At 44.4% G+C, this 144,179-nt stretch overlaps 2 protein-coding genes across 3 annotated transcripts; one reads left to right on the forward strand and one right to left on the reverse strand.

Annotated features, from left to right (window-relative positions):
* Positions 1-10,467: 10,467 nt before the first annotated feature.
* Positions 10,468-31,576, forward strand: LOC132589462 (glycine N-acyltransferase-like protein 3). The gene is made up of 6 exons (XM_060262191.1): positions 10,468-10,547; positions 10,831-10,968; positions 16,664-16,771; positions 18,933-19,059; positions 24,477-24,597; positions 31,104-31,576. Exons 2-6 carry the CDS (start codon positions 10,891-10,893, stop codon positions 31,519-31,521), a joined length of 852 nt encoding a protein of 283 aa, XP_060118174.1. The 5' UTR covers positions 10,468-10,547; positions 10,831-10,890; the 3' UTR covers positions 31,522-31,576.
* Positions 31,577-50,924: 19,348 nt separating this feature from the next.
* Positions 50,925-112,469, reverse strand: CLCF1 (cardiotrophin like cytokine factor 1). Of its 2 annotated transcripts, none has more exons than XM_060262897.1 (3): positions 112,294-112,469; positions 58,377-58,543; positions 50,925-51,803 (listed from the first exon to the last, which is right to left on the reverse strand). In XM_060262897.1, the coding sequence occupies exons 1-3, from the start codon at positions 112,307-112,309 to the stop codon at positions 51,321-51,323; spliced, it is 666 nt and encodes a 221-aa protein (XP_060118880.1). In that variant the 5' UTR covers positions 112,310-112,469; the 3' UTR covers positions 50,925-51,320. The 2 variants fall into 2 exon arrangements, with proteins under 2 accessions (XP_060118880.1, XP_060118879.1); XM_060262896.1 differs by lacking the exon at positions 112,294-112,469 and adding an exon at positions 111,337-111,483.
* Between the last annotated feature and the right edge of the window lie 31,710 nt (positions 112,470-144,179).

Genomic DNA, 144,179 nt, shown 5'->3' on the forward strand with positions numbered 1-144,179 from the left:
AAAGGACAGCCCCACTTCCCATACATCACTATAAGGGCGTTTTCGCACTGACCTTAATCGGCAGCGACGTCCCTCTTCACTGCGCAGGATCTGGGTTTTGGCGGTTTCCATTTGCGCCGCAAAAGCCGCGGGACTTTGCGGCTCTTCCGGGTGCTCCGCAGCAATTGGTGCGAAATTCGCGCAGATCCTGCGCGGTGAAGAGGGACGTCGCTGCCGATTAAGGTCAGTGCGAAAACGCCCTAAGTGTTATTTTACTAAAGTGTTATTTTACTAAAGAAACTAGGAAGGATCAGGAAGGGTTGCCTAGGTTACCCCGTATATGGTTTTAATATTGCTAACGCCTTTAATGCAATATCCATCACAGTAAACATGTTTTTTCTTCAGTCTTTGGGTTTCTCCAGGAGTTTCCGGGATGCGTGTACTTGATACTTTGTCCTAGTAAGTGTTTGCAAATGCAAGTTCCCTTTTCTGCTGAAGCGACGTGCTTGCGAGCAAGTATAATATTAACTTCCCCTTTTTCTATCTCTAAATGCATAGCCAGCAGTTAGGCTGGGGGGAACGGGGTGGGGGAGAGTTACTTCCTCTCTTTAGCAGAAAGATTTCACATACTTAATATCAAATTTATTCCAGGCCTGCTATATCAGGAGGAATAACACTGTATTGCTATGTTGCATACATATTCTAAAGTATTTGGGGGTTCTTTTGGCAGATAGATATTTTGTGTCTTCTTCAAGCCTGTGATTGTTTACATTCTTTTAAGTGGATGCTGAACCAGATCTTTTTGAAAATTAATGGCCCCAGCAAGCCTTTTTTTTCTTCTCAAAATGACTACACTCTTAAGACTTGGTCAAGTAGGTGTGTATTGACAATCGTTCACTACCTAGGCATAGGGTTGCCAATCCCCAGTTGGGGGCAGGGGATCCCTCAGTTTGGAGACCCTCCCCCTGCTTCAGGATCATCAGAAAACAGCGGGGGGAAGGGAAATGTCTGCTGGACACTCCATTATTCCCTATGGAGATCGATTCCCATAGGGTATAATGGTGAATAAATCTGTGGGTATCTGGAGCTCTGGAGGGACTGGGTTTTGAGGCAGAGGCACCAAATTTTCAGCATAGCATCCGGTGTCTCTCTTCAAAGCACCATCCAAGTTTCAAAAACATTGGATCCAATTCTATGAGCACATGATATGTATATTTGCAAATCTTAAAGTGACTATTCTAAAAGTGAATTTAAAAAACAGGACACAGCAAGAGACCTCTGAGATATCACTATAACCACTGGCCAACTCCCACCTTTTCCTGGGTTTGGCCCAGTCCATGGGCATTGTTGGGGAGGTGCTCCCTAAATTTATGTGGAGGGAGCTTCTCCATAAATTCATAGGTAGTGATAATGGAGGCCCCTCCCTATGTCACTGGCTCCTCCCTATGATGTCACTGGATCAAATGCCTCTGGCTGGGCCCCAGCCCCCCTCCCCCCCAGGAATTTTTTTTTTTTTTAGTAAATCAAACGTTTATTACAACACCAAAAATAATTTACAAAACAGTATAACTCTAACATTTCGCATACAGATAGATTTGCCTTCCACATAAACAATATTATCCTCTAAGATATAATCTATCCCCGAATTACCCAAATGGGGTAGAACGTGGTGTCAAACCATAATCGAACATCCATCTTAACGACATTTTTTCTTTATAAATGGTAGCACTTACATTTCTTTTTACCTTTAACTGTCTTTTACCTTGCACCTTTTTTTTAACCAACTATAACATTTTTCCCATTTTTTAATTGCTTCAACTTTGGGAATCCCTTTTAACATATTCGATAGAATATCCATCTCCGCAGCTTGCAGTGTTTTATCTACCACCTCCTCTAATTCAGGAGTTTCTTTTTGTTTCCAATGCCTGGCATAAACAATTCTAGCTGCTGTTAACACATATATTGTCAAATATTCATCCTCCTGTGGGACCTCCTTCCTTACTAGGGACAATAACATAATTGCGGGTTTAAACTGCCAGTTTATATTTAGCATCGCTTTCAGCATCTCATAAACTTTAACCCAAAATTTCTTTGCCAATTTGCAAGTCCACCATAGGTGGAAAAATGAACCAACCTTTGTCCCGCATTTCCAACAGTTTGGGGGAATAGACACCTTAATCTTATTTAATTGAACAGGAGTGATGTGCCATCTATGAAATAACTTAAAAAAATTTTCTCTAAAATTATACGGCTTAAAGATTTTATAGTTCAATTTCCAGAAGCGAGACCATGTTTCCAGATCAACATTTTCCGTCAGGTTCTTGGACCACTTCAGCATCACTTCTTTAACAACTTCATCCTCCAATTTCATCTGCATTATATAATTATAAGTTTTCTTGATGACTTTATCCACCTTATTTACTAAAATTTTATCAAAATCAAATTTGGTGTTGGTAAACCCAATCAGTTTATCCTTATTAAATTTGGCCAATACTAGGGTCATGGTCCACCAGTCTAACTTTATGCCTTTCTTCTTTCCCATATATTCTGTCCTTTCCATCCAGTAGGTCCTGGTATCTGACTAACGTTGAATAGTCCCTTAATTGTGGTTGAATTGCGGCCTCACTAGGTGATAACCATCTCGGAACTTTATTATATATTTTCTTTTTAAGTTTCTGCCAAACATTGTAAATCCCCTTACGTACCAAATGATTGACAAAGTATTTCTGTGCTCTGTCTGCATACCATAGGTTATGGTGCCACCCGTTTTGGAGGTCAAAACCTTCCAAGGTTAATATTCTTTTGTTTTCAAGGCCTATCCAATCTCGCAGCCAGACCACACCACATGCTAAGTGATAGTTTTCCCAATCTGGTAGACCTAAACCTCCGTTTTCCTTCGAATCCATTAAAATTTTCCATTTAATTCTTGGTTTCTTATCTAACCAGATAAAGGATCTAATCAGTTTCTCTAACTTAACAATAAAAATGTTTCTGGCTGCGAAGTTGACCATTTGAAATAAAAATAATACCTTAGGTAGGATATACATTTTAGTCAGAGCAATTCTACCCATGAAAGATAATTGCAAGTTACGCCATTTCTTTAGCTTGGCTTCGAGTTCTTTTAAAAGCGGCTCATAATTGAGCTCATAAATGTTACTGCATTTATTACTAAGCACTATCCCCAGGTATCTTACCTTAGTTTCCCTCTGAAAACCTGATCTTATTTCAATAACCTGTGCATCCTGAGTAGAGATGTTTTTAGTTATGACTTTGGATTTTTTTATAATTTACCTTTAGCCCAGCAACTTGCCCATATTCATTTAACTCTTTTACAACTTCCTCAATTGAGTCTATTGGATCTTGTATAATTAGGACTACATCATCGGCATATGCCAACACTTTGTATTTTTGATCTCTAACCTCTAAACCTTTAATTTTGATGTTATTTCTTATGGACTCCAATAAAATTTCTAAAGATAACACAAAAAGTAATGGAGTCAACGGGCAGCCCTGTCTAGTGCCTTTTCCTAACTGTATTTCATCTGATAAGTCTCCGTTCACTATCACTTTGGCTTTTTGGTCTTTATAAATGGCTTTCACGTTCTGAATAAAATTAACTCCAAAATTCATCGCTTGTAACTGACAAAACATAAAATTCCAGTTCAAATTATCGAAAGCCTTCTCCGCGTCCAAAAAAAATAGTGCCAATTGTTTCTTCCCACTAATTTCATAGTGCTCTAAAACATTTAATATCGACAAGTCTTTGCCCCTGGTGCCTAATGCAATTTTAAGAGCTGGCTGGGAAAGTACAAGAAGAGCATGTTAAATATATCACTTTGTGTAGTTGTTTTGGATGGCTCTGGTTTGTATGCTAACATGTATGCAGCATTATACCATAATATTGGTGTGTATCATAGAGTGTTGCAGGCCATAAATGCCATCAACTATCCAAATCTTCACATCCATGAGAAAATTAAAAAAAAAAAAAACCCTTTTACAAAGAAGTTAAAGGATGGGATGACCTCACATCTTTTTGTCTCATGAAGTGAATCTAAATCACTATTAATGTGAAAATACTTTGCTCTTTATGATGCCTGTGTTTTGATTGTCTATTGGTTTTTACTCTACCCTTCTTCCAAAGGCCCCAGGGTTGATTAGCTGTCCCCACATACATACCACTTTGTCTGTACAAAAAACTTGTAAAGTGGATTAGGCTTGAACCAAGTCACTAACTGAGCTTCATGACTAGGAATTTGAGGTCTCCCAGATCCTAATCCAATAGTGTTGCTAGGTCTAACTCAGAAAATATCTGGGGACTTTGGGGGTGGAGCCAGGAGACATTCACATTCCCTAAAATACATAAGTAAAAATTCAGCAGTGCAGTTCCCCTGAATACAGTCTTAATTTCCTCACCCCAAGCAGCTGCACATCCCCTGTACACACTGTCTCTCATACTCTCTCTCTCTCTCTCTCTCTCTCTCTCACACACACACACACACACACACACTCACTCACTCACTCTCTCTCTCTCACACACACACAGAGCACAGCTAAAATAAACAGTTTGCAATCCCATACTTGTGTGGTTTCACTGGGGCAATTTACTCATGAGTTGCTGAAGTTCCAGGTTCTTCAGACTAACACAGGGAAACAAAAGATTCTAGTTTACTCTTTGCTATGCAAATGACCTCTGAAAAGAATGTAACACAAACGGAGGGTCTGGGCTGCTTTCACAGTTGCTGGGAATAGCCATGTTGTTCTGCCGGCTCATCCTGCCCCCATTCAGCCTAGCCTCTACAGATTTAAAGGCGCACACAATGTCTAAAAAGTAAGCCTTTCCAACCATCTTCTTAAGTTTTCTGAAGTGGAAAGGTACATGGTGGCTGTTGGGGCAGGGCTTCCTCCCGCTGGCCAGCTGACTGAAGGCAGGAAGGAGACTGCAAAACCAGGAGATCCACCACTGTGACCTGGGGATTGGAAAGCCTATAATCAGGGCCTTTTTTGTAGAAAAAGCCTAGCAGGAACTCATTTGCATATTAGACCACACATCTCTGACACAAAGCCAGCTGGAACCACATTCCTGTGCGTTCCTGCTAAAATAAAATCCCTGCCTATAATCCAACATTCTATGTTTTTTTTAAAGTTTTATGAATTTTCTCAGAAATTAAGGGTAAAGGGTAAGAGGGAATAGAAAATTACAGTTAATATATCTTAGTCTGCATCTAATATACTTTCTTAGAATACCTATACTGTCACATATTATTATCTCTTAACTTTAAATCAGCAACATTTAGATACATTTATATTGTAAGTCTTCTTGTTGGAGTGCCTATACAAGCTGACATTTTCCAGCAAAGGCAGTCTTATAGTAAAAAAAATACAGGAAAAAGGAAATATAAGTTCACACCAAAGAATCTTAAAAGTCTTAAGTATCTAGCGAAATATATAGTTTCAACCAATATTTTCTTGCTTCTTCTTTAGATTTCCCAGCCAACAGCTGGGATAAGTAGTCCAGCTCAGCCGTTTCCAGAATTTCCCCCACCAAGTCCATTCTTGTGGGAATCTCCTGCAGCTTCCATCTCTGTGCCAGAAGAATCCAGGCCGCTGTGTTATTATGTGCCAACAAATATCTCATCTCTTTGGAATAATCCTCAGGATATATAGTCAATAAAAACAGTTCTGGTTTAAATTGGATCTGTGTCTTCAGAATTTTCTGTAATAGTTCATGAACCATTTTCCAATAGTCTTTCACCACCTCACATGTCCACCACATATGATAGAAAGATCCCACATTTTAGTACATTTCCAACATTTGTTAGATATGTTAGTATACATTGCAAATATCACAACACATTGCAAATAAGACAACACATTGCAAATATCTATGAAAAGTAAACAAATTTTCTCTTTAGAATTAAGCATAGACCATGCATATAAGTAAGAAGAATGTCCAGCATGTTCCCAATACACTGAGATTTTTTGTCTTGGAGAAATTTTCTTTAAGATTACATGGTAAAGTTGGCATGTCAAAATGACTGTTAAGACAAGAAATGAAATGGATTTTCAAACTTCATATTTAGATGCCAGAGAGGTTGAATAGTGATTGGGAATTATCTTGTTTCCTGTAATTTGTTTTCCATAATGGGTTTGCCTCAGGTTTCCTTCTATGAATATAATAATTTGGAAATACTGTGGATCTGGATGCTATTGCTTTAAGGAACTCTGTAATGAAATCCACCTGTGGATATATAGTCATGTGATTAGGAGCCACTTGTAAAATCACTGTTACAACATGTAGAAGCAAATGGAAGCATAAGCGTCTTGTCTGAATTTTTGTAAAGTATCTTTTGGAAGGTGTGTTTCTTTACATGTCTATATTTCCAAGGTTAGTTGATATTTGTATAGGTTTGTCATAAGTGGTTTTTTTATATGCAGCTTGTCGAAGCAGAAGTAATGGATCAGAGTTGTCCACTGAGATGGTGACAAACAGTATGGACTGTCTGCCAAAGTCTCGAGGCGGCAGGAGGAAGGTTGCGGGCCTAGCTTGCCTGGGAAATTATAGATGTTTGTATGCAAATGCTAGAAGTGTTCGAAGTAAAATTGGTGAGTTGGAATGTTTAGTATTGGGCGAAAACATAGACATTGTGGGAATTTCAGAAACTTGGTGGAATGAGGAGAATCAGTGGGACATGGTGATTCCTGGATATGTTATATCGGAATGATAGGGAGGGAAGGGTTGGAGGTGGGGTGGTTCTGTATGTCAGAGAGGGCATACGGTCCAGTAAGACTGAGGTCAGAGAATTAGATTCCCTTCTAGAAATGCTTTGGGTTGAAATAGAGGGTCCAAAAGGAAATTTAACTATGGAAGTTTGTTATCGCCCACCAAATCAAAAGATAGAGGATGATTATAATATGATGGAAGGATTAAAGATAGTGGCTAAACGTAAAAACTGTGTTGTAATAGGTGATTTTAACTACCTGCAGATTGATTGGGTCAGTATGTGTTCTGGTCGAGAGAAAGAGATTGAGTTTCTTGATGCTCTCAATGACTGTGCTATGAAGCAGATGGTCTCAGAACCTACCAGGGCTGGGGTGATCCTGGATTTGGTCCTAAGTAATGCCCAAGACTTGGTGAGAGATGTAAAAGTGATTGCACCACTTGGGAGCAGTGACCATAACGTTATTGATTTCACCATTTGTATAAATAGAGAGTTGCCCCAAAAGACCAGCACAACCTCGTTTAACTTTAAAAGGGGTAAATTCTCTGAGATGAGGAGGCATGTGAAGAGGAAACTGAAAGGAAAGGTAAATACAGTCAAAACCCTTGGGGAAGCTTGGAGGCTATTTAAAACTACAATTCTAGAAGCTCAAATAAAATATATACCACAAGTTAGGAAAGGCACAAACAGGTATAAAAAAAAGGCCTGCATGGTTAACAAACAAAGTAATGGAAGCTGTAAAAGGTAAGAACGACTCCTTTAAGCGGTGGAAAGCTAGTCCAAGTGAGATTAATAAAAGGGAACACAGACGGTGGCAAATCAAATGCAAGACTGTGATCAGGCAGGCAAAAAACATAAAGACCAACAATAAAAATTTCTTCAAATATATTAGAAGCAGGAAACCAGCCAGGGAGGCAGTGGAGCCCTTGGATGACCAAGGGGTAAAAGGATTACTGAAGGAGGATAGGGAAATGGCTGAGAAACTGAATGCATTTTTTGCCTCAGTCTTCACTGTGAAAGACGAGAAGTGTTTGCCCGCTCCAGAACCACTAATTTTGGAAGGGGTGTTGAAAGATCTGAGTCAGATTGAGGTGACAAGAGAGGAGGTCCTACAACTGATAGACAAATTAAAAACTAATAAGTCACCAGGTCCGGATGGCATACATCCAAGAGTTCTGAAAGAACTCAAAGTTGAACTTGTGGATCTTCTGACAAAAATATGTAATCTTTCATCGATATCTGCCTCCGTTCCTGAGGACTGGAAGGTAGCAAATGTCACCCCCATCTTTAAAAAGGGTTCCAGAAAAGATCCGGGAAATTACAGACCAGTCAGTCTGACTTCAATATCGGGAAAGTTGGTAGAAACCATTATCAAGGACAGAATGAATAGACACAATGATGAACATGGGTTATTGAGGAAGGCTCAGCATGGGTTCTGTAAGGGAAGATCTTGCCTCACTAACCTGTTATATTTCTTTGAGGGGGTGAACAAACATGTGGACAAAGGAGACCCAATAGATGTTGTTTACCTTGACTTCCAGAAAGCTTTTGATAAAGTTCCTCATCAAAGGCTCCTTAGAAAGCTCGAGAGTCATGCAGTAAAAGGACGGGTCCTCTTGTGGGTATAAATGGGCAGTCTTTGTAGTGGAGGATGGTAAGCAGTGGGGTGCCGCAGGGCTCAGTACTGGGTCCCATGTTCTTTAACTTGTTCATAAATGATTTGGAGTTGGGAGTGAGCAGTGAAGTGGCCAAGTTTGCAGATGACACTAAATTGTTTAGGGTGGTGAGAACCAGAGAGGATTGTGAGGCACTCCAAAGGGATCTGTTGAGGCTGGGCGAGTGGGCGTCAACATGGCAGATGAAGTTCAATGTGGCCAAGTGCAAAGTAATGCACATTGGGGCCAAGAATCCCAGCCACAAATACAAGTTCTAGAGATCTTGGGGTTGTGGTAGATAACTCACTGAAAATGTCAAGATAGTGTGTGATTGCAATAAAAAAGGCCAACGCCATGCTGGGAATTATTAGGAAGGGAACTGAAAACAAATCAGCCAGTATCATAATGCCCCTGTATAAATCGATAGTGTGGTCTAATTTGGAATACTGTGTGCAATTCTGGTCACCGCACCTCAAAAAGGATATTATAGCATTGGAAAAAAGTCCAGAAAAGGGCAACTAGAATGATTAAAGGGTTGGAACACTTTCCCTATGAAGAAAGGTGAAAACGCTTGGGGCTCTTTAGCTTGGAGAAACGTTGACTGCGAGGTGACATGATAGAGGTTTACAAGATTATGCATGGGATGGAGAAAGTAGAGAAAGAAGTCCTTTTCTCCCTTTCTCACAATACAAGAACTCGTGGGCATTCGATTAAATTGCTGAGCAGTCAGGTTAAAACAGATAAAAGGAAGTACTTCTTCACCCAAAGGGTGATTAACCTGTGGAATTCACTGCCACAGGAGGTGGCGGCGGCTACAAGCATAGACAGCTTCAAGAGGGGTTTAGATAAAAAAAAGGAGCAGAGGTCCATCAGTGGCTATTAGCCACAGTGTGTGTGTGTGTATAAATATATATATTTAATTTTTTTGGCCACTGTGTGACACAGAGTGTTGGACTGGATGGGCCATTGGCCTGATCCAACATGGCTTCTCTTATGTTCTTATGTGCATATTTAATTTTGCCCAACTGCATTTGAAATATCTTTGAACTGGAGCATTGGACTCTTATGAGAACACTCACTTCCTGAAATTGCAGCCTGGCCCTTCTTACTTGAGAAAGTTTTTCATTGACTACATCTTAAAGGATTTTGGGACAGGTGGATTGGACACTCTTCTTATATGTATGGTCTAGGCTTAATTAAATGGAAGCATAAGCGTCTGAATTTTTGTAAAGTATCTGTTGGAAGGTATGTTTCTTTACATGTCTATATTTCCAAGGTTAGTTGATATTTGTATAGGTTTGTCATAAGTGGTTTTTTTTATATGCAGCTTGTCCAGTGGTGGGATTCAAATAAATTAACAACAGGTTCTATGTCCTAATGACCATTTGTCGAAGCAGAAGTACAATCTCGTGCATATTTAATTTTGCCCAACTGCATTAGAAATATCTGTGAACTGGAGCATTGGACTCTTATGAGAACACTCACTTCCTGAAATTGCCCCCTGTCCCTTCTTACTTGAGAAAGTTTTGCATTGACTGCATCTTGAAGGATTTTGGGATAGGTGGATTGGACACTCTTCTTACTTATATGCATGGTCTAGGCTTAATTCTAAAGAGAAAATTTGTTTACTTTTCACACATATTTGCAATTTGTTGTATTTTTTGAGGTTGGCTTTCACGGAGGCTTGTATAGCTTTTATCTCTAGCTCTATTTTCCACAATTCTCTGTTTGGTTGTACAATCTCTAGGTGAGGACTGGAGTTTTTCCGGAATTATAATTGAACTTCAGAGATCAGTAACCTTGGAGAAAGTGGCAGTTTTGGAGTGCAGGCTCTATGGCATCCAGCCTTCCCCAGGCTCCTCCCTCAAATCTCCAGGAATTTCCCAATTTGGAGTAGGCAACTCTATCCAGTCTGGGACCATAAAGATGCCTTGCTCTAAGTTCGGCTGCAGTTTTGTCTAGATAAGTCAAGACAAGTTCATGTTTCAGCCTGTATACCACTGAACTCCAGCAGATGAACCAAGACATGATTCTGTTAATGGTTAATTTTGTTAATATTTCCTCAGGAGCAAGAGTTGTTTTTCAGATAGTTCAGCTGTCCTTAAAGGATTCTCAGTAAAGCTGGCATCAGATATCCATATAGCACTGTGGTAGGAGGTTCTCCCTTCTACTCTGAAATAGATCTTCCCTCCAGGTGAGCAGCTTGGGTTGGGATCCCTAAAAAAATCAGCTTAATTTCCATAAAACATTGCTGTGTGATTGGGCTCAAACTTTACTTTTTCTGGACTACTCCAGTTTTCTCTGAGTTGGGCAAGTGGGTAACTCATAGCTACACATAGTGTCCTTCTATATGGATAAATGTCTTCACATGCCCAGTTTACAGGATTATTACAGGACGTCCAGGAAGCACAGGCCCTGAAACTTCTTACTGAAGAAGACACTGATATGTTTCTATCCATCTCTCCTTCTGCCCTCAGGTACTTGCCATCCTCACCATCTTCACAGCTACCTGCTCAGCCACCCCTGTTTGGCCAGCCATGCTTATCCTGACCAGTCCCCTCAAATTGCAGCTACTAGAGGGTGTGCTGCGAAGGAGCCTGCCTCAAGCACTTCCGGTAACTTTAAACCATTTACTTGAGGTTGCCACCCTTTTGCCACAGAAACCACCTCTGTCTTTAGCTTTTTAATTACTCCTCATGAGAACGCCTGTCCTCCATTTCTTTAAGTTACATACAATCCAAATACCCCTCTACATCTTCAATGCAAATACCCCCAACAAGGTTGAACTTACCAGTTTGCTGCAGCATGAGCTGACTCCAGTCTAGCTCTTTATTAATCCAATATTCTTCATCACATAGCAGGGTATGAGGTTAAAGTAGGTTGCTAAAGGGAATATCCAGGTCCTTTTTCAAGATGGAGTGCATCAGTAGTATAAGGACATGTAGCAAAAGCGCCATAATTCCTTCCCTATTTTAGACAATCTCCAGGTGGCATTGTTGTGTTCCTGAGGTTCATAGTCAGAAACAGAGTTGCTACACCAGTTTGCTGAAGTGGTTAAGAGCAGTGGACTCTAATCTGGAGAACTGGGTTTGATTCCTCATTCCTCCACATGCAGCTGCTGGATGACCTTTGGTCAGCCACAGTTCTTTCAGAGTTGTTCTCTCAAGAGCAGTTCCTGAAGAGCTCTCTCAGCCCCACCTACCTAATAGGGTGTCTGTTGTGGGGACAGGAAGGGAAGGAGATTATAAACTGCTCCAAGTGAAGGGCAGGGTATAAATCCAATCTCTTTTTCTACATAATTCTTCTTCTGCACAATTTTAACAGTTCTGTCCATACAAAATAGAAGACCCATTATGGTGATTTTGTGTAGTGGAGCAAACAATAAACACTCAGGCCGTTTTCCCACTTAGCGTTTGCTCCCCTTATTCCGCGGCGCAATTATGTCTGGATCATTTTTCTCGTTTTCCCACTAGTGACTCTTTGCGGAGTCGCCTTCCCTGAAGCCCCGGCTCAAATCGTTTTCCCACTGGCATCGACTTGAGTTCGATGCCCTGTCAATCATTTTTTTTTTTAAGCGCAAGTCTGGTTGCGTAATGACGTACTAATGTACTAACGTACTAAGGTAACATCGAGCTGTTCCCTCCCCTTCTTTTCGTGGACAAACCGCATCACGTGTGCTGCTGCTGCTTATGGATTGGCTGCAGCTGTAGAATCCTCCACAGCCCTTTATTTATTAACAGAAGCATTCACAGTAGAGAATCCTAGCACTATATTCCCCCCCCAAATTCTGAAGTTGCGAAATATCGCAATAACGAAGAGAGAGAAATCGAGGGGTTTGTGTGTGTGTGTGTGTGTGGCAGCTTCTTCCCTTCGCTCCCTCCCGGGTGGCGAAGCTGGGATTTCCTCCGCTCTCTTTCCCCTCTCCGGCTGGCGCTTGCAACGGAGGACCTGACTGATTCCTGCTGCCAGAGCTCCCCCCCCGCCCCATTCTCTCCTTCCCCTTCTGTGGCGGGTGTGAAGAGCGAGCTCCGTCTATTTTCTAACCGAGCGGAATGTAGCCAGGGAGAAGAATGCAGGACTCCAACTTCCCATTTTATACATGGCGATTTTGTGCAGGTCCAGAAATCCTGGTGGCACAGCTGAGGGAGGCATTCCCTTTTTAAAACACACACACATGAACGCTTTGGCCCGCACCGGCACTAGATTCCCCCCCCCCAACAATGGTCGTTTTCGCATTATCGAGATAACGCAACAGCGAAATTACGCAACTAAAGTCAATAATAATAAAAAAAAATTCTAGCGAAACCAATTGAAGTGGCAATTGAGGCTATTCCAGGAGGGTTTTTTTTTTCCTTTGTTAATTTCGAAATATCGCTATTACGCAAAACTGTGAAGTTTAAAAAAAAAATGGCCGCGCCGGCACTTCGGGGAAGCGCCGCGAAAGGCTGATGATTGGCCAAGGGGGTGGATGGGGTGGGAGGACGGAAAGGGAGAGGGTGCCGCCCACACAGCAGTCGATCCGGCGTGGATGGATTTCCCACTGCAAAGTCCGCGGAGTGGATCCGGCGTGGATCCGGAGGTTTTCAAAAACTCCGGCAGCATGCTGAAAAACATACTCTGGTGTAAAACCCCTGAAGCGCCAGAGCAAAGTGCGGCGCCGGAGCAAGAGGTGCGAAATCCAGGAAAAGATCCGGAGGTAAATGGGGCGCTACGCTGGAGCAAAGGCTAGTGCGAAAACGGCCTCAGTTCCAACTGAATAATAGAATCACAGACTGTGGTCATACTGGAGGCTTCATGCAATCTGGCCGTGTGTGCCTCTATTTGTAGTGGTTTAAATACTTGTGGGAAAGGGTGACCAGACAGCACACCCTGAAGTGGCTCCTCTGCGCACCAGTCCCACACTGAAGCATCCACTTTACTGATGATGGTGAAGCCTGAAAGCAGAATTGTGTTGCAAATTAGCTCAATTAAATATAGCCTTCAGTTTCAAATATATGAGAAAAAGGCACCTGGAAGTGAAGGGGGACCCCTGAACAATTAATGAATACCCCTATAATAATGAATGAAAGCATGCTTTTGCCTTTAAAAAGAGGGTGTTTGATACAATGTTTGTTTGAAGCAACTGTCCGTTAGAGGCCAGATAGTCTCAGTGGGTGTGAATTCAAGGTTGTAAAGTAGATAACAAAAGGGCCTCTGCCTCTCAGAGTAGCTTCTTGCAAGAGCTGATAACACATGGAGACAGAAGGTAGAAGGAGAGCAAGGGGGTGGGGGATGTTGAGTTAGATAAGCTTGGGGGCCTTCCTGCTTGTTTTGGGGTGTGAATAAAAATGGTCTGAATGAGAATAACTTTAACTTAGTCATATTGGGCCTATGGCTGGCTAAGTTCTGCCTTGATATCAAAGTAAAAATTTGTTTCAACACAGTGATGAGTGCTGACTTCGTTATTTCTCTGCTTCAGAAGCAGAAAAGAGGCAACAAATGTGATGACTATTTTTTAAAAGAGGTTAACAAATTTTGTAGAAGTACAATTCATACTGTTTAATTCAGGGATGTCAAACATGCGGCCCAGAGGCTGAATCAGGTACCTGGAGGGCTCCTATCAGGCTAGGGCTGCCAAGTTCCCAGGCCAGGCGGGGCTTCTCTGACCATGGAGGTTCCCAACCTGCCAGCCCACATTGGGTCAGTGGGTGGATCCTCTCCCAATGTTGCTGGCGCAATGACGTCACTCAGACGTGACATCATTGCACCAGTGACGTGCACTGGCCGCTCTAGGCACATCCAGGAAAAATCTATGGTTTTCCCAGATGCTCTAGCAATTTGGGAGGGAGAACTCTATGGTACCATATGGTTTTCATACGGTACCATAGAGTTTTCCTCCCAAATTGCTAGAGTGTCTGGGAAAACTATAGTTTTCCTGGACGCTCGAGGATGTCGCTGGTGTGATGATGTTACTTCTGAGTGATGTCATCGTGCCGTGCATGCAACTTGGCAACCCTATATCAGGCCCCTGAGCAACAGGCTGTCTTTTGCTTTCTTCTCCCAATCTCTCTTACTTCTTTTTGCGTCACAGCTGCTTTGCAAGGCTTGTTCAATCGCACAAGAGCTACAGAGCAAAGCCTTTGTTTTCTCCATTGACTGATGCTCTTCCCTTGGGAAGGAAGTGGGGGGGGGGAGAGGAATAGTTTGCTTTTCCAGGCTCTCTTCATCACACAGCAGAGCTACTGAGCCAAGCCTCTTTTCCTTCTACTGGCTGAGGATCCTCCCCCTCCTGGTTCCTTGGAGAAGGAAGGAAAGAGCCTTAGCTTCCTATGCCCAGTTCCCTGGATTGTATGGGAGAGATACAAAGAAAGCACCATTACAACCAACAAGTGCTGATGTTTTAAGCATGTTTTATTTTAAGTTTAAAAAAAAAATCTTTAATTGTGTTTGTGTCCTTTATAAAGTTTATATCTCTGCTACCTGGCATTACATTTCATGACACACATGGCCTGGCCTGAGAAGGTCTAATTTATGTCAGATCCAGCCTGCATAACAAATGAGTTCAGCCTCCCTGGTTTAATTTGTTCATCATCCCCTCTTAGAAAACTGAAATTCCTTTTTTCAGAATAAATAGTTGCTTACTAGACTTCAGTGAACTGTTTTCATCTCTGTATTAATTGAACTAAAACTACATTACTAATAGGGTTGCCAAGTCCAATTCAGAAATATCTGGGGACTTTGGGGGTGGAGCCAGGAGACTTTGGGGGTGGAGCCAGGAGACATGAGGGGTGGAGCCAAGATCAAGGCTGTGACAAGCATCATTGAGCTCCAAAGGGAGTTCTAGCAATCACATTTAAAGAGACGGCACACCTTTTCAATTCCATCCTTCCACAGGAAATAATGAAGGATTGGGGCACCTTCTTTGGGGGCTCATAGAATTGGACCCCCTGCTCCAATCTTTTTGAAACTTGGGGGGTGTTTTGTAGAGAGACACTAGATGCTATGGAAAATTTGGTGCCTCTACCCCAAAAAACAGCCCCCCCCCAGAGCCCCAAATACCCACAGATCAATTCTCCATGATTTTCTATGGGAATAAATCTCCATAGGGAATAACAGAGTTCCCAGCAGACATTTCCCTCCCCTTCCCCTGCTTTCTGACGACCCTGAAGCGGGGGGGAGGTCCTCCAAACCGGGGGATCCCCTGCCCCCACCTGGGGATTGGCAGCCCTAATTACTAAGGAGAACTAACTGAGATGTGTGATACCTGCCATCAGGTCTTCCTGCATTGTTTTATAAGTTAAAAGCAGTTGTCAGGGGATTGAATCAGTTCATGGCCATAGCACTGGAAGAGGAGATTTTAGTCACCATCCCCTTTGTGTTATTCTTCTGATTTAAATTGCTCTCTTCCCAACTTTTGCAAGCTGTTATTTGCCCCTCATAGAAAACCACAGGCAGCATTTGGGTACCTGTATATATTTCCACATAAGGCAAATAGCTGCTTCATGGGGTGATTTAAACTGTGGAAAATGGCGCAGAAGAATGGCTTGAACCCGGTGTGGCCAAACTGTGGCTCAGAAGCCATATTTGCCTCTTTCACACATATTCTGTGGCTCTTGAAACCCCCACCATCTCATCAGTCAGCCAGGAGAATGCATTTAAATTTAAAGTTGCTTTCTTTTCACCTCTACTCCCTCCCCTCCCCCCATCCATTTACTTTCTTTCCACCCTCCCTCCCTCTCTCCCTCCCTGTCTTGTGGCTCTCAAACATCTGACATTTATACGTGGCTCTTAGGTTAAGCAAGTTTAGCCACCACTGGCTTAAACTCTACCTTACTGTACTTCCAAAGCCCTGATCCAATTAAAAACCCTGTTCCTGCTTTTAACTTTAAATAAAAATCTTATTAATCTTATCTACTTCAAAAGTCCATAGTAGTAATCCCTGTTTGTGGAGCCCTTGGATGTTGTACTTACATTACTCATGGATCTCTGAATGACTGATCATCCACAGTTATTTATCCAAGGTAAAAGATGGCAGTCATACATTCACATAATAGGAGTCAAGTTGCATCTTTAAGACCAACTTAGTTTTATTCAGAACGTAAGCTTTCGTGTGCTTCTAAGCGCACTTCATCAGATGAGGAATCCGGTGCAGTGAGCAGAGCCACACACAGCTGGTAGGCAGTGGCTCAGAATGCAGAATGGTACAAATTTAAGATCCAATGACAGAATAGTAAAATCAGCAAATTGAGCAAACCTTTGATCTGAGTCTGTGGTACAGTAATGCCACAGGAAAATGCTACAGATGATTGTAACACCATTTTTCATTGACAGGTCTATGGTACAGTGATGCACATCAACCGTGGAAACCCAGCTCAATATGAAGCGGTGGTGGACTCCTGGCCAGAATTTAAGGCTGTTCTTACCCGCCCATGTAAGGAGGTAGGAAATATAGAACTCAATTGGCCCAGCCCATGAGGCTGGAATCTGAGGTAGTAAATCCGAACTATAGCTTCTTCCACATGGAATTTTTCTCCATGTTTGCTTCCAAACTGGAGCATTATTTTTTGGAGCATCTATACAGCATCCTTGTGTGTCCGATGCTGAACCTGGACCTTGGAGTGTGGATCCAAAAATAGACAAACTGGGGCTGGGTACAGACTGGGGAGATGTTTGTACAAACCTGGTCAGTCCCTAGGTTTACCCACATACACACACGAGTTTTTAAATTAAAAAAAAACATTAAAAATGTTTATGTATTTGGAGAAAAAAAATCAAGGTCTCACTCTGCTATGTCATGAAATCTCAGCTGCCATTTTGAGGGCTTCTTAGCAATATCATAGACTATCAAAGCCAACAAGAGCCGTTGGAAGATGCTGCTACCAAGTGGCAGAGGTGGGAAGGACTGCCAGGATGGAATGAAGCCAGAGGTTGGCATGAGCACTGGACATGAGCAATGTTTGTGCTGGGAGTGAGGCCATGGCTGTCCAACTCTTGGAAGACCCCCTAATCAATCAGAAGTGTTTTAGGGATAGCACTGGTGGCTGGGGGATGTGGATGCTAAGTTCCAATGGTCTGTCTGAACTGGGATAGAGACTGCAGCAGTCCAAGGGTTCCCTTCCAGCCTAAACTCAACACTCACCTGCTCCAGCTATTGACTTATTTCCTTCCTGGTGGTGAGAAAGGAGAAGAGGAGGTGGGGGGTAAGGAGTAGGGGTGGGCATGAATTGGGAAAATGCAGTTTGATTTGTGAGATGCCCATTTTGCAAACCACAGGCTGTCACAAACTTTTAGGGGCTAAACTGACATTTTTGGGTTGTTTGTGGCATGGTAGAGTGGTGTCCCAGCATACTAGAGACATAATACTCACAGGGGATCTCCAGCTGACTCTCTTATAACTGTCTTCTAAATTTGGTGAGAATTGGATTTATGGAGCCCCAAGTTATGCCCCCCCCCAAAAAAAGGTGCCACCAGAGAAAAACTAAATGAAGGGGGGGAATTTAAAAAATGGAAAGAGGGTGGGGACGTGACCCCCCCCCATGAGTTCTCATGAGTCCATCATTTGTCATTTTCTAATCATTCACTTTATAGGTTTTCTCCATTCTTAGTGTGCTTTTCCAAGTCTGTTATGAACATTTGGAAAAAATACATGCCCAAGTGCATTAGTATTTTAGCATTCACATTAGTGTGCCATCTGGATGGAAAGTTGAACATTTTCAGAGATTCATCCCAAACTGTGTGCCATTTTTCTTCTTTCAGCTTTTGTAACCATTGTTTCTCCTGCTGTATCACCAGTAGACTTTTTTTAAAAAAATTGCTACAGCATTATAACGTTATAGCACTATACCACATAATTTTTTTTTTAAGTAATGAAAAAACTTCTCATGGCATTATGGGGGGATACAGGGGAAATAGTGGCGGATAGAGGAAAGGGTGCAGAAGACTCATGTATTGGTGTGTATCATCTATGTGAATGCTTCTGCATTCACAGTGGCAATAAAAGGAACATGGAGTATTTTTGATGTGTTGAAGCTATGAGTGCTTTCACGTGGAGACTGTTTGCTAGTGGATTTTGCTATTCTTACACAGTGAAAATCCAGTTGCAAAGCACGTTATTTAGTGTGTATGATTGCACCCTATATATTTCTCCATTTTGGATCTGGAATTTGCTCCCTGAGGTGGTCATCTCACTGTGCTTCATGATATGGCCATTTGGAATTACTGTCTACTTCTTTCAAGGCCAGCCTAATGTATGTTCGTTCTCTTTCCCCTTTGTTACAACATGAAGCTTTCTGATTTCCTCCCTCTTTCATGTTTACCCATGCTGGCCTTTCACCTTGATATTTTCTCCCAGCGGAATTGGCTTCATTTACAGTCCATTTACTCGACATAATCAGCTGGGCTCTTTGTCTGCCCTAAGTATCAAATGAGATGTTCATCCAAATTAGAGGTGGTTGAGGCTCAGCCTATGGTTTTGTTGTCCCTCATTCCATTTTCCCTGTCTCTTGTATTATTATCCTCACCCCTCACCAAGCCCATCCACAATGTCTTCCTCTTGTCAATACCTTCATTTCACTGTGCAGTTCTGTGTCTTTTCCTGTAGGTAGTGAAAGACAAGTGGGACTTCTATGCCAATTTACATGCCATGTTCTATAGAGATGTAGATGCTTGTCAAGCAATGCTGGAAAATGCAGACGCCATCAACTGGAGCAAGGCTTTTCAGCTGCATGGTAAGCCCCCATTGGTCCATAAGCCATCATGGTATACCCTGAGTAAATCTCAATCCTTGACTCCCCTTTTTTCTGAAGCCATTCACTAAAATGAAAGATAATACTTTCAAATTATCTACATTGCACCTAACTCTAGACTAGGGAATATAATGCTAATTCAGACCAACCTGACATCTGGATGCGGCACTTTTTTATTGTATTTTACATCTCCCTCTTGTTTAGAAAGCTCAGAATGGTTTGCATTGAGCTTTTGGAGATCTTCTGTTGAGATACTGCCCATATCACACTTTACTTCAGCATTAGGTGCTCCCAGATTATTCTTATACTAGGAGGAGGAGAAGAATCACCAATAAAACCAATAATGCTTTCCTCCACTAACTTTCTTTTGCATTGACTAAAAGCATTACATGCATTGACCTGGATAGCCCAGGCTAGCCCAGTCTTGTCAGATCTCAGAAGCTAAGTGGGGTCAACCTTGGCTAGTATGTGGATGGGAGACCTCTTAGGAATACCAGGGTTGTGATGCGAATGCAGGCAATGGCAAACCACCTTTGAATGTCTGTTGCCTTCAAAAACCTACAGAGTCGCCATAAGTCAGCTGCAACTTGATGGCATTTTCCACCTCCAAAAGCATTGACACAGGCATTATTTAGCCTCTGCCCATAGACTGTTTTAAGATTTACATCAGCTGGATAAAACATGGTAATTGGAGAGCCAGTGCTATATAGTGTTTAGAGTGCAGGATGTGGATCCTGGAGGCTCGAGGTTTGAATCTCCTGTCTGCCACTGAATCCACTCACTCTTCCACTCCCAATCTAGCGCATTGCACATGGTTAATATTAAGGGGTAAATATCTAATTCTTGATATACTTCAGGGCTGGTGGTACAATACCCTGAGTTGAGGCAGCTGCCAGGGCTCAGGGCTTCAGGTGGCGATCACTGCTGCTGAACCCCACCCACTTGCTTCCCCTTCCAGCTGTCTGTATGTTTTTCCTCCTCTGTTTACTTGAAGTTCTCTGCAAGGGCGACCCGACATCCCATGGCGCCCTAGGCCGACTTACTGCCTGGGCCCCCCTCACTCCACGGTCCCCCTCCCCCCATGCCTCCTCCTCCTCCCTCCCTTCCCCACTGCATGTTAATTTCAAAGCCCCCCCCCCCCAGCAATCAGAAAAACTACGCTGCGGGGCCGCGCTCCCAGTCTGTCAGGAGCAGCATCCTGAAAGGGCGGTCCCACGGCTGCTGATTCCTCAACTCCCTACTTCCTGGATTGAGAGGAATCAGCTCAGCCGACAGAGCAGGGATCTTCGGGAGCAGGGATTCCCCCACCGACCAGCTCCATGCCAGCAGGTTGGGGGCCCCAAAACCAGGGGAGCTCACTTAGCTCACACTAAATTTCTTGCATGAGAGAGAAACTTCCCCTGTCAGGAGCCAGGTAAGACCTGGCAACTCTACCAGCTCACACATTTTTGTCTTAGCTCAGGAAAAATGGTCCCAGGGCAAACTAATTTATGCAGTAGTTCATAACTTTAATGCCAGTAGCTCATGAAGTAGAGTTTTTGCTCACAAGACTTAACAGCTTAGAGGGAGTATCTCTGCCAGTCACATTGTTCCAGGACCGGATCTACATGTTTTTGGAGGGGGGGCAAAATGAAAAAATGGAGGCAAATTTCAATGAAAGATTACATATTTTTGTCAGGAGAGCCACAAGTTCAACTTTGAGTTCTTTCAGAACTCTGGGATGTATGCCATCCGGACCTGGTGACTTATTAGTTTTTAATTTGTTAATCAGTTGTAGGACCTCCTCTCTTGTCATCTCAATTTGACTCAGGTCTTTCAACACCCCTTCCAAAATTAGTGGTTCTGGAGTGGTCAAACACTTCTCATCTTCCGCAGTGAAGATTGAGGCAAAAATGCATTCAGCTTCTCAGCCATTTCCCTATCCTCCTTCAGTAATCCTTTTACCCCTTGGTCATCCAAGGGCCTCACTGCCTCTCTGGCTGGTTTCCTGCTTCTAATATATTATAAGAAATTTTTATTGTTGGTCTTTATGTTTTTTGCAATATGCTCCTCATAGTCCCTTTTTGCCTGCTTGATCACAATCTTGCATTTGATTTGCCACAGCCTGTGTTCCCTTTTATTAATCTCACTTGGACTAGCTTTCCACCGCTTAAAGGAGTCCTTCTTACCTTTTACAGCTTCCATTACTTTGTTTGTTAACCATGCAGGCCTTTTCTTATACCTGTTTGTGCCTTTCCTAACTTGTGGTATATATTTTATCTGAGCTTCTAGGATTGTAGTTTTAAATAGCCTCCAAGCTTCCCCAAGGGTTTTGACTGTATTTACATTTCCTTTCAGTTTCCTCTTCACATGCCTCCTCATCTCAGAGAATTTACCCCTTTTAAACGTGGTCTTTTATTATAATATTTTTTCAGTTAGGGCAGTTGTTTTGCAGTTGGGCATTGGAGGTTGAGTTGGGGGGGGGGGCGGCATTCTAACCGTGTTTGTTTACAGGTTTCTTTACCTGGCTGTCTTCACTTACCGTACACTGTGTATATTTTTGCAGGATATTGCCTTATATTGCATCTATAGCTGGTTGTTACCTGCAGTAATTAGCAAGACCTGCTGAAAGCTTTTTTAAAAAATATTTGTTCGTTGATCTTATTATGGGGAACAAGGGGAATGGAACAAAGCAGGAGTCAAATAGCACGTTTAAGACCAACAAACCTTTATTCAGAATGTAAGCTTTCGTGTACATGCACTCATCTTCAAACGAGGAATGAGGTACAGTAAGCAGAGCTACATATAGCTTGTGGGGTTTAGAATGCAAAGTGGTGCCAATAGAATTAAAATAAGTTTGTTTGCTGACAATTTCGTTTTATTCCTTTCTGACCCTAGCATCTCTCTCCCTCAGCTGGAACTCCATACTAAACAATTTAGTGAAGTATCAGGTCTTAAAGTAAATGCTTCCAAATCTCTCCCATATCCCATTAGTCTTCACCCAGACACTGAAAGCAAGGCCGGATCTAGGGGGGGCAGAAGGGGGTGCTTGTCCTGGGCGTTGACAGTGGGGGGCACGGAGTCCATTGTATTCTCTAGGACCATAAGATAGAATGGCCCATAAGGGGGCATTATTTTTTATTTTTGCCCCCCCCCCCTCAAAAAACATGCAGATCCAGTCCTGACTGAAAGACACATTTGCTCTACCTATTGGTACTCTTGGGCATCTTCTAAATGGAGGTATCTAGGTGTTAATATTCCTTCTTCTTTGTCTGATCTCTTGCACTTTAATCATTTGACACTCTCTGAGACTATTAAGAGTCTGTTTATTCATTTGTCATCGAAATTCTTATCCTTGTTAGAAAGAGTACAGCTGGTGAAAATGATTTTATTACTTAAGATGTTATTTTATTTTAGAGCACTTCCCATAGACATCCCTCTTTCACTCTTACAAAAATGGCAGAGAGACATTAATACTTTTATTTGGCAAGGTAAACGTTCAAGACTCTGTTTCAATGTTATTTGTCAACCAATCACTAAGCTGGATTGGCAGTGCCTGATATTCATTGCTACTATGAATCTATTTGGCACAATAAATCCTGGCTCCTTTTGTTCACACCTAATCCATTCCTGAAGGCCATCTATAAAGTTTGGAACAGGACTTCTTTCTTCCTGGCCCCTCCCATCTCATTACTGACTGAATTCACAAACCATCCAGATTTCCCTCTGGCTATGCATGTCTCTTCCTTTATCATTTGGAAAAAAGTGAAATTAACACGCATCATAGATGTGGTGTCTAAGGGTCACGTAATGTGACCTGGAACATAAGTACAATTTAGTTTTACCTTGGTTTGAATATTTGCAAATTCGTAATTTTATTGAATCTTATCCTTTTCATCCCCCCTTCAGGGCTAAATTAACTGACTTTGAACCCATGTTGAAATTTGATGATGTCCTGGTTAAAGGTTTAATTTTGAGTATTTATCTACTCCTTCTAAAGCATGGTGACTCATCTCAATCATCCTGTAAGTTAGTCTGGCAGAAGGACTTAGGATGTGCTCTCACTGATGATCAATGGGCTCAAGTTTGGAGCTCCCCTCCTCTTACTTCCAAGTCTCTGAATATCATTCTTCAAGAGTATAAAGCAGCTTCTCGTTGGTACTTAACCCCTGTCCGTTTGTCTCATATGTTCCAAAATTATTCCTCAGCTTGTTGGAAAGGCTGTGGTGGAATTGGTTCTTACCTGCAGAGTTGACGACTCTGCCCAGTCATAGCAGAATTTTGGAATAGTGTCTTATTGCATATTAAATATCTAACTGGTCTGATTCTTCCGCTCTCACCTCAATTAATTTATTAAATATTTGGGATGACTATAATGTTTCAACTCCATGACGTGAACTTATCTCCTTAATGTTCACAGCAGAGAAGCATGCCATAACACTGAAATGGAAATCAATAGACCTCCCACTTCCATTAGGTCCTGGGCTTCTAAATTATGGGAGTTGTTCCTTTTAGACAAAGTGGAGGGCTCTCGTGGCTCTACATTGCATCTTGGTAGCAGGAAAAATATATTACGTAAATGGGAACCTTTCTTAAATTGGAAATTTGGACCCACGTGCTGTACCTTTTTTGACCCATGAAGATTACATCTCGTGTTTAATTTTGTGTTAAGTAGCTTAATATTGAGTTATTACAAATGGTTTTGTATTTGACAGCATACTTCTACAAATGAGTTTTCTATTGAATCTGTATGCTTACCTTATTAATTAAGCAGCTCTAGAATCACCCTGAGTACCATTATCATTGTGCTATGTTTAGGCAGCCTTATCTGTGTATGTAAGTATTGATATTCTATTTCACACTTTTCTGTAACTTATTTCTTTCCCAATAAACTGGTTATTAATCTTAATATATATATATATTGCAGATTTTTCAGAAAACCTGGAACCCTCTTCAGCTTTGTAGAAAGATCTGTCTTCTTGCCCATTCACAGCTCCAATTACTAGATTTAAGTATCCAAAGAATTGGCTGACTTGGCTATTAGAATGTAAGGTACCCATGGCTCAGAAAACATAGGGCGTTTTTGCACTTACCTTAATCGGGAGCGACGTCCCTCTTCACCGCGCAACATCTGAGTGGATTTCGCACCAATTGCTGCGGAGCACCTGGAAGAGCCGCAAAGTCCTGCGGCTTTTGCGTTGCAAATGTAAAGTTGGTTTTTGGCGAAAACCATTTGCGACGCAAAAGCCACGGGACTTTGCGGCTCTTCCGGGTGCACCGCAGCAATTGGTGCGAAATCCGCGCAGACGCTGCGCGGTGAAGAGGGACATCGCTCCCGATTAAGGTAAGTGCGAAAACGCCCATTATCTCTCACTATTGCCCTGCTCATGTTGCTCTCATAACATCCTTGCTCCATGCAGGCATCCAGGATGGGATGTATGAAGTAGTCAGGGATATTGCAGAAGCAAGACATGTCCACCTAAAGCCATACTTCTACCAGACGCTGGTACATCCAGGCCCACCTGCCTCCTGTCAGAGCCGGTCAGTAACTGTTCCCTCCCCTGATGCTCACGGGGACTGTCATTGGAGTATCTCTTTTCTCCAGGAGTTTCTGGAGCTCTATGGCTGATTAAGAGGTATCTAGTAATCCTTAGCTGAATTCTATCCTATGTGCTGCCCTATTCAGGGGGGAGGGAGCAGGATATAAATCCAGCTAAGATTGGAATAACACATTGGGTAAGATGTGTAAATCACAGTAAATTGGTATACAAATAAGGTAAAGGTAGTCCCCTGTGCAAGCACCAGACGTTTCCGACTCGGGGGTGACGTTGCTTTCACAACGTTTTTATCGGGTGGTTTGCCATTGCCTTACCCAGTCATCTACACTCCCCCCCCCCGCCACAGCAAGCTGGGTACTCATTTTACCTACCTCAGAAGGATGGAAGGCTGAGTCAACCTGGAGCTGGCTACCTGAACCCAGCTTCAGCCGGGATCGAACTCAGGTTGTGAGCGGGGAGCTCAGACTGCAGTACTGCAGCTTTACCACTCTGCACCACGGGGCTCTTACAGATAATAAAGCAGTCAACAAATGTGAGAACTGAGTTGGAGCCCAGGGGCACCTTCAACACCAACAAAGTGGTGTCTATAGCCCCCTTCACAGTGCCTTCTTACTTTTTGATATTTTTTCAGACACTAGAGTTTCTGGGTTTACACACACGCAAATATTTCTCTGACATGAGGCATGGATTTTTTTTTTTGCTAGGGGGTAGGATGGGGTATAAATTGAGATGAGGAGGAGGATATTATTATTGGATTTATATCCTGCCCTATATTCTGAATCAGAGTGGCTCACAATCTCCTTTACCTTCCCCCCCCCCACCCAACAGACACCCTGTGAGGTAGGTTGGGCTAAGAGAGCTCTTACAGCAGCTGCCCTTTCAAGGACAACTCCTACGAAAGTGATGATTGACCCAACAACAACAACAACAACAACATTTTATTTGTATCCCGCCCTCCCCGCCGGAGCAGGCTCAGGGCGACCCAAGGCCATTCCAGTAGCTGCAAGTGGAGGAGTGGGGAATCAAACCCGGTTCTCCCAAATAAGAGTCCGCGCACTTAACTACTGCACCAAACTGGCTGTCACCAACTTCATGTTGGGTTCAGTATATGCTACAGTTTACAGCTGCTGTTGATACCTAAATCCTTCAGTTTTCACTTATACTCAGAAATCAAACTCTCAATTCATTTCATGTATTCAACATATCCTGCCCTACCCACAAAATGGGCTCAGGATGGCTCACATCATAAAACCAACAGCAGCAAAACAATAAATAAGATCAATTATTAATAGCAAAAAAAAGACTCATGTCAGATAAAATAAGTGTATATGCAATCTAAATGAAACAGTGTGCATGCACACAAAAACTGATGCCCAGAATATAACTTAGTTGGTTCTTAAAGGTGCCACTGGCCTCAAATTTTGTTCTTAAAGGCCTCTGATCTTCATGTCCACCCACACTCAATCTCACTTTCCCCCCAAATGTAAATTGGAACCAAGCAAGTATTTTGAATTCTGACTGTTGGAACATTAAAAGTGGGTGTAGCCACCAGCCAGGCTTTATTTTCCAACAGACACCAAACTTATAAGGATTGATATGTGCTGGATTAAGTAATTTAGTAATTAATCCAGAGAATCCAAAGATACAAGTGAAAACGTTTGCAGATCTCAATTACCTTACAATATCAAGAGTCCTTCAACACTCTAGATCGACTGGATGGATGAAAAAAATAGTCACTTTTCTAGATCTCAGAGAGGTCTGTATCCCATGTGTGCTGCGAGAGCTATGCCAGGAAAGAAAGTTACCAGATCTCCTCATCCCCTTGACTCAGGTCTGCTGATGTAATTGACACCATCTCTCTAATTCATTTGTGTCTGTTTTAGCTCAATTAGTATTTCTAAGAAGCTGAAGTTGTAAAGTCATTACACTGACTTTGCAGCTCAGAGGGAAAATCACATATAGCCTTTATCACCCCATTCATGCCTTTGAAGCCCCAAGTCCTGTGTTGGTTGCGGGGAGGGAGGGCTCCAGCCCCCAAGCCCCCACATAGTTTATGCCTAAGCAAAGAACTCTAACAGGTTAGTGAGACAAGATCTTCCCTTATAGAACCCATGCTGAGTCTTCCTCAATAACTTTTGTTCCTCAATGTACCTACTAATTATCTCTTTAATAATAGTTTCCACCAACTTTCCTGGTATTGAAGTCAGACTGACTGGTCTGTAATTTCCCAGATCTCCTCTGGAACCCTTTTTAAAGATAGGGGTGACATTAGTTACCTTCCAGTCCTCAGGAGGCATATTTTAATGAAAGATTACATATTTTTGTCAGGAGATCCACAAGTTCATCTTTGAGTTCTTTCAGAACTCTTGGATGCGTGCAGGGGTAATTTTGTAGAAAAATAGGTGGCAGAGCTCATTAGCATAACTCATTAGCATATGCCATCCCCCACCCCCGCCAAAAGCAACCTGATGCAAGAAAGGAGAGCCCTGGGTGAGTGAGGTATGCTTGGGCTGGCTAGAGATCCAGCCAGCCCAAGCAGGCCTTGCTCACCTGGGGCTCTTCTGGGCTGCCCCTCCCCCCAGTGAAAAGGCCAGCAAGCCACCCGCTACCCAAAATCACATAAGAAGTGAAGAAAGGGTGGTGTGGGCTTCTTCAGGGGTTAATGGGGGCTGCTGGGGATATGGCAAAGCCCCTGGTTGCTGGCTGGCTGCCCACTCTCCTAATTCAAAGATTGTTATGCAGCTGCACCTACTATTCAGTGAACAAGGTAGTTGGGGAGGAAGAAGGGGGGATATCAGAAAGGTTCAGGAGCTGTGCTCCTGTGACCTCCTGCAGAATCTGAGGCCTGGATGTATGCCATCCAAACCTGGTGACTTATCAGTGTTTAAATTGTCTGTCAGTTGTAGGACCTCCTCTCTCGTCACCTCAATCTGACTCAGGTATATATATTAAGGTATATATTGTTCGTATACACTTCCTCTTTTCTCCCTGTCCATTGGATTATGTTGTGGTTCAGTCTAAGCTGGCCAGTTCTGATGAGACTCACAGCACTGTCAATAACATAGAAACAGCAAAAGAAGGCCCCAGTATACAGTTGGATGTTGATAGCACACCTTCAGACCCCCAAAAGGTAGTGCCTCAGCAACCCAGGATCCAGATGAAATGTTGCAGGCAGTATCGCCGCCCTGCTCCCCAGAGCCACTCAACTGCTGGCAGCACAGGGCACAGTTGGAACTCCTCAAAAGGAGGCGGAGAACGTTCCTAGCTCCCCAATAGCACCTGGATCTGACAACCCAGGAGGATCACCTGGGACTAATGAGCCAGGCTGACAGCTCACTCCATGATTTAGGACAGATTCTCATAGGTGTTGCCATCCTCCAGGTGAGGCCGGGAGTTCTTCTGGAATTACAACTGATCTCCAGACTACAGAGATCAGTTCCCTAAAGGACAATGCAGCTTAAGAGTGCACTATCTGTGGGATCACATGCTTGCAGAGCTCCCTGTTCTCCCCAAACTCTGCCCTTCCCAGGCTCTGCCCCCAAACATCAAGAATTTCCCAAGCTGGAGCTGGCAACCCTAATTCCCAGACATATATTTCAGCAGCAAAAAGCAAACTCTTTGGTGGGACCATAAATAAAGGTTTATTCCTTTCACCATTTCCCTGTTAAGATTGGCTTTGTGTCACTTTATTATCCCAGTTGTGAACATAAGAGGAGCCATGTTGGATTAGGCCAATGGCCCATCCAGTCCAACACTCTGTGTCACACAGTGGCCAAAAAACCCAAGTGCCATCAGGAGGTCCACCAGTGGGGCTAGAAGCTCTCTCACTGTGCCCCCCCAAGCACCAAGAATACAGGGCATCACTGCCCTAGACAGAGAGTTCCAACAATACACTGTGGTTAATAGCCACAGATGGACCTCTGCTCCATATGCTTATCCAATCCCCTCTTGAAGCTGTCAAACTGTGCAATTATGAAAATATGATCCTGAAAATTAAAAGAAATTCTGCAAAGAGAAATAAGTAAACTGATTATTCTCCCAGTCCACAAAAGAAGAACAAGAACAGCTCAGGAATTATGGAGCTACTTTGAGTTTTCAAGAAATAATTAAAGAGATAAGGGGTTAGACAATAAAAAGGGGAGCAAAATGTATTGGGATGGTAGCCCAGAGAAAACTTAGCAGTGCCTTGCTCACACTGGACAGGATAGTGCTGCAATGATGTTTTAAGGTACAACAATCACCACAAAATGGTATGAAAAAAGATAGGAAGAAAACACAGAAGGCACTGGAATGCAACAGATTGCCAACAATGGCATTTGGATCCTCCATAAAAACTGAATGAACAAATGATGAGCATTCTAAATTAAACAGCAACCTAAAAATTAATTCTTTTACTTCCAGGCAGAGCCAGGCTCTATAGCAGGGGTCCTCAAACTTTTTAAATAGGGGGCCAGTTCACTGTCCCTCAGACTGTTGGAGGGCCGGACTGCTGTTACTGTACAAGGCTGCGGGCCGTCAGTTCTCCGTCTTCTGCATCTCTCTCCCTTCCCCACACCACACACCCCAACCTGGGAACTCACCTCACCTCGGTATCACCTCACACTCTGTCTCCGCCACCTCAGCCCAGTGCCGAAAGTGTGCGTTGCTAACGTGAGTTTAGGTCGAACGTCACTTTTGGTCTGATTTTGCCATAACCCGGCGGGCTGCATAAACATCCTCAGCGGGCCGCATTTGGCCCGCGGGCCATAGTTTGAGGACCCCTGCTCTATAGCCTGCTTCTAAGATACAATGCAACAATGTAATATCTTCTTCATTTTGAAGAACAGAAATAAAGAGACCTGGAGGCTATCTTAACCCAGAACTTGTCCTTAGTCTAATACTTTTTTGTCTATATTGAATGTGACAGAAGATGCTTCAGCCTGTGGGGTGATTTCACATTTATCAGTTTCCTATCTCCTGTAGACTAACTGATGGTCAATAAAAATGGACCTGATGCACCCTTTCTGTTGCTAAGAAACATATTATTACGCTGGAAAGATAAATGCCCACCTCCTATTATTATCCAGTGGATTGAGGACTGTACAGCCTTATTGGCATATGAATGTATTGCATATAGACAACAATTGCGCATGGATGTAGCTGGAAATATTTGGAAACATTTTACAGTGGCTTATCTCTAGACTTGCCACCATTGTTGTTATATTTTGTTATGTTTTGGGATGAGCATGATCCGAACCATGAAGCAAAATTTGTGAAAAATATTGCCCTGTTGGTAGTTCATGAAGTCAAGCTTGTGGCAGTGTGCTTGGCATGCGCTTTCCATGAACTTTGATGTTCTTTGTGGAGGTTTGTGCCAGTTCGTGAACAGATACATTCCCAGACTGCCTCTGCTTGATCAAAATGTTTACAGAAATTCAAAACAACAACTTGGAGAGCAGGTAGAGGAGCATTCAGGAGAGGTCCCCTGTGACTTTGGTGTCTCTGGCTTGCACGGGATCTATTCTATACACTCCTAAACCTGTCTGTCAAAATGACCACCTGTCAGGTGTCAAGATGGGTAGCCATCTTAGTCTGTCTGTAGCAGTAAAAAGAGCAAGAGCCTAGTAGCACGTTAAAGACTAACGAAATGAGCAGTGACTCAGGAAAGCTCATACCCTGCCACAAATTTTGATAGTCTTAAAGACTCGACTCTTGCTCTTTTCTACTGTCAGCTGTCATTTTGACAGATGCAGGTTCAAGAGGTTGTGTATAGAATAGCTCCTGTGGAAGCTAGAGACATCAAACTCACCAGAGATCTCCATCTTACTCTCCTCTTCCTACCCTCTAAGTTTGCTGAGGATTGGATTTATGGGATCTGAGTTACATCCCTCCCAAGAAGATGCCTCCAGAAAAGTGCTTTCTGGGGAAATGACCCAGGTTCCTCAGCCACAACCCTTTGCCTGCTCTTATATTTCAGGCCAATAAGTTACTTCCTCCACTTGTATCCTCAAGTCATCCCCTGTAGTCATACTCAATGAGATCTGGGACTTCGGAGGCAACAATAGAAGCTTGCGTTATCTGGAGAGCCTGATCCATTACTTTCCTAACAACTGCCTCATGAACAAAGAAAGGCAGTCGATCTCCTGGAGCCTTCTTTGGGGGCCTGTAACTTGGAGCTCGTAAATTCAGTCCTCACCAAACATGGAGGGCAGGTAGAGGAAAGACAGATGGAGATCCTCTGAGAATTTGGTGTCTCTAGTTTTGCTGGGGGAGGACATTCTACCGGGCCACAAATGGAACTGGTTTGTAAGGCAGCTAAAAATTCATAATAGTCTGTGGTTCATGATCAGGGTACATCACGAACCATGAACTGAACTGCATTTTCCTGGTTTGTGCCCATCCCTACTTGTGTTATTTATTTATGTTTGGGGGTTTGATTTATAATTTAATTTTTTTTTTCAATCCTTCAGTTTCCTCAGCTACAACCCTTTGCCCGCTCTTATGTTTCAGGCCCAGAGGTGACTTCCACTTTGGTATCCTCAACCCATCTCATGCAGCCATACTCAATGAGGCCTGGGACTTTGGAGGCAACAATCGAAGCTTGCGCTATCTGGAGAGCCTGATTTATTACTTTCCTAACACCTGCCTCATGAACAAAGATGGGCAGCTGGTCTCCTGGAGCCTTAGTGATCCACTTGCTTGCATGACACACGGCTATACCTTCCCTCAGTATAGGGGACAGGGCTGTGTGCAAGCTACAATACAGTCGATATCTAAAAAACTGTATGCTAGTGGGTTCCCATTGTATTGTGGTGTCCTGCCAGAGAACCAGCCTTCCAAGCAGGCATTGAAGCATCAGGGTTTCCATATCCTCCCTGAGATATATTACACGATTATTGTAACACCAAACCTTGACCTCAAAGAATAGGAGATTTATGCTTTCACTTTCATAACCAGGGTTCCTTAAGTAGGGTGAAAACTTTGAGGCATGGCACGTAAGATTTGTAGCCAAATTCAAAGGCCTGTTCTGAGGCCTGTTAAAGATTAAACTATTTTAAAAGCGTTGACTGATTTTGTCTTTTATACCCCATACCATCGCCAAGATAAATGTGCTCTTAAGAAGTAGCGCAAAATAGAAGAGAGTGTATATCTTTCCCTGCTGCCTTCCTTAAATGGTGTCTCTGCCATAACCAACTCCAAACATAACATCCAGCTCTACAAGTACCAGGGCTCAGCACTCTGCACAGAGGGATCCTTTATGGCACACAGTCTAAAATAAATTGCTTCTGTAGTAGCACATAATGGCTCTTTCATAATATTTTAGCATTGACAAGAAAGCAAGGGAATGAAATTGTCTGTTTAGGTTGATTTCAGTCCAGACAGGTACCTATGTGACCAAGGATCTCTCTCTCCTGCTTTAGACTCATAGCATCCCTAGAGTTTTCCATACCCTTGGCCACATAATTGACTATCTCCTTCCAAATTTCCCTCTGCACAACCATCTATTGGCTATTTCATCAGTTAGGTCTCCCATCTGGCACTGAGCAGAGCCCAGGTCTTCTCCATCATGGCTCTTGCTCTGTGGAATGGGCTCCTCAAAAGGTGAGAGGAGTTCTCCTCCTTGGAGATCTTCAGGAGGGCACTGTAAGGTTTGCTTTTAAGGCAGAGAGGGAGAGATTTTAGGTTTATTATTTTATTATGGCTTTAATTGGGATTTTAAAAATTATTATTGTAGGCAGCCTTGAACCACAATGATAAGTGTTCCCCAGAAGTAAATGGCTTTTTTGGAGGGTGGAGTCTATGGTGCTGTACCTGTCTGAGGTCCTACCCCTCCTCAAATACCATTCTCTCCAGGCTCCACCCCTCAAATCACCAGGAATTTCCCAACCTGGAATTGGCAACTTTATCGCCTCAGACAATCATCGAACTATCTTTATCTGCCCTTCTGACTTCAAGGGAGGGACAGTCAGTGGTAGAGCATCTGCTTGGTAAGCAGAAGGTCCCAGGTTCAATCCCTGGCATCTCCAAAAAGGGTCCAGCCAAGTAGGCATGAAAATCCTCAGCATGAGACCCTGGAGAGCCGCTGCCAGTCTGAGAAGACAATACTGACTTTGATGGACCAAGAGTCTGATTCAGTATAAGGCAGCTTCATATGTTCATATATATGTTCATATGTTCTGCTTTTCATCCCCTCCTCTCTCCCTGCAGCCTCTACCTAGGAATAGGACAGTTTTTCTCTGCAGTGAGGACCAAAGCAGCTTACATAATTCTCTCCCCCTTTTGATCTGTACAACAACCCTGTGAGGTAGGTTAGGCTAAAAGTCTACGACTGGTCCAAAACCACTCAGTCAGCTTCCATAGCAAGAACCTGGGTCTGGCAGTCCCTGCTCTGAAGCACTAACTCCTATGCCATACTGGCTGTCATGGGAGGAGGGGGGGCTGCTGCTGAACAGTAGCAGGCAGCCAGGCCTAGGGTGGCCAACCTTCAAGTGGGGCCTGCAGATCGCCTAGTATAACCACTGAACTCCAGACAACAGATCTCTCTCCCCCTGAGGAAAATAACTGCATTGGAGGTTGGACTCTATGGCATTGTATTCAGCTGAGGCCTCTCCCTTTACTGACAGAACCAAGCTTGGTTGCCTAGTAACAGCCACTGCCTAGCAGCTTCCCCAGTGGCCCAATCCTTATCTGTCCTGGGGCAAGGCTGAGGGGAGGAGGGAGGGAGGGAGTGACAGAAAAGAGCCAGCCATCATGGTCTCTGAGGACATGCTCCTGGCAGGGCCAGGCCTTGCCACCTAGTAGCATTACCACCTTCATTCCCTGTCTATTTGCCATCTTCCTGCTGCTGCTGCCTACTTTACCTTCCAAATGCCATAGAGAGTGGGTAGGTAACAGCAGGCAGGAAAGAGAAGTGGACTCAACCAATGGAATAGAATGGAGCTTGAGTCGCAGTTGATAGGCCAATGGCTGATAGAGTGCCATTAGCAAGCCAATAGGAAGGCCGGAAAGTGCCAATACAGTTGGGGTTTTATGTAAATAAGATTATTATTATTTACATTATAAGCTGCCTTGAGTTCCTATATAATAGTTTACCTGCTTATTCATTAAAGCGATTTCTGGTATTAACTATGTGTCACTACAGTTGTTGGAACCCACCATGGTTGATACTAGAAAAGCCATCCCTGAAATGCCTTCAGTGCAGGAGGCTGAAATTGGTTCCCAGTTCCTTATTAATTCCTTATTCATAAACTACTAATCTGTACTGATATTACAGGCAGTATGTTGTGCTGTTTGTGGACAGGTCAGCAGCATGGTGGAGGGCTGCTCTTTTTCCTTCCTCAATATATGCTGGGGGTTTTGATTGTACAGCATTTTGGCAGCACTGGCAGGGTTTATAGCTCTAGCTGGACACACCCTGATCTTCTCTTGCATGGTGAGTATGCTAGCAAATCTCCTGTGGCCAGCCTCCATGCCACCTCACCATCAGGATATGACAGCTCAGGGCTTTTTTTTTTGTAGCAGGAACTCCTTTGCATATTAGGTCACATACCCCTGATGTAGCCAATCCTCCAAGAGCTTACAGGGCCTACTGTAAACTCCAGGAGGATTGGCTACATCAGCATTGTGTGACCTAATATGCAAACGATTTCTCGCTATAAAAAAAGCCCTGTGCCAGCCTAACCCTGGAATGTGCTAGTATAATGCTTAGTTGGCTCTCTTAGGCTCTGGAACGCCAGCAGTGGCTGTTAATAATCACCTATGTAAGGCCTGTTTTAAATATGAGGCTGCTGAAGCAAAGAGCTTCCCTACAAAACTGCACAGTTCAGTGGTTCTTTTAAACTGTGCTTCAACTTGTGCAAGACAGCCACATGTGCTTAGCATGCCTGTGCAATAGCTGCAAGGGGACATGTAACTGCTTTGCAGTGGTTGCAGTACAATTTCAATGAGATCCTGAGCTTGTGGGAGAAATTTCTTTTACATTGCCAGCCTCACAACTGAATCAAGACTGACTCAAAAACGTGCATGCTTGATACCATGAAAACCTTGCCCATTTTGTAAAGCTTGTTCTTCAAAACCACTGCTTAATGTGACAAATAAAACCAACCTAGGATCCAGTTTATATTACTGCATGTAAGACATAGCTAATAGAAGAACAATTTCGAAGGATGTCTCAGCATGATCCACCCTTTACAGGAGTTAATTAGTTCTGCTTCTTATGTTCCACACTTCACTTTCCTTAACTGAATTTTGTATTTACTCTACTCTGACCATCTTCTATAGTTAGAGGTGATCATTGCCCACTCTGCAGGGACTAATTTCTCTTTGGGCTAGGGTCTCAAACTGGCTTCTCTTTGTAATATCATCCATCCATCTTGTTCCTTGTAATTCTCAGTCTAAATGATTGCTAAAGATCAATACCCCATGTATATGATGAAGTGAGTTGTGATTTGCAAAAGCTTATGCTTCAATAAATGTCACTAGTCTTTAAGATGTCACTGGGTTTCTGTTTTATTCTAACAGACGACCCCATTCCGAAGAGGTACAACTTCCAAAGAGGCACAACAATTGTAGTTGATGCCATCAATTCTTTTAGGCCCTGAGAAAATAACAAATAATTTATTTCCCACTTCTGTTAGATGTACTGTGGGAGAAAAAGATGTTTGCAGAAGACACACAGGCTGCTTACAGACAGGCAGTTTAAGGTGACCCAGAGACACCTTAGAAACCGACAAGAAAACCCACCCAAACACGCATAGCTACTGCCTACCCCACCCCATACTCGCTCTGTCCTCCAGCATTCTCAGAGTGGGTCAAAAAACTACCACTTTCAAAGTGGTAGCAAATTTCTGAGTTTCATGCCAGTTGCCTCTTTGGTGCCTGGATGCAGAAGTGCACAAGCGAGGTGGATTGGTAGGTGCTCACTGATATTCTTTTTCTTTAAAATGTATGGAAAAAAAAGAAACCCAAACTGTGTCAAGGGAATGGTGCGCTACAGCTGTCTGACTGCACCAAGGTGCCCAGCAGGCAGCATAGGGGTGCCTTGTGCTGGAGTATGTGGGCGGTTTGAGACGCCTCTTTTTGAACCTGCCCAATTTGGGATGCCTCCCATGCACCCCAAACTGCCCATCTGTAAGCAGCCATAGACTACTACTTCTAGAAGACACATAAACTACTACTTCTGGCCACCAGGTGTCACTTTAATCCTCATGAAATGTAACAGTCTGGTTTACAGAGTGGTGAATGCAAGGATCTAACACTTTAGATCAGGGATGTCAAACTCATTTGTTATGAAGGCCGGATCTGACATAAATGAGACCTTGTCGAGTTAGGCCATGTGTGTCCTAAAATGTAATGCCAGGTAGTGTGGATATAAACTTTATAAAGAACACAGACAAACACAATTCAATATATTATTTTTTACTTAAAATACAAACATGCTTAAAACATTAACAATCTTGCAGTATTTTGTTGCTCCAGGCTGCCTGGAGTGCGGAGTCTACAAAACTGAACTGGAGTGTTTGTCTACAAAATTATAGTCTTCCCCAGAAAAAGAACTACAACTCCTATGAGGCAGTGCAATAATAAGAGAGAGAACAATGTATAGTGGTCAGTATGAGCCTACTCTTTTGGAGGCTTAGGTTTAAAATCCCCAGTCTATAAAAGGAAATGTGCTGGGCGAACTTAGTCTGGACACACTCACAGCCTAATCCACCTCACTGGCTTGCTTTGCACACACAGAGATGCACAGTAGGAAGGTGAGGGGGAGGCGGACCCAGTTGCACCCAGAATATTATATAGAACACATATAGGTGAGGGGGGGGGAAGTAAGGTACAGGAAAGCTGATACCTTGAAGAGAACTTTGTCAGTCTTTAGATGCCACTGGACTCAAACGTTGCTTTGCAGTTTGCACATACACAGACACATGGTAGGAAGAAGAGGGGGAAGGGTGTAATGTACTGGGTTTGGACTTGAGTAACCGGCAACATACTTTAGAAAAAGAAGAAGAATTGCAGATTTATACCCTGTCCTTCTTTCTAAATCAGAGACTCAGAGTGGCTTACAATCTCCTATATCTTCTCCCCCCGCAACAGACACCCTGTGAGGTGGGTGGGGCTGAGAGAGCTCTTACAGAAGCTGCCCTTTCAAGGACAACCTCTGCCAGAGCTGTGGCTAACCCAAGGCCATTCCAGCAGGTGCAAGTGGAGGAGTGGGGAATCAAACCCAGTTCTCCCAGATAAGTCCACGCACTTAACCACTACACCAAACTGTAGTTTATTAGCTAGTACATCACAAAGACAACATAGTAGGGCCGGGTCCCCAATTATATACATTTCCTAGAACAACCCCCTTCCTGCTCAGGTCCAATCCTGACCAGTTAAACTTCCCACCACAGATCTTCATAGGCGGATTGCATTTTTCCCTTATGTCAGATGATCCTCAGTTTCCCGCTGGTCACCTCAGCGCATGTTGTCACGCTGTGTTGGAAATTCAGGGACTGAAATGCAAGACACAACAAAGGGGATGCAAACACAGTTGCACCCAGGAGATCTGCAGCATATAGAACATGGGGGGTGGGGAGAGCAAGGCACAGGAAAGCTGATACCTTGAAGAGAACTTTGTTAGTCTTTAAATGCCACTGGACTCAAATGATGCTTTGTACAATACAGGTAGTAAGGTGAGAAACAGGCAGACCTAAGCAATGAAGCGGTGGGATTTGCATGGGAAAATAGGATGTAGCAGAGCACAGCCACCAGAAAAAACCAGTCTCATGGGTCTGCTGATCACACTGTCAATAATAATTGGCAGTAAATATTTAATGGGGGGGATCATGGGGGGGCTCTACCTGTGGGATGGATTAAAGACTTCGGCAGGCCAGTTCCAGACCATGATCTGTATCTTTGACACCTTTGCTTGACCACCTATAATTTTAGGAGGAAGAGGTTCTTGATAGAAGATTCACTGGTATAGTAAACCAGTAATCTGTATTCTAGCGTAACAAGGGTGCATTAAAAGCTAAACACAGCAGAGGTTCTCTTTGTTCTGTGTGCTAGCCAGTTACAGAGTTTCACAGAACCACTTGTCAGTTTCAAACTAATAAGAGTTCTTTATTCAAGGAACTCCATTCTATAGACAATAAAGATGAGAAATAGAGATAGGATCTTGATATTCTAACTACCTAGGATGGGTGCAGATGTAGAGTGCATTCCTGCGTCCACGGTGCCAAAGATGGGGAGCAACGCACTCCTTCTTTGTGTGTGTGTATGAGAGAGAAAGAGAACAGAAGGAAGGAAGGCAATTTTCTGGAGAGTTATCAGTTTACACATCAAAGGGACAGAAGCAGAAGATTAAACTGTAAGGTAACCCACAGTTTGTCTACCTGTCTGATTCTCTTATAACCCTCCTCTGGATGCTGAGGCTAAGAGACAGCGTCTGGTGCTTTGGTTCCAACAGTTCTAAAGTTCAAAACAGAAATTCTTTCTTGTTAGAGAATTAAGTTCTTATCTTTCCTCCTATTAAGAAATAATTCTTTAATGTAGTGATCCCCACTGATCCCCATGGTGCCCAGTAATGTGTTTCTTAGTGTCCCTATCACCTCTTCTCCGAAGCCAATCCTGTCTATTCTGTACATCAGGACATGCTTTAGAAGAATGCAGGACACATCATCTGTAGATCTGCAGTGAGCACCCATTCAGAAATAGTTGTCCATCTCACAGGAGGATATTTGGCTTGGAACAGTCCAACATACTGCTACTGCTCCCCCTTTCCCCTGGCAACCATTTTATGCTTGGCACCATCTCCCATGGCAGCCATTTTGTGATGGTGTCTGCAATCCATTCTCAACATTCCAAAACCATCCAAAGGCTCAACAAGGTTTGTTGAGCCAGTTTGGTGTAGTGGTTAAGTGTGTGGACTCTTATCTGGGAGAACCGGGTTTGATTCCCCACTCTTCCACTTGCACCTGCTGGAATGGCCTTGGGTTAGCCATAGCCCTGGCAGAGGTTGTCCTTGAAAGGGCAGCTGCTGTAAGAGCTCTCTTAGCCCCACCCACCTCACAGGGTGTCTGTTGTGGGGGAGGAAGGGAAAGGAGATTGTGAGCCGCTCTGAGACTCTTCGGAGTGAAGGGCGGGATATAAATCCAATATCTTCTTCTTCTTCTTCTTCTTCTATCCTTGTTCTAGTCCTTAGCAGAAGTCCTTGTAGGCTGTTCTTTCCTCTCGCTCCTCATAATACAAAAAGATGGTATATCTTCAAAATATACCCTTTTCATATATTGTTATCATACGGATGTTGATGACTTTTGAAGAGATCATTATAGGTCAAGATATGTGTACATTTCAGTGTAGACAAAAAACAAACAAACAACCTGCTACAAGGGCCTGGCATGGATTAGGGCTGTGACAGTGGAAGAGTAGGGGTTAATTCTTTCCCCCGTTGAAATCCCAACCCCCACCTTGCTGCTTTACATTAAACACTGGTTGCAGAAAAGGGTATATGTCTCTTTACCTCAAAAGTAGACTGGGAGTGGCCATTTTTGATCAGGGAAAGGACACAAGGACAAAGATTAAATCTCTGTTTCCCAGTCTGGTAAACCTAATCCATATGACTGTTTGCTGAGGCCCTCATAATCTCCCCACTAATAACAGTATGCCTAACCTACAGAATACTTTCCAAATTGTTGATGGACAGGCCACAGCTGGGGCCTGACCTGAGGCAGGGGCACAGTGGGGATAAAGGCACCCTTCATTCTTATTCCCAATATAGTTTATTGGTTTCTAGTGTATCAATTTCTAGAACAACGGACAGGCATCCTTCTCACAAATGCAGGATAACTCATATTGTTTCCCAGTACTGCACCCTCCCTTTTGCAAATCTATGCTTTCTGGGCAAAGATAATATTTTGGGGATTTCCCCCAGGCCTGTAGTACCTGCGAGCTGTGACAGGTTGTTGTGGTATGTTCTTCTTTCAAGATGATGTCAATGTTCTGGTACTGGCAGAGAGAAGGGTGGATCAATATGAAATGAGGCCTCTCAGCTTCAACAAGGTTAAAGTTGTGATTGCATCCCAATATGATGACTTAATTTCCAAGGAAAAATGTAGCCTTTTTCATAGCACACAGTTTGAGAACCACTGCCTATATATTTTTTTTAAAGTTGTACTTCAAAGACTAGCCAGTTTACCTCAAGATGTACATGTTCCTTCTCTTACTCTCAGGGCAAATTGATGTTGAGGAATCCTAAACAATACATCTCGTACACTACGTGGGGCAGGATGTTAGGTCTTTGAACGACATCTTCCGAAGAACTCAGTTAGGTGTTGAAAATGGAGGATTTTAGGACTGCCACTACAGCCATATAAACATGCGGTGGGGTTGTAGTGGAGTCTGCTGTTGACAGGACCATGACTTGGTTTTTCAGTCTGCCTGTACAGGGCAGAGGGATGAGAACAAGGGGTGAGCGTGCAGTGGCATTGATTTGCCTGGGGTCATTTCCCAGCCTCCCCCAGGCTTTGTCCCTTGCTGGGAAACGGAACTGAGTCAGTTACTTTCCAGTACAACAGGCTTCATGAGACAAAGAGAAAACAGGAGCTGAAGACTCCAACCTCTGCCCCAGACTCACCCTGTGAGGTAAGGAATCCACTGGGGTGTGAATCACTGACCTCTGTGCTCTTCCCTATCCCACAAGGAGCAAGCAGGGCCTGGGAGAGAGCAGCTCAGAGTGGCCAGGACAAGGATCAAGTACACTCTCAACTTTACTCCAGGCTTCCTTTTATCCTTACATGACTAATGTGCTTCCCTCAGCATCAGCCATGGGTTTTATTTTATGGGTTTATGCTGGGGCCTGACCTGTTCTAATCACTGAGGTCCACATCCCTGACTCAGAGAAAATAGAAACTCAATCCTTTGGTTTCTGGGAAGAATTGTAAATCCCATTCCTAATGCTGACTGCTCCATTGTTGTCCTTTGATCTGTTGCTCATTTGAAGCCCAGGGCTTAAATTCTGCAGCATGCCCCCTTTCAACAACAGGGTTATATGCTCTTCAAGAGTGTTCATTTTGTAGGTCCAGGACCTGACTTACACATACTAAATATACCCACTTTATACTTTGTATATCCTCCAGATGTACTCATCTGACAGAATACCTTATTTCTTGCTGGATTTAGCAAACTTCCTCTGGTATATAACAGCTGCTTTTAAGGACTGGATTTGTATGTCACAGAATTGTATGTGCAGATTTCCAGTATCTAATTATGTAAAAATATATTATCTAGGTTGTAGAGTACATTAGGTGATAGGTACATTTTGAAATAAGGTGTCACAATTTTTTCAATGGGCTTGAAAGCAGCAGACTCAACTAAAGTAAAAAGTCTGAACTCTCAATCCCTGGCTATTCTGTGAGGAACTAACTTGCTCAGCTAGTGGAAAACAACTCTTTCTAAATGTGTTTGATAAACATAGAATGAGATGGGATTGAAGGGACAGCAGATACAGTGGTAGAAGGAGTTTGTCTCTCTTTTTCATCACTGCATTTCTTTTGAGAAATCCTTTCTTTCCAGCTTGGTTCTAGTGCTGAAATAAATATTAGTACAAATGAGAAACTTGACAGATTTCCCCAAATTGATACTATTAAATTCAGATACAAAGTTTCCAGTCAGTCTTCATCTTAAGACCCTCATGTTTTGCAAACAAGCAACCAATTCCAAACAATTCAGTTTGGGTTTCAAGACTGTAGGAGTCAGGGTGCTCTGCAGCTTTATTTTCAACCAAATTTTGTGCTAAAAATAATGGTTTATGCCACAATACAAGTTTCAAGATGCAAATTCCAATTCTAGTACAATTTTAGTACAAGTCTGAGTTTTGGAGTGTGATGTAAGTGTGGAGGAGGTAAACAAATGCAAATTTTGTTTTGCAAATTTGTTTCCATATAATTGGGCCACTGCATGATATTGATGCTACTGAGTTACCCATCATTTCTGACTCCTTACAGGAAGAGCCCCTCTCATGAATTGCTGCCTTGACATGGCGAGAGGGCTTGCGGGTTCAGTGAGGCTGTGGGCTATGCCATGCAGGGCCACCCAAGATGGACAGGCCACAGCTGAGAACCCAGACAAAATGCAATCCACTGGAGAAGGAAATGGCAACCCACTCCAGTATCCTTGCCAAGAAAACCCCATGGACAGTAACAAAAGGCTAAAAGATATGGCACTGGAAGATAAGCCCCTCAGGTTAGAAGGTGCCCAATATGCTACTGGGGAAGAGCGGAGGGCAAGTCCAAGTAACCACAGAAAGAGTGAAGTGGCTGGGCCAAAGCCAAAAGGATGCTCAGCTGTGCATGTGTCTGATGGTGAAAGAACAGTCCAATGCTGCAAAGAACACTATTGCATTGGAACGTAGAATGTAAGATCTATGAATCAAGGTAAGCCCTAGGTGGTTGCTACCCTGCCTACTCCCATGCACTGGCCCTGCAGAAGACACTCTGTGTCTGGGGCATTGCAGTTGGCTGAAATCAACAGAAGCAACCAACTGGTAACCAGAGAACTGTAAGAAGTTTGACGCTCTGCAGAAAACCTTGTGAGGAGAAAGCTACAGGTTGGAACTCTTCAGAGAACTTTGTGCAATTGCCTCAATGCTTCCACTGTCCTGACTTGAACTGTATTGCTGAGAGAGAAACTGCAAGCAACCTTGAGAAGCTGCTAGCTGTAGCAAGTATTGGCTAGGATAGACTAGTAAGATTTTTTGTTTCTGTGTTTCTTGTTTGTCTGTACACCTCTATTTTTCTGTCTTGTAAATAAACTGCATCCTTCTTATATTTTAATTGGAAGGAGTTCTGGTCCTCATTACTAGTCTAATTGGGTGAATATGCACTAAGTAGTAGACAAAAAGGAACCCTTTATTTTTGTTAATTGGAATTTTTCTTTAAATTAGAAATTCTGGTCCCCTCCCAGAAATGTGATGTTTTGACACCTCCGAACCTCTTCTCTTCTCCCTTTATGCTTCCACTGCCCCCTTATTTTTATTCATCACCCCCACAATTGCACCCAAGGCTACTACTACTGCTCCCTTGGATCGTTCCAGTGCCCTCCAGGGGGCAATATCACCCACTCTGGGAAACACTGGGCTAGATGGTCATCTGACAGCAATGTGAATTTAAGTGGGGGTATTTGTGAATTTCCTGCATGGTGCAGGGGGTTGGACTAAATGACCCTGGGAGTCTCCCCAACTCTATGATTCTATAAAGCTGTCTCTTGATGTTTGTTTGCAGCTTAATTTTGAATAAATCTTCCTAAGAATCTTGTGCTCCCTGGTCTCCATAACCAAGCTCAGAGGGAATGAGCATTTTTCACTCTTGCACATCCCAAGCAGTCCTTGGTCCCAGCCTTTAATGACTTCCCTGTCCTCAAGGTGAAGACAAACAGCTGATGGCTTGTCAGGCTGCTGTCAAATTTGGTCCCATCTTCCAACTTTCCTGTGTGGTGCATGTGGAACACATCTCCCTTGCAGGACTTGATGGAGCAATTGTCCATCCACTTCTTGATACCCATTTGGAGCTTCCATTTGCCTTCAGTGCTCAGTGCTAGTGAGCAGAATGCCCACAGGACAAACATATGAACATATGAAGCTGCCTTATACTGAATCAGACTCTTGGTCCATCGAAGTCAGTATTGTCTTCTCAGACTGGCAGTGGCTCTCCAGGGTCTCAAGCTGAGGTTTTTCACACCTATTTGCCTGGACCCTTTTAGTTGGAGATGCCAGGGATTGAACCTGGGACCTTCTGCTTCCCAAGCAGATGCTCTACCACTGAGCCACCATCCCTCCCCTGCTCTCCAGGGTCTCAAGCTGAGGTTTTTCACACCTATTTGCCTGGACCCTTTTTTGGAGATGCCGGGGATTGAACCTGGGACCTTCTGCTTCCCAAACAGATGCTCTACCACTGAGCCACCGTCCCTCCCCTGCTCTCCAGGGTCTCAAGCTGAGGTTTTTCACACCTATTTGCCTGGACCCTTTTTTGGAGATGCCGGGGATTGAACCTGGGACCTTCTGCTTCCCAAGCAGATGCTCTACCACTGAGCCACCGTCCCTCCCCTAAGGTGAACAATGCTGCTTCCTGGCTTGCTTGCATCTTGGAAGCCCCTCCTTTCCTCACTGGATGCCACCCCCCCCCCCACACACACACAGTCTTGTAATTTGGATTCAGTGCTACTGAGTCAAACCAGGAGATAGGGAAGTTGGCATACAGCTATGCCATGAGTGGTAAGCATGTTAATAACTTGTGATAATTGTGATGTCAAAGAAACCAGCCAGTTGAAAAGTGTGTTCATAGATGCCTCTTGAAGGGAACATTCCCACTGGCTGTTAATTGCCAATTATTGAAAAAGAATCTAGTACCTGAAGAAGTTCCATGGGCAAAGTTCTCTGGATCCATCTCAGGACAGATTAGGGAAGGAGACAGTGGTTTGTTGACACTCAGGTTTTCTGTCCCCCCCCCCCCCCCCCATCATGCTTGTTTGCTTTCGGTGTAGGGAAAGTATAATGTTTGAAGTGGACATCAGTCTGAGTAAAAATTGGTTTAAAATCATAAGAACATAAGAGAAGCCATGTTGGATCAGGCCAACGGCCCATCCAGTCCAACACTCTGTGTCACACAGTGGCCAAAAATTTTATATACACACATACACTGTGGCTAATAGCCATTGATGGACCTCTGCTCCATATTTTTATCTAAACCCCTCTTGAAGGTGGCTATACTTGTGGCCGCCACCACCTCCTGTGGCAGTGAATTCCACATGTTAATCACCCTTTGGGTGAAGAAGTACTTCCTTTTATCCATTTTAACCTGCCTGCTCAGCAATTTCATCAAATGCCCACGAGTTCTTGTATTGTGAGAAAGGGAGAAAAGGACTTCTTTCTCTACTTTCTCCATCCCATGCATTATCTTGTAAACCTCTATCATGTCACCCTGCAGTCGACGTTTCTCCAAGCTAAAGAGTCCCAAGCGTTTCAACCTTTCTTCATAAGGAAAGTGCTCCAGCCCTTTAATCATTCTAGTTGCCCTTCTCTGGACTTTCTCCAATGCTATAATATCCTTTTTGAGGTGTGGCGACCAGAACTGATATTAAAATCATATTAAAAGCAGATACTACAGTATCTCACTAGAAACTGGCAACTATATCAATATGAAAAATGCAGCAGTCAAGAAACGTGCAACCAGAATTTTATCCAGATGCTCTGTAACAAATATTCTCCTGCCTTGCAGTGTCCTGGCCAGTGTATGTAAATGTTCTGGGAAGACTGATGCAGGGCTGCCAACTCTGGTTTGGGGAATTCCTAGAGATCTGGGGGTGGAGCCTGGGGAAGGTGAGGTTTGGGGAGGGGAGGGATCTCATGGGGTACATGGCACCTTTGGAGTGCGATCTCTATGCCATATTCTCCAGGGGATCTGATCTCTTTGGTCCAGGGTTGAGTTTCAATTCTGCCTGGACATTGGCAAGCATAGGCTGTCTCTGAATTTAGGAGGTGGGCAGTTCCCAGGTAGGGCTACCAAGGTGGGTGGGGTGGGATTTCAGGTACAAAATTCTCAGGGTCTGGGTGGTTCTCAGGGTCAACAACCAGACAGTTCATCCATCTCATTTTGCTCTCATATGAAAGCAAGGTAGCAACCAATATGTCACCTAGCAGCCCAGGCTGGTAACTTAAATCTTGTGGTTTCAGCAACAACTTAAAATGTTTCAAGGAATCCTGCAGTCCTCACAAGAATCCTTTGAATTGGAATCATTCCAGTGCTTTCCTGAGGCAAGAGAGCATTTGTTATATTTACCAACAAAATGAATGGTTAAAGTCAACAACTGGATTCCTAGAGAGGTGTCTCCCTTCCAGCAACGAGTTCTTTCCCTCTGTTCCCCAACATACATCTCTCTTTTCTCCATTGTTTCCTATGCTAAGAGGGAATAATGAATTAGAAGTGTATCCCAGGGAGTTCAATGAGGCTTGTTTCAGTTTCCTCACTGATTGCAGACACCTTTTTCTCCCTTCTTAATTTTGTGTTTGGGCTGGGAGGAGGGGCAGTGGGAAGCATGTCTGTGAAGGTTCTTAGCAGCCCTGGTTCAAAGTCTACAGATATAAAAAAGTAACCAGTGAAAGGAAAACTGGACAGAAGTGTGTGAGAAAGACAGACCCACCAAGGGACTGAGCTAGAGGGCTTGTAAAGAAAGCTCCTCCTGCCCCTGTGAAGCAGGTGACGAGGCACTAAGGAATCCCCTGGAGAGGTAGGGGGGGTGGGGTCTGCAAGACACCTGGAAGGGGGACTGAAACCAATAGTTGTCATGCAGCAGTCTTTAAAAGGGAAGTCAGCAGAGGGAAGCATCTGGTGAGTTACATATAGCAGGGGTGGCCAATGGTAGCTCTCCAGATGGTTTTTGCCTACAACTCCCATCAGCCCCAGCCAGCATGGTCAATGGCTGGGGCTGATGGGAGTTGTAGGCAAAAAAAAACATCTGGAGAGCTACCGTTGGCCACCCCTGACATATAGGAATGGAGGCAGTATAGCTCCTTTGATTCTTATAAGATGGGGTGGGAGCAGATAGAGTGGCTGAAAGGTCAAGTTTTGTTCTCCCTTGTTTAACACTTTAGTGATTTCACTACAGCTGGAAAGAGTCACAGCAGCCAACCTAGATGCAAAGACCCTCTAGCGATCAGGGTCCCCGGCGGGCTTCTTACAAGTACAGCATAAGACATGTTTTAAGAGGTGAGGTACAGGAGGCCTGCTGGTTACAGAACGGATAGGTGGCTTGGAGCCAGGATTCCAAGCCTCTATTCCCAGCTTTGGGATGGGAAGAAGGTCTAAGGGTTGAAAGCAGGAAGGATGGGGCTGGGAGCTGGAATCTGTGCAGACTACTCCATCGGTGGTTGTTCTGTGGGGTTTGTTCTTTAGAAGTCAGCTGCTGTGGTTCTCTTTCTCTTCCTACAGATGCTGGCTTTCATTGTTTTTTCCTATCTTGACATCCTGTCTAGTTGCCATTGTCCTGTACTTACCAGAGAATAGTTTAGTGAAACAATTGTAAGGTCTTAGAGGTGTCCTCCTTAATTACTTGCAATCCCTGGAGGAATGTATAAGAAGGGCGGGGTATAAATCTGCAGTCTTCTTCTTCTTCATTGTGTCTAGGAGAAGGTGAGGCATTTGGCTGCCTTCTGTCTTTCTTAGTTTTTACAAGGGTTGAAATGGGCTGAGGGCAAAAACTGACTTCCCCTTGGTTCCCAACAAAATAGGAACAGTGACACAGAAGTAAACATATGCTTTCAGTTCCCAGCATCTCCAATTAAAAGGATTGGGTAATTAGTGAGGCAAAAGACCTCTGCCTGAGACTTTGGAGAGCTGCTGCCAGTCAGAGTAGACAATATTCACCTTAACAAAACAACAGTCTTGGCTTGGTGTAGGGCAGCTTCCTGTGTTAAACAGAAGGCTACCAAACTGCAACCAGATTTCTTCTTCACCTTTAATACTGTGCTAAATCAGGAAACACAGCAGTCATCTCCTGCCCATTCCCCACCCCACTCCTACCACTCAGTCTTTCTGCCTTCCTCACTTGCTCTGCAGCACACCTGGAAGCAATGGTTAGCTGTCGTTGACTCATAATTTTTTGAGCTCATGAACAAATCTGCACTTTCTTCTAGAGGCACTGGTTAGGGGAAATGTGCCAGAGTGGCTGGATTCTACTCCCCCCCCCCCCCCCGATTACTCACATATCCATTTATAAGAGACTTTGATTTTTTCCCCCAGTGGCCTTCACCTTTTCATTATGACACAAAGCTACCGCACTGGTTTCTAACTTACAGGGTTTACTCCTGCCTATCATTTATACAACCAGAAATGACCAGAATTCTAGGTTTCAATGACTCCTGTTCCTATAACGGCAAGTGGTATGAACCATGAGCAAGGAAGTCACCAGTTCAAGAGTCTCACCTTAGTCAGGCATTCAGGAGGCCTTATGCAAGCTACTGTCTCTCACCCCATTTGATAGGAGTGTTGCAAATGTTATTGATGATGATGCATGAGAAGCACTTCGAATCTTCTGTAATTAGACACAGAGGTTGCCAACTGTCTGGATAAAAAAAAGTCCTGCCCCTTTAGTAGAGGCTTAATGAGATATTATTTAACAGATGGTGTTACTTACCTACACATCATGGAAAGGTTCAGTTGCCTATTTCCACATATTCTGCTAACAACGGGGTAGGCTCCAGGTCTGTTGGTAACTGTTAGCCACACTTTTTTCTCTTTATGAATGGGGTTTAATGAATTGAGTTTAGGTTCCTCACTTTCCCTGCAGTCATAAGGCGGCTGCAAGGAATGTTGTTTTAAAATCCTGTGGGGGTCAAATTCCGCCTGGGACCACAATGCGTGGGGAGAAGGGTTCCTCTCCACCCCCGCTAAAAGACCATTTGGCCAAACCAAAACAACCCAACTGGACTTAGGTTAATAACTTCCTCCAGGGCTATTTTGGCTCTGGATAACGGTGGGGGAGGCAAGATCCCTCCCTCCAACGTGCCAAGGTCCAAGCCAAACTGAGGTCCTATAGGCTTTTAAAACAACGTTCCCCAGCTGCTGTGTCACTGTGGGGAAAGTGAGTCTGGTTCAGGATACTCAAACGTGATGCATTCATTAGTCCCTCTCAGCACAGGAAAATCTTGTCATGTAGTTTGGCCCTTAGATTACTGTTGTATTCTGAACTCAAGCTGGTGGCATTGCTAGTATTTAAGTAGCCATTCTGAACATGAGAGCTTTTCGATCTGGGGCTCCTCCATCACTTGATTTGCTTCAGTCTTTGCTTAACACCTTAAATTGTGAAGACAACTCAAACATAGTGATATCACCATTGTTCTCTCAATGCCTATGTTTTCCCAGGCCTTCTATAAAGACATAAGAACATAAGAGAAGCCATGTTGGATCAGGCCAATGGCTCCTCCAGTCCAGCATTCTGTGTCACATAAGAACATAAGAGAAGCCATGTTGGATCAGGCCAATGGCCCCTCCAGTCCAACACTCTGTGTCACATAAGAACATAAGAGAAGCCATGTTGGATCAGGCCAATGGCCCCTCCAGCCCAACACTCTGTGTCACACCGGGGCCAAAAAAAATCAGGTGCCATCAGGAGGTCCATCAGTGAGGCCAGGACACTAGAAGCCCTCCCACTGTTGCCCTGCCCCCAAGTACCAAGAATGCAAAGCATCACTGCCCCTACAAAGACCTACCAAGTCTCCTGCCCTGAATAAATGAAAATATCTATTTATTATGAAAGCAAGGTAGCAAGAATAGACAACTGCTTCTGGAACAGTTTCTTTGTACATTGTCTCAAGAAAGCTTAGCAAATCTAATTGGGAGAGCTAAATAAGGCAGACTGCCACCTTTTTATGGATTGAGACTTGATTCCATTAGTTGCTACACACTGTGGGCTTCAATCAGCATGTAAACTTTTTCCCGCCACTGTACCCTCCTCTTTAGAAGGATTTTACCTGTTGATTTCTGAAACTGCAAAAAGGCTCAGAGTCTCATCCATATAAAAGGTGGTGACTCTCATAGGAGAAGGGCCAATTGCTCTGTCAGATCCAAGACCTTGAAATGTAGGCAGGAATTGTCTTCCAATTTATCAGTTGCCTTCTATCTCTTCATTCTAGGGTTGCCAGGTCTCCTCTAGCCAGTGGTAGGGGTAGAGTTGCCAGATCCACGTTGGGAAACATCCGGGATAGCACTCACCCTACGCTGCTCTGACGTTCCTCTTTTCAGTGTGGTGTCCTTCCGATTTCCCAATATCTGCCCCGGGGCTTCACCTTGTGTCGCCATTTTTGCACGGCAAAGAGAAACTGGTTTTTAGTGGTTTCTCTTTGCCTCACAAAAACAGCGATGCAAGGTGAAGCCCCAGGGTAGATAGTGGGAAATCAGAAGGATGCCGCGCTGAAGAGAGGAACATCAGAGCGGCTCAGGTTGAATGCGAAATTGGTCAGGGAGTTCTGTGAGATATAATGCCACAGAGTCCACCCTCCAAAGGATCCATTTTCTTCGGGGGGAACTGATATATGTAGTCTGGAAATGACCTATAATTCTGGGGGATCCCCAGGTCCCACTTGGAGGCTTCCTGAATTATATTCCCAACTTTGTAAGTATCCCCCATAGCTCTACAACTCTTTTGCCTCGCTATACATCTTGGACATTTACTCTTTTAAGTCCCACTTGCTACTTCTACAGTTACCTCTAACTTGTCCCAGAGATGCAGCTGCTTCTGGGATGGGGTCAGTGCCCTACCTTAGCAGCTTTATTTGGGGACATAAAGGAGGGGGCGGGGGCAAGGAGACTCTGGGGGCATTGCTATAATCTTGTAAGAAATACTTCCCCAATCCATCCCCCAATGCATCATTGTTTCCCAGTTCCCCAAAACATAATGTTTGCTGAATACATAAGGGGCTTCTTTTGCTTATGGCACAGAAAGCAGCAGACTCTCCAGGGCAGAGGCTACATGCTTCTTAATTGTAGTCTTCTTGGTGGAAGATAAATAGGAGGACATTTCTTATAAGGAGCACAAATACAGTCTGCTATGACAAATGATGGGGTTGTGTGCTAGTCTGATGTAGCATTTAGAGTGTCAGAAGAGGAATGGGGAAACGCAGGCTCAGATCCCCACTCTGCCACAAAGCCTGCCAAACAATTTTGGGCCACTTATTCTTTCAAAGTCTCACCTACTTCACAGGGTTGTTGTGAGGGTAAAATGGAGGAGGGGAGAATGACTATATACCACTCTGAGCACCTTGGAGGAAGGCTAGGATAAAAATTTACTAAATAATAAAAAAAGATGTTTTGAAGAGAGAGAAGGCCAGCACAACTCCTGGAGAAAGCCTTTTATTTGTTAATACAAGAATAGAAATTCTGCAATAAATACAATCTAATAAATAACATCTGAAAATAAATAAATATTAATACAAACAAACTGAGAATAACACAACCCAACGGGGGGGGGGAGAAATGGAGGGGGGCAGAGAGGAGAGGGGAGTATGGGGCCATATGTAGAGAAACTCTCTATCCTGTCCCCTCTCCCCTCCCTTGCTGAGGTCAGTGTAAACCACACAGCTTCACTGGCCAGCCTGCCACAGCATGGAAGGAGAAGTACAAGCAGGCAGCGATGACTGTTAAGATGATGGCCCTACTCAATTTCTGCCGGGACTCTTGACTTTGTGGACTGTGGTACATGCTTCCCTCAGAGCTGCCCAGTCTCGCCGATATGAGGCCTAACTGCAACTCCTAACTGGCACAATCTCCTAAAAAGAGAAATGCAGGAGCCCAGGCAAATTAAGGAGTTGGATTGTCGGAGGTGGAGGTTGCCAGATGTTTGCAGCCCTGCAGCCAGGGCTTTATTGCTCATCACTGAGGTGGGAGGGAGCAGGGTTCTTCCTCTCCTTCTGGAAAATTAATAGCCCCCTCTGGGAAGGAAGGAATAAGAAAAATACAGGAAACTAAGGAGGAGGAGAAGGAAGGAAGAAAGGGAATGGGTAGGTGAGAGTACGCTCACCTAGGGGCACAGCTCCATAAAAGGGAGCAGTGCAGCACCATGAAGCAGGGGGACGTTTCTTGAGGTGGGTTGGGAGGGGAGAGTGGATTCATATGCTTTGAAACACCTTAGGCCTTTGAAGGGCAAGTATGCCATCAGTGGTTGAGGTGATGAGACAAAGAATGGTGAAGAGCAGGGTCAAAAGCCCCTGGTTTCGAGATGCAGCATAACAGCAGACGGCGGCACCCTCTTGCGCAGCCTATTGAAGTCCTTGGCTGAGCGCCACAGCCAAGTCTGCAGCTCCTTGAGCAACCAGAAGTCATCCATCTTCCTCAGGAAGTTGCTGTTAGGAGTGAGTGAGCCATCAGGTACTGGAGGCGGAAGTGGGTAGCCCAGAGAAGCCATGATGCCAGCAATAGAGCCCAGCAGCCCTTGTAGGCTGGCACGGAAGTGGGCCAGGCTGTGGCGCAAAGTTGGCATGGCAGCCGGGGTTGCTCCATCCATGGTCCTCAGGTAACACAGTAAGTGGCTGTAGGCCCGGTAATTGGCTGCTAGCCGTGCGTTGTCATTCAGGCTGCGCCACAGCTGAAAGTTCACAGTGGCACTGGGCACAGCCTCTGCCCCGATTAGACGGGGAGGGTCAAAGTCCGGCTCATTGAAAGGTGGTCCCAAGTAATTGAGCTGAAGGAAAAGACAAGAGGCCATTAAATTTGACTCTTCTTGGAGCTCTATGTACTTTCCCACCCATCCTTCTCATATCCTTAATCTTCTATTCCTACTCACTGGGGCAATGAGATGCACACTATGGGATTGCGCCCGTTTAATTCTTCAGAGCTGCACGGCGCACATGAGAGTCAATGCAAGGCAGTGGTTAGAGTAACAGACTAGATTCCTGGAGACCCAGGTTCAAATCCACACTACTCTTTCATAGAAGCCTGCTGGGTGACCTCGGGCTAGCCCAGGGCTCTTTTTCTAGCAGGAGCTCCTCTGCATATTAGGCCACGTCCCCCTGATATAGCCAATCCTCTGAGAGCTTACTCTTAGTACAGGGCCTACTGTAAGCTCCAGGAGGATTGGCTACATCAGGGGGGACGTGGCCTAATATGCAGAGGAGCTCCTGCTAGAAAAAGAGCCCTGGGCTAGTCACACACTCTCAGCCTTATCCGCCTCACAGGGTTGTTGTTTTGGGGATACAACAGAGGAGAAGAACACTGTAAGCCTCTTTGGGTTCCCACTGAGGAGAAAGGTGGGATATAAATCAAACAGATAAATGTGCTTGTTGTGGTACCGAAATGCATGCATCCAAATGCCAACATACAATGCATATGCGTGTACAGACATATATCCCTGTATATGCAAATATTTGAATCTACTGAGACTCCCAGCATGTGTATATGCTAATATTGCCTCTTGACTAGTTACAGCCACTGCAATCAGCCCTGCAGCTATATACACACACACTATACACACATACACATCTATATTCAAAAACACATACGTACTGAAATCTCCCCCTTCCCCTTGCACATTCTGATGCACACACATAGAGTTCAATAACACCCACCACCCTGCTAAGTTGCGTTCCTGGGATTCCCCACCCCACTGTCAGCACCAGTGTCCTGCAGTGCAGCAGGATTGCCCAGGCAACAGCAGTAGGCGGATAGGGTGAAGCACAGAGCGGAAGGGAGGTGTGTCAAGGCCTGCGGGTGTGTGAACAATCTGACAAGCTTGGGAGACAAATTAATTTCCTCAGTGTCGCCTGAGGGCAAGTGGAGACAGTTCTCCCCAAACAGCACAAACCAACTAATAGGGCAGGCTGGGACGTGGCCAGCACCCTGAGACCGGCAGAGGAAGTGAGAAAGGAGCAGCTAAGCAGCTATCTTAAGGGCATGGACTTTGCAAAGGCAAGAAAAGAGAAGGGAGGTGGTATGAGGCAGCAGGCAGGACACATGTCTGGAAGATGCACTGCTGGGGGATATTAAAAGGGGAGAGCAGCCACAGCACTTGTATGCATCATACAAAAAGCTTTCCCGTCCCAGTTTGTACTTCTACATGGACATTTTCAAGAGACTGTGACCTTAGCCCCCTGAGACAACTTAAAGCTCAACTAAGCATGCTGGAATTCTTTCTATTTCCTTAATGGGCTATATGATTAACCAAAATATCCCTGAATGTTGAACAATAAGGAATCCCCATACGCACACACTGTGAGCATCACTAAACCACAGGGACCTTTCAAAACTATCCTTGGATTCTTTATCTTTGCTTTTAAATTTTTGAGTATTCAGACAAAGGCTGCAGCCAAGACTTTCTCTGCAACAGTAAGGAGTTGGGTATACACGAATAATACTGAATATTCCCTGACGGATGAGTGACAGATACAAAAAAGACAAGATGCTGGGAGACAGATGGATGGATCTGGACCTACAGCACAGTGAGGAAGGGAGTTCAACCCTCCCCCACCAAAGTGATTTTGTTGATCATAACTGTCGCCAGCTATTATTAGTCCTGGAGGGGGGAAATACAGACTTCCTGGGCTAATAATAGGCAGAGGAGCTGGGTGATTAAGTCAGCAAAATTTCCTAGGGCACAGCACAGCACTGCATCATTCTTCTTAAGCACTGCACCTCTGATACAACTACCCCACTCCATTTGCAATTTACCTTTATAAAATGTTGGGCAGATCTATTCAGAGATCTCCTAGCATCTCATTTGTTTGGCCCTAAGAATATAACTTGTGCTTTCACAGTTGCATCGTAAAGCATGCAAAAGCTGAAAAGCAATTGTAAATCAACCTGCCTGCATGAATCAGTTGTTCAGAAATCCGAGCCTTCTTGTTTTTCTCACATGTACACTAATAGCGGCAGAAAAGCTGAAGATTAGTTTCTTAAATGGCATGTGTGAATTCATGGGAGGTGGGTGTATGAGAGAAGAGAGCCAAGAGATAAATAGAACTGGTCTGGACAACTGGGATTTGTATTAATGTTACCAAAATGTTATTTGGGATCTCTTCACATCAATAGGCAGGATATTTCTTCGTTTAAATGTTTAGAGTCTCCCTTTCCTCCCTATCAAAGGGGGAAATATTTAATTTCTGTGCTACGACAACTTGAATTTTGCACCAAAAAAAGCTGAGTTCTGTGACCTGTGTAACTTATGAGAAAGAGCACTCACTTGCTTTCATTTTTACCATTCCTTTGGCTTGTTATTGAAAGGATCAAAAGTTACACAGAACACTCTTGGAGTGTACAAAGCTTCTTTTTCTTCTGCAACTTCGCTAGAAACGGCTCACAAGTTGTTCTATCTATGTTTCCAGCCACAAAGGCGGTAAGCATGCCTTAAAAAAAAATTTAACCCACCAACAAACCCAGAAAAACTGAAGGAGTTGAAGTTTGCATACTATGCTCAGTCCCAAATTCCCTGACTGCATACAGTTGGAGAACATATGATACTTTGGCTGCAAGGCTGGCTGAGGCAGCTACTGCTACTCATAGCTAAGTACTACAGTGCCCCTAGTACTGGAAGCAAGGGAAATGTCCTAGGAAAAGGCAGGTGTCTTTTCCTGCTCCTCAGACATGCAAGTGTTCACCACAGCAGCCTGACTGTGCTAGCCATGGGATGCCCATCAACCTAATGAGTTAATGGAAATTTGATTCACTTTAACAGTACATTGGATCCCCTAAGTAATACCCATGTGGATGAGACCCTGGGATTACATTTTCCTATAATGTTTGAACAGCCTTCTGCACCAGCTCCTTACATCACCACATATGGAAATGACTTTGCTCAAACAGAAATCCCCTGGCAGAAATCACAACAACCCTCAAAGAGTCGCCAACAAGGCATCTGAATCAACTGGTTTCCTGTGAGATAAAGAAACCCTGTAGCTATGTGGCTGTGTGCATGTGTGCACATGTATGGGTATTTTCCCTGTTGCTGAACCATTTAGTTGCCAGTCACTATACATCACTGAATATCAGCCTATTCAGGGAAAAACAGAAAGTAAGGGGACTACCCTCAGGAAAGCCAGACTTGGGGAGTGAAAAGAAAATATAATGGTGGCAAACAGTATTATGGGGAGCTGTGGTGTATTAAAGAGTAGGGTGAAACAGTTGAGCATGCGGGAAGGCTCTGGTTCCATGCAGTCCTCTCAGTGCGCCCTATTCTCTTAGAATCATGATACCATAGTTGGTACCACCTAATAACTGAGCTCATCCTCCCTCATCTCTTACATCATCTGAAGACACACACATTTTAGGTATGGCAAAGATGGTTTGAAATTATCTGCACTGCCTTAGAAGCACATGTAGATGTTTCTGTCTGAAAACAAAACAATTCTTCAAAGTTCTAGCATGCTTGAGGATGAGTTGTGATTAGCTCATATAGGCCAGTACACATAACATCACCAGCATATCTCTCTAGCACCACAATCGTTGGAGCAGTTTACAACTGATTTCAAAACGTTGATGAGGATGAAGATATTGGATTTATATCCCGCCCTCCACTCCGAAGAGTCTCAGAGCGGCTCACAATCTCCTTTATCTCCCTCCCCCACAACAGACACCCTGTGAGGTGGGTGGGGCTGGAGAGGGCTCTCACAGCAGCTGCCCTTTCAAGGACAACCTCTGCCAGAGCTATGGCTGACCTAAGGCCATGCTAGCAGGTGCCAGTGGAGGAGTGGGGAATCAAACCCAGTTCTCCCAGATAAGAGTCCGCACACTTAACCACTACACCATACTGGCTCACCAAAACGTTCGTGATTTTCTCGGTAAGGTGAATAAATTTCATGTACAAATGTTGCTTGTATGCAGGAAACTGTAAATACTGCATGATTTGACTGTGCTCGTATTGCTTTAATAATAATAATATTACTACCAATTGGTGTTTCCTACACTGAATGTCGAAGGAGACATACCCCCAAAGACGTTCATTACATGTGGCAATTACATGGGACCCATGTATCCTGTTTCTTATATTCCAGGACAGACCTCCATCTTAAGCTCCTTCTATTTGCTAAAACGCTTATTAAGTAAACAATAGGAATTGTCAAAATATTGCCATTTCATTAAGTACGATCCAGTCAAGGAATAATATGCAATGATACCCCGTATTGCAGCATTTCGGCACCTTGTTTTAGTACTAAAGCCGGAAAGTAAGAAAAAGTAAGAAAGAAAGACTGTGGTCATCGTCCTGGCCAGGATCACCCCACCCTTTTCTGGTAAGAAAACACTATTAGTTATGAGAGTGGGCTTCGTGTTCGATATTCATTTGGCCCTGCCTAGAAGCTTATGTAATCACTAGCTCCCTCTCCTGGATAGCCCAAGCTAGCCCAATCTTGTCAGATCTCAGAAGCTAAGCAGGGTTGGTGCTGGTTAGTATTAGGATAGGGTTGCCAATCCCCAGGTGGGGGCAGGGGATCCCCCAGTTTGGAGGCCCTCCCCCCGCTTCAGGGTCCTCAGGAAGCAGGGGAGGGGGAGAGGGAGAGGGGAGGGAAATGTCTGCTGGGAACTCTATTATTCCCTATGGAGATTTATTCCCATAGAAAATCACGGAGAATTGATCCGCAGGTATCTGGGGCTCTGGAGGGGCTGTTTTTTGGGGTAGAGGCACCAAATTTACAGTATACCATCTAGTGCCTCTCCCCAAAATACCCCCCCTCCCAAGTTTCAAAAAGATTGGAACCGTGGGTCCAATTCTATGAGCCCCAAAAGAAGGTGCCCCTATCCTTCATGATTTCCTATGGAAGGAAGGAATTGAAAAGGCGTGCCGTCCCTTTAAATGTGATGGCCAGAACTCCCTTTGGAGTTCAATTATACTTGTCACAGCCTTGATCTTGGCTCCACCCCCAAAGTCTCCTGGCTCCACTCCCAAAGTCCCCAGATATTTATTGAATTGGACTTGGTGACCCTATATTAGGATGGCAGACTACCAAGGAATACCAGGGTTGTTACACAGAGGCGGCCAATGGCAAACCTCCTCCGTTAGTCTCTTGCCTTAAAAACCTTACGAGGTCGCTTTCAGCTGCAACTTGACGCCAAGAAAAAAACATCACTAGCCATCTAGCATGATTGAGAAGGCTGCTGGGTTCAAATTATAAGTATCTTCAGTGAGTACCTTCAGCCCACTAATAAGAAGGACATCAGCTGCTACAGAATGGCTTGGGTTACTATGATTGGGTTACTATGGGTTGCTATGATTGGGAGAGCCTAGCCTAGCCTAGCCTGATCTTGTCAAATCTTGGGTCAGCCCTGGTTAGTGTTTGGATGGGAAGTCACCAAAGACGTCCAGAATTGCTACGCAGAGGCAGGCAATGGCAACCACCTTTGAACATTTCTTGCCTTGAAAACCCTGCAGGGTCACTCTAAGTCAGCTGCAACTTAACGGCACTTTTCATCACAGTTCTTGGGTTTGGGTGAGGATTTCTTGGGTTCCATTTAAAAAAGGAAATTTCCAGAAGTCGGTTATGCTGGAAAGTATGAGCTCCTAAATGTTCTAGTGCCAAATTCAACTGTATTTCTTCTTTCCACTCATGATTGCTCCTAGTATCCAGTGCCAAGAAATCTTGCCAAGGGGTAGGGTTTGGAATGCCAGGTAGGCCAGGGAGCAGGGGATACCACGCAGGAGAAGGGGCTGCCCCAGTCTCTCCTCTCCTCACAGCCGGGCGTTTCCCTGGCGAGTTCTGACAGACGAAGGCCTCACCTCACCCCAGCAGGAGATGCACAACAGATTGTAAACAGAGAGACTCCACCGGTGCCTGAAGGCAGGGAGGGGGCAGTGTGTCAGATAAGCTGCCAAGCAAGGGCCATAGCTGTGGAGAGAGTGATATTTTAGCTGTTCTTATTGCATAAGAGAAATTTCAGACAGGGCCCCTATCTGAAGGTGCTGCAGGCAGTTCAAAGAGTGACTGCCTTCTCTAAATCCCTTCACACACTGAGCACAGGCAGAGCCTGTCTTCTTTTGATACCCTTATTCCTTGCACAAAGCTTTCAGGACTCAGTTTTCTATGTGACCATGTGTGAGATTTACTGAATTCTCAACCCAGAGTACAGGGGCGGGGAGAGAACACAGTCTGACCTCATCTTGCTGCAGAGAAACCAGAGTTGGTTGGGAGAGGAAGTGGGGCATAGTTTACAGAGTCAGGATTAGAGTTTGGGCAGGAGGAGAGGGCAGGGCACAAAGGAAGGGGAGGAAGGGGGTTTCTAGTACGTCACTCAGCTCAGTAGTCTCAAACTCTCCCAAAGCTTCTACACTCACATAAGTGGCCGCAAGCGCGTGCAGCTGGTGTTCCAGATAGCGAGTAAGGTCGTACGTCTGCTGGATGGACTGTCTGGTAGTCACTTGGTCCGTGCTGTTCAATGCAGACACCACAGGAAGGTTCCAGAGGGTGGCACACAGGAAGGCAAGGATCCCCCACGAATCTCCTGCAGGGAGCACACTTGTAAGGAGCTGTGGGCGAAGGGAGCACTGTGACAGGGAGAGCAAAGCCAGCATTGCCCAGCCCTACTCCATCCCACCCCACCATTCCCAGGAAAATTCACAGGAACAAGGGTGCTTAATGAAGTCTTGTTTCAAAAGTCCTATCCCATCATATCTATTTCAATACCTGCCATGAGATCTTAGATTGTGCAGCTGGAATCCACAGGCCGCAGAATTCATTAAACTGAGAGTGGTCCAGGACTCTTTGACACTGGCCCTACCATGAGTAGTCCTTGGGAGAGGAAGCCAGCCACAAAGAGTACTTTATTGAGCAGCCAGTCTCTCCCGAGTCCCCACCCACCACCCACACTGCCAAGGAGGTGAATCCTCCTTCTTTTCATAAAAGCAAAATGACTCTAATGGCCCTCCCCTCCTGCCACAACCAACTCACACCAAAATTATTTACTTTCCTATGGGACCATCCACCACTATCACACTATCTCCCTGCTACCAAGGGGCAACGGAAATTGTGAAGACAGAGACCATCAACCAGCCTGGTTCTCGGAGTGAAGACTTCTCACACAGCCTGCTCCCCTCTGTCCACTTCCCTCTGCAGTGCTGCTAATAAATTACATAGGTCCTTGAAAGATGGGTGAAATCCACAGAGGCTTGAGACAAAGATTTTCCTTTCAGGCAAGGAAAGTTTTTAAAATTTATTTTTATTCTGTAAATGGACGAGAGAGCACTGGTTGGATTGCCAGCTAGTAGGGTGGTAGATGAAGATGTGTAGCTGTGTTCCTCTGTCCGTAGCTGTAGAAAACAGCAAGAGTCCAGTAGCACCTTCAAGACTAACAAAATTTGTGGCAAGGATTAAGCTTTCATCAGTCACTGCTCACTTTGTCAGATATTTGAAGAAGAGAGCAGTGACTCATGAAAACTCGTATTCTGCCACAAATTTTGGCAGTCTTTAGGGTAATACTGGACTCTTGCTCTTTTCTACTGCAGTTGGGTGGTAGGGTTGCCAACCTTCAAGTGGACCTTGGAGATCTCCCAGAATTTCAACTGATCTGCAGATGACAAAGGTCAGTTGCTCTGGAGAAAGTGGCTTTGGAGGGTGGAGCCTCTGGCAATATAGCCTGCTGGGGCCCTCTCTCTCCCAACTCTGCCCTCCTGAAGATCCACCCCCAAATCTCCAGGAATTTTCTAACCTAGACGTGGCAACCATAGGTGGTGGGAGTTTTGGGACTTAGTTTTTGCTCACTGCCGGGCACTAAATTTTCTATCTGTATATCTACTTCATTGGTTTAGTGACTCTTTTTTATTATTTGAATGTATCTGTGGAACGTACTTCATGTGTTTCAAAAACTGGGGGGGTTGCCCCAAACTTTTAACTATTTAGACTAAAATAATGGTGACAAAGGAACTAAATTTAACAAATTCACCTGAATGTTACAATTCTGAATAATTTAGTATTTAGAGAGTGAGCTGTTAGATTTTGTAATGGAATTACTGAGGAAAAAACATAACAACATTTTCAGTATATAATTAAACTTAACAAGACAAAATGTTCTGAATTGTACAGAAATTTTATATTTGGATATTAAATATCTCACAGTTGTTCTGTAGGAATATACCCCAAAATACCCCAAAGTGGCTTCTTAATTTGTCTTGCTAAGCCAATGTATTTTCCTCTGACAAATTTTGAAGGGTATGTATGCATATCCTCTGATTTCAGCTGACAGGTATTGAAAATGGGGTTAGGCCTGCATAGCAACCATACAAACCTACCCGTTACTCATGCCAGTGCTTCCCACATGCTGATTCACCCATGAAACACACAGCCCGGCCCTGGCCGCTTGCGCTTCATTAAAGACTATCCCGCTGCATTTTCCTGTTTGTACCACACCTAAGCTCAGCCCAGCCCAGATTATTCTAGCCTGCTTCAGTGCTTCCGTTGATCTTCACACTGGGGACAGTGCCCGCCCATTCTTTCTCCTACTCATTTTACACAATTTAGTGTTTATGTTGTTTACAAGTTCTATGCAGATATTAAGGAGGAGTTAACAGCAACCTCAGGGACCCCTATACTCCCAACCAGCAGGAGGCTCCAGATAACAATTCCACTCCCTGCTGTCTGACTTGTAAAGTAAGGGTCTTGCCAGCTCTCCTTATTAAAATCTTAGTAAAGTCTTGCCAGGTCTCTTTAAACATTCCAGTCAAGCCCAATGAAAGTGCAAGGGGTGGGAAGCAGCATTTACAATGGTATGCTCTACCTCTGACCTACATACGTTCATTGGAGACATACTAACACATGGCTGTCTTCATGTGAACTCTACTTTTTTCAACATTCCAACTTCATGGAGCTATCGACACATCTGCACATGAGCACATGTAGACTAAGTGCGGGCATTCCAAATAACGCTCAAAGGTCATGAGTGGGGCTTACAGGCATAATCTTCATGTCTTGCTTATGCTCTTTAATTGTACATGGTTAGTACATAGGGTTACAAACCTCAAAGTGGGGCCTGGAGTTCTCTCAGAATTACAAATGAAATTCTACATTACAAAAATCAAGTCCCCTGGAGGAAATAGCAGCTTGAGAGGATAGATTCATGGCATCATATCCTTGCTGAGCTTCCTCATCTTCCTAACTCTGCGCCCCCCCCCCCCAAAAAAAAATCATTGTCCTTAAACCTCCAGGAATTTTATAAGCTGGAGTCGGTAACCTCATTTGAAAGGCTGAAAAAAGACCGGAATGAGGAAAAATGGAAAATGGAATAGTCTGGCAGGTAAGAAAAGTGTTTCCTCCACTCATTCCCTACTTAGTAGGGAAGATACTCATCAGGACTCTATCTATTCTACCACACTAGCTGATTTCCTGTCCAAATAATAGAACGAAATAGGAGTCCGATAGCACCCTTAAGATCAACAAAGTTTTATTCAGAATGTAAGCTTTTGTGTGCATGCATACTTCTTCAGCCTTCTCATGGATTGCTGCCTTGACATGGTGAATGGGCTTGCATGGTTGCGTGAGGCTGTGGGCTATGCCATGCAGGGCCACCCAAGGTGGACAGGCCACAGCTGAGAACCCATACAAAATGCGATTCACTGGAGAAGGAAATGGCAACCCACTCTAGTATCCTTCCCAAGAAAACCTCATGGACAGTAACAAAAGGTTAAAAGATATGGCGCTGAAAGATGAGCCCCTCAGGTCAGAAGGTGCCTGTCACGTTCTCAGGGTGCAGGCAGCAGGAGTCCAAAGCCAGTCCAAGGTCAAAGTCTAGGATGTCAAGCAGGAGCCAAGTCACCAATGCAGAATCACAAACTGGAATCAGAAGTCAATGTCCAAAAGCCAAAAGGTCAGAATGCCAAGGAAATCAAGCAGGTCAGAATCAGGAAGGAGCGTGGATGCAAACCAGAGAATAGACTTGTTGCTTCCACAAGGTTACCAGGTCCTGGGTGGGAGCTCTATGGGAGTTTCAATCAGCCTGCTTCCTGGGTGGCAGTGACTCTGCTAGAACTCAGGGCTCAGAGATCTGAAGCATCGGCGTGCCTCATGTCTTCGCTCTGAAGTTCTTTCCGGAGCCTACTTTGAACTCTTGAGATGGGAGGAGGAGAGCTTGGAGGAGATTGATCGTCAACAGCTGACACTGGTGCCTGGAGAGTGATTGATGGGCCAGCTGCTGTTTGTTCAGCTGAGGAACTGGCTGGCAATTCTTCCAGGTCTGTTAACCCTTCCAGCTCCTCCTCCCCCCCTTCCACAGATGGGCCAGGCCAGTCAGGGTAGGCCATGTGGAACTGCTGCACAAGGTCAGGGGCATGTAGGTTGTCTGCAGGTTCCCATGAACGGTCCTTGGGGCCATAGCCTTCCCAGTCCAGGAGGTACTAGAGGTCCCCATGGTGGATTTGGGAGTCCAGGAGCTGGTGGACCTCATATGCCCAGTCCACGAGGGGGTTGTGCTTTACGAGCCAGGAGAGTCCCAGAATGAGGGGAAAGCGGGACATGCGAGAAACATTGAATTGTACTTGCTCATGATGGTGTTGGATCTGGAGCATGACCGGGTGGGTCTCCTGGGTCACCGGACCAGAGCGAAGGAGGCATCTGTCAATGGCTTCGACCAGGGTCGGGGTGTCTTTGTCCTGCACCGGGATCAGGTGTTGCTTCACAAAGGCCACGTCAACGAAGCAGCGGGCGGCCCCAGAGTCGACCATGGTGTAGAAGAACAGCCAGTGCCCGTCCGGCAAGCCAAGTGTGACCGGTATGAGGAATGGACCCTGGCCTACCGGTAGGGTTCAGGGGACCCAGCTAGGTGCCACAAGTCGGGGAGTCTGGTCTTTTGGACTTGGGTCTGGTCTTTTACTGGCGGTGGGTGTGCTTGGTGGGGCAGCCGGAAGAGAAGTGCCCCGCCCCTCCACAGTACAGGCAGAGATTCTGTGAGCGGCGCCGTGCTTTTTTCTCAAGGGTGAGCCGCAGCCGTGCAGCCCCGAGTTGCATGGGCTCGGGGTCATCAGTCTCAGGACTGGTGTGTATTGGGGTTGTCACTGTCGCTAGGTGGCAGGGCAGCTGAGAGGACTGCTTCACGCTTGGCGGCAGCTTTCTAAGTGGCCATCGATGCGGAGACACAGCGTGATTAGGCCTTGCAGTGTGGCTGGTCGGTCTACTCGTGCCAGCTCATCAAGGACTTCGTCAGCCAGCCCCTCCATATACTGGTCCAGGAGGGCAGCCTCATTCCAGGCCACATCTTGAGCCAGAAGCTTGAACTCAGTAGAGAATTGGGAAACCAAGTCCCTACCCTGCTTCAGGGTCCGGATCTTCTGATTGGCGGTGGCTGCTTGCTGGGGGTTAGCAAAGGCTGCTGCTATATAATCCAGAAAACCCTGGTAGTCAGTCAGCAGGGGTGATGGGGCTAGAAGCAAGGAGGTAGCCCATTTAGCTGCCTGCCCTTTTAAGAGGCTGACAATGAAGCATACCTTGGTCTTGTTGTTGGGGAGGTCTCTGGCATGTAATTCAATATACAGTTTGTACTGTGCCAGGAATGCAGGAAACTCCTCCACCTTCCCAGTGAACTTCTCTGGGGGAAGCACCAGGCACTTGGGTGGGGCAGCGACAGTGGTGAGCCACCATTTGAGTGGTGGTGCTGTACCTGAGTGAGCAAGGCTGCTAGCTGCCCAGAGCCTCCGCTTGCCTCCTCATCCATCTTGTGGAGTGAGTGTCTGGTGGAAGCAATCTGTCACGTTCTCAGGGTGCAGGCAGGCAGGAGTCCAAAGCCAGTCCAAGGTCAAAGTCCAGGTCAGGGTGCCAAGGAAATCAAGCAGGTCAAGATCAGGAAGGAGCGTGGATGCAAGCCAGAGAATAGACTTGTTGCTTCCGCAAGGTTACCAGGTTCTGAGTGGGAGCTATATGGGAATCTCAATCAGCCTGCTCCCTGGGTGGCAGTGACTCTGCTAGAACTCAGGGCGGAAAGATCTGAAGCATCAGCGTGCCTCATGTCTTCACTCTGAAAGTTCTTTCCGGAGCCTGCTTCGAACTCTTGAGATGGGAGGAGAAGAGCTTGGAAGAGATTGATCGTCAACAGCTGACACTGGTGCCTGGAGAGTGAGTGATGGGCCAGCTGCTGTTTGTTCAGCTGAGGAACTGGCTGGCAACTCTTCCAGGGCTGTTAACTCAGCTCCTCCTCGTCAGGGCTCATGACAGTGCCCAATATGCTACTGGGGAACAGCGGATGGCAAGTCCAAGTAACCACAGAAAGAGTGAAGCTGCTGGGCCAAAGCTGAAAGGACACTCAGCTGTGGATGTGTCTGATGGTGAAAGAACAGTCCAATGCTGCAAAGAACAATACTGCATTGGAATGTGGAATGTAAAGATCTATGAATCAAGATAAGCTGGATGTAGTCAAACAAGAGATGGCAAAACTGAACATCGACATCTTGGTAATCAGCGAACTAAAATGGATGGGAATTTAACTCAAGAGGATCACTACATCTATTACTGTGGGCAAGAGTCCTGTAGAAGAAATGATGTGGCCTTTATAAGGAACAGTGCAAAGCAATAGAGGAAAATAACAGAATTGGAAGGACAAGAGATCTCTTCAAGAAAATTAGAGAAATCAAGGGAATGTTTCATGCAAAGATGGCCATGATATAGGACAAAAACGGTAGAGACCTAACAGAAGCAGAAGAGATCAGGAAGAGGTGGCAAGAATACACAGAAGAATTATACAAGAAGGATCTCAATGTCCTTGACAACCATGACAGTGAAATCGCTGACCTTGAGCCAGACATTCTGGAGTGTGAAGTCAAATAGGCCTTAGGAAGCATTACTAACAACAAAGTGAGCGGAGATGACAGTATCCAGGTAGAGCTATTCAAAGTCCTAAAAGATGATGCTGTTAAAGTGATGCACACATTATGTCAACAAATTTGGAAAACGCAACAGTGGCCACCGGATTGGAAAAAGTCAGTTTATATTCCAATCCCAAAGAAGGGTAATGCCAAGGAATGTTCAAACTATCGCACCATTGCACTCATTTCACATGCCAGCAGTCATGTTAAAGATCTTATAAGCTAGGCTTCAGCAGTACGTCGATCGGGAACTACCAGAAGTTCAAGCTGGGTTTCGGAGAGGTAGAGGAACTAGAGATCAAATTGCCAACATTCACTGGATTATGGAGAAAGCACGGGAGTATCAGAAAAACGTCTATTTCTGTTTCATTGACTATGCTAAAGCCTTTGATTGTGTGGATCACAACAAACTGTGGCAAGTCCTTAAAGAGATGGCAGTACCAGACCACCTCACATGTCTCCTGAGAAACCTGTCAGAACAGAATATGGAACAACTGATTGGTTTAGAATAGGAAAAGGAGTTCGACAAGGATGTATATTGTCACCCTGCTTATTTAATTTATATGCAGAGTACATCATGCAGAATGCTGGCCTGGATGAAGCACAAACCGGAATTAAGATTGCCAGGAAAAACATCAACAACCTCAGATATGCAGATGACACCACTCTAATGGCAGAAAGTGAGGAGGACCTAAAGAACCTCTTGTTGAGGGTGAAAGAGGAGAGCACAAAAGTAGGCTTGAAACTCAACATCAAAAAACCTAAGATCATGGCATCCGGCCCCATCACACCTTGGCAATTAGAAGGGGAAGACATGGAAGTAGTGACAGACTTCACATTTCTGGGATCCAAGATGACTGCAGATGGTGACTGTAGCCATGAAATTAAAAGACGTTTGCTCCTTGGGAGGACAGCTATGGCGAACTTGGGCAGTATAATAAAAAGCAGCGACATCACCCTGCCAACAAAAGTCCATATAGTCAAAGCGATGGTATTCCCAGTAGTAATGTACGGCTGTGAGAACTGGACCATAAGGAAGGCCGAGCGCAGAAGAATAGATGCTTTTGAGCTGTGGTGCTGGAGAAGAATCTTGAGAGTCCCTTGGACTGCAAGAAGATCAAATCAGTCAATCCTAAGGGAAATCAACCCAGACTGTTCCCTGGAAGGTCAGATGCTGAAGCTGAAGCTCAAATACTTTGGCCACCAAATGAGAAGGGAGCACTCCCTGTAGAAGATCCTGATGCTGGGAAAGACAGAAGGCAAAAGAAGACGGGGCCGACAAAAGATGAGAACTTAGTTGGACAGGACCGGGTGGGCAGCTGTGTTGGTCTGAAGCAACAGAACAACATTACTGGACAGCATTACTGATGTAACAAACGCAAATGTGAACAGACTTTGGAGGATGGTGGAAGACAGGAGGGCCTGGTGTGACTTTGTCCATGGGGTCGCAAACAGCTGGACTCGACTGTGCAACTGAACAACAAAAATACTTCTTCAGACAATGGAATTTTGCCCTGTTGGTAGTTTAGGAAGTGAAGTTTGTAGCAGGGTGCTTGATATAAACTTTGATGTTGTTTGCGGAGATTTGTGCCAGTTCATGAACAGATACATTTCTATCTTCCAACATTATATATGCCATTAAATGCCAACAATGCCCTTCAGTTCTCGTCATAGGGCAAACAGGGCAAACCCTACGCCAAAGAATAAATGGACACAAATAGGACATGAGGAATTACAAAACTGAGAAACCTGTGGGAGAACACTTTAACCTTCCAGAACATTCAATGGGTGACCTCAAAGTAGCTGTTTTACTGCAAAGGAACTTCAAGAACAGACTGGAGAGAGAAATTGCTGAATTACAAATTTTTATGAAACTTGGAACAAACATCTCCCCAAGACTGAACAGGGATATTGGTTTTTTATTACATATGCTAAACCCACTTTCACCAAGTATAGCTATCTATCCACAGTATTCCAATGCATTTCTCTTTTAGAATAGTGTATCAGAATAATGTTTTTTGTACTGACATACTCGAGTAAGGGATATTGGCTGTTTATCTCATTACACATACTAAACCCATCTTCCACTATATTTTAATGTATTTTTTCTAATGGCAAACTAGAATTATGTTTATATGTATTTTATATGTTAAAAGGTAAAAGGTGGATGGGAAAAATTTCTGAAAAGGAAATGTCCTCATTTTGACCCAGGCTTATTAACAACACAGTAATTAACAGACATTCTCGCATTCTGACATGTTACTGTTCTATTGGTTTCCCATGCAAATGCTATCCAGACCAAATGTTCTTTCAATTGTTAATTTCACTACTTTGTCATTGGATTCTAACTTTGCATTCTAAACCACTGCCTACCAGCTATAAGTAGTTCTGCTCACTGTACCCCATTCCATTGTCCGATGAAGTATGCATGTATACGAAAGCTTACATTCTGAATAAAACTTTGTTGGTCTTAAAGGTGCTACTGGATTCCTACTTTGTTCTGTTGCTTCAGACCAACACAGCTTCCCACCTGGACCTGTCCAACTAAGTTCTGGTCAGTACCAGTTTTCATCTTGTCCGGGAGATTATTATCTTGTTCATCATTCATACATGGTTCATACATGGTTCTCCTGTCCTGAGAGAAATTGACTGGTCTGAAACTGTGAGCTCTATATGGTTGAGGGGATTTGAACCAAGATCGTCCCAGCCTTAGTTCACCACACTGGTTCCATTTAGATTACTATCCCCACTGTCTCATGTGCCCTAGTTAATAAATGCAGACCAATGTTCTCCCCTTCAGAATACAGGTATGTGTGTGTGTGTGTGCGGGGCGGGGTTGTACTGTTGGCTCAGTTTATATTTGAATCCACCTCCAATCCCTGAAGCACACAGCTTCATCTTCTCCTGTTGTCCATCCTTTGGCAGATTTTACTGTTGGCTCAGTTTATGTTTGAATCCACCTCCAATCCCTGAAGCACAAAGCTTCATCTTCCCCTGTTGTCCATCCTTCGGCAGATTTTTTTTATTTCTTTAAAAGAGTTTTAAAGCCACACTGTTCTTTTCTCCTTTAAACGGAAATGCTGCTCTGGGTGTTTTCATGACAGTCTGAAGGACCAGCCAATCAGTATTTAGCAGTATATCCCAGAAGAGTGTTACACTCGACGGACAAGAACTCATTGGCGGTCCTCAGCTTGAGAGCTATCCAGCTGTTCTCAGCCAGAGCCAGGGTAACCTGGTGGAACTCTCTGCTGAACAACATCCGCACCCTGTATGGCATGTATGGCAGAGATGTTCTGCCAGTCATTTGGCTAAGGACAGCAATATTCCTGTCTTGGCACTCCCACCTCCTTGGCCTTTCCCTCATGGAACAGCGGCACTGTTGGGGTTTTAGAGCCATCTTTAGCTAGACTGCTATGTTTTTATTGTCTTACCTGGTTTTTATTTGTTTTATGTGATGTTCCATATTATCATGTTTTACACTGCCCTGAGTCTGATTCTACTGGGGTGAGTGGTTGATAAATTCAATAAATAAATAAATGAATATAAATATTCCTCGCAGCCATATTGTATTTGAAACAGGAAAAAAGCTATCAAAGATTTCAGGTTTTCACGGCTGGTAACATCATTAGGGTTTGTAGAATCTTTCGGGCTCAAGTGCCGTGTTCAACTGAAGAAAGTTTTCCTTCCAGACGTTTCGTTCTCGGCTACGGAGAAGATCCTCAGTGGCGTTGCAGCCGGAGCAGGCGCTCTGACCTTCTTGGCTGCTGTGCATTGAGTGAGGCCAGGGCTGCTGGAGAGCTGCTATTTCTAGGCTGGAGGGGGTGTGGTGAAAGGGCAATAGAAATAGGCAATAGAAATAGCAGCTCTCCAGCAGCCCTGGCCTCACTCAATGCACAGCAGCCAAGAAGGTCAGAGTGCCTGCTCCGGCTGCAACGCCACTGAGGATGTTCTCCGCAGCTGAGAACGAAACGTCTGGAAGGAAAACTTTCTCCAGTAGAACACGGCACTTGAGCCCGAAAGATTCTACAAACCCTAAGGAAAAAAGCTGCTTCTTTGAGTTCCATTCATTTTGGAATCTTTTTACGTCTTCCTACCCAACACGCTTCCTGTTCAAGACATATATTTCTGAACATGGCCTTAGGGTACTTTGCATAGTCCTGCAACTCATTTGCATATCAGACTACATCCCCTGACATCACCATTGTTTTGCACAGGGCTTTTTGGGTAGAGAAACCCCAGCAGGAACAAATTTGCATATCAGGCCACATCCCTGACACCAAGCCAGCAGAAACTGTGTTCCTGTGCATTCCTGTTAAAAAAAAAAAAGCCCTGCAAACAGCCCTGCATTCCTATTAAAAGAGAAGGGAATGCACCAAGGTGATCTTATTAGATTTTCTGCTTCCTTCAAGATAGGAAGATCTACACCTAGATGAGTAAATGCAGATTAATTAAAACAAGCCATGCAACCTTGCTTCAATGAGTCACTTAATTCCTAAGGCCACTGTCCTCACAGTGAAGGATTTGTTTTTATTTGTTCATTCTTGCTTAATATCAACAGTCATCTTTTGGTTATTCTAGTGTACATCTATTTTCTGCTAGCTTACACAATCATGAAAGTAAGGATGGGGATGTAGCTCAGAGTATCTACTTTGCATGCAGAAAGTCCCAAGTTCAAGCCTTGTAGTTTCCAGTTAAGAGGATTTGATAGCAGGTGATGTGAAAAAAAAAACTCTGCTCAAGACACCAGAAAGCTGCTGCCAATTAAAACCAAACCAGACAAGACATTTTTAAATGAGCTGGGTCTAGGTTCCTATGTAGTGTTCCATGTATGTGCTGCACCAAAATGGAGGTAATAACACACCCTGGGTCCATTTCAGCTTAGGGAAACGGGAAGAAGGCAGAAGCCCCTCCTCCCTGTGTGTCAAATTCCCAACGGAAATTGGGCCCTTAAAACCATTGTATCTAGTTTGGCCCTTACAGCAGATAGACCAGTGGTCTGATTCAATATAAGGCAGCTTCATATGAATGGGAAAATACATAATTAAAAAATGGGATATCCATTGTGAAAGCTTTCTAAACCTTGGAGATAATATGGTATTGATAAGATTCAGGGCTTTTAAATAGAAAAGGCCCAGCAGGAACTGCCAAGCCAGCCAGAACTGCATCCCTTTGCATTCCTGCTTTTAAAAAAGCCCAGATAAGATTTATAGGGAACTGATTCGATGCCTACAAGCAGCAGTTAGAATGTTAGTTGCCAGATGAAAAGCCAGAGAATTGTGGTTATCAGAACAGGACTAGGGAAACATGAATTGAAATCCCCACTCTCATGCATTCCATGGGGTAACCTTGGGCCAGTCACTGTTTCTCAGCCTAAATAATCTCACAGGGTTGTTCTTGAAGATGAATGAGGAGGGAAGATCTAGGTATGCTCCCCAAAGCCTGTTGGAGGAACAGCAAGATAAAAATGTGATTGCTAAGTAGGTACCTAGCCGGTAGAAAAGGAGTGGTAGAGCCACAATTAGTGACTAGTCATAAAGTTTGGAAAATACCAGTAATGAAAACCTGATCCATCATAGTTATGTCCAAATGAACAAAACAAGAAAGCATCACTTGTTTAGAACTATACTGGAGGCTGCTGAATAGAACGTTATCTTCCCCTGAACTTGATGACTAGGAAACTTTTTTAAAAACTACTGGGAGTATAACTGTTACAGGTGCAAATCAGATATGTTTGTGACAGTACAATCCTGAGCAGAGTTACACCTGTTTAAGCCTGTTGACTTTAGAGTACTGTGCTGTTTAAGACTGGCCATGTTGAAATTTTTACCAAAAAAGATTGTGTCTTTTAAAGTATTTTCTATAAAATTGTCTCCTAGGGAGTAGAACCAAGCAACCTCTGGCATAAATATATCAGATAAGAACATTAAATTCTTAATTGTCTGACTTATATTGGGATTATTATAACCCTTCAGATATCATCTCCTCTAGTTTTTCAGTATCTGTTTTGAAAAAGGAAATCACAACATGGCCTGACATTATAATATGGTCTTAGAAATTACAAAAAAAAAACCCCACTTCCCTACTACAAATCCTTATGAGCCACAGAGGCATCTTTCACATTGCTTTAAAAATCTACTTGCATTACCTGATGTTAGTGTGTTTTTTCTTGTGTTCAGACAACTTCATAAACATCCCACTTCTGTCTCGTATCTTCCCCATTTCCCCCCAATCCTAATAAAACTGAACTGATTCCACCAATAGGGTGATCATCAGAAGTGGCACAATATATGCGATAATGCAAAAGGCAGCTACAGTCTGAAAAAAAAAAACAGAATCTCACAAGAAGCTTTACAAATCACAACTGATATTGTATTGTGGCTGCTAGATCCTTTCACTGCTTCCTAGAATATCTTTCCCATCCTCTAAGGGCACTTACAGATAGAGGTGTTGGCAAGTGTCCAGTTACTGAATCATATCTCTTAGCCTGCAAACCCTATGCTGATAGGACTATAGCTACTTCGATAGCTGCTACTGGCCCATAGTAGATGAGGGACTTCCCAGGTCGCATGGATGGCCCAGTCCAAGGGCAGCATAACACTTAAACTGCTAGTGGATACCTTTACTCTGAGATAAGTTTTCCACATTTCTGGTTGAGCACTAAATCTGCTGTGCTGAAAGCTGCCATCTGGACACAGCCAAAGAACATGACCTACCGTCTTCACTTCTAGACAAATTATCTTACTTTCAGCCCTCTTGTTCGAATGACCCCATTTTACCAACTGATCTTTGCCACACGATGTATAACTGATTGGGGCTTGTCATTTATCACACTTACATTCATCTGCAAAAGATTTTTAAACCATGCTTTATTTGCCTTCACATTTATGATTATGTTTCTTTCCCTAAGTATTTGGGAATCAGAAATTATAGTCACAATTGCCCATTATGGTCTTTTCGTCTTTGAATAGTTGAGGGCTAAAACACTGTTACATTGAACTCCTGTTGCAAACAGGGCTAAGATTTCTGAACTGCTGGGATTAACATGAAGTTGTAATTAACATGGGGTACTCTTTATGATCTAATGTGAGAACTGAATGTAAACATTGTGAAATGGAATTTATGCAATGCAAGGTCACATGCTAAAGTGTTGTATATGTGATCGGAATTGTGATATGGAGTTCTTGCCTGGCTCATAGGATGGAGCTTGGGGCCTCAGGAGCAATAGGCAGCAGGATCCAAATCCTTGCTGCCCTGCACCAATCACGAGCCCCCTGCTGGTTTGAATGGTCCAATAGCATGCTAGCGTGGGAACCTTGAGTGTATATATAGTTGGTCCCGTAGGTCTAGTTTTCAGTCTTCGAGTGCAGCGCTATACTATGCTGTATCTAATAAAAGAGCTATGACCACTACCACCTCATTATTGCATGGAACCCACTATATTATATAAAGCATCATGTATACCATCAGCTCCAGACACTCTGAATTCCTAAAAATATAATGGAAAGCCTATTTTTTCAAATACAAATCAACATTGTATTTTATTGTTTAAATAAGGATTTTGTATAGCTCTCCCACTACAAAAAGTTATTGTACCACATTTAGTATTATTGGTATCAGCACTAGAAGATCGAGGGCCAAATCCAGTCTCTGAGTACCAGCAGCTGTTCCAGACTGGTTAGTGTAACATCCTACGCAACAAAAATAGCTAAAGAGTTACATTTTTTTTTTTTAAAAAAAAAATGAAAGCTAGGAATTCAAAGGACAGATTGGTATAACATTATAATGCTATTATAATGTCTGATTGACACAAGGGTCCGCCAAGTCACATAATGCTATTGTGATTTGACAATCATTGATTAAAAATAAAAATTAAAAATAAAACAAAACAAAACGGCTCTCTGCTCTATGGGAGACTGGGTAGAGAAAATGGCACCAATGTAAGTGGGACTGAGAAAGATCCAGACTTTTCTATCCACATGGTAGTTACCCCGGCTTTGTTAAAAAAAAATGTGGTGGCAGGTTTAGGAACAATTGCAGGAAAACCAAATAAAAACCAAGGTTTATCAGAGCTGTCACGATGCTGTATAGAAGAAAGGGCCAAATCTGCAGCAAACTGGACAAAATACCTACTGTATTCCAACACTTTATGACACCTTCTCATGCATCAGATTAAGTGGTCTCTTTTCTATGGAAGTTTATGCACAGTAAACTGATTAGCCTTTCAAAATGATACTGCATTGTTCAAAATACAGATGTTACAAAGGGAAAAAAAATGTAAGCATCAAATTTTATTCACACCTGACCATAGAAGGTTGATTGTAGACTTTCCCTCCATGCTCCAGGCAGACTGTTTTGTTTTCCGTTTTATTTTTGAAGTGCTTTCTTGGTTATCCAATTAATAGGCTGTTCAGAGTTTTATTAGTTTTAGGCTTTCCCCCTCTTGCTTTAACACTGTGAAATTCTCTCCTGAAAGGGAGGGTGAAGTGGATTTCTGACTGACACAAGGGTTAGCCAATCGGTACTGTGTACAGCCAGCTCTGTCTTAAAAGGGGGGAAAGTAACATTGTTGTTTGGCACAAGGTCTGGCCCAGTGCAAACCTGGCTTCTTCTCAAAGCAGAAAAACAGGTTCCCACCCAAACTGATCCTGGATGTGTCACAAATGTGAGCCATGTGCTTCCATAACACTCTCACTGGTACAGACAGATACATGCAGCGCAAGAAAACCTACTATAACTCCACACATAATCAAGGTCCCATTAGGTGGGCAAGAACATAGCAAACAGGTTTGAACTAGAATGTAGCAAAAAAAAAAAGGGGGGGGGATAGTTGAGAACTGCTTGTGTTTAAATGATCTTAGTTTTATGGGGGGGGGGGAGGGGGCGGGATTACTCCACAAAAGCAGATCCAAGGATTTACAGAGTGCCTTAAGATCCACAAGGGAAAGACTCAGAGAAGCAAATGGCCTCTGAAAAAGAGAAGGTTATTCTTCTGGTCTTCAGCACCAATCATTCGACATCACACTGCAGTGATTACACCAAGGTCAGGGGGTTTTTTTTGGGGGGGGAGGGGGGAACAATTCTGCAAGTTCGAAGCAGAAGCCAGCCGTGCACAGAACTGATTCACTGGGATCCATGATGTCATCAAGATGCTTCCCTATTCTAGCAACGGTTTTATACTTTTTTAACAAAAAATGCATTTTTTTTTTAATTCATAGGGTAAAAAAAGCAGGCCAACACACCAACAGTGGTATGGGGCCTATGACTGCCTACCTCCAGGTTGTGGCTGGAGATTTCCTGCTATTACAACTGATCTCCAGGCATAGGGTTGCCAGCTGGAGATTTGGGGGGGTGGAGCCTGGAAAGGGTGGGTCTTTGGGAAAGGAGGGACCTCACCATTGTACAATGCCATACAGTTCACCCTCCAAAGCAGCCATTTTCTCTAGGAGAACTGATCTCTGACATCTGGAGATCAGTTGTAAAAGCAGGAGAGCTCCAGGCCCTACCTATGGACCAGGCAACAAGGATCAGTTCACCTGGAGAAAACAGCTGCTTTGGAAGGCGGACTGTATGGTGGACTGTATGGCCATTCAAGCCCATCCCCTTCCAAAATCCCTTCTTCCTCAGGCTCCACCCCCAGAATCTCCAGGTATTTCTCAACCTGGAGGCGGCAACCCTAGTGGAGCCTCTAAAATATTTTTAAGGAAATTTATTTTTAATATGGTATGGATCCCTTGACTGAAACATGTGCGAGGGGATAATGCTGACTGATAGCTAAGTCACATTTGACTGATACCTAATATGCACATCTTCAATTTTGGTAGCACAGCCTGGAAGAAGCCAGCCTCACCTTATTACCGAGGAATATACTGTGAACTCTCTGTTTTATTATGTTCTTCTTCGCCTTCAGCTCATACATCTTCCTTTCCTGACCTAATCAAAACTGATGGAGTGGAGTCAGGGAAGAGTTTTATTATTGCTCCCAAAGAAACGCTGCAACATATATTGGACTTTGAGAGCAGCAAGCTTTCGATGGGCATCCTTGCAACATAACGCAGCAGCAGTCTGGAGTTTTCAGTTGGAAAAAAGACTAGCAGGCATTCTGATAGCAGCTACTTTATTTTCCACCAAGTCTGTAAAATCAAGATAGAAGTACTGTGCCTCCCTGTATACACGCAATGAAAACTGTGCTTTATTAAACCAAAAATATAAAGAAACTATATTCACACAATTACAATATGTCAACGTCCCAATTTTAGCAGTAGAAAAGAACCAGTAGCACCTTAAAAAACAAAATATGTGGCAGGGTATGAGCTTTCATGAGTCAATGCTTCTTCATTTGAAGAAGTGAGCAGCGACTCATGAAAGCTCATACCTTGCCACAAATTTTGTTAGTTTTTTAAGGTGGTATTAGACTAGTGCTCTTTTCTACTGCTACAAACACACACAGCTACCCGCCTTGGTCTATCCCAGTTTTAGGTACTTGTCATCAGTTTCTGCAGTTTTAAGAAATCCTTATGTTTACAAATGTTTTCCTTTGGTTATACTTTACAAATTAGTATATAATTTCTACTGAAGCAAAACAAATTGTCCTCTCCTATTAAAAATATCATTGAAACATAGTTTTTCTGTAATACAATTTATAATTTTTACATCAATATTTGGTATGGATTAGATGGTATAGTTGCAGCTATTTGTGTTCATAACGTATGAACTTTTACATTTCAGTTTTAGCTACATTTGCCAAGTTGTACAATTTTACAGCTTCCAAGTCTGGCTATTCTTTATGTGCAGTTTCTTCTTTTTGCTAATAATATTCTGTTTTCCTTTCTTTTTTGCCCCACTGACTCCTTAGTATTTAAACTAATGATTGTGGATCTGTTAAGAAAGTTTCTTTCTTTCTTTCTTTCTTTCTTTCTTTCTTTCTTTCTTTCTTTCTTTCTTTCTTTCTTTCTTTCTTTCTTTCTTTCTTTCTTTCTTTCTTTCTTTCTTTCTTTCTTTCTGAAATACTAGTTCTATGTGCTGATTTATATGTATATGCACTGACCGCTTTTTGCATGACAGTCACAATGAGCGTGTGAACGTTTGCATCTAGGTAACCATCAATATTTAGTTCAGTGATCAACTTCATCTTTAGCCATCCAAATGAGATCTAATGTAGATTTTAGAGCACAGCAACATTTAAATATGCCTTAAGCATACTATTCTTTCTCAAGCTGTAACAAGCCAGGAAGTAGAGAGGTCAGGCTCTATGCTGATGTTGTCATACATTTGGCAAATGTGCATGGTATGTTACCTTGCTACCTGTATTCATTAGCCAGCCCAGCTCTATTCTAGAACAGATTCCAAAATCAGATTTAAGGAGGAGTTGGCTCAACCCGCATGCAGCTTTGTAGCAAAAGACCAATTAATAAATGGCAGTTAAATGCGATAAAGATTGTTGCATGAATAGTTCTGTGCTCTGAGTGCCTAGATCAAGTTAAATTTGCTCTGGCTTTCTCCTTCCCATCACCACTGTTTTCCTTTGTGTCTTCTTGGGTTTCGGAATGTATCTGGATAGTGGAGGTGGGAATGATTAGTGATAAAGGGTAACCGTTCTTAGTTCAGAATACCGTATAACTGTGTGCCAGATGTAAGACAACATCAGCGTGAACCTCAGCCGCAGATTTCCTGTCTTGTTCTACATAGCAAAGGACAGATGCAGGAGACCAAAATCGTAACTCATATTCAGTGTGCTTTGCAAGTATGGGTGTGGGCTTGATTTTTTCCCTGTCATTTTTATGCTGCTGACAAAAGAATATAGTGCATGTGGCTTTTCCACAAGCATCACATCCATTTGCAAGCATGTTGTAAAGGGAAAACTGTTTCCTGAAATAAGCTGACACTCATTTGGAAATGCCCTTGCAGCCGAATGCCATCATATCGGTTAACAAGGCAGGAAAGGGGTGTTTTGCTAGCAAGCTGGAGTCACAAACCACCAAGTGCTCTCTGGGGAGCCCCAACTCAGAGCCCCCCTGAAATCAACAGTCTGCAAAACAGCAATGTGTGCGTGTGTGGGGGGGACTTTCAAATAACTCCTTAATTGCATCTGATACCTTTCTAATTAAAAACCACCGCCACAGAGCTGTATAGCTGCTTTGCCATTGGTGGTGTTAGCATCTCTAATATCATGGTCCCTTGTAGCTGTCCCAGAAACACAATTTAATATCGATGTTGCATTGCATATTGCATACAGTTATGCATTGAGATTGTGTATGAATGGAAGCCACCCAGGGACTATGAGATTAAGGAGAACAGAAAGTTTAACAGTAATAATAATTAAAAGTTAGGTAAGGTTTCAGTAAGCAGGCAGACAGCAAGCATTTTAAAGATGTTTAAAGGAGGTTCTGGTGACAGACACAAGGAAAGCTTCTATCTCACACTAGTATCCCGTGCTTCTTTCAAGAACATGTTACATTTTATTTTCACATAAAGCTCGTGGTGCCTTTATGAGCTTTTCCATACAGGTTATTTGCCCCACGTTTGATGCTATGAAAAATTAAATTTCCCCCCTAGGGTTGCCAGGTCCAACTCCAGACGTTTCTGAGGACTTTGGGGGCAGAGCCAGGAGCAAAGTTGTGACAAGCACAATTGAATTCCGAAGGGAGTTCTGGCACTCCTTTTAAATGCCTTTCCTCTATTGGAAAGAATGGATGGGAGAACCTTCTTTTGGGGTTCTTAGAATTGGTCCAATCTTTTTAGAAGCTGGGAGTGGGGGTTAGGAGAGGCATCGGATGCTATGCTGAAAATTTGGTGTTTCTGCCTAAAAAACCAGCCCCCCCCCCCCGAGCCTCAGATACCCATGGATCAATTTTCCATTATACCTTATGTAGGCTAGTCTCCATAGGTTTTAATGGAGTGCCCAGTGGACGTTTCCCCTCTCCCACATTCTGATAGCCCTGAAGTGGGGGGAGGGCCTCCAAACCAGGGGATCCCCTGCCTCCAACTGGCTATAGGCAACCCTATTTTTCCCACATGTCTCTACAGCATTGTGGTGCATTCATGTACTTCCTGGGTTTTCCCCTGCTTTTCTCTGATTTTTCCGAAACCTGCTTTGCAGTTTTGGAACAGATTTCAGCAAAAGCTGGATGGTTACTGTGTTGTTGGGAAAGTTCAGATGTTCCCAGTTCCACCTGCACAGCTGCCATTTTCCTTGTTCTCACCGCAGCCATTCCCCCCACCATGTGGGGAGGGGGCTGTTTTTTAAACAGCATTTGTATATCATTATAATGTATGTCTGTTTACCAGGTTCTTTGAATTCCAAGGTTTTATTTTTTTAAAGTAAGCCTCTATCCCCTTTTGTTGCAGATATATATGCCTTTTCCCTTATATCATCATAACGGAAATGACTACTTATTTTTTTTAAAAAAAGGAAACTTGGGGATTCAGAGAACCTGATACACAGATTGTTATAATGATATACACTTGCCAATTACCAAAAAGGCCCTTGTGGCATAGCATGAGACGGGGGAAAGGAATGGCTACTGTCAGGAGACTGGGGCAGGGAAATTGCAGGAAAAACTGCCATGTGGAAGCCCTGAGTTACTATGGTGCATCAGCACCCACAGTAGCAGTGGGGAAATCACACATCTGTCCCCATTTGGACAAACCTACAGCGATCTCTTTTCCATTATATATTGCTTATTCCTGAAGTAGGCATAAGAATGACATTTAGAAAAAGTCAAAATTTAAGTTACAGCCAAATTTCCACCTTGCAGAAAAATTCCTACCATGACTTCACCAATCTATATAAAATAAAAAAAATCTAAGTCTCAGTCAGCTTATATCATAAGGGTTACAACTGTTAGATTATGTATCTCTACATGTAAGAGGATTTGGAAGGGAAAGGATTTAAAAACCTCTTTCACTCAGGTACACTTGGCAGTTGGTCCCACCCTTTAATTAGTTAGACATTGAGTCTTTTTGGCCATTGCTTGCCTTCTGTTTCATCATGAGAGCCAGTTTGGTGTAGTGGTTAAGTGTGTGGATTTTAATCTGGGAGAACTGGGTTTAATTCCGCATTCTTCTACATGCACCTGCTGGGTGAACTTGGGTCAGCCAAAGTTCTCACAGAGCTGTTCTCTCAAGTGCAGTTCTCTCAGAGCTCTCTCAGCCCCACCTACCTCACAGGGTGTCAGTTGTGGGGAGAAGAAGGGAAAGAGATTGTGAACTGTTCTGATATTCTGAGTGAAGGGTTCGGTATAAATCCAATCTCTTCATTTTACATAGGACCTCTCTTCTCTTTTACACAGGCTTGGAGCTACAGCATGTTAACTTTTTTGAATGTACCTTTATGAACATTTCATATGATGCGCTTCTATTTTTGTAAGGAAAATTGGCATACAAATTGAAAGGGAGGAAGATGGTTCATTGCTTCTAATCCAGAAACAGAAAATAACTGAACTCTTACAGATGTTAGGTCTAGAAAATGCCAACATAGTGGCATCACCTATGGAAACTGACTTTAAGAAGACAAAAATAAGTGAGCCTTTAGCTAAAGACAATCAGTACAGAAATACCATAGGAAAACTTCTATACCGAAGCACCACTAGCTAGGACTGTGTCAAGTTCCCAGGCCAGGTGGGGTTTCCCCCACCCCGGAAGTTCCCAATCCGCTGGCCTGCTTTGGGCCGGCGGGAGGGATCCTCCTCTGACATTGACGGTGCAATCCCTGCAAGTGATGTCACCAGCGCAATGATGTCACTTGCGAGTGACACCATCGCACCGTGCATGCGCAAAAAACAGTCCCCTGTCAGAGGCTGCGGGGGACTTGGTAACCCTACCATTAGCAGAGCCAATACTGCAACCACTGTTGAGAACCTTAGCAGAAAGACAAATGCACCTAGCAAAAAAGAGTGGGTTGCCGTACAAAGAGTGGCTAGATATCTAAAAGGAACTTTAGATTTGAAACTAAAATTGCAATCCACCAGTAATGCAAAGTTAGTTAGTTACATGGAAGAGATTGGGCGGGAGTGTCACGAGCTGGGGCCGGGGCAGGCAAAGTCCAGGGGCAGTCCAAGGTCTGTAGCTGGTGAGCAAAGAGGGTCCAAGGCACCGAAACCGAATCACAGTCCAGGTATCGCAGGTCAGAGGTTCAGAAGCCAAAGTCAGGGGGTTCAGAAGCCAAAGTCAAAAGCCAAAGTGGATGCTAAAACGTCAGGCAAGTGGCTAGTTGCTTCCACAAAGCCTCCTCCCAAAGCCCACAGCTATATAGCCCTCTGCTGTCTGTTGCCCATTTGGGCTAATTGCTGGCTCAGAGAGGCAGCCAGGATCCTGCTGAGACTCAAGCATCCTCACTCCTAGAAGGGCCAGAATCCTTTCAAAACTCAGGGCTCAGGGAGCGTCTTGCTCGTGAGCGTGCCGCCCTCCTCCGATCCCTAAGGTCCTGACGAAGGCGGTCACGCACACGAGCCACCCGAGAGGGCGAGGCAGGGGGGCTTGGATCTTCTCCAGCAGGAGGCAGGGGCACTGGTGCAGGTGGCAGGGGCACAGTTTCTTCTGCAGGCTCAGCTTCTTCTGCAGGGTCCCCAGTACCCATGACAGGGAGACTGTTTAGAGTATAAATCCACAAGTGGGTACTTGCTCTTGTATGAAGGTGGACAAATTTTCTGGGCCAGTAGAAAATAAACTACAGTAAGTTTGTCTTCCACAGAGTCCAAATACTAAAAGATTTATTAAATGACTTTTGAGTTGATGAGTGAAAGCCAATTCAATTTAAAGAAGACAACCGGAGCTGCATTAAGATTTCTCAGTCAGAAAAAAATGGCTGCAAGCACTAAGTGTTAGTGTGAAATTTCCCTTAGTGTCTGACCTAACTGAGAAAAGCATAATAGAGATGAGTACTGTTCAAAAGAAGAGACGGTGACCATCATCCTGACCAAACCTCTATCAAGAGAAAATATGAAAAACTACAAGATAAGCTGAAGCTTGAGAACTCTTGCATGTGACGTTAAGAAGGGGTGTTGGATATTGTAGCTTTGCGTACAAGAGGATCTGAGAGGGAAAGGGTTAAGAGAATTCTCACTCAGGTACCCTTGGCAGTTGGTCTCAGCTAATTGGTTAGATGTGGAGCCTCATTGGCCATTGCTTGATTTCTGTGTTTCATCTTATATAGCACCTCTCTCTTTTACATGGTTTTGGAGTTGTAGCTAGTTAACTTTTTTTGTTCACAATTAGTTAAATGTACTTATATGAATATGTCATGTAAGATGTGCTTCTATTTGTGTAAGTAAAATTTCTTTTTCTTGTTACCATTGGAGTCATATAATCTTTTTCTTTTGTTTGAACAGCATTTTCCCCTTAACTGGGAAACATGGAGGACTGGGGATACAGTGTAAAGCTTCTGTGTTTCCAAGGCAATTAAAAAAAAAACATTTAACCCAATGAAGATTAATAATAATAATAATAAATTTATTTTTATATCCCGCCCTCCCCCGCCGAAGGCAGGCTCAGTGGGGATTACAGTGGGGATACACAACTCAAGACACTCTGAGGGCTTCTAGACATTTCTAGAAGGTGGCAATGTTTGGCAATATGTATTTGGAGTTCTTCTGGTGGAGAGGATAAACAGGAAAAGGGTCTGATCCACAATTCTTATTCTAACAATAACCACACGAAGCAGGCCAAGACGTCACTTGCCCAAGGCTCACTCTTGAGCTTTGATGTTTACATGGTCCACTTTATCAGACTGATACCATTCTGAATTTGCCTACAACTGCTGACAGAAATTCTTATGCCATCCAAGGCATTTCCACATTGGCTCAGATATGTTCCTTGATAATACGTTTAACCCCACAATGTTGAAGCCACTGTCTTAAAAATAACCCTCCCTGAAGTTTTGCACACATGCCGGGAAGGATGTCAGGACCAGGTTATGCTGCATCTTATTTTTCCTGCTTGGCCTGATACAAAGTATTGCTTGAGAAAGGAGGCACAAACACAGCCTAACAGTGAAGAATTCAGCTGTCTTCCTAACGTAAGTGAGAAATAGGGTCTGACTTGACTCCCACTCACCCAGTGAGCCGCAGTTAAGGGAAAGCCCTGAGAAACCTTACCTGGAATAGCCAGGCAGTGAAACAATGGCAGCAGGGAGGACAGTCAGGGCCCCAACCAACTTGAAAGAAGTTACAAAAGCAGGAAGGTAAGAAGAAAAAGAGGATATTGGATTTATATCCCGCCCTCCACTCCAAAGAGTCTCAGAGCGGCTCACAATCTCCTTTCCCTTCCTCCCCCACAACAGACACCCTGTGAGGTGGGTGGGGCTGGAGAGGGCTCTCACAGCAGCTGCCCTTTCAAGGACAGAGTCTCAGAGCAGCTCACAATCTCCTTTCCCTTCCTCCCCCACAACAGACACCCTGTGAGGTGGGTGGGGCTGGAGAGGGCTCTCACAGCAGCTGCCCTTTCAAGGACAGAGTCTCAGAGCAGCTCACAATCTCCTTTACCTTCCTCCCCCACAACAGACATCCTGTGAGGTGGGTGGGGCTGGAGAGGGCTCTCACAGCAGCTGCCCTTTCAAGGACAACCTCTGCCAGAGCTATGGCTGACCCAAGGCCATGCCAGCAGGTGCAAGTGGAGGAGTGGGGAATCAAACCCGGTTCTCCCAGATAAGAGTCCGCACACTTAACCTCTACACCAAACTGGCTCTCTTCCTTCCCCACAACAGACACCCTGTGAGGTGGGTGGGGCTGGAGAGGGCTCTCACAGCAGCTGCCCTTTCAAGGACAACCTCTGCCAGAGCTATGGCTGACCCAAGGCCATGCTAGCAGGTGCAAGTGGAGGAGTGGGGAATCAAACCTGGTTCTCCCAGATAAGAGTCCGCAGACTTAACCACTACACCAAACTGGCTCTCCAGATAGGCAGGGGAGACACACACACACACATGTGCACATGAGCCTGGAGGAAGAAGACCCTGCAACCAGGCTGAGCCCAGTTAAGACAGGGAAGGGAGGCTTTCCATCCCGAGCAAGAGGAAGAAGGGGAGAGAGATGGAAGATTGGCAGCCTAGTGAGCAGGTCCCCTTCTTTGAACATCCTTAAAATGCTTGCCACCTGCCTGCTTACTGCAGCAGCATCTCCTTTATCAATTCCAGAAGGATGTAGAGCCAGGGACAGACTGGGCCTAGAGAAGAAGGGTGCAACCCAAGGTCAAGTAGGGAGGCAGCCAGGTCAGGTCAGAAACAAGCTGAGCACAAGTAGGGTTGCCAGCCTCCAGTTGGGGCCTGGAGATCTCCTGCTTTTACAACTCATCTCCAGCTAGCAGATATCGGCTCCTCTGGAGAAAATGGCTGCTTTGACATCACCCGGAAGTGACGTCATCATGCCGGGGATGTTGCACCGGGGACACTCTAGGACTCATGATAAAACTCTATGGCACCATAGAGTTTTACCATGATTCCTAGAGCATCACACCAGAAACACTCCAGGAATTGTGGTAAAATTCTATGGTACCATAGAGTTTTTAGTGCAAGTCCTAGAGTGTCCCCTGTGTGATGATGTCACTTCTGAGTGATGTCATCACGCCAGGGATGGTGCGCACCACTGGAACTCTTTGAGGGTGGGGATCCCCCCGGCGGCCTACTCCCTGGTGGCCCTGGAAGCTTGGCAGCCCTACATTGTACTATGCTGAGGCCTCTCCCCTCCCCAAACTCCACCCTCTACCAAATCCACCCCCAAAGTCTCCAGGTATTTTCCAACACAGACCTAGTAACCCTAAGCACACACAACCCAGGAGAAAGGGCATGTGAGCCAGTGAGAAAAGGGAGAGGACCAGGGTGTTGTAACCCCTTCTCCTTTCCTGTTCTTAGGCTGATTGGAGAATCTGCCTGACCCTAGCCAGGATAGAAGGGTGCGGGGTTGCCAGGGTGGAGCAGGATGGGCCTCGCACAGGAAGAAACAAAAGATGCAGCCTTGGCTGATATTGTAGGTGAGACTCAATACAAAGTTTCTCCTTCTCTGTCAGAAGGGTCTGCCTCAGTGTAATCCACATGTCCTGACTTCAGTGACTAGTTCATGACGAGGACATCAACAAATCAATTTTTGGTTACCAGTGGGGAAAAATAGGCACTACTACAACTCTAGGCAGCTACAGATGAGCCAATTGCCACACAAAAAGAATCTCATCATTGCTGATGGGATGAATGAATGGATGAACACAGGGTGAAGCAGAATTGACTATTGCAAAGATTCCATCGTGTCACAAAACTATCAGAACAGGCAGGGACTATTAAACATGGTGTAAAGTTGCTTCTAGTTCTGGAAGTAATGGGAGTGTGCGACAAACATCACCAAAAATAGGAGCCTGTGTAAGAACATGGGTGTATCACTTAGAAACTCATTCACTACTTAGAAGCAATTGGGGGAAAGGATACCTATTTTTACAACTACATGTCCCATTTCTAAAACATGCTGAACTGTATTGGTATGGGAAATGACTTCTATGTATATGTTAATGAAATCATAAACATCTGGAACCCATCATGGTAGCAGCCGTGATCAAACTCAATCTTTCTTGCTTCTAAAACTCAGGCTCCTGCCACTGAATTATAGAAGAAACCCTAGTAGTGGTTGGAAGTAAAAGGAAAATGATATATAGAACAGCAATCATAGATATATAAACATACACACAGCTCTGCTCAGTACTACAGGAATGTGGTTTTACCAGAGGCAGATTAACCAGTCACGGGGTCTGAAAAATTGCCCAAAGCTCCTTTCTCCCATTGTTCATTGGGATCCAAATTCACAAATAATTGTAATTCCCACTAGGCTGGTTTTGTACCATGTAGCTTCTTCCCAACCTCCCAACCCTACCCCATTAGTAAGTAAGCAGAAACAAACAGGGACCAAATCCTCCCAGGACAGTACAAAGTTCTGAGAAAACATCTCCCTGTTCCTCCCTGAGATTAGGATTCAATATTATGGGAGCTCAGAGATAATCGGCTTATCCAGGACCACTGCTTTTGCTCAGCTTCAGTGTCCAGCAATGGGTACTCTGCTTGTTTGTAAATGTCTATGGGTCTGCATTCTCCCCCCACCCCCAAAAGATGGCAACTCTGAAATAAATGAGCCACAATAAACTCATATTCGGACCCCCTTGGGCAAGGGTTGATGCAGTTGCATATGCTTGCTGGATGATCCTCTTCATCAGCACCAGTTCTTTTATGCCAGCATGGTGTAGTGGTTAAGCATGGTGGACTCTTAATCTGGAGAGGCAGATTTGATTCCCCACTCCTCCACATGAAGCCTGTGACAGTTCTCTCAGAGCTCTCTCAGCCCCACCTACCCTCACAAGAGCCTGCTGTGGGGAGAGGAAAGGAAGGTGACGTTGAGCCACTTTGAGAGACAACTTAGGGTAGAGAAAAGAGGGGTATACAAACCAACTCCTCCTCCTCTTCTTCATCTGGAGTTTCGTAGTGCCTGGTCAAAGAGCTCATCTGACTATGTGCAGTAGTGACTGAGTAATAGAGTATATTACCCCATCCTACTGGAGTTGCAAAACTAGGCATGCTTTACGAGTGAGTCAGTGACTGTGGAGAGGGTTTTTTTTTTTTTCACCATGCACCTCTTACTGTGGACACACCAAAAGCCTGTGTATATTTGGCTGCAATTCTAAGGACACTTTCCTGGAAACAAACCTCAGTGAATCAAACGCAAGTTACTTTCAAGAGGTAGTCATGGCTGCTAATTTAGATACTTTGATACAATACTGGTCTATCAGTGGCTATGAGATATGATAACTAAATGGAACCTATGACGTATATACCTCTGCATGTCTGGAGTTTGGGGAAGAGAATAGAGAAGACCTGCTATCATCATGCCTTGCTCGTAAGCTTTGGGGAAGCATCTCTCTGGGTGGCCAACGATTAACACAGGATGCTGGACTGTATGGGCACTCAGTCCCAGCTATATTATGTGGTTATACTTCACACAGAGTATGCTAGGACTCTGTCTCTTTCTCAGTTTACTCTAGTCCATTTTTATCCCACCCTTCCTTGTTCCTTCACAAAGAAGTATACATAAGTCTTCTCCCTTTCCTTAATCCTCACGACAGCCCTGAGATATTCCAAGTCCAGTACAAGGTGTTGGTCATTACCTTTAAAGCCCTATATGGCCTAGGACCTGCCTACCTTAGGGACCGTCTCTCCCCACATGTTCCCCAGAGAGTACTACGATCGGGTTCACAAAACCTGCTGGTAATCCCCGGGCCAAAGGAGGCCCGTCTAAAGGTCACCAGGGACTGGGCCTTCTCAATAACGGCACCTTACTGGTGGAACCAGCTGCCGGAGGAGGTGCGGGCCCTGTGGGACCTAGGGCAGTTCCGCAGGGCCTGTAAGACAGCCCTCTTCTGGCAGGCCTATAACATCTAACTGACAATGAGAACATCTTCTGGATGGAACAAAAATGCATCTACAGACCGCTGGTTTTATTCCTATTTTGTTTTATCAATTATGGTTTTAACTTATTTGTAAATGTTTTAAACCAAATCTATGTAAATTATAATGTTGTAAGCCGCCCTGAGACACTTCGGTGAGAAGGGCGGGATATAAGTCCAAATATAAATAAATAAATAAATAGAGGTGGAAGAACTAGAGAGAGAGACGGAGAGAGAGTCAGTCCCAAAATTAGCCCGGGATAGACTAAGCCAGCACTCTGACCACTACACCATATCGGCTGTCATACTGTAAGAAGCAACATTTATTTGCATCTCACTCTTTCTCCAAGAAGCTCAGGCTGTTGTACATGCAGGATGTGTTCCCCCCCCCCCACCCTCGATACATTAGGATGGGAAAGCGGCCGATCCAGGCAAGTTCACTCGGAGCTTCCTGGCTGAGGTCTGCCCTGTTCGAACGGAATCCTTTGATTACCTGAGTTCCACTTCATGTTATATATTTCTGACATGTACATACGATTAAGGGGATCCATCTTTCCTACCCGGTTGCCATTCCGAACCTATTCTTTGACCCCCCCCCCTTAATTCTTTCTATAGCTTATGGCTCTACCAAAGGGCCATGATGGAAAGGCGCGGGGAGGGGGGGGGGGAGGGCGACCTTAGCTACCCGCCCTTGGCTCTTCGGTCAGGCATCCAGTAGGATGGGCAGACGCAAAAACACGACAGTCATTTGTACGCTGATTGGTTAAGAAATATATATATTTGTGGGGGGGGGGGGAGACTTCAGCAACAGCGACAAGGCTGGAAGAGAGGGATAAGCGCTCTCTCTCTCCTCCTTGCGAACCTCACTCACTAGTTTTGCCAGCTCCTAATCGAAAGAGCGTGTCCAGCTGCATCGGGAAGAGGAACCGGGTTGGCGGGCTTCGTTGCAGCCCGTTGTCCCCCCCCCCCACCCCACCCCTCCCTCCCTCGCCCTCTTTCATTTCCTTCCCTTCCCACAGCCTCCTCTTTCTAGCCACCCAGCCGCAGCTCTCCTCCGCTTCTCTTGCCTCTCCCTCGCAGTAAGCCTTCTGGTGACCCCCCCCCCCCCTCCCTGCCGGCTTGGCCGAGGGCCTGAGTGGAACTGGCCCCGGTTCAGCGGAGGAAGCCGGCAGCCCATTAAAGCAGGTGTCACATGTTCCTTCACCTGGGTCACTTGGCATGTGCAGGCGCCACATTTCCCTTTAAGAGCCCAGCCTGGAGAGGGAGGGGGACCCTGGGGGCAGGATCCGAGCAGTGGAGACCCATGGTTCCCACTGCAGAACTGGATGTGCTGTTCTCACACACACATCCAGGATCATGTGGAAGGGCCCAATCAGCCCTCCTTTGTGCTAGCCATTAGTCCACCCACTTCTTTTCTTCCCCACAATGTGCTAGAATAGCCAAATAATATATATGCAAATCTTATAAATATTGTTCCCCAAGCCCATGCTAAAGAAAAACCCCAAATGGGCTGAAGATGCCAAAGCAGCAAAATAAATGTGAAAAATTGGAATGAGCAAATCAATTCCTTGGGACATCACGGGCTGAATTAATTCAAGCCCTGGCGATTCCCAAATTGGGGGGGGGGGGGGGAAGGGGCATCTTCAGGAAGTCCTCAGAATACCAAAATGGAATTAGAGCACAAGAGAGTGAAAGCAATATTGGAAATGTGGACAAACCCCCGATTTTATAGGTGAGCCCTCTTAACAGCAGGATGCCAGGCCTCATGATAGCAAAACATGGCACAACTAAGGCAGCAAGCTTAATTTATTTGCTAAATAACAAATCTCACACAGTTAAATAACAAATCCAGGAGCAAAAATTGTACAGCCAAAGTGAGGAGGCCATATCAATGTTGGGTAGAATATACGCTCTTTTTTTCTTTCTATCATTAACAATATTCAAAGAGACAAGGAGATGCTTTCTGTCTCCGCTTCCCTTGTGAGGTATGCTTAAAGATTCAGAACAAGGAACTTCAGATCTGTAACTCTTCAGGACCACAGCTGTAGAGAACAGCACAGTATTGGGAAGCATTGCAGTTTTCTGCTGTTTTCAGACCCCAAACAATCTCCTTTCCTGTTACATAAACCCTGGGATACCTCCCATTAAGAACAACCAAGTATAGAAATATGTAACCAGCACTCATAAGCATTTTCAAGCTCTCTTCCTTGAAGCAACTGGTATCTTGTATCATGGTGATACAAAGTAGTTTGTCATTATGCTAGAAAGAACACTGCTCCAACCTAATGAAACATGGAAATTAGGAGTTTGGAAATGTGCCAGCTAACTGCATTATTTAACTTACATTTCCTACTAGTATTGGACTATACCAGAGGGTGGCCAAACTCACTTAACGTAAGAGCCACATAGAATAAACATCAAATCTTTGAAAGCTGCAAGACATGAACATCTGATGTTTGAAAGCAGGCAGGCAGGCAGGAAGGAAAATAGATAGGGGAGGGAGAGGAGGTGGAAAGAAAGCAACTTTAACTTTAAATGCATTCTCCAAGCTACTGGCTTGGCCTGCAGAAATAATTTAAATAGAAAATGCATTCTCCAAGATTGCTGATGGGGTAGTAGAGGCTTCAAGAGCCACACAATATGTGTGGAAGAGCCACATGTGGCTCCCAAGTCACAGTTTGGCCACCCCTGGACTATACCACAACCCTGGATATGTGAATGAGGGCAGGCTTGTTATAAATAAGATGCACGCAATACAACTCAGCATGGCATAAGCCCACAAGTAAAAGGCTGTGTCGGAAGAGAAAAGAGGCAGAGGTTAGACTTGAACTGGTGAACTACTGAGATGGTTTAAATATCCACTCTGCTATGAAACTTCAGCTAGTTACTTACTCCTCCTTCTGCTTAAACTACCTCACAAAGTTGTCATGAGGGGGAAGTGGAAGAGACAAGACCCTTGCATGCCACTCTTCGCTCCTTAGACAAAGGCAAGATAAATTTTAAGAGAAAAGCTGGATTTAACTCCTGGGCATGGTTAACTATCAAGGGAAGGTGATGCACAAAGGACGGTAAAGTGAGCAAGGAAGAAAATGTGAGTATCAGGAAAAGATGCTGATAAGTTGACCGGCATAAAATAATGTGACACCTTTTATTTGATCCAGTTCTTGATACTTATAAGAGTGTTCAAGATTTAGAGTTACACCAGACATCTTCATCAGGCAGAAGAGAAAGGCAGCCAAATCTCAAGCATGTTGACTGCAAGACTAGTTAAGAGTAGGAACTTTAAAAAAGTGATTTTAAAAGTGTTCTGGCATTCAGGTAGAGAACAAACAGAACAACAAGGGGCTACAGGCTAGCTACAAATAAATACCCTTCCATTATTTCTGATGAAGAATTCTGTGCAACTAAAAAATACTCATGCTTTTAAAAGTTTTACAACAACTTAAGTTGATCTGATTAAATGCTCCCTTACCTATTGTGCATTTCTTATTCTCTGGAAGCAACATGGTTGTGGCCTCCTGTTCAGAAGGAAAGCAAGAAGTGGAATCAGCTAAAGAGAAAGGCCATGGGGATGGTATTGTACAAGGCTGAAAGGGGCTATTAGGCATTATAAGTTAGGTGTAGCAATGCAAGGGAACTTGGACAGGAAGCATGAGAGACATAAATAGAGAGAAAGGAAAGGTTATGTTAATGCTGATAAACAGAAATCTGTGAGCAGTGACAGAAAAAAGAGAAGATATAAAGTTAATTTGAAAACCACAGAATCTTAACTTCTTGGATTTAACTTACATTTGCCTACATTCAGTATTTTGGAGGGATATGAGTAAACCACAAGCAAACCTCACTTTATTATAATAGCCTTTCTATTATTTGAATTTGTTTTAACCCTGTTCCCTAACAAAACCATCCAACCCAAAATGGCATGCAGGATAAAGATGGTAAGCTGCTTGGCACAAAAATGCTGTAGCAATTATTACTAATGATTAAAAAAAAAATGGGAAGCCTTATCAGGAAGATCTTCACTTGGCAACTCCAAAACAGTAAGTATTCCAGCCTCCGCTGCAAAGCCTCGTGCGTTATTCCTACCTTTTCACAAAAAGGGGAGAAATCTCCAGTTTTACTGTGCATGATGAAAGCTCTTCCCACAATTTGGGAAAGGTCTTTGGGGCCTAGCAAAGACTGGCCATTTTACTCCACTAAGTTTTCAAAGCTGTAGTGAGATTAACAAACTCCCTCACTGCTTCCCTGACATCCCATACCTTGAGCTGCACAGAAACTCCACTGTTGTATCTGCCAGGCTTGTTCTGTGTTGGGCTTCATTCCCTAGCACAGCAGGCGCTGTGACCTGACCCTGCTGGGCAACTCAAAGCTCAGTCCAGAACTGCTTTCCTGTACTCTGTAGCAAGTTGGGAAACAATCCTTTATATGGTCTGTGAGCTGCTGGCTCACTGGACATCACAAGGATATTTGGCTGCTTGAAGTCATTGACTATTAATGTTCTAGGAAAATGGGCTGTCTCCTTCATCTAGTATTCTGCATAGCCCCTGCCCACACTCCCCCTCCCCCTTCTTGCAAATGTGTCTCAACCCCAACTTGCCGATCAACTTCTATTCCAGTTCAGGGCTCCCCATAAAAATAGCTCTGACTGCATTCTGTGATTCCACCCGCACCCTGCTATTCTAGTCCTTGGCTCTCTGTAAATAGCTGCTCTTATGCTCCATGATTCCTGCAAACCAGTCCCCACAATCACAGATGCAAATAGCTCTAGCCAACCCCCATGACTCTCATCCCTGCCCCTCAAATGTCCCCAGAAATTGCTCTTCCACATGCCAGTGTTTCAGCAAAAGCAGACCTGCTATCTCAAGAGCCAGATGGCACCATATGTCAGGGGTGGCCAACAGTAGCCCTCCAGATGTTTTTTTTGCCTACAACTCCCATCAGCCCCAGCCATTGGCCATGCTAGCTGGGGCTGATGGGAGTTGTAGGCAAAAAAATCTGGAGAGCTACCGTTGGCCACCCCTGCCATATGTGATACACCAAACCAAATACAAACCATCCAACCATGAATTGTGTTTGACCATCCTGTTTTACAATCCCTGGCGGGCTATAAAAACAGACGGTATATTGAACCACATGTAGGTGCCATACATTACACATTTGGCCTCATTTGTTTAGGTAGGTCACAATTTGTGCAGACCTGCTCTGGAGTTTTGTTAATATCCTTCCAACATGATCTGCGATATCCCATTTCTTTCTTATTCATGTTATGGTAAACAGGTGGGACACAAATGCTTTCAAAATAAATATTTCTAACATTAAATAACTCATTGCATCAGTCAGTGCTATATTTCTACGATGAGAGATGCGTGAGCTCGCGTCTGCCTGAAAATCCTGCTTTCGTCTTAGAAACCCTTGCCGGCAAACCCAGATATGTGGGGTAAGTTGCAGTTAGCACCCTAGCGAAGGAAAGGTCAAGGAGTATATACACTCTATGTATAAACCATGCATTTAGGTATTCGAGGCTAAACCTTGCATTTGTATAGCATAACAACGATTGCAGGAATCTCTGACTTCCAACAAGACATGTTTGAATGCTAACAGTGAATTCTGTTAACGTTCTGAATAAAACTTGGCCTTAAAGGTGCACTTGTCTACTTCTTTGTTCTATAACAGTGCCTCATGTTTTTTTGAAAGAATTTTAAACAAGTTTACTAATATGTGTTTTTTAAAAAAAGCAATTGGGAGAGAAAGTTGGTAGGAGGTAATGATCAATGTGCCAGTGAGTTGTAGTATCTAAATGTAAACATCTGCTTTATACGCTGGAGGAAATTGCAAATGTTGTCATTATAGAGTAGGTAAGGTGACACCTTTTTCACTTGTTTCGGTGTTTGCAAGCTTTGGAGGTACACAGAACTAGCCATTAGGCAGAAAGAAAAGGTACAGTCTGTTCCAAGATATTCTGCAGCCGGCATTTTAAAAATCTCGGGGGGGGGGGTTGCCTCATTCATTCGACGGTTTTGATTGCTCATCACTGCACCATGAGTCACTGGCTCATGTAACAAAAGTATACTTATACTCATTTTTTCAATTGTTGGTGTGTATACTGATGTCTTCTCCCCAGACCCCAAAAAGAATGGAGAGAAGCTTGTACTCCATTCCCACTCATGGGGTCCTGTACAAATGGATCCCTGTAACTTCTTGTCCAAGCACAGTGCATGTGGCAGGAGAAGGAAGGGAGGGAACAGGGGAGAGTGAAGGGGGATGGGGCAAAGGAAGCTGTGCCTGGCAAAGCCCTGGGATAGATTGACCCTGACAGATGTTTACAGTGGTGCTGAGAAAGGGGGTTATTATAGAGCCACAGACTAAACAGACCTTGATGTAGGGAGGGGCCAATGTGTCTGCCCCCAGCCTCACAATTCTAGATGAGGGGAGGGGTAGAAAATGGATTCCACAGAGAGCAACCTGAGAGAATGGGAGGTTGTGTCTAAATGACGCTATCCTTGCCACCAAATTTTGCCCCAGACAGTTTCCCAAACCTGAAATGTTAACCAAAGTATTAAAGGGTGGAGTTGCAATGCAGTGAGATCAGGGCAAAAAACGTCCAAAGGAGTGAATCGGAGGAGAGGCTGGTAAATGGAGGGAATTCCCTATGAAGGAGAGGGGGAGCCAGGGCAGAACAATACAGTGCCCTTTCTTGCTTTACAAGAAACCACGGAGGCTCCATCCGTCAGAGCCTCTTATGAAACTGGCTGTTCCCAATACAAGGAAAGGTCATGTCTGGTGCCAACATATTTCCATCAATTGACCTCTCTCTGAGTTTGAAGTGGTGTGCATATGTGTGTATGTAATCGGAAAAAGTGTAATGCAGAGGAGGGAGGAATCCATCATTTCCCAGAATTGGGAGCTCCCATCATAGTTCTGCCAACAACCATTCATCATTTTGACTTGCATTTCTTTGCTATTCCTGCTCTGGTGAGAGAATTTCAGCTTTCGTTCAGTCTCAGTCACCAGCTTTGAGTGCATAGCCACTGTTTCAGGGGATAGTTCTAGATGGGTAGCCATGCCAGTCTTTATCAGGGAAATAAAACAGGCGTCCAGTTGCACCACAAGGACTAACACAATTCATTGCAGCTTAAGGCTCTTGTTTAGCAGAGCTTACTTCATCAGATCCATTGAAGTGTACATCCATTATGTTAGTGCTTAAAAGCTTAAAAGCATTGATCTAATGGATGTACATTTCAGTACATCTGATGCCAGGGCCACTGCCCCACAAAAGTTTATGTCAGAATAAATTGTGTTAGTCTTTAAAATGCTATTGAACTTAGAAGTTTTATTATTCCAAGGGAGAAGTTGGAAGCTTTCTTCTGCCTGTTGCCTAAAATAGGGAGAAATATGAGAAAATGTTGTAGAAGGTAGTGAAGAAAATAAACATTTCTGACCTTGAAAGAGAAGACCGGAGAAGTAGCATAGTTAACAGATACTGTATTAGGAATGGGCAATCTGAAAAGATGGACAAAAGGATATCAGATGCCAAGACTATACACGGGAGAGATACCTGATCCTCATTCCCTGCTCTTTGACCCCACCAACAGATGTTCTTGTGAAGTGGGGCAGGTGGCAACCTAAGGTTGCCATCTTCCAGGTAGTGGCTGGAGATATACTGGGAGATCAGTTTGCCTGGAGAAAATGGCTGCTCTGGAGGGTGCACTGTCTAGCATTATATTCTGCTAAGATCCCTCCACTCTCCAAACCGTGCCCTTCTCAGGCTTCTTCCCCCAAATCTCTAGAAATTTCTCAACCCAGAGCTGGCAACTCTATGGGAACCAGACACCAGGCTTTCTGAGTAGAGGCACCTCTGTGGCAGGCTGTTCCCCAGAAGTTTGTCCTAACCCCATAACACTGCATTTGAATTTACTCATTTCTGTCATGCAGCCACTAAGATTGGTAACATTTTTTGTTTGTTTTTGCTCCTGAACACAAATACATTGACTACATAGCACTATATGCTTTATTTGTAATGCAGATTTTATGAACACAGGAGAAGCTAAATAGAATAATGTAAAAGAACAAGCTTAAAATAGGAACCATGGAGTCCATAAACCCTGACAGAAGCAACTGTGTTGCCAAGAAAAACCAGATAGTAAAAGATAGACATGTTGTCCTCAAGTGTCCACACTTATTCAGCAGGATGCTGCCATATGTCACAGATAACTTTAATGAAAGACACTGCATTTTTTTAAAAGTCTGACTTCCTAAAGGTGGTGCTGTAGAAAAACCTGTCCCCACTCAAACATGAAATTCAGAAGATAAACCCAAATCCCTCCCCACCCCCGCAGTCGTGGGAAGCCATTTGATTCTCATATCACTTCTCTAGAGAGGGAGGCCTAGTTGGTCTAAGTGAAAATGGTTGTTGAGAGGAATTAGCCTTCTGTTTGCGTGTGAGCAGCAGGGAGGCATTGTTGGCTTGTGACTCACTCCTCTTTCTGTTTGAATTGGCTTAGTCCCGAGGTGCCATGAACCCCCACTCAGTTTTTGGTGTTGTTTTTTTTTAAAAAAAAAACAGTTTTAGCCCCACATGTTTTGGTGTGAGGAACACGGCTAGAAGAAGGGTTCGGATTTCCAGAGTTGGAAGTGGTGCTGCTTCCAAAATAAACAAAAAAGTGGTCCTAGAATAACCAGAGGGTGTGTGTGTGTGTGTGTGTGTGTGTGTGTACGGCTTGCCCTAGAAGCCTAGATCCTGCTGGGCACAGACTAGTGAGGCCTTGAGGCCTGCGAGCCTGGCTTATGGCTCCTGAAGCTGAAGTGGCAAACTGGGAGAACTCAAAATGTGAGAGAAAATAGCACAATGTTTATTGGCAACTTTTTTTTAATTCAACCTGTTGTATACTGGACTTAACTGAAGACTGCAGTGGACATTCCTGCCAGGCTCATTGGAGCCAGACGAACAGAGCTTGGGAACAATGGGCAGCAGGATCCAAATCCCTGCTGCTCTGCACCAATCACAGCCTCCTGCTGGTTTGAACTATCCAATAAGGTGCTTGCGCGGGAACGCAGAGTAATATATCGTTGGCCCAGTTCAGCAGTCTTAGTAGAGCAGCCTCCACCATGCTGTATCGATTAAAGAGCTATTTATCACTGCTATCTCGTCTCATCAATGCCTAGAACCCACTATATTATAGTGGCGACGAAGGTGGGATCCTGGTGAGCAAGCCCAGCGATCGGCACCACACCGCACCTTGCTGCAGCTGCCTCCGGCTCTGCGCATCACATCGCCACCGCTGAAGAAGGGCTGCCACACCAGGAGCATGAATACCACCTCGTCCAGTGCCACTGCACAACCAACGCCAGCCCCAGGACCCAACCCAGCCTCCGTGCCAGGGCCGCATGAGTGTTCAACCCCGACTGGCCGGAACAGTGGGAGACCTGGGAGACGCGTCTGAGCTACTTCATCCGTTACCACAAGATCGCGGATGAAGAGCAGCAAAAACATCTCCTGCTTAGCATCTGCAGCATGGACATGCTATGGCTAGTCAAGAGCCTCATCTTGCCAATGATGCTCGAAGAGGCCATCTACAAGGTTATCATAGAGAAGCTGACCAACCACTTCTAACCCTGACCAACCCACATGACTTGACGCATCAAGTTCCACAAGAGGAACCAGGGGTCCGGTGAGACAGTTGCCGTCTTCCTCGTAGAACTCCGTCGCTTTGCCCTCGAGTGTGCCTTCTTGAACCTCGAGGAAGCCCTGCTTGACCGATTCGTCACTGACCTACAGGACAAGAAGATGAAGCAGAAGCTGGTGGCCCACAAGGACCTTAACCTGGCAGGCGCCCTCAGCAAAGCCACTGCCTACGAAACATCCCACCGGGATCAGCAAGTGTCCAGGGCGCACCAGGCTGCCACCGCATCTGCATTCAAAGATTCCGAGGGAGACGACGTGCTCAAGCTGGACCAGACAGCCCCAAAGTGCCCACCACGTGCCACCAAGACCGCATCGACCCAAGAGTGCGCAAGCTGCGGAGACTATCACAAGCACTGCTCCTGTAAATTCCGTGATGCTGTCTGTCACCGGTACGGTAGGACTGGAACCTGGCAAAGGTTTGCTGCTCCAAGCAGGGTCGACAGACCTCTGTGGGAGGGGGGCTCCTATGAGACAAAATGGCCGCTGCCGCAAGGTCGCACATGGAGGACCTTCATGCCCTCACTACAGCTTCGGGTCAGGTATGCCAGCTATCTATGCCCTCCCCAAAACAATTTAAAACCACAGTCTTTATTGAGGGTGCTCCATACAGGATGGAGATAGACTCAGGGACTGCTCATACTATAATCTTGATCAAGACCCTCAGACAACTGTACCCGGGGCGGGGGGGGGGGGCGGCATCTAATCCCCAGTCCAGGTGCGAGACTTTCAGAAACGGGAGGTCACCATGCGTGGGGTGGGGAAGTTCTGGGTAAATTATGGACAATTCTCCGGACTCCTGCCAGTGCTCGTGGTGGAAGGAGATCTGTGTAGTTTGTTAGGGAGAACTTGGCTTGATCCCCAGGGAATTAGACTAACGGGCATCCACCAGACTCCCACCACCATGGACTTTCAGCAAATTGGTGGGGAGTTTCCCTCTGTGTTCGACAGGACCCTGGGTACATACACAGGGCCTCCGGTGGCTTTGCAACTCAGTCCCACAGTGCAGCCCATAAGGCTCAAGGCCTGGCACGTCCCGTTTGCTCTCAAGCCAAGAATAGAAGAGAAGCTGGACTGCCTAGTAGAACAGGGCATCCTGGAACCATGGCCAACGCACGTTGGGAAATACCAATCGTGACCCCTGTTAAGCCTGACGGCCAAGTCTGCATCTGCACGGACTATAAATGTACGATCAATTGGGTTCTGCAGGACCATGCATACCCCATCCCCGTGATCAGACATGTGTTAGCCTCGCTTGCAGGGGCAAAAATCTTTGGGAAGTTGGACTTGGCACAGGCCTACCAGCAGCTTCTGGTAGATGCTGCCACGGCTGAGGCACAAACCATAGTAATGCACGGGGGCATGTTTAAGGTCAAACGCCTCCAGTTTGGGGTCAGCGTGGCCCTGGGGATTTTCCAGAACTTAATGGACTCTCTTTTAAAAGGAATCCCCAGAGTCCAACCCTTCTTTGATGATGTACTGATTGCCACTGCCACAGAGGAGGAATTCACCTTCCACCTCCGAGCTGTGCTCCAGTGTTTCAACTCTGCGGAGCTCAAGGTAAAAAAGGAAAAGTGCCTCTTAGGGATTCCAAAACCTGACTTTCTGGGGTACTCCATGGACACAAGTGGGATCCACCCCTCCCAGGAGAAAGTCCATGCCATCTGTGACACCGCAGCCCCCACGAACAAGGCAGAGCTACAAGCTTTCCTCGGCCTCTTAAACTTCTACCACGCCTTCCTTCTGCAAGCCAAGCCTCTGGCCAAGCCTCTCCACCAGCTGCTGGACAAGAAGGCTCCATGGGTTTGGAGCCCATGTCCTTATGTCCAATAGCTTGCTTGAACATTTTGTTGAACAGTTGCCTGTGTTTTAGCTTGTGATTCTTCTCTTTATGGAGTGGGGGCGGTCCTAGCACATGTGTTGCCTGATGGCTGGGAGGTCCCAGTGGCATATTACTCTAGAACCCTGCAGAAACCCGAGCGCAACTATGCGCAAATCAACAAGGAAGGCCTGGCCATAGTAGCAGGAGTCAAGAAGTTCCATGATTACCTCTATGACCGGCCCTTCACCATATTGACTGACCACAAGCCCCTGTTGTGTCTCTTTGCCCCAGACTGCCAGACTCCCCAAATGCTGTCGCTCCGGGTGCTGAGGTGGTCTATCTTCCTAGTGGGGAACCAATACAGCCTCCAATACCGCCCAGGGAAGGCAATGGGCCATGCGGACAGCTTTAGCCAGTTGCCATTGCCTTCTGGGGACCCGGATCTGGTGCCGGCCCACCAGATCCTGCTCCTGGAGGAGCTGCCAGCCCACCCAGTGCATGCCAAGGACATTGTGTGCAGAGCCGGCTTGCCCAGTAGGCAAACTAGGCAGTTGCCTAGGGCGCCAAGAGGCGGGGGCACCGAAGTGAACTCCCCTCCCTGATACCCAAGGCAACTGGCTAGTTTGCCTCCCAGTCCCCCTGCTGCCATGGCTGCTGCCAACCTCCTCCAGCCCCCCGTCACCGCGCTCTGCTTGCCCCGCCGCCACTGCACTCCATTCACACACACACGGCTTGCCGCAACTAAAGCCCTACTGGCTTCTAGCAGCCTGCACCTGTGCATTTGGTTAAATGTGCAGGTGAGGTCTGCGAGAAGCCTGTAAGGCTGTTTTAGTCTGTTTTGAGAGCCAATTTGGTGTAGTGGTTAAGTGTGCATACTCTTAACTGGGAGAACCAGGTTTGATTCCCCACTCCTCCACTTGCACCTGCTGGCATGTGCATAGCTCTGGCAGAGGTTGTCCTTGAAAGGGCAGCTACTGTGAGAGTCCTCTCAGCCCCACCCACCTCACAGGGTGTCTGTTGTGGGGGAGGAAGGGAAAGGAGATTGTGAGCTGCTCTGAGACTCTTGAGTGGAGGGCGGAATATAAATCCAATGTCTTCTTCTTCTTCTAGTCACAGTGAGCGGGAAGGGGGTGAGCAAGCGGAGCACGGCAGTGGGGGGCGAGCGGAATGTGGCGGCAGTGAGCCAGAAGAGGCTGGCGGGGGTAGGGGCGAGAGGAGCACGATGGGGGGCGAGCGGAACACAGTGGTGGGTTGGAGGAGGCTGGCAGCGGGGGACAAGTGGAACGCAGCAAGGGGGCGAGCAGAGTGCTCCCAGGGGGTGTGTGCCAGTGGGGGGGGGGGTGCCTGCCTAGGACGCTATTTCCCAAGAGCTGGCACTGATTGTGTGCTGTTCTGTCAGAGACAGAATCCTCTCCCGCATTTTGGGACTGGGTGTGGAGGGGATGGACTCTGAATTTTCAGCTTATGCATCCCAGCGGGATGAACTGTTGGTACATAAGGGGTGTTTGTTGTGAGGGAGTCAGGTGGTGGTGCCCCCGGGACTGCAGCAGCAAATCCTCATCGCATTACACGAGACCCACCCAGGGATCGTGCACATGAAGGCTCTGGCCCGCAGCTACATGTGGTGGCCTGGGATCGATGATGCCATTGAATCTGGGGTTGCCCAGTGCCAGCCATGCCAGGAAACTTGCCCAGCTCCACCCTGTATCCCAGCTCACCAGCAGGAGTCCACACGTAACCCATGGTCCTGCCTGCACTTGAACTTTGCAAGGCCATTCCTGGGCCAAGTTTTTCCTTATCGTGGACTCCCACTCTAAATGGCTAGAGGTAGCCCCCGTGCCTTCCACGTCATCTAGGGCTGCCATGGGGGCTCTCCGTAAGGTGTTCGCTACCCATGGTCTGCCTAACACGCTCGTTTCCGATAGCCGGACAGCTTTCACATTGGCAGAGTTCCAGGACTTTCGCAGGAGAAACCTTATCAAGCATATTAGGTCAGCCCCATTCCACCCGGCCACTAACAGCCAAGCCGAGAGGATGGTGCGGTCCACAAAGGAGTCTCTCTGCCACATCATCCATGGGGACTGGGAGGTCCATCCAGCCGAGTACTTACTGGCACAACACACAACCCCCAGCACCACCTCCGGTCGCAGTCCAGCCAAGCTGCTTATGGGCCACCGACTGTCCACACTACTGGACCAGATACACCCCGACTGAGCCCCCGACTTTCAGGATGTGCCAGAGGTGGTCTGAGCACCCTGAGGGTTCAATACGGGGGTCCATGCTATGGTTGCTAAAAACTATGGGCGAGGCTAGTGTGGATACTGGCCCGGAACTCAAGACTACTGGGGTCGGTCATGTATGAGTTAACCACAGAAGGTGGGTTTACAATAAGGCAACATATAGACCAACTGTGGTCACATGAGGTGCCAGGGGATGAGAGCGATGAAGATGATCCGCTGGCCTCATCAACCCCAACAAACACTGAAGGGATAGAGCCACCTGCTGACCCGACCCCCATAGCCACGGAACTGACAGGCTCTGTGATCTCGGTTTCTGTGCTTCCCTCAGAGCCGGACATCAGTGGGGAAGCAGAACTGCTGGCTGAAAGCCCAGAATCACCGCTCCCTTCCCAAGTCGTGCCAGAACCAGTGACCACTCCCCCAGCATCTCCACTGCCCAGGCAGTCGACGCAGGAGTACCGCAAGCCTGCATACCTTCAGGACTATGTCTGTAGGCTTGCGAATTAGGCGAGGGGAGGGATGTTATATACTGGACTTAATTGAAGACTGTAGTGGATGTTCCTGCCAAGCTCACTGGAACCAGATGAACAGAGCTTGGGGGACTTGGGAACAATGGGCAGCAGGATCCAAATCCCTGCTGCCCTGCACCAATCACAGCCCCCTGCTGGTTTGAACTATCCAATAATGTGCTTGCACAGGAATGCAGAGTTTATATAGTTGGCCATGTTGGCTCAAGTTTTGCAGTCTTAGTAGAGCAACCTCCACCATGCTGTATCGAATAAAGAGCTGTTTATCACTGCTACCTCATCTCATCAATGCCTAGAACCCACTATATTATACAACCAGTAGAGTCCTCAGAGTCTGTGAAGTTGGGGCTGAATTCTTTCCCCATCTCCTTTAATTACAGAGGTTATGGACCAAGCTGAAGAAGTACAACAACCTGATCTGGGGATGAAACGCGAAGAAGGGTTAAGTACCTTTTCTGTGAGGTGGTAGAATACAGATGCCAGAGTGCTAGATGAGTTGTGTCATTTTGGTTGTGACATGGTGTGAAGTTTGTGGGAAATATACTTCAGGATCTGGCAATAGCTGAGATGGGAGCCCTTATCCTTCAGCGCTTTACATGGCAAGAAGGTTGGTGTTCTGGGGAAGATTGTCTGAAGACCATTTTCAGAAATGGTTTCTTCGCTTTCTGGGAAAGTGACTGAACGTTCTGCTGGTGTTTGACCCTATTTTTGGCTCTTTGCAGGGCAAGAAAGTCCTTTCCTGTTTTCACAAACCAGAACAAGAGCTCCTTGGGGCAGGTAAGTCTCCCACAACTGCTTTCCTTTGCCTTAGGAGGGGAAGGGGGTTCAGAGGAACTCCAGAAATAGGTAAAAGAGCAAAACATGCAAGAGCAGCACAGGACCTTCCTCTTGCTGGCTTGCAGTATATTTTTAATGAATCATTTGGTAAGATCAACTTAAATTGCAACCTCCATCCCTGTATTGTAGAAAGAGAATGGGGCACACTATGTGGGAGAGTAATTATAGGGGAAGGGGGACTGTGAAGGGTTGAGAAAAAAGTCAGATTTGGGGTAAGGCGAGGGGATTTAGTACATGTACAGGGCAGAAGGAGGAGCAGAAAAGATTCATACTTCTTCAAACCTGTGCTTAAGATAATTTAATATGTGGCCCTTAGCATCTTTAAAGCATGCTGTGCAAAATCAAGGGGGTTAAAAAGTGTAAAAATATCCTTCCTTTCCCCCTACACTGTCTGTATGTGCTTGTTAATGGAATGAGGATATTAATCCATAATGCAAGTTCAAAATCAGGGTGTAGTAATTATTTTGGATTAATATATTTTGTCTTATTTTGTTTTGCTGCAGGCAATTTATGGCGCAAACTTACAGCGATCTGGCATTAAGAAACAGTTGATCTGTGCTTCAGTGAAGCTAGTGCCTTCTTTTACTTGGTTCAAGGCATGTTTTTAATATACTGTGGTTTCATAGGAACCTCAGAAGTGCATGTGTTTGTGAATTGTGTAGTGAAGGGGTGTCTACAGCAACCTTCAGAGAGACTGCAAGTGTAAACTACCCAGTCTACCTCAACCAGATGGTGAAAGGCTCCATCTCACATGTCTTAGAGTGCAGATGCCAGCGTTATTATCTTTTCCTTGCCTCACAGGACAAAGCGAAGGGGAGAGCCACAGGTCACTATACTGTTGAGCATCACGACGTAGTGAAGTAACGTCATGTTTAGGAAATATTTGCACACGTTTCCAACAGCCAGCGTGGATCTGTGCTAGTTGCACTGAATGCTTGGCCAAACTTGAGGAATCATAAAGGTTTCTATGTACAGCCTGTATACATGTACTCAATGCAATCCCCTGTACAGCCTGCTATGAATCAATTATCGTCTTATTTTGGTGTGTAGTACTTGATAGAGACACCGTTAACGAGTCAAATGCTTCATACTTTTTCTCTTTTCAACCAGCTATTGGGGTGGGCCATTATTATTCCCAGTTTATAGAAGTGAATGATACTGACAGTATCTTGTCCAGAATTATCTGGTGGCTCTTTGGCTGATCTGGATCTGCATGATTAGTAGGTGGGTGGGCTGGAGAGAGATTATTGTTTGAGGTGTTGGTTGCATACCCTGCTTGTCCTTACATCTGTTTGTTCCCTTAGGCACACTCCAGGCTGAGCAAGTGGAGGAGTCTGCTGATGACATTGGGGAGTCCTGAGCAGCCGGCAGACTTGTTTGCATCAGTAATGACAGAGTCAAGGCCATGCAAAAAAAAAAAAAACTAACAGTGAAATTAACCAGACAGTGGCTGTGCTTTGTAATGATTTTTCCATTGTGAGGTAAGCTGTATCATACTGGGAGAAAGGGGTGTAGGGTGAAGAAGGGAATTACAGGGAACAGAAAGAGTGTGAAACAGAATGAAACACAGAAGGAGATTCCTGGGTGGATGTAAGATTCTCCATAGGTTATTTGGCCCATGGAGAAACTTCCAGCTGTTTACAAGTGGAGACATAGCTGAACATTTGCTAGAAAGCAGATGAAACTGATTCCTGTTCTGTTAAGTGAGACTGGCTTCCAGGTAAGTGTATTTAAGAATGCGACACCAATGTCTGCAGCACAAAAATAAAAGATATTTCATGGCTTTTGTTTTTGAATATTTTTTTTACTGAAGTGGCTACCTATGGTCTCAAACCGTTCCTGAAGCTAAATGTATCTTACCCACAGTAAATGAACAACTGGTCAAAAACCGTCCAAGCTTAGAGACAAATGCAAAGAACCATAAACAAGTGCAAATGGGGAATTATGGCAATGGAAATTGATAAGGGCAGAGTCAATGGAAAACAGCTGAAAGGATAGGGCTAGAAACTTTGGTGCTTGGTAAGCTGAGGAATCAAACGCACTGGGTGTAATACAGAGGTTCGGTGCACAAGTTCTATTGAAATCACTTAGCTGTGCTTTGCTTCATTGATTTGCCTACAGAGCAGCATGCAAAAGACATTGGCAGAAAATTTGATGGGCTGTTTAGTGAACTGGGATGCACTGAGGCTATAAAAGCACACTCTTAATATTGGTCCCAGTGTGCCACGGAAAATGCGGACACTGTGTAAAGACTCCTTGACAGAGTGAGAGACAGAAGTGGCACCAGACCAGATGGAAAAATGAGATGCTTTTGGGCTAGGGATCCGGCCTCTCTAATGAAAGCCAAACAAGTGGAGCGTTTGCCTAGGCCCAAAAGTTGTGAGCAGGGCCACCGAGTATGCACAGTGCCCCTGGAGGACAGTTGAAGAGATCATGTCTAGACTGCAAAATGCAAAAATAATTTCAGATTTGGGTGCAAGCCAATGGTTTTGGCAGTTCCAGCTCAACACAGAAAGTGCCAAACTCTGCACCTTTCGCTCTCCTTCTTGATCTATGTTACAAGGATTTCTCTTTGGAATCATAAATACCTGAAATTATCAGAACATCATTGCCTGAACATCTCAGAATGTAAGTGAGGTAGTTGCCTGTGCTTATATTACCTGGGACCTGAAATGGGAGTGTTCTTTATAACTAACTACAACAGATATATACTCAGAAGTAACTCCCACAGATTTCAGTGGAACTTACTTTCACTAATTGAGTTGGGATAACAAAAGACTTCCTGCAATGTAACACAATGGTCGTTTTCGCACTCACCTCCAGCCGGCGCGACCCCCCTCTTCACTGCTTTTTGGCGATTTACGTTTGAGCGGCTTTTGCGCCGGGAGTTTCCGGCGCAAAAGGCTGCTCCGCGGCATTTAGTGCGAAATCCGCGCAGATCCTGCGCGGTGAAGAGGGGGGTCGCGCCGGCTGGAGGTGAGTGCGAAAACGACCTATATGAACTTCCATTAAGGCAAAGCAGCTACACAAGTGAAAAAAATCTCAGACATGCAAAGAGCAAGGGACGTGCTGAAATGCTGTGAGGAAATTATTTCTTTCAGTTGCTGCATGTGATGTGGAGTTAGCTGGCAGCATGTTTTATAGATGGACATTCTTAGAAGTGAAGTATTGATAACGGAACTGACTAATGACAAAAGAAGGACAAGGGATGGAGTTGGTAAGAGAAGTTGGTACAGAAGTGAGTGAATTACACAAGTTTCTTGTAAGCATCCTGAGACTGCAGATTTAGGCTTATAGAAATCAGATCTCTTTATACACACTTTACAGGAAGTTCCATTACATCAAGATAGTGATAATTGTATTTGGTAGACTGCAGAAAGTTTCTTTCAAGGAGTATCATAAGCCATGTTCCCTAAAATTAGATACAGGAGCAAGTGGTGATCTGAAGTAAACATTGAACTGAGCACTACTGAAATGAAATCTAACCAGTTTAGTTTGAAAGGAAACCACAGGTGACATGAGCTTACATGAGTGTCAAGGTTAAAGCCAAAAGGAGGGGGAAAGTCATATTGAGAGGAAATAGCTGCATACAATGGGATTCTGTACAGAAGCCATCATCTATTAACACTGCATGGAATGGAGATTAGTAATACTGAACACATTGCCTAGTGCCCATCTGGTAACTGAAACATGTAAGAACAGAGCTCATGATGTCCTGTCCTGGCTAGGCATGAATAGTACTTAACCAACTATCCATTGTGAAATCTACAGCCAGTGTGAAAAACAAAGGCAAAAACCATTGCAACAATTCACCTAGTGATGCAGCACAGTAGTTTCTGGCTTTTCACAACTGTAAAAGTGTTCCAGTGTTGGTGGTCACTCTGTTGCAAAGGGTAAGGCAAGTCAATTTAATTTTAGCTTGTAAGGTTTTCTGTTCATAGTTGGCTTTGGAAATTCAGGCCATTGATGAAAGTAAATGTCAGGTATCTCAGAATTTCAGAGAACTCATAACAGAAAATGGCTTAGTGATTGATTTCTGAGTGTTTCATCTAGGCTTGCTCTCTGTATCAGATTCTGGACCTCCCTAGGTACAGAGATTGGTAGTGAATCAGAGTAACTCCTGGGGATTTTGTTGGGGAGACACGCATTTCTAAGACAATAGCAAGGACTCAAGCATCTTACTGACCAGAAGAATGAAGAACCAACACTTAAGCAGTATACCAAGCCAAAGAATTATCCCAAGGAGTTGTGTGCCAGTGAATAAAAATGCATTTGGATACCTGTAATAAATGGCATTTCCACTGAGAATGTTAGGAGGTAAAAAACAGTCCCACAGACACAGGAACTACATGTACCAAAAATAATGATCACTGTAAGGAAATTGAAACCCACTCACCATGGACAATAAACAGTCCTGACAAAGAGGGCTGAGACACCATAGAGGAAACTGACTCAAGAAAATGAGCTACCTATGCTCACTGCTTTTTTTTCCCAGGGTGTCTGTCACCTTATTTTCACCTCTGGCTCTCCTTACGAAAGAACTCCAGCTTTAATTGCAATTCATCTTTCATCCTCTTTATCTTTGCTCATTCTACACACAGGCTACAGGTCCTATCTAGAGTACATCAAATCTGCCACTGCTAACACTTCTAGTCACCTCTTCCTGGACTGGACTCTAAAATAGCACTGTGCCCTCATCTGTCTTGGTCTTGCACACTTCCAGTTTGCTTCTTGCAGTTCTGCTCTCTGTCTTTGGCTCCTATAGTTCCATCTTCTCCCATCTGCTAGATCATTCCTTCAGTACCACATTTTGTACCCTCCTCCTCTTTTGTATAAGAGAAATTGGATCTCCATCTTTGGCCATTCTATGACCCAGCTCTGAGGATCTTGTCACTGTCACTAGCTTTTGCTGTTGGCTTTACATCCATGCCCCATGAGCCTTACTTCATGAGTGGACTGAAATTCAGTGTGGTCAGAATACAGTTTGATTTTCCCATATATAGTCAGGGTACCATGATGCCTCTTGTTCAATGTTCTCTCAAGACCTCAGGCATCCCACTGTGACTGAGTTCTGGTGTTTTCTCCTCTGCAACATTTGGGCAGTCATCCAAAGCTCTTACCCATGGCCCAGATTATTGCAGTGTTGACTTTTCTATCTGTGACCATCCCCACTCCCCAATCCTTGGCTTTCTGTTACTTTTAGTATTCTGATTCAGGAACCTATATTCCTTCTCCCTTGCTTCACTCGAGTGATCCTATTTCTTCCTAACTATGGAATGTTTATCAGCCTAGTCTGTCTCATGCTGGGACTCATCCTATTCTTCTTGTTTGTCTGTACTTCCTCAACTGTATTAGCAATAGTAGAAGAAGAAGAGACTGGATTTAAACTCTGCCTTTCAGTACATGAAGGAGTCTCACAGCAGTTTATAATCTCCTTCCCTTCCCCACAGCAGACACCCTGGGACTCTGAGGTAGGTGGGGCTGAGAACTCTCTAAAAACTACTCTTGAGCAGAACAGCTCTGAGAGAGTTATGAGTGACCCAAGGTCATTTCAGCAGTGTGAAATCAAACCCAGTTCTCCCAGATAAGAGTCCACACACTTAACCACTACACCAAACTGTACTCCCATCCTCAACCATTACCCATATACCTAGGCTTCTCCTATCTGAACTGCCAGCATCTGAGGTTTCAGCAGTAAATAAAAAATAGAATGTCTGCCCTTCACCACCTGTGAAAAATTATCACCATAATTCCCAGTTTTTTAAATTACTTTTGCATCCTTGCAAGCATTAGTAGAGAGTTGTAAAGGTAAATTCTGCTGGCTATTAGGTTAGAACCCTAGTAATCAGGGAGTATCTTTGAGATAGTTTTGTGATAAGCAGAAGCTGGACTGGGTAGATGTTTTAAACAGCAGGAAAACTTGAGCTTGGTATTGATTTTAGAAATTAAATGTAATACTGGGTTGTTGGAAACTGGGTGTCCATCTTTGGACTTGGATTCCTAAGGAGTAAAGGTTGTACTTTTAATATTCACTATCTTCTAATTTTCTACAGTGGTTTCAGTTCACATAGTATAAGAGAATCTCTGGATGGTTCTAATGTAGAGGTCTGAATGTATATTTCCCCCCCTGTGTCAAATTTCCACCACAGCCCTTCTGCCCACCTGGTCTCCGTGTTTATCAGGTCCAGCATGGGACTAGAGTAGTTCAGATGGCTGAATTCAAGGAAAGGGAGAAAGCATTTGCCTCTTCCAGGGCAAGTTATATCCCATGTGCTCTCTCTTGTGTGCCAGTTTTTCTGGGTGTCTGGCAGTCCTACCAAATTTTAATCACTGGTAAACATTTGTCTTCAACTTCATATGCAGGGTGAAAAATGGTTTTAGAAGTATGTACAAGACTTCCCATACTTTAACGTTTTTCTCTTTGGGTTTTAACTGGAATGCCCAAACCAGCAGCCATTCCAAGCAACTTAACTGTAATGCCTGGCTACCTGTGAAGAGTTCGGGTTGTATACCAAAACATATGTCAGATTTCTAGACCACTGCCTTGCACACAGAGAACTTGGCCGTGCCTGTACAGCACTGAATCAGGAGTACAGGAAACTGTGGTATGCATCCCTCAAAATTGAAGTCTCTATCAAAATGTCGTACTTGAGACTCATTTGTGTCACTCTCCTTATAAAGGCATATTACTGTCTTGTCACAATGGTGCAGAACCTTCAAACTATTCTTGTAACTGTTCCCTCCAACCCCCCCCCCCCTTTTAATTTCCTGGCTGCAGGCTTAGGATCAGCAAACCTAAACCAGCAGCAAACTTAATGAGGAGCATCTGTAGGGAAAGGGCATGCACGTGGAAGTGTGTGTGTGTTGTGTGTGCGCACAGATGTGTGTGAGCACAAGAGCTTGGACAGCAGGAGGTCTACCTCTTGAGGCTTAGGGGTTTGAATGCAGCTTACTGTGAGAAGGAAGATTGAGGGATCGTAACAGTTGTTGTGCTGCACAAGACTGTCCCAAATCAGGATTTAGTTTCTCTGAAGTGTCTGTTTCCTTAAGATTGTTGTGGGGTTTGGAGGCCTTATAACAAGCCGATAAAGGCAGTGCTGAATACATTAATCTATGCACAAGGCTGGGAAACAAATTTGCTCCCCAGTGTTAAATAATGATCAAGAAAAGCATGATTCAGATATTATGCAGGAATGCTTTTTTTTCCTGAGCTGAGGCGGCAAATTCCAGGCATCTCTCCATGTGTGTGTGTATTTCCTGATAGAATTGTAGATACACGTCTGTGTAATATCAGGACAGACGCTGTGGATTACTGCCCATCATGTCACATACCTGCCCATCCTCACACTGACTGTTTACACTGTTTCCTTCCTATGTATAAATAGCCACATGGTGAGTCTGATGAGGCTGCAGTAAGAAAGATGCCACTTGTGCTAAGGGAGAATGATTTCCACCCTGTTCAGGCTAGTGCCTCCTCCCGCCCCTGCCTTTCTGTTTTGAGCCTGATCAGCCCGCAGCCAGATGCTATCATTGACAGAAAGAGGTATATGCATACATATACCTATTTGATTGTATCTTTTCCAAACATGCACTTGCCAAGCATTTGACCAAGCCTTGTATAGCTTGGGACTTAGATCCCACAGAAGGACAAGAACTCTGGGTCTTTCCACTTCCACTTCATAACATCATACTCTGCATTAAGCTCAGGAATGAAATGCATGCAAATTGACACAGCATTAGATCTTTGCCAAATTTAGTGGTGGGATGGACAGATGGACATGGAAAATGAGCCAACAGTAAAAGCTTCCCACTCCATCACCTCTGAGCAGAAAACTTAATGAGGAGCATCTGCAGGGAAAAACAGGCACGTGTGTGTGCACACGTGTGTGTGTGTGCACACATGCACAGCTGTTTTGAGCAGAAGGCACTCTGCATTCCAAGTTGCCTGTGGCTCGGCAATACATCTGGAATAGGGCTAATCCCAACCTCTATTCTGATGTTCCCTAATCTATGGCACCAGGGAATATCTATCTCAAGCATTTTATTATGCCTACATACGTATAAGAGTTGGCTTTTGTGTGAGAACAGTGGATCCCTAGCATTCCACCACTGTCAGTGGGAGTGTTGGTTAGAGGAAGGGCTTCAGCATCTCCTTTGTACAGAGAGGCTCATGTGGCCTGGTGCATGTCAGCCTGTGCTGGTCAAGTCATGGAGCTAACAAAGACTAAAGGCATCAGCTTCTACAAAGGCCACCCCTGCATGGGTCCTTGTACGTCATTTATATGTATGCATGTGTGTGCACACATATGCCGGTAACTTTTTTGGTCTTTATGCACAGCTGTTTCGAGAGGGGCACAATTTGTGAAAAAGGCACCCCTTAATCATTTCCAAGTATATAGTCTCCCTCTACTCAGATTCTCCCATGATATTTTCAGTATATCTCTTCCTCCACAGCATCCTTTCTTCGCCCCTATTCAAACGGTCCTCTGAGAAGCTTTCTGGTGTAAAACTAAAGCAGCCCACACGAGGCACACCAGTGCCCAACCACCCCTGCATGTTGTTAGCGGAGCATTTCTCTCTCTGATTAGACTGCCCATGAAAATTGCTCCTTAAACTGCAAAAATTTTCCCAAGTTGCTACCTTTAGTTTCTGGATTGGGCAATGGAAGTGTATTTGTTTCTCAGCAAAATGCTGTTCAGACCACCCCCCTCCCCTTAACTTTCTTCAATGGTTTTAACCAAACAGCAGGACTTACTGGCTCTAAGCATCGACCCAAACATACACACAACATCTTTCCTCATCAGACTTAGCAATGAAAATTTGGGCTCTTGATCTTTTGGGATGTGAAAGAGCAAGTTCTGAGTACTCCTGTCTGCTCAGAGGGGGATGAATAGGGTTGGTCTCCCTGGTCCCATATTTTTTCAGGATATTTCCCCCCACCTTTCTTGCTTTTCTTTCTCTAGCACTTCTAGCATCCACAGTGAAAAAGCCCAAGGATTTGTTTTGTTTTGTTTGCTCTTTCCTTTTTTAAGAGCTGACTCTATGGGAGCTAGAGACTCCCCTCTTCCCAAACGGCGTGATTGTCAAAAGAGCCAGTCCAGGAAACAAACCGCTTTTGACCTTTTAAGGCTTGTTTTTACATTTTTATTTTATTTTAAACACAAGCCCTTGCCCAGAAAGCCTGGGGTGTTGTCTGCAAAACACAAAACCCCCATTGCTTATAAAAATTACACCCTGCAGGAAAAAGTACTCTCACTCCAAGTAATTCCCCACCACCACCTCCAGCCTCCTCAAAGTAGCCGCAAGAAAAGTTTTGCTAACCAGGCTGCAAATGTTAAAACTCTAAGGATTAACAAAACAAAAAAAAAAAGAAACCCTCACAGTATTTAGGAAGGCTTGGACACTTCCTAGGGTTCTCATTCTCTCCCCACTTCCATCCGCCCCAGAGAAGGACATTTCCTCATTTTGGCAAAAAAATCTTGCTTCAGGGTGGTTTTTTCCCCCCCCCCTCCTGTTCTTTGTGGGTTTTTTAAAGCCTAAACAAAAACTCTGTATCCCTTTATTTTAGCAACCAAACATTTTCTTTCTGTGCTGGGACGGCGTTTAACTCAAGCCATTGGGGGGGGGGGGGTGTACTTTTTAGCCCCCGTCTGAAATGCTGGTGACTTTGATTTTGCTCTGTCAGTTTGGGATGTTATCCCCTTGCTAAGCAGCGTCCCGTCCCCCCCCCCCCACGTAATCACAAACATGCATGAAAAAGAGGGAAGGGGGGGGGGCAGAGGGAAAGTCTTAAATCAGTCCCAAAACCAGACAGACGTTTTAATCAAATCAAATTAGAATCAGCAGAGGTGGGGGGGGGGGAGAGAGAGAGAGAAACGACAAGGCACATTGCAAGACCCCCGCCCCATCCCCCCCCCCTCTGAAAACTGAATGAGATGCGAGCCCTTACCTGAACCCCCCCCAGCAACACATAGCATAGTAGACTCAGAGTGTGGGCTGGGGGCGACGCTGCGGGTTAGCAGACAAACGGTTTTGTTCCGAATGATCGCTGCAGCTCCCCGGTGCGGAGTGAAAAATTGCCTTTCTCCCGGCTCGCTCTGCCTGCCCCGAGTTCCTTTCCTTTCCTTTCCTTTCCTTTCCTCCCCCCCCCCCCCCCTTTCTTTATTTGTTTTGGTTTGTGTTTGCTGGGTGTTAGGTGGGAAAAGCTGTCTGTACTTTTTTTCTGTATGTGCGCAAAGTTTTCACCGCTCTTTCTCTCTCTCTCTCTCTCTGTCTCCCCCTCTCCCCTCTTCCACCTCCCGTGATTTGCTCTTTTGATTGGTGTCCAGGAATGTAAGAATATAAAAAAAAAGAAAAGAAAGCAAAGAAAAAGTGCATACACCCTCTCTCGAAGCTGCTGCCTTTTTTTAAAAAATTCAAGTGTTAAGCAGAACCAGGTTGCTTTCAAGAATGCATTTGATGCAACTGTATACAAGCGCAGGCTCATTCATTTCTCTCCCTTTCCCCTTCTGTTCACCCCCCACCCCAACATACCCCCTTCAGTTCTTCAAACCTGGGGAGAGGGGTGATGGAAAGGTAAAGGGGGTTTAGGACTAGGCTTTGCTCAAAGTTAAAGGAAGAGGAAAGAAAAAGTCTTTTTTTTTCTTTTTTTTTGCAAAAGAACTATCCAGAGGAAATGCCAGCCCACCATACCCCACCCCACCCCACCCCCCTCCACCCCGCTCCCTAGATATCTGGATGCTGCCAAGATTTGCTAGTGGCATTTTTAAAAGGCTTCCAGCAAATGTTGGAGAAATCAAATGGGTTTGTGAGGGCTCAGTTGGGGTGCTGAGTGAGCAGGAGAGGTGGGCTGGCTTCTCTCCAGAGGAGCGAAGGCTGGAGAAAGGTACCAAGGCAGAGCTCCTACCTGCTCTGAACTCCATCTGCTTAAAGCCCCAGTCCGGTGCAGCCCTGGAAGGTAGGTGTGTGACTAAATGCTTCCTTTCGCCGAGGGGTCTGCATGGAGTCTGCTGCCTCCTTTATTCTGGGCCAGGATTAATAATCCCGTTTGCCAATCCCACTCACTAGGGTTTGGTTTGGTTGTGGGTTTGGTTTTTTTTTTTTTAATTTGGTGAAGATATTCGTGAAACCTTCTTCTCTTCTAACCTCCCCCCCCCCCCTCCTTCCTGACGTGTAAAGCTTTAACCACAAAGCAAAGCCCAGTCCCAGAGGGTGGGAGAGTGTGGGGGGCATGGGGGAGGAGAGGTACAGCAGATTGGCTCCTCTCCCCTACTAAGAGACAAGGCGAGGTGAGTGTGTGAAACCACCCTTTCTCAGACTGAAATGCCAGATTTGGAAAGGGAGGTGGAGGGAGGGGAGGAAAGCTTGGGTGGTGGTGGGGGGGGGAAGAAGGGGTGGGGATAGAGGGAAGAAACTGACCCATTCTCTTTCTCCATTTCTTTCGCCTTCCCTTCTGCTTCTCAGGCTGGCTATCTGTAATACGTTCCTGTATAAGAGGTCCTCAGCCGAGCCATTTGGCCTGAACTGTGTAGGGATTGAACATTATAATACCCCTCCAAGTACCAGGAGCTTAGAGCACCTCTGCCTCCCTGCTGCCCTTTTACAGCAAACAAAACACAATGGCTTGCTGGTGGGTTGTTAGATGTTTGTCCCATTCTCACCATCAGAATGGCATTTTAGTCATCGGCAGGTGACTAACCCTCTAGGCGACAGATGTCATGAAAGGCTGATGTGGGAGTGAGTGCTGATAGTTCACTCAACATGCAGTCAAGGGCATTGGGGTGTGTGCACCAGTGGTTCTTTGTCTGTTCTTCCTCCCCCAGCAAAAAAAAAAAAGTTCATACACATTTGTCTGTCATTCATCCTACTGTTCTTCCTTCCTTCCTTCCTTTGTGTGCGTGCATATTTGAGTTCTGATTGTAATTCATTAATCAGCAAAAGAGTTTCCAGCTTTATTTCAGCACAGGGCTTGTGACTCAGCACTCTGCTTTCCAACATCAGGGCAACCTCTCCCCCCCCCCCTTTCCTGATGGACTCATTGGAAAACCACTGTGATAAGGAAACCTGAGAGACTGCAAAAGGGCTCAGGTGGTTGCAAAGAGGGGAGGGATCAAGTTTGTCCCAGAGATAGGATTTTTAAAAAGACAATAATCCTGCCTTGCAATATGAGAAAGAAAAAAAAAATCCATAGTGAAGTAATGTAAACACAAACTACTCTTACATTGTATAGATTCAGGCGGCTGATCTGAAGCAATAGAACGAAGTTTGAGTCTAGTGGTACCATTAAGACCAACAAAGTTTAATTCTGGGTATAAGCTTTCATGTGCCTGCGCACTTCTACATGATGTAGATCAAAAACCTGTGAGGTTTTCTTCCTTGCCCCTCCCTGCTCCCAAGTCCTGAGCATTTTTTTGGATATATTTGTTCCTTTAGTGTGCACTGTTATGTACTATAAACCTCACAGAGTTCAAAAAGTTTTACACACACAGCACTACATGTAGGATTGTAATACTTTGAATACATACTTGAATTCCATATGCAACATTCACATTAGCCAATCTGCAGTGAAGATGGTTTTGAACCCAAATCCTCCATTTTTGGATTAGATCAAATCCTTTCAGGGTTTTAATTAAAATCCTTTTAGGGGGTTAATTTTGATGTCTGTGTTCCTTCCGTACTGCCCCAATAAACCACTTTTTGAAGATTGGAGCTTTGAAATCTGCAGAATTTCTTTTTGTATGAAGTAGTTTCTAAATGTATATTGGTGCTCCCCCCCCCCCCTTTACTATGTTGTTTAAAAAGTTGCTTGACAAAAACACTCTTTTTGTATTTCAATAGCTAAGAAATTGTTTGTTTTCAATTACTTTCCTTTGATTAGGACCAACTTTGCTGATGGGAGTGCTTCTAACTAGAGGAGGAGTTTGGAAATAAACTTCACATTTAAAATAAACTATCAAATGTTATTAAAGCTGGCATGTCGGGTATATGGCAAAAAAGGAGGGGGGGGGACCCAAACTCTGTTGATTCACATTACTAAATATTTACATATTTTGCAAATGAGAAAAGCAAGGAAGAGAGTGGTTTTGTACTGTACAAGGAAATCCAATCACTTTATACAAAATTAATTGCATTTGTGAATAATTTTTTTCATTGTTAAAACCTGACTTGTTATTTACATGGAAAAACTATTATGAGGCTTTGAACTTTAGGGAGGAAGCGGGGGGAACCCTTATTCCTTTTCTTTCCTTGCGGGCTTTCACATAATGCTTTGTGTAAAAACAAAGGCGCTCACAGACACAACTAATTTTAGGGGCGGGGGGTTCTCTCCAAAAAAGTACTCTGTGCCTCCAAAAGGTAAAATTCAGAATTCATCTTAAATGCAGTCAGAGCTTAAACCCCTCAGCCCAGTAGATTTTATAACTAAAACCATTTTTGCTAGAATGTGCAATGAGTTGAACTTTCTGATCCTTATTTAAAAACTCCTTTACTAAATGTTTTGCATTCTCATATATTTTTAAGTGTGAATAAAAATTTCTTTGCTTCAGATTTGACTGGTGAACTTAGATTTAATTAGTGTAAAAATAAATAAATTGAAGGTACGTAGCAGGAGCTCAATTATGCATTCAAAAGAGAAAAGAGTCTTACACACAAAGCATTGCATTTCTTTTGGTCTAGACACAAATTTACGTGTTCATAAAATGAATAATGCTTTAGGGCCATGTTGCTTCCTAACCCTTGTTGCATGCTGTGTTTTTAACTCTGCTGCAAGGGACTGCAAATTGAATTGAAGAGTGAGGAATGTTGGGGTGGTAGTGTTCGCAAACCCAGAAAAAGCCTGAGTTGTGAAATTTGGTTCGTGATCTAAAGAAGACATTATTTTAAGTAAAAAACACTCAGGTTTGTTTTTTCCAGCAGAAAGATGCTTAAACCCTTGGCTGTTCTATATAAATATTTTAAAAAGGATGCTTGGGAAGTTCTGAATATAAGACACTCGTTATGTTCTATGGAAGTGTTAAAAACATGGGACATCTGTTTTGTCCTGTGGGACTTCAGGCCTTTTAGGACAGAAGACAATCCTTGACATAATGGGCATTCTCTAAAATAAAAGATGGCTGATTGCTGTATGTGTGCCAAGACATTGTGTCAAAATAGGAAATATCACAAAGATTTGAAAAATCCTGTGACAGAAGGGTTCTCAGAATACTTGTTTTCCAACATATATATTCGATGCTTTTTACAATATGGCTTGCTGGTGGTTCGTAAAATTGCTGAGAGTACTGGATGTAAATCCTCCATCACCTGCCCATCACCCTGAAAGTAACCCTAGACAAGGAGCTGGGCTCTGAAGTGTGAGCTGGGACATGCCCTAGATGTACATCAGGAATTAGAGGTTGACAGAGCAGCAGCTATGCCAGTCAACCTGTATATAGCATCCAAACAGCTTGCCTCCTTTGGGGTTTGTGATCCTATCCAGTATATATCAGTCTTTTGGAACCTCGAGAAGAGCTGCTACACCTGCAGAGGCCAGTATGTTGCTTCTAAAGCATGGGTTTTCCCCTGTTTAAGAAACTCCTTTCCACTAATAACAGTTTTGCAAATTGCATCATATCCTAACAAGAACTTCCAACTAGTAAGAAATGCTTCTAAAAGGGATGAAAGAAACTCTTTTTTTGTTCTTGGGACTGTTGCCTCTCTCAACTTCACCTGCCTTGATTCAGGAATTTCCTGAATTTGCTTTCAAAGAAACCTCTCCATATTTCACATATACCGTGTAGAAAGCACTGCACCATGTAAGGTATATTTGTTAAATATAAGATTGGAAAGGTGTAGCTGGTTCATTATGGAATGGAAAACAAACTTCTTCTATGAAGAAAACCAACCTTCTGAGCTGAATGTGTTGAGGTAATCATGCATCGAAAACATCTGATCCTGCTGATCTAGAAGATAACTCCAATGTTTGATACTGTCATTAAAGAGCAGGGCAAGACTGGGTAGGAATGTGTGACCCACTTTTTCTGCTTTATCATAGGACACTAGCCACTATCCTTCACAGAACCTTGTGTTATGTTTGTGAAATGAATGATAGGCTACTGTCAGAAATGTTTATATTCATGTGTTCTATAAGCAGTGCACCTAATCCTTTCACAATGGGATTTAGAATAAATTCTTTTCATTATCTTGTACAGCATTTTCTGGCTGCTTTTCTTGTTGGTTAGTAAAGAGACTATGGAATAGTAATCGGAAGCAAGAGTTGGAACCCAAGGAGGTGAACAGAATGAAGTCCAACTTCCTGATTACTGAAACTTGCATCCAGATTCCTCCCTGACTTTACAGCATGCAACCTACCTTTTACTTTTTAAAGCATCCTCTGCAACCATGAGATCTAGAAACATAACTTTTTAAAAACAGCTGAAGTTTTTAGAGTTCTAAGGGAAAGAGATTCTACACTGATGTAGTCATGGAGTGGCTTCAGGTACTGTGAATGGTGGGATGGAAAAGCATAAACTCTTGTTTTTCATCTCCTTGCACTTCTCAGTGTCATCTGAAACAGAACTCATGTGTATGTGAATTTTTTTGTATTCCATGGAGAAACAAAAGGGAAAAAATAAAGTACTTTTCCCGTGGATCGTAATGTCAAAAAATGACCAAGTTACATTAATCCATTACAACATACTGAAGTTAAACAGAAGTTTGTCAGTTTTGGGCATGAACACAGCTTGTTTGCTGTACCTTGCTCCTCCCACCTCTAGCATGAAGCTTGACTGAAAACCAAAACTGGTTTTGATCAAACTTCAGTGCAAATGTCTGGGCAAAATGGAGTTTATTTAGTCCCAACAACCTTGGTTTAATCCCAATTTCTGGGAAATAAACACACTCCAGTTAGCCCAAAAGTGTCTACATTCAAATGTCACAGTATATTCATGCCTGACCAAATGGAGGTTTTTAGTCAAGTTTTTGTGTGTGTTGGAATTGCCAGTAGAACGTGCAAGCATAGCTTCCAAACTCTGTTCATTTCTGACACCACCAGACTTATTATTATGCTCAGTTTGTTATAATCTCTGATTGCTGCCCTAGTCATGGAGATTGCTAGCTGTTTTAACAAACTGCCTTCTCTTTCAGCATCTTTGTGTGGGATGTGATGTCTAATTTAGAGTACATACCATAGTTTCAATATGGCAAAGTATTCTTGCATTGGGTAAAAATGTTTCAAGGGGTAACTGGTCTGAAATTAAGTGATTTTGGGAAAAATAACTCCCTAAATCTATTTGATTACTCCATTCGTAGCCTGACAACTGAACATAAATTCTGTTCCTAGTATTCCCTTTCCCCAGGCAGATTTCCATCTCCTCAGTTTTTCTGAGGCCATATTCACATGGGGTTGCTTCAGTTTAAGATGCATACTCTAAGCCTTTAATGCTCCCAACATCTTGTATTGGTCATACTACGAAAGGAGTTTAAAATGAGTATAGATTTGTTTTTGTTACCATAATTCTTGTTCATTTGTGTGGTTGCTGATGTAGGGCCCATTTTCTTCCTTCTTAGTGTGTCTGCAACTGGCCTCATAACAACCCTAGAAAGTATGCTTAATTATACCATAGAAAGTAAAGCCGGGAAGAATTCTGAGATATTTCCATATGCCTCTACTAAACACCATTGCCGGGATTGGGGGGGGGGGGACACATGTAGGCCCTTTACCAAAGTGGAGGATGGCATGGCATCCTAAATAATTCCTACAGAATTTCCTTAATCCAATACCAGATGACTCTCTGCTTCCTCTCTGTTTCTTTCCACTGTACTTCCCTCCCCTTTCAGCCTTTTTCTTGCATACTCTTGGTATTTTGTACTTATAGAATATATGACATAATTTTTATTCTCACAATATTCATGAGTTATTATCCCATATCCTTTTATATAGAGGCAGACCTAGAAGAGAGAGGAGCTTGCCTCGGATAGCAGAGAATTAGAGCTAAGATTTGAAGCCACAGCTCCCAAATGTCAGGCCGGCGCTCCAGCTTTTGTGCCTGCTTTCCAACTGTAGAAAGGTTGCAAGCCCCCTTGCCCTACAGTTAGTTCTCTGAGTGCTTCAGTTAGTCAGATTGTAGTGTTCTTGTGTAGAATCTTGTTGGTTTCACGGAGGCTTAAAGAGTAGCTAAAACAGCTAATCATCTGGCCTTCTCATAGGAAGAAAGGGCTTTTGTGAGTGGCTTCCACGCTTGACTCTCATCCCAGCAGCACCCCTGGCATAAGGCTGAAAGATTCCATACATAGCTGCATAGGGCACCACTTGGCATGCATAATTTTGGCAGGCTGCCTAGTTCTGCTGTCCCCAGCCTCAGCTGCATCTCTCCCTCCCTCTCCAGTTGCCCCATCACAGGAAGCCCTGTAGGTGGCTGAGCTCACCAGAGTTGCTCCATCACCCTCTGTGGCCCCAGTCCTAGTCAAACTTCTCACTTGCCAACGTTTGATTGTCTCAGCCTCTTCTTCTACTTCCTCACTAATCTATGGTGTTTGTGGGAGGGTGGCTTGGGCACTGGCTTAATAAGGGCACTGGGATGGGAATAGTATATAGTTCTGATTTCTCCTGGAGGCTGTACATATATCACCAGGAAGATCTCACAAGAATCAAGCTAAAACCTAGCCATTAGCTACTTTATCTCATACAAACAGCGTGATGGCTGATTTTTTAAAAAAATATAATTTTATATTGCTTTCATGGAAAGACAATGCTTTCTGTCCTCTCAGATCTTACTGTTTTCTCTTGCTGTTTCCGCAAGTGTTCTCAAGTTCATGCTCTAAGTTTCCCTCTTACCTACTTCCCATCTATTCACTAAAGGGATTGGCAAACTGTGACAGGAAAATGACGTCACTGGACCCTAAAGCTGACATTCCAGTATGATTAACGGGGCTGGGCACTTCATGTAATCAGACTTGTCATTTCAAGTTTTTTTCAGATCCAAAGCAGATAGCATACTATGGGTCAAACACGAGAAATGTGCTAGGAAAGAAAAATGCCACTCTTTGTTCTTTCCTTGTCTGCACTGACAGAGTGAAGGGAAAGGCTGAATCTGAGAGACAGAGATAGATTCGATAGATTCGATAAGATAGATTCGATGAGATAGATAGATAGATAAGAGAGAGAGAGAGATGCTAGAAACATTACCACACAACCACACTAGATAAAAGCCATACTTCAAGTCAGTGTGTATGCACAATCTGAATGCTAAAAATAAACCATATAATTAATTCACACATGCTTTATAATTACACATGCCATATAATTAATTCACTCAAGTTCATCTGATTTTACTTCTCAGATAAATTCTGTAGTAGATTCTTCTGCACATGTCATACATACTCCCAGTTTGGGTCAGCTTAACCCAGTGGTTCCTTTGCTTTCACTCCCGGTTCCAGAATGACTAACGGTATTATCAGAGCTCCCCTGTTCTGTGATGAGAACAATTAGCATGCTGTTTCAGAAAACAGAAAATCCTAATTTGCTTGGGCCTTTCTCATTATAACAGATCGTGCTATGTAAGTGTGTTATGCAATAGTGTATTATAGCTGCTGGTGTTGGTAAAGTGGAAATGCAGTCAAGACTGTTCTCTAAACTACTTGTTTCTTGCAGCTGTCAGGTCACTTACAACTTTTAAACATACTATATAGGGATGCTTCTATAACTATAATTTAGCACCTTGTGTGTCTGAAAATAAAGGTAGCCAGACAACAAAGGTAAGCAACACCATGGAATAACCAAACCATTCCTTTAGAGTTCCAATGAACTCAGACTTGGTGTTCCCAAATAAGGCAGTATTTTTAGGGAACTCTGATGTTTATCGGAGTCATTTAAATTATGTAGCACAAATTTGGGCCTCACAAGGAATTAAAGAGGGAACACATTATTGGAACAATTTCATTTGACTCAAATCCTCCATCTTTAGGATGCTATAAACTTTTAGGGGCTTGAATAGGCCAGTTTTGACACATGTACTCCAAAATGACATTTAACTAACTATACGATCTGTGCCTCTTAGAGAATGTTCATTCCTCATCAAGTTTAGCAGTGGGTTGTGGCTCAGCGGTAAAACCGCTGCTACATACAGAAGGTGCCTGGTTCAATCCTCAGCAGCATTCTCCAGTTAAAAGGCCCAGGTGATATGAGGTGACATGAAAGACCTCTGCCTGAGACATTGGAGAGATGCTGCCAGTCTGAGAAGACAGTACTGACTTTGATGGACCAATGCTCTGATTCAGTATAAGGCAGATTCACATGTTCATGTGTTCAAGTTTGTGGAAGTTCTTACTTATTTGCTTCCTTACAAAGTCCTGGAAAGTCCCCAAGTAAGCAGAAAGCACTACTTTATATGTGGTTGTTCTGTTCAAAGCTCCACTGACAGCCAACTGTCAAGTTTGCTATTACAAAGATGACAGAATTGCAACACATCTATATTCTAATAGCCAAGCCAGCAAAACCTGAGGATACTAAAATCTGGCGATTGGATACTAAAATCTGGCGATTGAACTGACAAGACAGGTCTTTCTACAAACCTGAAAAATGCCCCAGGCTGTCAGAAAAATCTGAAATCTTTTTTTAAAAAACAAACACACACTATGGATGTTTAAAAAGCTCAAAATAGTAAAAGAAGTGCCTGCAGTTTTAAGACATGGATGCCTTCAGTGGCTGCTGCTGGGCGACCACCACAGACTTGGGGCGTTTTCCCACAGAGCTTACCACGGAGTGACGTCTCTCTTCACCGCGCAGCGTCTGCGCAGATTTCCCACCAACTGCTCCACATAACCAGGAAGTGCCGCGGCTTTTGCGTCGCTAACGTAAACTGGTTTTTAGCGGTTTACATCTGCGACGCAAAAGGTCCAGCACTTCCTGGTTCTGCGGAGCAGTTGGTGGGAAATCCGTGCAGACACTGAGCTCCGCAGTAAGCTCTGTGGGAAAACGCCCTTGGTTTCTGGCAGTAAAAGATGGGGAGGGGACCACAGCTTTTTTGGTCTTTGAGGGAGGACTCACTGGGGTCAGGATTGGCAGGAACCACTGGATAACTTGATACGGGACAACTTGCATGACTCAAGCAGGTCTGGCTGCTTTCTACTGTTCAACAGCAGCCACCCCATGAAAAGCAATGTTGTGTAGTGGTTAGAGATTCAGACTAAGACTTTGAATCCCCGTTCTGCTCTGGAAACTCAGTGAGTGACCTTGGACCAGTTATGCATTATCAGGCTAATTTACCTTACAGGCAAGGCTGAGATTAACTACTAAAAGAACCTGGATGCCTCCCAAGTGGACTGATGCCCTCCAACCCACACCTGGGCAAGCCAGTCCTCAGACAGAGGGACTGCACCGAATCCACCCAAAGCCAGCACAAGACAGAAGACGCAGTGAATAGCCAGCCTGAGGTGAGGTAGGGGAACCAGCCAGAGCCTGCACAAGAGTTGAGACGGAAGGTGGTGGTGCCTTCCTCAGCCCACTGAAGGTGAGATGGAGGGTGGTGCCAAGCCATGCACAAGGCAGAGAGTGGCACCTGGCCATGCCCTGTGCGAGATAAGGCAGAGGGTGGTGTGCAGCCCTGCTGGGCAAGGCAAGGCAGAGGACAGCACGTGGTCCCTCACAAGGTGAGGCAAGACAGAGGGCAGTGCTCAGCATAGCATGAGTCAAGGCAGAGGGTGAAACCCAGTTTGGCCCAGCCAGTTCCTGCGTGAGGTGAGGGAGGCACCCAACCAAGATGAAGGAGGTAGTCCCAGGTCCATGCAAGACAATGGAAGCAGTATCTAATCTGCATGAGGCAAGGAAATCAGCATCTAGTTGATTGGTTAGGCAGGCTGCCTCTTCCTCTCTCTCTTTCCATCTCCCCCTTTGGGAGGAAGGGTCAGAAAGACTGCCTCTTCCTCCCACTTTTGAAGGCAGGGCCAGGTCAGTCTAGGGAAGGGGCCCTTTCCCAGGGCATTTCATTCCCAGTCTGCCATAGTTTACAGATTTCTGAGGATAAAATGTAGGGGAGAAGAATGAAGCAAGGTGCTTTGAGTCCCCGTTGTGGAGAAAGGTGGGCTATAAATTAAATAATATAGTTGAAGGTGGAGAGGCAGATAAAAGGTTGCTGAATGAGTGGAAAGGAAAGAGGGGGGTTTGTAGGGAATTCTGTTTGAAAAATCAATTGCTATATCTCAAACAGTTTGATCGATCGATGGATCAAATAATCATTGAGAGGCATTTAACAAGAAAGCAAAAAACATATTTATTACTACAGGGAAAGGGTACTGGGAGGTAAAACAACAAACACTAAGAACTACATGTTAACACAAAGAACACGTGCTTAATAGAGGATACTTCCCCCTTCTCCTTGACCTCTCTGCCTGAACAAAGGAAATCACCTGACTAACTGACCAAACAAATAAACCAGTTTTCCCACTTCTAGATCTTGATTGACAGCAGTCAGTATCTTCCTCCTAGGTCATGCAGACAATAGGGAATCGGGCACGGTGTTAACCCTATAATGACTGGAACTTTAGAACATTGCAAAGGACATACAGAACAGATACATAATTCCAACACCCCTTCTCAATGTCTAATGTGCAAGTCATGTGCAATCTCCATCAGTAGAAAGCAATTTCATTTTGATCTCACCCACACCATGAACTTTCAAGCGTTTCTGGTTGGCACCTATCATTTCAGGTCTCTGACTTTTATCCAGCTCTGAAAACATGCTTTTGTATTGGCAAATATGCATTGACATGCAACTATCAATCAAAAATCTTCCTCTTTCAGCACTAGAATTCACATTATTAATATGCATTGTGCATTCTCTGTTCCCTCCTGAGCTACTTTGCTTAAAAAATTTCCAGCTGCTATTATTTCTACGGCCACGAGATGGTGCCCGTGTTCCCTCATTTGAACCATGTGTTTCAAAATGGCTATTCCTTTGTTTAGCAGCAGCATCCTAATTATCACAATACCTGACAATATGGCCTTTTTGTCCACATCTATGGCAGATTATATCCTATCTTGCCTTATTTCTATGCTGTGTTTCAAGCTTAATGCAGACATAGAATCAGATAGTTCAATTTCCTTGTCCCCAAATCTGTAGGCTGCTTCCTCTTTGATAGCATATAACAGACCTTCCAGACTCAAATTTGTTTGCAGTCTCAAGATCATCTTAAGAGGCTTGTAACTATTTGGTAGAGCTTTCGATATAGCTTTCGGCAATATCCTCACCAAACTCCTGTAGTTTGGATTGTATGCACATAAATTCCTTCAGGCGTTTAGTCACATTCTCCCCTTCTTGCACTTGAAAACCAAATATTTTGCCCTTTAAATCATGTATAGTGCTGATGGAAGTTTCATTACATTTACGTTTAAGGCATTCAATCATTTGTTTTGCAGTTTTAAGGATATGCAATTCAGGAATTTCATATAATGCAATAGACTTCAAAATGAGAGTTTTCACAAAACCATCTAGCCGTTTAAAATTTGATTTTTCTTGCTCATTATCAGGGTGATTTTCAGACAAAGTTCGTTCAGCTCCATAAATTTCAAGTCTTTTCGTTAGGAGCAAGAATCAGAATAAATCCTATCACTGGGGGATTGCTACTCACAGTCCCAAAACCAAGATTTGCAGTGGCTGCAGCTGCAGACATGGAAACAGAAGATCCAGTGGCTCCTCTCTCTGGCCTCGACATCTTTCACAGCAATCAGGCAAAGCAGGGTTAAAGATTCTTCCTTCTTCACTGGAGAGAAAAGGTGGCGGGGTGTGCACGCATGGCTGCAGTAAGGTTCTTTCAAGGTCTCCGATGTAATCTACAGAAAAGGGGTAAAGAGCTTCAAAAATCTCTCTTTAGCACATTCAAGGAGATTTCTGGAGTCAGTAGCAAGGTTCCCAGGTCAGGACAATCTGGGTTCCAGGCTCATTTAACTCAGAATGCACTCAGGAGGCTTCAAAGGAAAAAAGATTTTAAAATGAGGCTTGACTGCCCACTGCTTTCCAAATGCTCTCGACGCGATCCAAATCTCAAAAAAATCATTTAGAGTTCAAAAGCCAAAAACAGTCCATGCTATAATCAATTTTGTAGCAAGAACCATCTACTCTGCTACCAATTTTGTAGGGAAAATCAATTGCTATACCTCAAACAGTTTGATGGATCGCTGGATCAAATAATCATTGAGAGGCATTTAACAAGAAAGCAAAAAAACATATTTACTACTACAGGGAAAGGGTACTGGGAGGTAAAACAACAAACACTAAGAACTACATGTTAACACAAAGAAGAACACATCCTTAATGGAGGATACTTCCCCCTTCTCCTGGACCTCTCTGCCTGAACAAAGGAAGTCACCTGACTAACTGACCAAACAAATAAACCAGTTTTCCCGCTTCTAGATCTTCATTGACAGCAGTCAGTATCTTATTCCTAGGTCATGCAGACAATAGGGAATCAGGCACAGTGTTAACCCTGTAATAACTGGAACTTTAGAACATTGCAAAGGACATACAGAACAGATACATAATCCCAACAGGGTTGACGGATGGAGGGAAAGAGGAAACTGAGGAGGTTGAAATGGAGAAATAGGTATCCAATGCAAGTTCTTGCTGGTTCCCCACTGTGTAATTGGTCCCACCCTGGTAACCAGTTCTGTGCAACTGGACTATAATTAGGGTTGCCAAGTCCAATTCAAGAAATATCTGGGAACTTTGGGGGTGGAGCCAGGAGACATTGGTGGTGGAGCCATAAGCAAAGTTGTGACAAGCACAATTGAACTCCAAAGGGAGTTCTGGCCATCACATTTAAGGGAACTACATACCTTTTTAATGCCTTCCCTACATTAGAAATAATGAAGGATAAGGGCACCTTCTTTTGGGGCTCATAGAATTTGACCCCCTGTTCCAATCTTTTTGAAACTTGGAGAGCATTTTGAGGAGACCTATCATATGCTACGCTGAAAATTTGGTACCTCTACCTCAAAACACCGCCCCTCCAGAGCCCCAGATACCTTGGTATTAATTCCCCGTTATACCCTATGGCCCAGCAGACATTTCCGCCGTGCCCCCCCCCCCCGGTTCTGATGACCCTGAAGCCGTCATTTGTCTGTCGAATGTAGGAACGTTGGTCTCCAATATGAATTGTTTTAGTCATTTACGAAGCTCGTTGAAGCCTCACGTGAAACAGGGCATTTAGCACATCCCTGTTGCGTCTTATTGCCTTGCTGCATTCCATCCAGATATTGGCTAACAGAGAAGAACTGGAGCATTAGACTCTGTTTCTATGGCATTGCACACTACTTCCCGACTCCAATTTCAAGGAACAGACTGTCGGATATCAATATAGGAATGGTTGTTTCGGGAGTAGTTTTTTTTTGCACTTTGTGATACACTGTATTTTTATGAATAATTTGCCATATAAATAATTGAATTTCTAAGTATTTGAGGTTGATTTAATGTGAAAGCCTGTGTGGCTTTCTCTTCCGCCCCACCTGGGGATTGGCACCTCTACTCACGAGTTGCTGAACTTCCAAGTTTTTCACAGTAACACAGGGCAACCAAAGGTTCAAGTTTACCTTCACACTATACAAACGACCTCTACAAAGATTGTGCAACAAACGGAGGATCTGGGCTCCTTTCACAGCCATGTTGTTCTGCCTCCCCCCCCCCTCCCGCTCCCCTTCAGCCTTAAAGATGCAGACACACCATCCAAAGAGGAAGGCTTTCCAATAGAGACTGAAGCCTCCGGAGGGGGGAAATCACATGATGGCTATGGGGGCAGGGCTTAACCCCTGCCGACCGGCTGACTGGGGGGTGGGAAGGAGCCTGGGAAAACGGGAGAACCCCCACTGGGACCTGGGGATTGGCAAGCCTAACTATAGTTTTCATGAGTAGAGGGTGTCAGGTAGGGTGATGTGGAAAACTAAAAAAAGGGGAAGAACATAAAGTTAGGTTGGCTAGTGGGTGGGACAGGCCCATAGCCAGAAAATTTTCAGTGGAGGGGCCCAGGAGATTAAACATTTGGTGGTGGGGGCATGGGGCTTGGCTGTTTCTTCCCTCCAGCAGCCAGCCTGTCCAGCCTGAGCTCTCTCTCCCGCTCTCTTTCTTGCTGTTGCTCTCTCACACTCTCTCTTGTGCTGTCCCCTCACTGTCTCTCTCTCGGTCTCCCACTGTCACTCTCTTGCTCTCCCCCCCTCTCTCTTGCTGTCCCTCTCTCGCTCTCCCCTCGTTGTTGCTCTCCTGCTATCACTTTCTCTCTCTCTTACACACACACACACACTCTTATTGCTCTTTCTTGTGCTCGCTCGCTCTCCCTCCCTCCCTCCCTTTTTCCTAAAGCTCTGAAATCCACACCACAGGCAGGCACCTCTTAGGTTCAAAATGCCTTGGTCATCTCAGCAGGTGTTAGTGGAGGAGTGGGGAATCAAACTCGGTTCTCCCAGATAAGAGTCCGCGCGCTTAACCACTACACCAAACTGGGAGGGTTAAGTGCCCCGTGATTCCCCCTTACCTTTCACACAGGGGTGCTATTGGTGAACAAGGTGTCTTGGCCCCGGGGAAGGCCAGTCAGGGAGAGTTCCAGAACATGAAGAACCCAGCCAAGAGCTCTCATTGCTCTTTCTTGTGCTTGCTCTTCCTCTCTCCCTCCCATTTTCCTTGGGTCCTGCTGCCATATAGAGGGAAGGGGGGTTGAATAGAGCAGCCTGGCCCCCCCGCCCCCCATAGCTACGAACTTAGGGTGGGAAGGAAATGAGGAAACAAGTAAAGGGGAGAGGCTATGGAGGCTTTCAGGGAATGAAAAGAGGAAATAAGGAAGGGGAAATGAGGTGTCCCCCACAAGTCCTGGCAGGTTCCCACTTGTCAATATATCTGATTCTCAGCGAGGCCAAATCTGTGGATACTTAAATCTAGAGATTAGAGCTGTGAACACACAAGATATATCTTTATACAAACTTTAGAAAAGCCTTCGGTTTGCAGAAAAATCTGAAATCTTTTTTTAAAAATTCACTGTAAGTTAAATCCCACCCCCCCAAGTAATAGGCACAGCACCTGTAGCTTTAAGAATCTCATGCCTTCAGTGGCCATTGCTAGGCACCTGCAACAGTGCTGCCTGCTGAAAACTTGGTTTATGTCAATAAAAGACAGGGAGAAGGGGCAGGACCCCTTCCAAGGGAATTTTGGCCTTTGAGACTAGGCTTGGCAGCACCCCCTGAACAATTTGATAGCACACGTTCCATGACTCACTGTCAAGTTCCCACTTTTCCTTCAATAAAGATGACTCTCCATATGTTTGGATAAGTATTTATTGTAAGGCAGGATACATAGACACTGACTCAGTCAATCTGTGTCGAAAGTGATGTACAACAGCACAGATTCAGATTATATACCCTTGCAATGGTCGTTAAAAGCACACCTGAATTTAGGGCACAAAGTCAGTTCAAATTTAGTGGCTATAGGTCACATACACATATTTCCTACCAAGCTTTCTACAAAATATCCTAGAGAGGGAGGAACGACCTTTGGTTCCCAGTGCCTAGGAGACGAGCTGGTTAACTTTTGTTTCTGCAACAGACTAAGCATTCTACTCACACATTCCACAGTCTACATCAAAGAAGCACTGAAGAAACACAGATAACAAAAGGGGGACTTGACACTCGCCCAGTTCTGGCTGTTTGCTAATTTTCAACAGCAGCTGCCCCACAAAAGCCAATGTCTTGTAGAGGTTACCCTTTCAGAATAGGGTCTGTGAGACCCAGGTTCAAATTTGCACTCTACCATGCAACCTTGCTATGGCCCAGTCACACACTCTTAGCCTAACCTACTTTATAGGGTTCTTATGAAGGTGAAATTGAAGGTAATGATGTAAGCTGCTTTGGGTCTCCATTGTGGAAAAAGTAGGTTGTAAAGTAAATAAATAGTAAATATTGTTGAAGATAAAAGGTAGGTTGGTGGGTGGGTTGGAAGGGAAGAATGAAGAAGGGAAAGTTAGGGGTTGTCAGAAGGAAGGGAAAAAGGAAATAGTGTGGAGCAGGCAATACAGGGGAAAGTGAGATGTCCCCTGCCAGTCCTTGTGGCTCTGGCAGTTAACACCATGCAACTCAACAACTGTTTTCCTCGAGAGAGGCTGTCAAGGGAAGGGAAGGAGAGAAAGGTGAAGAAAGGGAAACAGGTAAAGATAGTTTGCAGGTGGGTGGGAAGGTGAGAAGGGAGCAAGAAGAGTGGGGCAGTCTATAGGTGCTTTTAGGAAAGGGAAAGAGGAAACAATGGGAGAGGGGAGGTGAGATGCCCACTGCAAGTCCTTGTAGGTCCCCACCAATGTTCCCTCTAAGCTACAGGGTCTTGTGAGCAAAAATTCTACTTTATGAGTTACTGGCATTAAACTTGTGAGCTACTGGCATTGAAGTTGTGAGCTACTGCATAAATTATTGTGCTCTGGGGCCATTTTTCCTAAGCTAAAACAAAAAATGTGTGAGCTGGGGTCTAAAAAACTATGAGCTAGTTTATGCTAACTCAGTTTAGAGGAAACACTGGTCCCCACCTGACTTTTATCATATGTGGTACTTAGTAACTGATGAGAGCTTTTTTCAAATGCTGTGTCTATTTATAGCTTTTCCAGGCCTTCAATTTAAGGTTCCATCACAGATCGCACAGCACATTAAAAAAAAAAGAAAGCCCAGCCATTTGAGGAGAAAAGGGTTTTGTCTGAAACCATTCAGTTCAGTTGGAGTAACTTCCCTCTTTCGTGTCAACCTCATCATTCATTTTGTAGCCCCAGGCTTTGTTTACTGCAACCATTAAATACTGCAGTGACTAGCGAATTACTCATTTCCCCCCAAGGTGTGCCGCTGCAGTCCTTGTAGATTCTTTACTAGCTAATATCCTTATTTTTTGATTACATCTTTTTTTCAAGGATGAAAGTACCCATTTAATTTGGGGTGTCTTACATACATGTTGTAGATTTAGGAAAGCCCCTTACCTTCTCGATTCTTAAACTGTGGAGCAGATACATCTTCATGTGGGAATGAGAGCATAAGTTACAAACATTCCAGAGGGTATAGGGGATGCTAATGCTTCTGTTGACATCGGGGCCAGTTTCAAATAGCTACGTAGTCAGAAACGACTGGTGCTCGAGCACCAGTCGTTACCTTTTTACTACATTGTAAGATGGACTCGGTGGGAGGCAAGAGAATTGGAGTCAGGGGAAAATGTTTCAGTAGAAAAAGTTGAATAGATTTTAACTGAATATCCCTTTATTTCATCCCACATAGCTTCATAATGTAGTTTCATATAAAATTGCTCCATACATCAGTATTTCTAACCTATTGAACTGATGCTTGCCTGTGGTGGTCATCATAGTATACCATAGTCAAAATCAAATATTTGCAGAGTCAGACAGTAAGTCAAATCAGTAAGTTACCATTCCAAATCAAAGCAAAATTCATGTTGTGTGCTGAATGTCACAATGTTTTAAAGTGTTTTAAAGTTGTATCAGTGATGCTAAAGTTGTATCAGTGATGCTCAAGACTTGAGTCCCAATAAAATAAAATTATGTCCAACCTCTTAATGAAGTCATGCCAGTTATTAACAAGTCATAGAACCCAACTGGTTATTCGCAAGTCAGCAGATCTGATTAACAGACAGGCCAGTGTACTACCTGTTTCAGTGCTCTCCTTTCTCAAAGCCAAAACAACTTCAGAATACTACTTTCAACATCCATACTAGATCATGTGCACACAACAAAGCTAATGGTAAGTCAAACATTCAAAAACCCACACCACTGTAACAATACAATATTAACCAAACTTATGTCAGTTTGCCAATATAACATTAACATATAACATCACAAGATATAATCCCAAATAATGAAAATCAGCACAAGCCTTACACAGTCATACCATCAATAACATATCTTACCATGAGAACAAAGTAAGAGTCAAGTTGTACCTTTAAAACCAACGAAGTTTTATTCAGAACTAAGTTTTTGTATGCAGTCATATGAGGGGATAAGGTACAGTGGGCTGAAATACATGCAGTTGGTGAGTTAAGAGTGCAAACTGATATAAAGCTAGGATCACATGGCAAACCAGTGTAACAAATTAGAAGGCCATTTGGTAAAAGATAATAAAAGTTGCCTGCCAATCGGTGTTGCTGCAAATCTAGGTAAAACAAAAGGACATGCATTTCCTTGTTCTTGCCCACCTAATTTACTTCTCAGCATCATCCAAGTTCTTAGAAAAAACAGTACGCCTAATAAATCATTTCATATAATCCTCTACAGCTGTGTGGCTCACAGTTTAATTAATTACACTTAAAGTGTCAGACCAGCTTTAACAGAAGTATGTTTAAAGTTGCAAAACTGTATTAACATGTACAATCACAACAATGTTAATGTATTATTTAACCAAGTACATATTACATAGAATATAAAAAATATATGACATTACTCATGCTTTATTTGTCAAAGCATTTATTAAAAAAAAGATAAAGCTGTATTTAAAATCAGACCTTGTGGTGTCAATGAATTTAATTTAAAGGTCCAGTAAGCTTCCTATCTCAGTAATGTATTCTGTATAACCTTGCACATAAGATAACTAGATCTGTATTTAAATAGAACAAAATATCTAAGGTTATCAGCAGCATGATTCCACTCAACAAAATGTGATACAGAGGAGCTTCCATCACTCTGCTGTTAATCCTTGATCTGTGTTCTGAAATCCATGTCTTGACACAATATGTGGTACTTCCTACATAAATTATTTTGAAGATACACAAAATTATGTAAACCATTCCACATGTTACAATTAGTAAAAGATTGCAAACTTACATTGTGCCTACCTCCCCTCAATATAAACTCTTTTGGTTCTAGTGCTAGAGGGTAAGCCGCACATCCCCCACATCTGAAACGTTCCATGACATCCATTCTTTCACTTCCTGCATGGTTACTATCAGAGTGTACCACCAAATATTCCTCCAACAAAACGAGGAATATTATGTCCAGGAATTTCACCCAGCACATGCCAGTGTCTCATAATAGCCCTCCCTATAGCATTAGATAGGGACATGTAATCAAAGGCACATGCAATTCTATTATCTTCAGTGCCAGTGTAATATTCCTCCTTTTGTTGGTTTTAGGAGAACCAGGAATATTAAGGAATTAATTTACGTACATACATAATATGTATTTGGTTAAATGATACATTAACATTGTTGTGATTGTACATGGTAATACACTTTTGCAGCTTTAAATGTACTTGTGTAAAAGCTGGTCTGGAACTTTAAGTGCAATTAATTAAATTGTGAGCTGCATAGCTGTAGAGGATGTTATGAAATGATTATTTATTTATTTATTATTTGTATCTTACCCTCCCTGCAAGTGGGCTCATCAACAAATCATCAACAATTTAACGACAAGTAAGACAATTTAAACAGTAGATAACACAGTACTAGCAATTATATAAGGTTCCTGCCATACTGCATTATTAAAAGCAACCAGGCTCTAGAGCCAAGAATGATGATAAATCTTGTTAAAGGTGTTGCAACCAAAGGTATTCCTATCCAGAGGGGCTTCAGCGAGGCATATTGTTTTTTTCTAAGAATACTGTAAGATTTGTTATTGATTATGACTGTGTAAGGCTTGTGCTGATTTTCAGTATTTGGGATTATATCTTGTGAGTCTTTCATGTTATATTGGGAAACTGACACAAATTTTTAGGGTTTGTAGAATCTTTCGGGCTCAAGTGCCGTGTTCTACTGGAGAAAGTTTTTCTTCCAGACGTTTCGTTCTCAGCTGCAGAGAACATCCTCAGTGGCGACATGTGCATTGAGCACAGCAGCCAAGAAGGTCAGAGCGCCTGCTCCGGCTGCAACGCCATTGAGGATGCTCTCTGCAGCTGAGAACGAAACGTCTGGAAGAAAAACTTTTTCCAGTAGAACATGGCACTTGAGCCCGAAAGATTCTACAAACCCTAATGATGTTGCCAGCCGTGAAAACCTGAAATCTTTAATGACACAAATTTGGTTAATATTGTATTGTTAAGAGTAGTGGGTTTTTGAATGTTTGACTTATTATCTTTATTATGTGCACACAATCTAGTATGGATTTTGAAAGTAGTACTCTGAAGCTGTTTTGGCTTTGAGAAAGGAGAACAATGAAACAGATATTAGGCTGGCCTGTCAATTGACTCCACTGACTTGCGAATAACCAACATAACTTCATGAGGATTTGAAGTATATCAGTTGGGTTCTATGACTTGTTAATAACTGACTTCATGAAGAGATTGGATATCATTTTATTGCATGATTTAGTAATATGTAACTTGAAGTTTTTCATGTATGATTAGGGTCTTTTGTTAATGATAGCAGTAAAGTTAATTTTAGTACATTTTCATGGTTTTGTTGTTTATTTTGGAATCTTTTTCTGTAATTCTCTCTGGTAGTTTTTTTATTTTCCTGTGGTTGTGGCAGAAAGTAGCTTAGTTCAGAAAGGGAGCCTACTTTTGAGAAATGCCGTATTGCTCATTTGATTAGGCATGCAAGCAGTTCTCTTAAGTCATATATTCCAAAAGTAAGCAAGGAACACACATTTAGTAGCCACAAGGTTTTGCAGTACAGTAGCTTATAAATCTAGTAAGATAATTTGGTTACTCTCACAATCCAACTATGTGTCAAAGAAAGAAAGGTTGGAAGGGTGAGTTGCACCAACTTTCTTGTTTTTCTTGCATTTCATTTGCCACAGTTTTCTACTTTTTGCTAGCCAAACGAGCAAGAAAGAGTCCATAGATAACGGACTAACTGCAACAAACAGCATTCGTTCTGCATGCAATATCGATGCGGAATGAGCTCAGTATAGAAGGGCTCCTATCAAAAATGCTTTCATATTCTACTGCTGATCTAGCCTTCAGGTTTTCTCAGTCTCCTCAATTCTTCAGTTGAGCCGTCTTCTCTTTCTCTTTTTGGCAGATTAAAGCAGGTTTTTTTTTAAAGCTTCAAATTTGGGATGGGGTATTGATACTACGAAAGCTATCCAGTCAGCACTATATACAGCCGACTTTTGCTGGAATTGGCAGAACCAGTTTATATTGAATTCAGTCCTGGACGGAATATTGTAGTGACCAGGGAATTCAGTTCCGGTTGGCTTGGTGTCAGGGGGTGTGACCTAATATACAAATGAGTTCCTGCTGGGCTTTTTCTAAAAAAAAAAAGCCCTGGTAGTAACCAAAATTCTGTAAGCACACCAAGGCTCCATGTCTGCTTTTAAGTATGTCTCTAGTCTCTACACATCTGGTATCATCACACACAAGCTATGCATATTCAGAAGGAGTCAGAATTAATATTACACTGGTATTCTGTTACTATTATGAAAGGTGTGAATATGAAAATATACATTTTATAAGGTTTGTATTTACGTTTGTCAGGGTTTTAAGAAATTCAAAAGTCCTATTCTCTGGAATCATGGTGATTTGCTAAGATATCATCTGGTGATCCAGAAAGAGTACTTTGATGTTTCAGTGCCTTTAAAGTAAGGCATAAGTTAAATTTCATTCTTGTGGAGCAGGAGTCCTGTTTCAGTGAAGGAGCACATGGAGATGGTTCGATCCCAGGCATTTCTATTTTAAAGAACTTAAGGTAGCAAGCCTGAGAAGAACTTTTGGAGAGGCACGGCCCGTCTGATGGGCTAGATGGAAAAAGGATATCAAGCAATTTAATGTGTTAAGGTCTGTAAGCAAACACTAGAGCAAGACAGTTCACACAACACTGGCATTCTGCAGATGTGGTCTGTGATGAAATGACTGTGCATTTACTTCAGAATGCATACAGCTTGGGGGGGCGGGGGTGGGGGGGCTCCCTCTGGGTATCCTACCCCCCCCCAGGGAAAGTGTATGTGCAATACATAGCCTCTCCTCTCCCGGTGTAGTGAACGCCGCGTGGTCACTGTCTGGCTATGCCTGGCAGATGGTCACTGCAATGGCCTCTCCTGCATTACTGCATCCGTAGCAACACCTTCTCGCTGGTCCCCCCCGTTTTTCACAGAGTTTGCTACGTCATGGTGCGACCGAATTGTCCGGCGGTATAACCGGATGGGCAGGCTGGGCCCACCAACCTCGCCAGCCTAAGAGAAGGAAAACTCTAACATCAAACCCGGGCAGATAGAGCTCGTTAATGTAACACCTACCACCTGGAGGACTCGCTGCCGGCGTCCCGGCTTACTGGGCCATGGCAGATGACCCCCAGGTGAAAGGGTGGAGCCAGTACCGCGCACACTGCGCTTCACCTAAAAAATTCCTCTGCGCAGGCCTGAAGGGCATATCCACACACACAACCCACAACTCATCAAGTCCTGCACCCTTCTTAAATCTTCGTTCGCGAAGCCAAGCCGAGAGAGAGAGAGAGAGAGCATACAGCTTGAAACTCAACCCACATTTACCATGCCACTGCAGTACTGCTGAGAGTAGATTGAGCAGTGGCATCAAAGTTATGTCAAAAACTGAGCAGGAAAGCCATTGCATGACCGCTAAAACCTTTGCATTTGCAATGGAATGAAAGCTACAGGGAGAGCTGTCATTGTGCGGAAGCAGGCTAAGTTGTATAGATTCACTCAACTCACACAAATGCCAAAATAGTCATGCAAATTGCTCCCGAAACATCTATACATCTAGTCACTTTTCCGAGTGGGGGTGTCTCACTCCCTCTGAGTAATGGGTGTTCCTGTGCAAGTTGTAAAGAAGCAAGTTTTCCGGTGGTGTGTTCTGTAACTCCATGACCCATAATTTTCCTTTCCCCTTAACCAGCACATTCAGATTTGAGATGGGCCTAGGCCAGCAGTCCCAGCATATGTTGTTTTTATTGGTTCCTGTATGTTTTACATAATGACATGGTGTGTTGGTATCTCCATTACCCACTTCTACTCCTACATCTTTGGAGGAGGAAACATGACAACACCCTTATTAATCAAATTTCTACTACATGTGCCCACATGACATAACCTTTCTTGAAGACAATGCAACTTTATATCCAGAGAAATGAAAGGAGGTGGTAATTCAGCCACTTTTGAAGAAACCTTCACTGGATCCTACGGTTTTAGTTAACTACCGCCCAGTTTCGAATCTATCATTCCTGGGAAAGGTGGTCGAGAAAGCGGTGGCAGAGCAGCTACAGGTTTTCCTGGATGAAACATCCGCCCTGGATCCATTCCAATCCGGTTTCCGCCTGGACCATGGGATGGAGACGGTACTAGTCGCCCCCACAGACAACCTAAGAAGACATCTGGACCAAGGCAGGTTGGTGCTGCTGATTCTTCTCGACCTGTCAGCAGCGTTTGACGCGGTCAACTATGATCTATTGACCCACCGCCTCGCTGTCACTGGAATACGGCGGGGGGGGGGGGGACCTTGCAATGGTTTTCCTCCTTCCTCCAGGGACGGGGACAAAGGGTGATGTTGGGTGAGCAGACCTCCCTGCAACACCCACTTATTTGTGGAGTGCCGCAGGGAGCTATTCTTTCGCCCATATTATTCAACATCTATATGTGCCCCCTTGCCCAGATTGCCCAAGGTTTTGGACTGTGTTACCAGTATGCTGATGACACCCAGCTCTATCTGTTGATGGATGACAGTCTGTCTTCTGTCCCTGAACATCTGTCTGAGGCATTAGAGGCCATAGCGGGATGGTTGCAGCAGAGCTGACTGAAGTTAAATCCAACTAAGACGGAGGTCCTGTGCCTGAATCGAGGGGTGTGTGTGTGCACCCAGCTTCCAACCTTGGACGGTGCTGTGTTAGTGCCGACCCAACAGGTGAAGAGTGTGGGAGTGATCCTGGATGCCTCACTTTCTATGAAGGCCCAGGTCACGGCGACTTCCGGGTCTGCCTTTTTCCATCTATGACAGATCAGGCAGCTAGCACCATATCTTTCCCCCCAAGACCTGGCTACAGTGACCCATGCAGTGGTCACTTCCAGACTAGATTACTGTAACTCTCTCTGCACTGGCTTGTCCTTGAAGCTGATCTGGAAACTACAGCGAGTGCAGAAGGCGGCTGCTCGCCTGCGGACTACATCACCTGTATGGGTGAGCATGCGGCCGGTGCTCCACGGCCTGCACTGGCTGCCTATAGAGTGTTAGCCCTGACTTTTAAAGCCTTACGCGGCCCGGGACCAACATACCTGTGGGACCGTCTCTTCCCATATATGCCCCAGAGGTCGCTTTGTTCGGTCTCCCAAGATCTTCTGACTGTCCCTGGCCCAAGAGATGCCCGTCGTGCCTCTACCCGGGCCAGGTCTTTCTCAGTCCTGGCTCCAACCTGGTGGAATCAGCTCCCTATGGAGATCTGGGCCCTACCTGGCTTGCTAGCCTTTCGTAGGGCCTGTAAAATGGAGCTGTTCCACCAGGTTTTTGCGTGAGGCGGTGGGCATCTATTCATTAGATCGGTTGGCCTCCCCTGCTGTACTATCCTACTGTGCTGTTTTGCTGCATCGTATTGTCATGCCATAACATTATTTGCATAACTCATAAGCATATGCCCTCCCTCCACCCAGCCAAAAGCAACCCGATGCAAGAAAGCAGAGCCCCGGCTGAGCGAGGCCTGCTTGGGCTGGCTAGAGATAAGAACATAAGAGAAGCCATGATGGATCACGCCAATGGCCCATCCAGTCCAATACTCTGTGTTACACAGTGGCCAAAAAAACCAAGTGCCATCAAGAGGTCCACCAGTGGGGCTAGAAGCCCTTCCACTGTGCCCCCCAAGCACAAGAATACAGAACATCACTGCCCCAGAGAGTTCCAACAATAAGACCAGCCAGTCCAAGCAGGCCTCACTCGCCTGAGTTTCTAATGGGTTTCCCCCTCAGTCAAAAGGCCAGCAAGCCACCTGCCGCCCAAAATCACATAAGATGTGGAGAAAGGGTGGTGCAGGCTTCCCAGGGGTTAATGAGGGCTGCTGGGGGTGTGGCAAAACTCCTGTTTGCTGGCTGTCTGCCTGCTCTCCTAATCCAGAGATTGTTATGCAGCTGCACCTACTGTTCAATGGACGAGGTAGGTGGGGAGGAAGAGGGGGAACCCTCCGAAAGTTTCAGGAGCTGTGCTCCTGTGAGCTCCTACTGAATCAGAGGCCTGCTAAAGGCCATCCACCACAGTCTTCATTTGTCATCACAAAAACACCTGCTGACCAGCCAGTGGCTCTGAGGAATAGCAGCATTTGGATCTGTAAGGCAGATGGGCAGCTGTAGATCACTGCAACCAAATCTCTCCATCAGGAAACGCAGCCTTAAAAAACAGGACAGAACCACATTGTGATGTAATTGCTTTGCACGAACATCTTGTTTGTATACTTGCCATGTGAATTTCAGGTGTGATCCAACACTATTTGTGATAGTATTTACTGAGAATATTTCTTATCTTACCATATTATAGAACTTACAGTGCACTTCAAGTGTTTAAAGTGCATTGTGCGTCAGTGATCCTTGCAACAAACCTGTAAAGGGAAGCTTTGCATCATCCCCATGTTGCAGAGGAGGTGGAGGCAGAGAGCAACATGCCTAAGGCCATCTACTGACTCCACGTTTAGGACATTTGCACCAGAACATGAGAAGTGCCTTGGTGGATCAGACTAGTCCACTTAGTCCAGCATCCTTTTTCACACAATGGCCTAGAGAGCCAATGAACAGGGCATAGAGGCTGAGGCCTTCCCCAATGATGTCTCCCACCATTAGTATTCAGAGGTTGACTGTCTCTGAACTTGGAGGCTCCCTTTCCCTTTGAAGCAGCAAAAGTTTTACAACTGCAGCCATTCCTATCCCATTATGTCATGACCTTCTTGGCTGCTGTGCATTGAGTGAGGCCAGGGCTGCTGGAGAGCTGCTATTTCTAGGCTGGAGGGGGTGTGGTGAAAGGGCAATAGGTTTGTGGATGTGTCCATTGTTTGGTGGGGCTTCCTGGAACCCAGTTTTTAATCTCCACTCTGCTATGGAAGTTTGCTGGGTGATCTTGTGTAAGTCACTCACTCAGCTTAACCTTCACTGGGTTTTGAGTATAAAATGGAGGGTAGGAGGTGATTTTTTAAAAAATAAATAAATAATATTCTGCATGGCATAAAGCTCTAAAAATAAAACTATCACAAGAGCTACAGGGGGATTTCAGTAGCTTTTTAAAAAGTTTAAAAGCAGAAGTGGAATAAGAGCATAAAAGCAAGCACACACAAAACTGTTTTTTCTTTTAAGTTGAGGGTAAGATCATGTCAAACAGCAGTAAAGATCATGAAAAAGTAACATCATTTGGAAATCAACAAGGATAAAAAGAAACTATATAAATTGCATTGCCGATTTCCAGATGGGGCCTGAAGATCTCCTGGAATTAGGACTGATCTCCAGCCTACAATGATCAATGATCAGTTCCTCCAAAGATGATAGCTTTGGAGAGTGAACTCCGTGGAATCATTACCCCGCTGGACTACCTCCCCTCCCCAGACTCCTCCCCAAAACTCCAGGAATTTCCCAAGTTAGACCTGGCAACGCTGTGTTGGCATCATGGAAGGCACGGAGTTAAAGGTTTGGATAACTAAAAGGCATTGTTGACAGGCACCTAAATCATCTCCGTGGGGAGGGTGTTCCAACGCAGTGGGACGGAACATAAAGAGACGGGGGACAAAAGACTGAACTTCGAGAGGGCAAAGACCTCCTGGTATTTAAACGGTGCCTCTCCCCACTGAGCTGACCGCTTTTTAGTCAAAACGATGTTGTTTGTTCTTTGTCGCCAGCAGGTGGCGCACAACGACCAACAGCTTCTCCCCGAGCTTTTGCAGCGCCGCAGCCACCACCTGGCGGTCGAGAAACGCAGTCCCGCGGGTTCCCCTCCGACGGCTTGGCGCGATCTCGGCGCAGACAGCTTGGCAACCTCGCGTGCCAAGTTCTTAAAAGTCTTTGCTAAGCATGCATAAGCTGCGATGTTTTGGAGGCATCCAGTGCGGCCAAATGTGGGCAGATTTTCCCGAGGCCGACAAAAGCAAGGCTCCCGCCTCACCAAAGCGAAATCTTGTCTGCTGCCAAATTTCAAGTCCCTGATCCAAAGCACGACTGTGCTGGAATGTCTCAATGAAAGCGCTGGAAAAGCTGGACTAGGCTTTTTTTTTTTGGTGGTTGCGCGTGCTAACGCAAAACAGGGATTTCATGCCCTGCCCTTCCGTTCTCACAAACGTGTATACCGTTATAATAAATTTAAAGATGGACGCAGAGAGAGAGAGAGAGGCCTCGGTGCCTGCGATGTCGTTGTAGTAACCTTTCTATAAGCAAGTAGAAAGGGAGGTAGAATGGAAAGTTAAGCAGCGTCAATAGACGTCATTGGCAGTTTTAGCTTGAGCGAAAGCCCAGTTGGAACTTGAGAGTTTCCCAGACTTTCTATCTCCCTCTAATATTGCCCAATGGTCTCTCTTTTTTATTAACTGAGAAAATAAAAAACTTTACTAAATACATAGAAGGTGATGGCTGCCTCTTATTCATACGAAGGACGCTTAACTTTGCTGCGTAATACCCAAGCCTCCATTTGGTGTAACACCCACCAATGCTGCTGGGAAGCCCCCCCGAGCAGGGCCTGAAGGCAGCAGCCTTCACCTCATTGTTTCTCTCCAGTATCTGGTATCCAGAGATAGACTTCCTCTGAATATAAAGGTTCCATTCTGACTAGTAGCTGTGGACAAACCAGTTCTCAGGAATGTAATCTGCAGCATACTTTTAGTCCACCTTTCCCCTAAAGAGCTCAGGGAAGTATGCCACCGGGATAGGGTTGCCAATCCCCAGGTAGGGGCAGGGGATCCCCCGGTTTGGAGGCCCTCCCCCCGCTTCAGGGTCGTCAGAAAGCGGGAGGGGAGGGGAGGGAAATGTCTGCTGGGAACTCTGTTATTCCCTATGGAGATTTATTCCCATAGAAAATCATGGAGAATTGATCTGCGGGTATCTGGGGCTCTGGGGGGGCTGTTTTTTGGGGGAGAGGCACCAAATTTTCAGTATAGCATCTAGTGCCTCTCCTCAAAATACCCACCAAGTTTCAAAAAGATTGGACCAGGAGGTTCAATTCTATGAGCCCCAAAAGAAGGTGCCCTTATCCTTCATTACTTCCTATGGAAGGAAGGCATTGAAAAAGTGTGCCATCCTTTTAAATGTGATGGCCAGAACTCCCTTTGGAGTCCAATTATGCTTGTCACAGCCTTGATCTTGGCTCCACCCCTAATGTCTCCTGGCTCCACCCCCAAAGTCCCCAGATATTTCTTGAATTGGACTTGGCAACCCTACACCGGGATGGTATGATTAATCAAATAACAACAACTATACATGGTGTGAACTCACAAAACACTCCCTGACAATCTCCTTGTCACCCTCTTTTCATGCTTCTCTTACACACAAGGAGCCTTGCAGCCTTGGCAGGGAACTTCTGGGTGAGCAAAGCTCTCTTCTACACCATGTCCTTTTGCACTGGACTTTCATGCATGAAAGAACCTTGAAGGAAGAAGGAGAGGGAGAGAAGGGTGGCCTGCTATAGCCCAGTCTTGTCAGATCTCGGAGGCTAAGCAGAGCCTGCACTCGGAAGGGGGACCAAGAAAGGCGATGGCAAATCACCTCTGTTTCATCACTCTCTTTGAAAGCCCGTTGCTGGGGTCCCATAAATTGCTGTGACTTGATAGCACTTTACACACACAGGAAGAAAGGGAATCCCTGTCCACAATTTACTTACAATTAAGGATTAGGAATTACAAAGCCTAGTCCGGTCACTAGGAAAGGCAATTCGCAGAGGCAGTAGGACAATAAGAAGCTTTTTGACTTAATTGTGCAAACTGTTCTTCGAGACTAATGAAAATCAGGGTCAAACGGTCAATTGATTTTAACAATTTCCAGCGATTAATCACCATTGGTCAAAAATTAAATTTACAGGTAACTAAAACTTCAGTGAACATAGATTAAGATGGGCAGCCATGTTGGTCTGAAGCAGTATAACAGATTTTTTGTCCAGTGGCATAAGAACATAAGAGAAGCCATGTTGGATCAGGCCAATGGTCCATCCAGTCCAACACTGTATCACACAGTGGCCAAAATACACACACACACACACACACACTGTGGCTAATAGCCACTGATGGACCTCTGCTCCATATTTTTATCCAATCCCTTCTTGAAGCTGGCTATTCTTGTAGCCGCTGCCACCTCCTGTGGCAGTGAATTCCACATGTTAATCATCCTTTGGGTGAAGAAGTACTTCCTTTTATCCGTTTTAACCTGACTGCTCAGCAATTTAATTGAATGCCCACGAGTTCTTGTATTGTGAGAAAGGGAGAAAAGGACTTCTTTCTCTACTTTCTCCATCCCATGCATAATCTTGTAAACCTCTATCATGTCACCCCGCAGTTGACGTTTCTCCAAGCTAAAGAGCTCCAAGCGTTTTAACCTTTCTTCATAGGGAAAGTGTTCCAAACCTTTAATCATTCTAGTTGCCCTTTTCTGGACTTTCTCCAATGCTATAATATCCTTTTTGAGGTGCGGTGACCAGAATTGCACACAGTACTCCAAATGAGACCGCACCATCGATTTATACACGGGCATTATGATACTGGCTGATTTGTTTCCAATTCCCTTCCTAATAATTCCCAGCACGGCGTTGGCCTTTTTTATTAAAATCGCACACTGTCTTGACATTTTCAATGAGTTATCTACCACGACCCCAAGATCTCTCTCTTGGTCAGTCTCTGCCAGTTCGCACCCCATCAACTTGTATTTGTAGCTGGGATTCTTGGCCCCAATGTGCATTACTTTGCACTTGGCCACATTGAACATCTGCCATGTTGACGCCCACTCGCCCAGCCTCAACAGATCCCTTTGGAGTGCCTCACAATCCTCTCTGGTTCTCACCACCCTGAACTATTTAGTGTCATCTGCAAACTTGGCCACTTCACTGCTTACTCCCAAGTCCAGAACATTAATGAACAAGTTAAAGAGCATGGGACCCAGTACTGAGCCCTGCGTCACCCCACTGCTCACCATCTTCCACTGCGAAGACTGCATCTTTAAGACCAACAAAAGTTTATTCAAGGCATGAACTTTGGTGTGTAGGCACACACATATGACACGGAAGCTCATGCCTCGAATAAACTATTGTTGGATTAAAGTTGCCACTGGATTCAATCTGTTCAAAAACTTGAGTGTGAGTGCTTTCTTTTAAGCACTGGATAGTATAAAATTCAGCAAACAAAAGTTATGTGCAAGAGCCACAGTATTATTTTAATTAATATGGCCTTGAATTGCAGCCTCATTGATTAAAATTAACTCCTACTGATGATCACATACTTGGTTCATGTGCTGACTAGACTTGCAGCCTTAAGAGCAGAAAGCCATCGGTGAACAAGTAGGGGAAATGGCTTGGACATTTTTTCCTCAGATTATTTGCCTGCCCCATTGTACCTACCTTAGAGAAGCTGTTTTCCTAGCTTTGGCAAGGCATATATAATGGTGCCTAAACAACCACTAGTTTACTACTGACCAGTTTGTCCATGGATGTTTAACTACTGGCATATTTTACGTGCCAGAACTAGAAGGTAGGGATGTTACTTTGCACATCATTTAGCATTTAGATGGACATAATATTAGCAACCTCCTGGCCATCAGCAACAAGTATACAGAGAAAAAGGCAGTAGTGTGGCTTTGTTGCTGATTGTCTCTTGATACAGGTACCAATTTTCAGCTTTGCCTAATATGCAGATGAACAGAAATCATCTTGTACCCTGATCTTTCTCTGTTATTGAACTGAATTATTTTGCAAAAGCAGCACGATCTTGGAAAATCCCCAAAAAGATTCTGTGTCCCACTGAGTCTCCATTCCCATTACATCTGTCTTGGTTTAAGCTCCTTTCCCATCCTAGAAGATGATGCACTTAGGAGAAGCACCCAACTTCAAACCAATGGGTTATTTATGCCCCCTACTGGCCAGGAAAGGAACACAACGGCACAACGTGTGATACTGAACTTATTCTGTGTCATTTTGGTTGGTCCTAATAACAGGTATTACAATTGTGTTTTGTTTTCAGCTTAAAATCATGATCTGAAACATCTTCCTCCCCCCCTTCTCCCACCTCTTTTGTGTTTTTATTTCACTTTGGTTGGCCCTAATTTATTGTTTATTTATTTTTATTTCTATCCTGCCCTCTGCAAGCAGGCTCATGGCAGATTACAACATAAGGATTAGTAAGAATAACTGCATTAAAATTCCAAAATTGAAACCACAAAACAGTCAGATGGCATATTAAAAATCTCCTGTTCTCCCGCTATATCAGTTATTAGTAAATATGGTCTGATTCATGGGTATCTCAAGTTACATCATTCTAATAAAAAGGTGGATCACACTGAAAAACCTACCAGATAAGACACAGCACACTTCCTAACCAAAGCACACAGTGGAAGGGGAGGAAGGGAGGACAGAACACTTAAGCAGATCTGCAAGAGTCATTTGGAGAAAGAGCATCCAGATTGCATCAATGGGCTTAGGCAAAACTATTTGATGTAGCTTAATTGGCAAAGAGAACTGTGAAACCATGCAACGCAAAGTGACATAAGGCAGACCTCTCCCGTTCCTCATGCCCCGTTTTTCTGCTGAACTGTAAGCCAAAACGCCCTCAAAACGAGGATGGGGAATTGTCAAGTGGGCACCTGGCTTAATCAGGATCTTTTACCTGTGTATACAGGATTCCACGTCCAGAAATTAATGCTTAAAAATATTAGGGACTCTAATTAAGTAAAACAATTAAAATTTATTCCAGAAAAATATAGGCTTACATACAAGATAAA

The sequence above is a fragment of the Heteronotia binoei genome, chromosome 21 (genome assembly GCF_032191835.1).
Source record: "Heteronotia binoei isolate CCM8104 ecotype False Entrance Well chromosome 21, APGP_CSIRO_Hbin_v1, whole genome shotgun sequence".
In the NCBI taxonomy this organism is placed as follows: domain Eukaryota; kingdom Metazoa; phylum Chordata; class Lepidosauria; order Squamata; family Gekkonidae; genus Heteronotia; species Heteronotia binoei.

What these genes read in the sequence shown, in the direction of transcription:
- LOC132589462 (XM_060262191.1), top strand. Translation starts at nt 10,891, where the DNA reads ATGCTTATCCTGACCAGTCCCCTCAAATTGCAGCTACTAGAGGGTGTG. An exon ending in GCCTGCCTCAAGCACTTCCG is followed by an intron (nt 10,969 to 16,663) that starts GTAACTTTAAAC and finishes TTTCATTGACAG; the next exon opens with GTCTATGGTACAGTGATGCA. An exon ending in CCTGCCTCCTGTCAGAGCCG is followed by an intron (nt 24,598 to 31,103) that starts GTCAGTAACTGT and finishes CTTATGTTTCAG; the next exon opens with GCCCAGAGGTGACTTCCACT.
- CLCF1 (XM_060262896.1), bottom strand. Translation starts at nt 111,364, where the DNA reads ATGCTATGTGTTGCTGGGGGGGGTTCAG. An exon ending in TGTTGCTGGGGGGGGTTCAG is followed by an intron (nt 58,544 to 111,336) that starts GTAAGGGCTCGC and finishes TGCTCCCTGCAG; the next exon opens with GAGATTCGTGGGGGATCCTT. An exon ending in ACGCGCTTGCGGCCACTTAT is followed by an intron (nt 51,804 to 58,376) that starts GTGAGTGTAGAA and finishes CTTTTCCTTCAG; the next exon opens with CTCAATTACTTGGGACCACC.